The sequence below is a fragment of the Oenanthe melanoleuca genome, chromosome 18 (genome assembly GCF_029582105.1).
Source record: "Oenanthe melanoleuca isolate GR-GAL-2019-014 chromosome 18, OMel1.0, whole genome shotgun sequence".
Classification (NCBI taxonomy): Eukaryota; Metazoa; Chordata; class Aves; order Passeriformes; family Muscicapidae; genus Oenanthe; species Oenanthe melanoleuca.
Window position 1 is genome coordinate 4,665,463 of NC_079351.1, and position 144,179 is coordinate 4,809,641.

At 40.6% G+C, this 144,179-nt stretch overlaps 3 protein-coding genes across 5 annotated transcripts; 1 reads left to right on the forward strand and 2 right to left on the reverse strand.

The window, feature by feature from the left end:
* Positions 1-5,591: 5,591 nt before the first annotated feature.
* Positions 5,592-72,675, reverse strand: STXBP4 (syntaxin binding protein 4). Of its 3 annotated transcripts, none has more exons than XM_056505671.1 (23): positions 72,521-72,675; positions 71,210-71,260; positions 64,002-64,075; positions 63,724-63,819; positions 62,841-62,910; positions 61,774-61,848; positions 59,733-59,818; positions 58,956-59,088; positions 58,197-58,329; positions 56,059-56,165; positions 55,521-55,704; positions 54,452-54,530; positions 51,861-51,943; positions 51,272-51,368; positions 50,083-50,195; positions 49,305-49,391; positions 48,172-48,237; positions 42,408-42,584; positions 40,214-40,330; positions 39,639-39,688; positions 38,423-38,553; positions 23,023-23,080; positions 5,592-10,299 (listed from the first exon to the last, which is right to left on the reverse strand). In XM_056505671.1, the coding sequence occupies exons 1-23, from the start codon at positions 72,673-72,675 to the stop codon at positions 10,188-10,190; spliced, it is 2,334 nt and encodes a 777-aa protein (XP_056361646.1). In that variant the 3' UTR covers positions 5,592-10,187. The 3 variants fall into 3 exon arrangements, with proteins under 3 accessions (XP_056361646.1, XP_056361648.1, XP_056361647.1); XM_056505673.1 differs by having other exon boundaries at positions 72,510-72,599; XM_056505672.1 differs by lacking the exons at positions 71,210-71,260; positions 72,521-72,675 and adding an exon at positions 67,450-67,564.
* On the forward strand, positions 72,649-76,412 carry LOC130260367 (cytochrome c oxidase assembly protein COX11, mitochondrial). The gene is made up of 4 exons (XM_056505675.1): positions 72,649-73,020; positions 73,087-73,242; positions 74,242-74,367; positions 74,857-76,412. The coding sequence occupies exons 1-4, from the start codon at positions 72,649-72,651 to the stop codon at positions 75,037-75,039; spliced, it is 837 nt and encodes a 278-aa protein (XP_056361650.1). The 3' UTR covers positions 75,040-76,412.
* An 851-nt stretch (positions 76,413-77,263) lies between these two features.
* On the reverse strand, positions 77,264-99,418 carry TOM1L1 (target of myb1 like 1 membrane trafficking protein). Its single transcript, XM_056505674.1, has 15 exons — positions 99,308-99,418; positions 99,138-99,222; positions 96,764-96,842; positions 90,874-91,023; positions 90,486-90,605; positions 88,925-89,026; positions 88,244-88,360; positions 85,700-85,833; positions 83,304-83,364; positions 81,833-81,947; positions 80,995-81,091; positions 80,482-80,560; positions 79,552-79,639; positions 79,211-79,283; positions 77,264-78,373 (listed from the first exon to the last, which is right to left on the reverse strand). The coding sequence occupies exons 1-15, from the start codon at positions 99,363-99,365 to the stop codon at positions 78,313-78,315; spliced, it is 1,419 nt and encodes a 472-aa protein (XP_056361649.1). The 5' UTR covers positions 99,366-99,418; the 3' UTR covers positions 77,264-78,312.
* Between the last annotated feature and the right edge of the window lie 44,761 nt (positions 99,419-144,179).

Below are 144,179 nucleotides of genomic sequence, written 5' to 3' on the forward strand. Positions count from 1 at the left end.
TTGGCCAGGGGCACTGAGCAAATGGCACTTCTCTCAGTTTGGAGAGGCTTTTGGCCTTTTCCCTTTTTCATAGGCAGGCAAGTTACAGTCTCCTCTCCAAGCGCAAACTTCCCAAACTATTTGCTGATGCGAATTCCAGGCTGCCAGCAGAGCTCTGCCTGATGACTTTACGAGGGCTGCGATTCCTTCTAGGAACTTTCAGATATTCTAGTGCCTTGCTCTTGCTTCCCAGGAGAGGTGCAGGTGAGGTGGTGTGCAGCGTTAATGGCTATCCCATTTCCAGCCACCTCTCCCTCCTGTGCCATCGCTCTGTTCTCAGTGACCGATGGCACTGCCCGTGCCAGGGGCTTGTCCCTGAGTGAAGCAGACATTTGGAATTACTGCAAGCTGAGCTCTTACATTTGGAATTACTGCAAGCTGAGCTCTTGCAGTCATTCCCAGCCACGTTCCCCCCCTGCTTTGGTGCCCTCATGGCATGGCATGATGCCTCCCTCAGCCCGGGATGTGCGGCCGCTGCCGGGGTGCGATGTCCCTGGATGCCACCAGCTGGGACCAGAGCAGGGGGACCCTGGGGTCTCTCCTGTTCCACACCAGGGTCTCACCCTGAAGGATGCACTGCGAACCCCGGGACAAGTGGAGTCTCAAGCTTGTCGTGCAAAGGCAGTTCAAATGCAGATTTTACTCGAGTGTGCTCTTTGCAGGCAAGTTTGTATTTATAGTGGTGCCATGAGTCACCTCCTCAGCTACCATGGATACAGAGTCCCATCCGCTGGCTCCATTCAGCACCATCAGCCCCTCACAATACTCTGCATTTGTGCTTGTACAGCTCGGGGATTGTTTTTCTCCTTGGGGAACTCCTTCCTCCTTGTCCTGGAGCCATCAGGCAGGGCGATGCCTCCAAGGCCAAGAAGCTTCCATGCAACAGAAACAAAACCGTCAGCTGCTGCAGACTTTTAGACAAGATTTTTGGAACATGACCTTCAGCATCATTATTTTATCATGGTCATTATCTAACTGACTTGTCAACTATTCTGTTGTGTAAATTCTTTCCTGGGAAACCTGCCTGTTCTGCAAGAAGCTTATATTGTTTTTTAATTCTTATTTTCTTGAGCTGGAGATAAAAACGTTAGAAACATATTTTTTTTACTACTGCTTTTGAAGAATAAAATTTTCTTATGATTTAAACCTTTACATTTGATCTGCACCAGGCTGGTGACCTCAGCTCTCCTTGCCACCACTTGCTGCATGACTTTGGAAAAGTCACTGAGTTTTAATCAGTGTTGTCTCTCTCTCTCTTTGTCCCTGTTTCCTGTAGGATCAGGTAGATCCTGTAGGATCAGGTAGATCTTAAGAGGGTAACACCTGTATGCCAGGTGAGTTTCTGCCAGAGTTAATTGTGTGATTTCTTAGATACATAAGGTAACAAGGTCTGTTATGACACTGACAGGTTGCAAACCTTTTGTACACACAGCCAGGTACTTGTTTCCAGTAAGAAGTCTTACAGAAATACATTAGATTTCTCTGAACCTCAGAGTAAGATCCTTTTTGGATGAAGATTCTCCATCTCTCAAGCCCTTCACTGAGCTGCTCAGAGGCTGCTGGGCAGTGTCTGCTCAGTTACAGTGTCAGCATCCACCTCAGTTACTGCAGATTTCTGCACAAACCCTCTGACAATTGCTCTTCGTAGGAAAACCAAACTGCTTAGATCCCAGTTTGATTTGGGGGGGTTGATCCTGACAGGTGCTGGTGGTTGTTGAGAGCTGAGCCATCCTCAGCCCCTGGGAGCAGTGATGAACGTGGCTGGTGGGGACCCAGCCTGAGACAGGGACACTGTGAGATGCTGTCCTGCAAGAAAACACCTTGATTGCTCAGTGTTGTGAATAGGTGAGACTGATTTACTCAGGAGTTGCACTGAGGTCCTTTGGAAGTCGTTCAAAGGCTTTGTTATGCTAAGATTAGTTGCTCTTGAGTAATCTCTACTAGAACAATTCACTCTCACTCTTGAAACTTCTAAGCTGCTACAGCTCCCTGCCACAGCGACTGGGTTTGAAATTCAAAGAAATCTGTGGAATTGTCATGTTTCTGGCATAAGGGTCAGAAAAGAGTTTATGGTGGTCCATACAACTGGCTTTTCTGAAAAGGGAGCACTGGCTTTATTATAAACATGGGATTTTGCTGTTGATTGAGTGTGCTTGTAAATTTGAATAAAAAACAAAACATGCATGAGTTCATGGGAGAGAATCCTGTAACTCTAACACACACTGCAGTTGCAGACATAAAATGCTGTAGTTTTGCTTTGTTTAGAGAACAAACTTGTCAGCAGAGACCCCTTTGTGATACAGCAGCAGCACCAACAGCATTGATGGGAGTTTGAAATAAACTAAAAAAACCCATTAGACTTTCCAGTTTTATAATAGTTAAGAGGAGATGTGATTTATTTTTATTATTTTTAACACTTCCTTACTCGCTCAAAATTACAAAAATCAGACTGATTTTTATTCCAGGTTGCAGGTTCTCCAGGCAGAGGACTTTGCCTACAAGAACTGAGCACCCTGGCAGCCTCTCCCCGGCTCAGGGAGTGAGGCTGTGACAGAGGATGACAGGAGTTATTCTGAGCTCAGAAGTCCTCCCTAATGTCACTTTCCTTTCATTCAGGTACGGATTTCTTTTTTCTTTTCCACTAGCTGCTATTCCCTTTTACAAAGAAAGATCTCAGCTGGATTTTCTGTAGCAGAAGTTGCTCTGCTCGAGCCCTGTATACCAGCAGCCCCCTGGTTTTTGGGTGCTGTTGTACAGCTGTTCAAGTGGCTGCTGTGAATGCCAGAGGGACAGCGGGCTAATCCATCAAAATACTGGTTTTTCCAAGAGCAGTAAAATCTCACTCCAGCTCTGGATCTCACCAAAGCAGAAGAGGTTTTCTGACTTTTTGTGCCTCAGAGATGGATGATTTTTGCCTGTCTCGAGAGCTGCAGAGGAGTGACAGCATTGCCAACCTTGCTGGGAGCACAAGTGGGGCTTCCCTGGAAATGTGGTTCCATTTCAAGTGGAGACTCCGGGAGAAGTCTGCCAGCAGCCTTTTCATCTTGCTGCACCCTGACTCACGAGTTACCACAGGCAGAGAGGGAGGGATGAAAAGCAGCCAGGTCTGTGTTCTGCAGAGCTGTGCACCTTCCCGGGCAGTGCCTATGGATGCTCCTCTCTCTCGGGGCTGCCCAGGGTTTTAGCAGTTCTGGTGTCTCCCTGAAGGGAAGCAGAGCAGCCCACGGCACCCACGTGCTCAAGCAGCTCCCACTGATTTTAGGTCACATTAGCAGCAAATCTGGGGATTTGCTCTGCTCCCTCTGCTGCCGTGTCTGATCTGCCTTCAAGGGAGGCTGGAATCTCTTTGAATCCCACTGGTACCTACAATTTAAACACGTACTCCACCTCCCAAAATTGTGTGAACGGCACAGGGCTATCAGGTGCAATACTCTTAAAAATCTTTGGCAGGTTAAATTTGAAGAAAATCTCTGGTTAAGCAGTAGTTCCTGCTAGCAATTACCAGGCTTTTATCTGTAGCTGTCAGTGCACTGTAAAAAGTGGCTGTTAACTCCCATTTTATAGAAGCGGCAGATGTTCTAGGGACATCTGAATAGATTTAATGCAGAAATTGCATGCCTAAAAGGTGTTCTAGAAAATCCCATCATTATCACATGACTGATTTTATTCAGTGCACCCAGGAATTCAGATCTGCTGGCTGTGCTTTGCTTCTCTTATTTGTTTTAAAGCAATAGTTCTGAAGTTTTCATTTTGTTCCCCTGCTTAGGCAGAGGAGCTGGAATGAGATTTTTTTGGGGGGCAAACTTTCATGTATAGATTTGTTCAAAACTTCTTGAGGTTTAATTTGGTTTTGTGATCAAGAGGCACAGAAGTGACATTTGTGAAATCCAATTAGGCTGCAGTGCTGGCAGAGACACATGACATGAGGCACGTACATCCATCCGAGTCCCTGTGCCTCCCTCAGCCTCCACGGCAGAGCTGTGCTTCTTATCTCAGGTATTTGGGATTACTGCAAACTCAATTTACCCACTTGGGAGCTGTCAGAGCTCAGTCCCTGCCTTGGAAACGTGTCAGTGACAGGGAGAGTGAGCTGAGCACTGCTCTGCTGCAGGGGAGGATCATGGTCAGAACTGGGCAGGGCAGGAGATGGATGGATGGATCCAAGAACCATTTCTGGATGCAGTGGGCACAGAGGGAGGAGGCTGAGCCCTGGCCTTGGCTTTGGCCAGGAATTCCAGCCTGCTCTGCAGCTCTCTGCTCCCTCACCTCCCTGCCTGCAGCCTGTTGGTGCCTTTGCAGAGCACACAGGATTTTGGATTGAGGGCTTTCCATACAATGAGCTGAAGGTTGTCAGAGCAAGGAAGAGCACCCCTGGTAACATCCCTAGGACCCAGCTCCCCAGCCTTTCCTCACCTGGAGAGCTGCAATTTCCCCCAGCCACATCAGAAGCTTAATTGCTAATTCCCCCCATGCTCCAGGCAAGTGTCCCTGACCCAGAACAGCCCCCTGGCAGCAGCCACTGGTGCTGTTCAAAACTTCAGTCATGATGGCTATTGAATTTTCTTATCAATGAGAACCTGCATTTTTATTAATGTGGTGAAACTACCAAGGGTTTTTCCTCCAATTTCCTGTAAGTGGGTTTATAAAACATTGGGACAAGCAACAGTAACAAACCTGGTCTGAAACAGACTTCAGGGTTTTGTACCAAACAACCTCTGAGCACAGCAGTAAAACACTTTGCTGTTATCCTCAGCCAGCCACAGGAGTTTTCCTGTTAGTGAACATTTACTATTGATTTCATTTTTGGCTTTTGTATCATTTTCTGCAGGACTCTAAGTGGTTATTGGAAACAGCAGAGCCTGCAGGACTGTGCTGCTTCAGCACCTGCAGCCAGAATGGGTTAAGCACATCCATGGTGGGTTTAGACTCAAGGGACTGAACTGCATTCCCAAAGCTGAGCAGAGAAAGGAGTAAGAGGAGATTAACTGCATTTACACATTTTTAGTTAATCCCAAAATGATTCCTCTAGGTTGCATCTTTCAATTAGCCAAGTAACAATAGAGCCATACTTCAACAGTTAGGGCCTATTTCCTGATCCTCTGTGTCTTTATTATTTACAACAGTTCTGCATTTATTGAAGGAATAATATGGTCTGAGAGTGCCAGGCAGGTTCTTAGGGGCCTCTCTGCTCCTGCTCATGCCATCAGTGCTGAGCAGCTGTCTTCAGCTTGGAACATGTAACCCCCACAATGACTAATTACAGTCCCTAACGAGGGGTCCCCAGTGGCTCAGGCTGGAGATGAAAATGTGCAGCTCAGCCAGGGCCTGAGCTCTCCCCTGTCCCTGGAGAGCCTCGAGCTCCTGCTGCTCCCAGGGACAGTGGCTTGGAAAGGAGCAGGGATGCATTACCAGCCTTTGGAGTGAAAATGAAAACATCAGCAGGAACCCCAATGCTCTGCTTTCACAGGAGCCTTTCTCTTTCCCATATAAGTGTTATTATTGTTTTATTTCTATTTCAGGCAAGAAACACAATTTTATTTCTTTTTCCATTTCAATCACGTTTTAATGAGTTCTCTTCACGTACAAGAGCAAGGATAGTTCTTGATGATAATAATAATTGGACTACAGGGAAATACTGCTGTGGGTAGCTGACAGGCAGAGTACTTGAGAGGAGATGAAGACATTTCTGATCAGAATGTAGCTTTTGGGGGTCAGGGTGAAATAGTGACTTATCTGAAACAGCAGCAGAACTACTGATTTTTCATGGTTTGCTTTTAGCCAAGAAGCCTAACAATGAAACCAAAATTCCCCATAGTGTACTGTCTGGAGAAACTGGATTCTTCCTCATCAGCATGAGGGATCATTTCAGCAACCTCCCTCACTGGAGCCCTCAGTGAATAATGATTGTGTAGCTGCAGCTCAGTGTCTCTATAACACCCTTCCTAAGGTGAAGGAAGAACACAGCTGGTGTGTGCTTTGGAAAAGTGCTGGACTCAATTCTCTGGAGTCTTGAGCACTGCTGTAAACACCAAACACATCACTGTCCTGGTGTGCTGAGAACTCCTGAGCTGCAAGGTACAGGCAAGGAAATATCCCTGGACAGCAGTTAACCCTGCACACACTTCACCTCAGCTAATCCTGGAAGTTGTAAATAGAGATCCTGACAATGGACATCAGATCAAACATGGCCTTGTGGCTTCAGGGCCAGAATCTGCAGGAGACAAACCAACCTCCCAAAACATACCTGGGAGCAGGAGGGATAAAGATTTTTTTTATCCATTCTCTTTAAATTATAGTTTTAATTAGTTTGGGTACTGCTCCACAAGAACAGAATCAGCACTGGTTATCAGATTTCAACTTCCCAGCTTCACACTGGGAAACATGAAGCTCTCTTTGTAACAGATCTTTGGCCCATGCCATTTTTTTTTCCAGCTCTACTGATTTCATAATGAACAATACAAAACTCATTTCATCTTTGTGGGAAGAGGATAAATACCATTATCTTAAGTTGTAATAAAACAACTTATTTTAAATGAATGTTATGAAAATGCCAACCTACTAAATCCATGCCAACATCAGCCATTGTTTGTGGAAAAAAATCTAGAATGAGCAACAAATAATCAAGCCACCAGAAAAATATGAGTAGAGTCTGGATGGTACAACCTGTGAGCTGGCTGGTATTTTTAGTGCTGCATGAAAACAATCCCAAGGGAAAGGCAAAGCTGGTTAGAGAGGACAAAGGTGAGGCTTTAGTCACTGGCATTTGATTTTTGGTACACTATCACTGCAAGCAGCCAGGGGAAAGATTTACTAAGGTATTTAGGTACCTAAACATGCCTAGCAGCATTTATAGCAACATCTAAGTAGGTTAGGTGCCTAATTCCCATTAACTCCACGAAGATGTTTAAGCTGCTGAACATCTCTGCAAAGCTGGCCCCAGTGCCTGGGCTGACAGGTGCCACTCTGAACTGGTGTGACTGGGCTCCCTCCCTGCAGCTGCTGCTCCTTGGAGTGGGGAGTGCTGCCAACACAGGGACCAGGAACACAGAACTGAACAAAGAGCCAACTTCAATTGCTGCTGACTTAATATGGAGCCACATGAAAGTCCCTCAGAGCAGCACTTGCAAAAAAGCCACTGAATTCTGGAGCTGGGTTTGGAGTCCTGTGTGTCTTGAGCTGAGGGTTAAGAATCCCATCAGTTCCCAGAAAATGAAACATTTCCCAAGCCAAGCCAGAGCAGCATTTCCTGAGCTCCTGGAGAGCCTTGCCCACAATCAGTCCTGCACAGCCCAGCCTGGTCCACAACCACAAATATTTTTCTTAAAGGATTTTCCTTTACTCACCTCAGTGGTACCAGGCACCTTCTGAGTGTCAGAAAAAGACTTAAATAAATGAACCAAACCATTCCTACAGCAGCCTGCTACAAGAGGAATTTTAATGGATGAAGAATGTTATGTGGGACAGAATCATTCCAATATAAAGGCGTAGTTTTATTAATTTAAAGGCTATCACATGCACTTTAGTAACTTTCCCACTTATTTTTTAAAATTCAGGAATAAAAATGAAAATTTTACCGTGTTGCATATGTTGACAACTGCTCTTTACAAATTCTCTTCCAAATTATGCTAGAACCATTTTCTCAATATACACAGTTCAGCTTAAGCAAAATAATTTTCACAAAACTATTTCACAGAAAGGAAGAGATAAGGGGAGATCAAGAGAAATAACCTAGGAAACAAGTATGCCAGTGTACAAAAATAGACTGGAACATTTGGAGATTGTAGGTAAGAAAATGTATTCTCAACCCCAGAGAATGTGAACTGGTGGATTGTCTGAGGAGGGAAACGCTCACTGGAGCAGCTGAAGAGATGCAGAATCTATTTCTAACATCTTTAATTTCTAGGCAGGTTTGTAGGAGAGAGGAAGAGGCTGCAGGTTTGTGCCACGCTGGTGTGTGGGAGGCACAGGCACAGCAGCTGCACGTGCAGAGCTGTGCCCCTGCAGCTCTGAGCTGCTCCCCATGGAGCCCCTGCTCCTGCAGAGCCTGCCTGAGCCACAGCCCCATCCCTGAACAGCTGCTCCCCTTTGGAGCACCCAGCTGGCTGACACAGCCCGAGCAGAACGGACCAGGCTGCAAGAGGCAAGTGGTGGCTCAAACCTCTCCTGAGCAGAACTGGGGAGCTGCAATCTGTGTGCAGGCTGGGTATCACTGAAACATGAACAGAAAGTGCTGTCACAAAGCATCCAAATGACTACTACAGCTACAGCAAATACCACAAGAAATTCAGAACATCACATGTCTTCTGTAGGTCATGAGTCTGTGCATTCTGAGAAAAGCAATTTAAATAAAAATGCTTCTGGAGCGTGCAAGCCTGAAACTGAAGCACGTGCTCTGTCCCTCTGGCCTGAGCTCTCTGGGAGCACAAAGGAGGCTGTGGAGCACACAGGAGCCACTGGAGCAAATATGGCTAAACCATTCATGTGTTATTGCTAGGACAAGTTTTCTTAGAAATGTAAGTTACTGTGGGTCTGCTGAGCAAGCTTTTTTTCTCTAATCCACACCACCTGTGTAGATTCACAGATAATTTGGGTCTGACCTAGTTAAAAGTACAAAACAAATTTTTCCTATTTGCTTATTCAATACACCCTGACATCTACTTCCTGAAAGCCTGTAAAGGCCTCTTTTGTGAGCTTCAGGAAGAACATTTGGGGATGTGCTCTCCAGCTCTCTGGCCAAGCACAGGAGATTACTGGGCTGCTATTCAGAAGCCTGACTTGGATTTCAAAAAAAAGGTCAATTATTTTGGTTCAAAAGGATCAACCATTCCAGTGAGCCTGACCTGGCACTGCTCTGCACTGCTGAGGACTGAGAGCGTGGTCCAGGCACCAGAACTGTGAGTGAGTCTGGTTTTGATCTTCATTCCTCAGAGGACAAGGATTCCTAACTCCAGTGCCACACCTGCTGAAGACAGACCTCAAAAAATGCAATTGCAGCCTGTGCCTTCCTCACACTGCCACAATTCCCTTCTCCCTCCTGGACTGAAGCTGAGATAGAAATTTCCTTTAGAAAACCATCAGTGCTTCTACAGGTTCAGGTCTGTCTCATTCATTAGTAATGCCCACTATTGTATGCACAACACATGGATAAAGAACCTCCAGAAAATGTAGAATCATGTATTTGACCAAGCTGACATCAGACATTGTGCTGTGAATAATGAGATTTAAAACATCCTGTGCTATTGAGGTACACAGAAACCTCATTACCTTGCACTAGCACCCCCCATCATTTTCTTTATCCTCAATAAAACATCACCAATGTGTACAAAATGATTTTGTTCTACTTAAGAGACCAATTCTGTGGAGGTGACTGCTTTCTGCTGATCCTGGAGGTGGTTTCACAGGTTTCATTGTACTTGAAACTTCACAGCTTCCACTGAAGTATTTGATGTGTGTCTGTATCAGTTTAGCAGAGTACAAAAGTAGAATAATTTTCATATTGCCTCATATTGTCAGAGTATGATGTCCTCTATGAAAACTTCCTTTGCACTTGACAACTTATCAAAGAAACATTTTTCTAAAGCTCAACAACCAATCTTAGTTATTTGTTTAAAAAGTCATGAGGGCTCCAACATTTGTAATAAATCACTAAATTTTTAGTAGCAACACTTATTTGCAGATTTTGCCCACAGAAATGAGAGTTTTCAGTTAAGTCATCTACATCATTCTCACTGGCATTGGAGCAAAAACCCCACCTCATTTTGCATCTCTCAGTCAACCATCAGCTGGAATCTACCACCAGCGGTCCCATCTTAAATCTCACATTGCTCAAAGCTGTGCAAATTTCAGCTGACCTGAAAAATTCAGCTTCAGGTCAGGGAAATTATGGGTCTGTGGGGAAATCATGGAAAGACTGGACTGGGCCCTAAGGTGAGACTGATCCCTGGCACACCAAAGTGGGGCAGGGTAAGGACTCCTGTGGCACCTGCATCCTTTGCAGCACACATAACAAACCCATCTCCTCCAGCTGGATGGGGAGGAACGCTACCAGGTACTACTACATCACACTAGAAAGTAGGTGGATTAAAACCTGTGCATCTTCTAACTAAGGGACTAAAAGCAGACAAGCTACTCTCTGTCCAGAGCTGTCCTCAGCTCTTGGGGCCAGGCAGGGCTCTGGTGCCATCCTCCTCCTCCTCGCAGCAAAGCAAGCTCAGCGCGCTCGTGACGGGATGGATCCAGGATGTTGTTTGTGTCACGTGGCTGAAAACAAACAAGAAATGCTATTAGCAACCCAAAAGAGGCTTACCCACCCCAAAACAGGGAATTCCAGGTGGAGTCTGCAGTTGTGACAATCATCATGACACCTTCAAACACAGAATTGTCTTTTTCTTGCTGACTGCAAGGTTTTTAAAAAGAACATGTGGATTCTTCAGACAGCCAGAACCTGGACTGGAGGTTCCATTTCCCAGTGCAATAAAGAGAATGTTTTTGTATGAGACTCCTGATACAGACTGGTGACATTTCTTGTTAATTACTGGAGCTGCAGACAATTAACACAGCAGGATATTAACACTGCAGTCTCACTGGTAACAGCCTGAGGGAGGCAGGGTGGTCCAGAGGATGTTGAGCAAATGTGGAATCACATCACAGGAACACACTCAGCTCTTCAGAACATGAGCCCTGGAAGTGCCCAAGGCCAGGCTGGATGGTGCCTGGAGCAATCTGGGATAGTGGAAGGTGCCCCTGCCCATGGAATGAGGGGGTATTTAAGGTCATTCCCACCCAAACAACTCTATGATTTCTATTCTAGTATAATTAAGTAATCCCTCTTCTTGCAGAAAGAATCAATTAAAAAATTATGGTTTTTGCATGTCCTCTAGCCCAAATTCTGGACGTGTTCCCACAGCCTTTACACACACAATGAAAGGGCATCAGTGCTGATTTTTAATGTTTAAACCCTACACTGGACATGCAGGCTAAGCTGCTTTTAGTTTCTGGAAAGCTTCTGTGTGAATGGAAAGAGCCCAAGCAGGGGCAGTAAGGACAGACACATGGACAGGTTTGGAGTCTGTGGTGAGAACACTGCACACCTTGTGAGTGGTGTGTGCATGTGAGCCATACTGTGTGTGGGCAACACACTGCCTCTTCTCCCTTCTGGAATAATGTGTTCTTGGGAAAGGAAATAGCTCCTTTTCACTTGAAAAAAAAAATCTTGCTAATAAATTCACAGCTTTTATAGTAAAGTCAGTGCAAAGATTAATTTTGTAATATAAGTTCACTACAGGAACAAGCTGAAGAATATTGTAGGTATACTAAATGCCACAAAGGACAAATGGCTCTTCTCACATATTGTAGCACAGCATCCCTAAAACCCAGGTCTGAACTCACTTTCCAGGTGCACTGGTTTAATTAAATTTGAAGGAACTACTCTCACCTTTTCAAGTGAGAACAGGTTTTGTCTTTCTCTGTGCAAGAACCCTCTCTTGAATAACTGATTATGGAAACAGATAGATTGAAGTAGGAATTCCAGCCAATGCTCCAGTACTGAGTGATGGGTTTGTTCCCATCAACATGATCATACTATTCACACCTTTCAGCTGAGTGCACTGAGCTCAGAACCAGCTGGGTGTGATGAGGATGACACTGTTCACCAAGAGGTAAATATGATCCTAATGTAAATCCCAGCTGGGGCTGCTCTCAACAGGTGACCTGTGAATTCAGGCATTGCTTCACCTGAGGCAAAGCCTGAGCAAGGAAGACAAAGTAGAATACAAAGGCCATATCCGTGGTTCTCATACATTAAAAAAGCAAAAAAAAACCAAAAATAACCCAACCAATAAAACAACAAAACAAACCCAACCAACTAAACAATACAAACAACAAAAAAACCCCAAAGCTCCAGTTTTGTGTAAAACCAATTCAGAAGTGCTCTTTTGGTGAGAGCAGGACTGGATGGACTCCATTCATTCATTTGTTACAAAAATTTGCATTACTGGGGTTGTAGTTTCACAGGAGTTAAAACAAAAGGATAAATAAAAAACATGTTCCTGCAGAAAATACACTGCAGCAGACAATGACCACTCTCAAGGACAGTAATTGTTTCATTCCCAGAAAGCAAATGTACTTTTCTTACTAGGAATAAGAGCAACTTGCCAAACATTTCCAATGTCTACCTTTAGAAAGTCATGTGACAGCCAACATGAAGAACATAAAAAGAATAGTTTTACAATGTTTTATGAGAGACTTGAGAACAAAGTCTGCAACCAAGAGCACTGTTCCCATTATTCCACAACACAGGGAAATGTATGCATTCACATTTATATTATGAATATATTACATTGGTAAATATACTCAGAAAAATATCTTTGCAGCATATTTCTGCTGTCAGGAAATACCCTGTTTCCCAATTAAAATGTTCAGTCAATAAGGCTTAGTACTGGAGATGTGCTCCAAACTGAAGTCCCAGCATTTATTGGTATAACAACACAGAGCTTCTTCCAATACCTGCAGAATTATGGGAGCTGAATGAACTGGATTCCATCCATTCCACCCCTGCCAATGCAGACTTATTGCCTCCAGCACTATTTTAAGTGTTTATATTGCCTACTTCTATCAAACCATATCTGAGCAATCCATTGCTGGATTTAAATAAGAACAGAATGATTTTAAAATCTGTTTCTTTTTCCCATTTGACTTCCTTGTGTTCATGCCCTGACCTGCTGTGTACCTGATGTCTTGGCTCCCTTTTCTCCTGAGCATGCAGAATCAACCCTGTGAAATGGGAGAGACTGCACAGGAGTAAAGAGTTACATGGAAAGGCAACCACAGGTCTTTGATGTAGCCAACTAAAAAATTCTTTGTAGTGTTTCTTCTTCTTCAGATTTTTCTCCTACATCCTCCAGGGCCAGGAGGCAAATGACAGCATGCCCAACTTCCTGCTGCTGCTGTAAGAACTTCAGTTTGCTCTCACACAAATTAAATGCACAAAATTCTCCACATCTTTACCAGTGCAAAACTGTGGCACTGAAATCTGGGTTACAACTCTCTGTATTTGATGGCATAAGATTGTTTCATCCCTGGTAAGAAAGGAAAGAACCAGTTTTCATTCCTTTTCAAAGCACATGGGGCCAAGCTTTGCTCTGTTGTCATGCTGCTGCTGCAGATGCTGCTGATTTGAACCCAGCTCCTTTCAGCTTGCTCTAAACTTTATCCCATGGGTGATTCTCTTAAGACAGTTTGGTTTAAACCCTTTGCCAAAATCCTTCCTAGGAAAAGAGCTCTTATAAATAACCATTAAGTCCAGATACCATGTCTCACACCGTAGACAGACACACACAATACCCACAGATTATTTAGGTAGAGAATAAATGTACAAACCCTGCTGCTATTTATTTTTAGCTCTCCAAAAGTGCTGTGACTAAAGAGCTTTGACATAATCAGTCCGAAGAGATAATCCCAGATTTACTGGTTTGGAGAACATTCTTGTATTAGAAATACATCCTCTCTGATTTGTTGTGTTAGGGCCAGCAATAAAAAGTGAGAGGGAATCAAAATCTACCTCCAGGTTTTGCTTAATTGATGCAACTGGTTTGAATATTAAAGGAATGTTTGGAAAGCCAGCATTACAAAGTTTAAATGTACAACATTTGCAAATGTTCCTGCTCAAAAGTCTAGTTTAACATTTTCAGAGCAATTAGCAACATTTAAAGATTTTTAGGTTTTCAAACAAATTACTGCTATCGGAGGGCAGCCAGATTTATTGCTAGAAAACAGAAACATTTGATCTGGAAATATGTCAGTAGATTAGTCTGTCTTTTTAACATTAGCAAACTGCAGGACAAATTTCAGAGCTTGGGAAAACAAAATATGAGAACAGAGGGATGTTTTGGCAAAGAAATAGCAGCGGATTATTTCAAATGCCATTATAATTACTCTCCTTATGGCTCTTCCTTCTTCACATGGAAAATTATTTATTTTAAAACTACAACCTCAGATTATCTTTTAAGAAAAGAATAACTCAAACATTCAGAGAAAGGGTAGTGGAAAAAATATCTGCACATTTTATAGATTTTAAGCATTGTCAAGACATTTTTTTCACCTTAAATTGTGCTCTCCAGCCAGGGCCCAACTCTGGAGCCTCACAGGGAGCTGTGAAGTCTTGCAGACACAGACACAAGTGCTGTGGGTCTCAGTGCAGGATGTTGAGCTACAAACCTGATGTGCAGCATTACTGGAAGTAGGTTTTTTCCCCCCTTTTGATGGGATGACATTCACAACACCTGGCTCAATGTTTCAACTGCACCAGGGTTCCTGAGCTTTAAAAGGAGCCACCTTGTGAAAGACCCATTTATCTGAGGAGATGCCACCTTAAGCAAGTACTCAGTCAAATATAAATGAACAGGGACCATTATTCAGTAGGGTCCAAAAAGGATTTAGTTGTATCTGAACTTAAAAAGCCAAATTCTGCCCTCAGATGAGCCCTGTTCTTCTGTACCCAACTGAGCAGTTTGGAAGATGAAAGTGAACTCTGCTTGTTCTCCTCCTTAATGAGCATACCCCACAAACTAAATCCATGTAATCCATTGTAGTAATTTTGCTAAACTTTTAATCTGCCCTTGCTTTTTGATTTCCCAATCTTCACTAGCCCTTTAACATAAACAAGAGTGCTCAGCTGAAGAATATTGCTGCTTGATGAAGCTGTTCCTGATCTCTGCACACTGGTGGCCCCCCAGGGCTGCTGCACACCCTGAGAGCTTCACCCTTTGGTGCTTTCCCTGTGGCCATTGCCATGATCATTCACAAATGCAGCAAACAGCACTGCCAGATGCAGATGCAATGGGTCTGAAGGGGACATGCTCTACACTACCCAGAAATAAATTCCTCATTGTGCTTTGGTCATTTTCAGACTTGCAGGCATGTCCCAGTGGGAGGGGTTGGAGCTGCTGTGACAGAGTGTGTGCCACCTGCCAGAGGACTGGCAACACCAACTCCTCATCCCCTCCTTACCCAGGGCCCTGCAGCCCCTGGGCACTGCTTGGAGGGTAATGAGGGCCAGAACTACAGGAAAATAAAGAACAGTGCCCCTGAATGAAGATCCTGAAACTTAATCCTTCATGCAGAGGCTCTGCCATCCTCCCTGCTTGCTCTAGCACAGACTGTGTCACTGTGCTGGACTCCACATGGCTACACAAGATTGCTGGAATTATTGCCTTTGGCTTTTGTTTCCAGGCCTTTCTGTTCCTGTTCCCCTTCCCCTTGTGCCTGGACAGCCCTTTGCTTTGAAAGGATCCTTCATCCCTTTCAAATCCATGTCCCAAATTTCACACCTCAGAGAAGGCTCTCAGCTCTTACTCTCATGCTTCTCTAAAGCAACTCTCTTAAGCCATGATCAGAATTCCCTGGGTACATTTGGAAATGTTGTATAATTAGAAAATATACAATCAAACATAGATCCTGCACAAAAGTGGAGCTGCCCCAGCTTGCACCAGCATCTTGAGGACCTTCACATCCTGGCAGGGAGAGAGAATCACCCTTCCATATTAGAGCAGGTCACAATGGAGCAGGAATTCAGGAATTCCAGGGAATTGCTGCTGCTGAAGGCAGTCCATGGATCATGGCAACAGCTGGCCTTTAGTTACAGCCAGGCTCCCTCACATGGCTGTGCAGTTTAGATAAATACAGCAATATTTGGTAGGCAGCATGGCCAAAATGCTGGAAGTGGGTTAATTCTGCTGCCCTCAAATCTCTACCTGCTTCTAAATCACTCTATAATTCTATTAAATATAACATGGAGCTGCTGGTCCTGCATCTCACACATTTTGGGAATGCACTCCTAACTTGAACTAAGTCTCAGCTTTCCAGAGGCAGTGCTTTTAACACTTTGCTGTTGTCCCTTATGAATTTAAACTTGTATTCATTTTTTGTTCCTTCAGCTCTGCAGAGCCAGCCAAGGTGTCTGTCATGGCTGGAATCCCCTTTGGAAAGGCCAGGGTTGGAAAGCAGATACTAAATGCTGTCAAGCACTGGAAAACTCTTGCTATTTTGAAGAGCAAATGCTGGGAGGATCTGCCAGGAATAACTTTTTCTGAGCTGTAACTAAAGCATTTGAATTTAGCACATAAGCAATTGGAGCAAAATAAAACAACTGAGTGATATTGATGGAAGTCTAATCAATCAATCAATCCTGAGAGCATCTAAGGATGACAGTTTCCAGACATGAACCCAGTTTGGGAAGGGTTTTTGCACTGCATTTATCAATATTATATTATTTTAATGGAAACATTAATTTTTGATTTTTCCTTTTTTTGTTAAAATAAATGTAAGCCTATATCCTCTTTCCAGGCATTTCAAAAGGAACATACAACCTCCAACAGCACCCCAGGAGATGCTGGGCAGGTCCTGGAAAATGTCAGTGACCTTAATTTTACAGGCTGTAATAAGATCAAGAGCACTTGTCACCTCATGGAGCTGTGTCTTGAGGCAACATAAATGTTTCTTGTATTTCCCTCAGGGATTGCAGATTTTGCTTGAGTATTAATTAAAGATTGAGGGATATAAAGTGAAACCCCAGAAGACAGTCTTGCTATTTATTCCTTGATTAAACCGATTAAACCCTTGTCTACTCAGAAAAATCTATGAGCCATTTCAGAGGGCAGTAATCACCAGGAAGAAGATTTATTCAGCCAGTGTGTGCTGCATCATTAAAAATTGTCAACAATAAACAAATGGCCTGAGCTGAAATAAAATCAGAAACAACAGCAGGATCTGAGCCAAGGCTGAATCAGAACTCAGGTTTGAGTGACAGCACAGGCACTTCTCAGCTTGAAAGCAGTACCTGAAATCTCCCCCAGCACCAGCCAAGTGCTGCTTTAATGTGTGCAGCTACTCACACTCTGTCTCTAAGTGAGCTGCATAAAAATTCTGTGCTGGGTATTTGCAAATGCACCAGAGCACGTTCAAAGTTTTTGTTTAAACTCTTCAGTACTAAACTGACATGAACCTGGAGCAGTGACTTTGCTCTGCATGAAGCACATCCTGAAAAACCTTGCTGAGTGCTTTGCTTTGCTTCTGATGGCCCTCCCAAAACTCAGGGAGCAAAATGATTTCACTTTCTCATGTTTTTTCACAGAAGAAATTTTAACAGATTCCTTCTGTGACAGGCCAGAAGCTGGACAGAGTGTGCAGTATATGTGGAAGCTGAAAGAATGTTTCTCCATTTTGGTTCTTGATATTAAAAAACAAACAACCTCTCAGGAAAAAAAAAGATTGCCCAACCAAAAGCAGCTTAAGGTCTTAACATTCTTGTGTTACAAGCTCATGTTATCATAAAATCCAATGCCAAGTTTCCTAGTTCTACATCTGAGATTATTTTCCTTATAGTCATGCAAAATTATTTCAGTGAGAATCAGAGAAACTGAATTCTAAAAATATGTCAGGACTACCCAGATTCACTTGGCTACATCTGAAGGTTTGTGAACTGATGGAAGTCATTTGAAGCTGATGGATGGAGACAGCTTTGGATCTCTGGACATTAAACAGCAGTAATAGCAGATAGCACTTGCTGAGTGCTCAGCCAGTTCTATTTAAATATTTGCCACTTCTTCTGACTATATAACTATTCTTTATTTTCACTCAGGAGAATTTGAGGATGACAGGTAAAAGGAAATATTTTCAAAAACAACCTTTTTTCTTTTTTTTTTTTTTTTGGTGAAATGTTAAATAGAAAACCTCCAAATTTTAAGAGATGCAAAGTAACTGCAGCTTTCTTTGAACTCAGTGGAGCCAGCACTGCATGCCTCAAATTACCCTTCCCTACCCACAAAACATCAGAGTTAAGATGGGGACACCTATAATGATGATTTGAAAACTGCTAATTTTGGTGCAAGTAACTTGCCTACTGCTTTAGAAGGAGCTGGGAGCAGAGCTGGCACTGGATTCAGTCCAGGGGAATTTCAGTTCCATGCTGAAATCAGTATGGCAGATCACGGGTTTTCCTTGGTTTGCTGCTCTGAACTGACTGAAAATTAAGTGGAACATACAGAAGTTCACTTCTACATAAGGTCTGCTATGATTTGAACTTAATTGATTTCTTCTAGCAAGGGTCACAACCCCTGCCAGAGATAAGCTGCAGATAACCAGGATATTTTACTACACCTGAGTATTCAGGAATGAGCTGAACACACCTCAGTGTTTAAGGGTTTGCATCCTTCATTTTTAAAGCAGTAGAAATGTGCAGAGAACATTCAGAAAAGGAACAAATTTATATTTTCAAATTACCATGCAGCAAGTAAAATCAACTGTGATTTATTTCCTTTTATGATTATATTAACCCTAATGCTGTAAAACTTCAATGTTTATACCCCAGAAGTTCTTCATCTGTCACACATGCTCAGCTATTCTCAGCTCTGCTAAAACAGTTTCTGTGAATGCCCAGTTTTCAGTAAAGTGAATGGTGTCTCTTTCCAAGCAAGACCAAACAAAACAGAATTTTATAGTATTTAAGTACAATGTGCCTGCTTTCCAAGCAGAAACCTGATTTGTTAGGTATGATTTAAAAATCCACTAGAACACATCACATGTGGTTTTCATTAATCTGTATTTTATAAATATTGAGTTTAGTCTTCTACTTAACCTGGAGCAAATTTTCCACCTTCCCATGGAGGCACCTTAAGCATACAATGCTTCCATGGGAAACATCTTATTTTTAGATAAATTGCTGAAAGAGAACCCTAAACAAAGCATTACTGTTTCCTCTTTGTTGTAAGGTAGAAAACATCACAGACTCTAATACATCTAAAGGAAAAGATCCCAAAAGTTTTAAAATATTTGAAAACTTCTACTTGTCTTTTGTGAAAATTTAAGATAAGTGTTCTTGAGGAAAAGAGCTGTTAATGTAAAATATTTGGAATCTAGTCCCATTAAAATGCTAGAAAAACAATGTTTGCAGGGGTAAAATTCACAGCTGGTTCTTACAAACCACACACATATGCAAGGAGGGGGTGGGAGTAGGAGGGAGCATAGCAAGGCCTACCTAATTTTAGGTGCCAGCCTCATGATACAGACCTGCCATATGTTAAAGGTGAACACAGTGGGAGGATGGAAGAGATTAACTAGAATGGGTTTCCTGGGGAAAAATTGGTGTGTCCCAGCTATGGGGTTTTATGCTTCTCTTGTGGGACTCTAAACTAGCAGGATGAAACCTGCTAGTTTAATTAATTAATTAGCAGATATGGTGCCTCCCTGGGAGGGCACTTCTGCACTGACTCTTTCTCCTACTTGAAAATCAAACCCAGAAATTCCTAATTCACAAGATCACTGCACTGGTAGAATGAATAGACACAGTTTGCACTGCTGGATTTTAGTGCTGGAGTGCACAGCAAAAGTGAGATTTTGTTCTAGTCATGGCTGGTTACAACACTTTGTAAACTCATTTAATGCCTGAACTAAGCCTGGGCAAAACCAGCCACACAAAAACTTTAAAAGTGAAAAGATGGCCTTTCCCCTGTTTACAAAACTTTTCCCATCCTAATGCCTCCCAGCTGACTGTAAGTGCTCTCACACCCATCTGGGTGCAGGTGATACTTTATGAGGGTTCATTGGCCCCTTTGTGTTTCTGGGACTTATTGGAAAAATGCCTGTTTGGGACAGAAATTTCTATTAAAAATTCAGTAACTTGAAAAATGCCTTCATCCATCATCTCATAAATAAAGTTAATTAATGAACCTTTTTTTCTTATTACATGGGGTCTCTTCAATGCACTGATCCTCCAAGTTCAAGACTGAGAATAAAAAATGGGGGAGGATCCAGAGGAGAGTCACCAAGATGATGAGATGGTTGGAGAACTTTGTACAGGAAGAAATGCTGAAGGAATTGGGTTTGTTCAGCCCACTCTTCCCACAAAGATGTTGGGCACAGACAAGAAGCAATTAGCACAATTTGATTCAGGGAAATTTTTGTCTAGATTAACAAAGTATTCTTCACTGTGAGAGCAACTAAACACTCAAATGGCATTCCCAGCCAGTATAAAAAGGATTGAAATTCCAAATGTAAACTGGTGAGGAAATAGGCACCAGTGCTTTTTTCTCTTGATGAGGCATGAATCTGGTGCCATGTGTGAATGACTGGTGGTATTGCTACTAAAAGTACAACAGTGCTTGCCCTCTCTGTTATTTTAAAGTACACCAAGTTATCTTAAAACACATCTGGGCCCAAATTCCACCTTTACTACCTGGCAGGAGGGAAGTTACATTTGCAATGAAGCTGATCCCTGTCTACTGCTGTAATTTTTTTCCTTCTGAAAACTGTTAATTTATTTTATTTTAGTAAGACACTTGAACTTGCTTGTTTCCTAGTGCACACTGAGCTGTAATTCAGAAAGGATTCCATTCCAGTTTGCTATTCCATGGTATGACCTTAATGCCCAGCCAAGGCTCAGGTCAGTTTTAGCAGTCTAAAAAGTGGTTTCTCACACTTGCAGCACTGACTAGTCCTGCCAATCTGCTTGACTGAAAAGAATTTAGAGGCTGAAATGATTTGCTGGATAAAAGTGGTGATTTCAAAAGTTGTCCTAAGGTCAGGATTCATGGACAAGATGCAGCTTTGCCTGGTAGGTACAGGGAGCTGCTCAGCCCCATGTAAATGTTTTATTCATGTCACTTATTCACATAAGTGGGTTTCACTTTAGTGTGTAACACAAGCCAGCTGGTTTGCTTCTTTTAAACTCTGATTTCTCATGCACCTCATATTGCTACACCCCTTCAGAGATATTTATGGAAATTTCACAGCAAGCTGTCTCAAGCTCAATGTGCTATTAAGATTCCTTTCTGGGGTGTTTACTGCATTAGATTTATAATGTATAGATTTATGGACTCAGCTACTTGATGGCCCAATAAAGCATGTTGGAACTGAAGGCAACTGCTAATTAAAATAATATTTGATTGTATATCTGTATACAGGGATGTGGGCTAGGGTTGAAATACTCTTAAGCCCCTCATGGCTTTGGCTGGGCTAAAAATGAATGAAAGGATTCTGAAGGAGAATAAAAGGATTGACATTCAGAGCCAAAGAGAACAAGAAGGTTACAGCATTAGTACCAGGGCTGTGAAGTACCAACTATTCTGATAATCCCCATTTAAACAATTAAGATTAAACCCTACTGGAAAGGATCAGCTGATAAGATGGCCCCTCAAGCTAAGTTCCTTCTAGAAAAAGGATATTTTCAATGTTGGTTTTCACCCTGAAATCTCCACCAGTTGGTGTCAGAAACAAGGGACTGTGCAAGCTGTGCTCCTTGCTGCAAACAGTTAACTCTGACAGCTGACTTCATGTACATTACACAGTGTAGTCAGAGTTATGGACTGCCAGGCATGCAAACAGCCTGGCTTACACTCTGCAAAGGCATTTGGAAACAGTGATGAAAGCAAAACAAGGAAATAGTTAAAAATAATATTAATTACCATGATGTGTTATTGAAATGCTCAGTTAATCCCTTTCTAATGAGCTGCACTAAGAGCTCTAACACCACTTCAGTGTGGTGACTCCACTCAGAAGTTTTCAGCCAGTGATCATAAAGGGTGATTTCACACCCTTCTCTGCCATTAAATGGATAAATTTTCCTTGCCTCCCTTCCTCACAAAGACTGACAGGCAGAACTTTTTAAGACAGATTACAGAAAGTAACAGCAATGGGAAACCTGGGTACTGTCACCAGGAGCAAATGAAAAGTCACTAACAGTGAGACATGCAGAAATTCCTGAAAAAGCTTTTTCATGTGAACTCCTGAGTTCCAACCTGTAGTTTCAGCAAGTGGGGGATGAGATGCAAAACATCTGATGCTTTCTGCAAATTAGGCTTGCACCACCTAGAGTAGCTGAAATTCTACTGTTGCTAATAAGCATCTGCTTGTCACATCTGCAATGGTTCATCATCCAAGTGCAGAGCTCAGAAAGAAGTGTCTGCACATACCCAGCAAACCCAGGTTTCTGCTGAGTCACTGAGATACAGATCTGTATGAGAAACATGGGAACAAACCCAAAAAAACCCAAGGGAGATGCTTCAACAATGTGTAATTTCTTCTACTCTGATTCTAAATTTTATTTGTTATTATTGATAATACAATCTTCCAGCTCAGTTTCCAGTCACACAGGTACAAACCCAGAGAATTACCCAGAAAAGAGTCCAGCATCCACCTTAACTTCCCAACTGTCCTATCATGGCTCCCTGCATGAACAGAGTGCCCAAGGGAACAGTGCTCTGTTTTAATAGTTGCTTTTATATTTATTTCTTTGCTATGAAATTGGCTTTTAATTCCCTTTCATTTCCTAAGCTATTTTCTAAATTTTTTTTTTTTTTGGTATAAATCTCATGTAGTAACCTACATCTGTCTGCAAATAAAAGGCAGCCTTTGATTAGAGCTGGAATGCAGGATCATATACAGTGTGTTTGGAAACCTCTGCAGAAAAAAAACATGTCTGCTTTAATACATCTCACTTGAGGCAGCACGGGGTGAGGCAAGGACAACTGAGCAGTGTGCTTGAATAAAAAAGGAAAAAAAGCCCTGCTTTTCTTGGCCAGTTAATACATCAGTGTTATTTACATGACTTCTAGAAGAGTTTAGGATAAAAGTAATTTCTTTGCTGCTCTTCCTCTCTTTTAGGAGACTGCAGAAATCCACCTGCAAAACTCTGTGTTTCTGGCACCTATAAGAATTAAACACTGTGGAAATTCCAGCAGCTAGAACACCTTACTATTAACTAGATCTTTATATATATGGAATGGAGGTGAATTATATTTTTCATCATTTTCTTCTATCTTTTAGAGGAATAATAAAAAAAACCTATTATATATATTAATCTTCACTACAGAAAAAGCAACAGCATACAGTGCAATGTACAATATTTTTTTCCATTAATTCTAGGACTGAAAATGTGTTTAGTTTGATGTGCTTCTATTTCAACTCTGACCCATTTTCCCCAGCACTACTCACTTGATAAAATATTTGATTCCATCAGCTGTATAAGCTTCTTCCCATCCATAAGGCAGACCTAAAAGGAAATAAAGAAATAAGAAGTCTCTCAAATTCAAGTGACCCAGAGAACAGTTTTGTGATAGTGTAAGTTACAATGCTGTCATTTCAAATGTCATAAAAAGATTACAAATCAATTCCTACTTTTGTAACAGATAACAATATAAACAATACAATTTAACAAATCCTTGCTGTGCCACAAAGCTACTAGCTTTGATGATTTGATTATATATTTATTACCAGGTGATACTTTTTGATAAATATCATTTGATGACACTTCTATTACAAGAATCATGAGTAATACTTTTAGTAGGGTACTATTCTATATTTCTTTAGAAATTAAATTGTCCTAGCAAATCTTTACATTTTAATAACTATTTGTTCAAAACTAACTCTTTGTAGGGTTTGAGAAGTGTTGGAGAAAGAAGCATCAGTCACTGTGTAAAAATGCTCCCACTTTTGTGATACTGTACTGTAAAGTAAATAATAGCAAGTGCATAGTCCTGAAAAACTGTGGGTTTTTTGAGACTAGAAATATATAATAAATTTAAATATGCAAAAAAAAAAAAAAAATTCTTGAAGGGTTTTGCCTGAAACTCTCGAAATGTTAAGTGCCTTAGGAGTTAAACTATTTTTGTTCACATCCCAGTGTATCTCAAAGACCAGCTCATTAGAACCATCTGTGAGCCTGCTTTTGGTTTAAAACTTTTATTTGGAAAATGTGCTGGCCTGCACGCACCATCTGAGCTTTGAAAGCTGCCTCCTCCCAAGGACTGCCCTAAGTGCACATGTTTATTTTTTAAAATTTCTTCTTTGAAAGGCTGATTTTCTTCTGTTGTCACACCTTTGTCTCTAGTGTCTCTTCTTAAAAGTCTGGAGAGGGATAACTTCAGTTCTGCAGTACAAACAGAGTTCATTACAGCCACTGAAGCAGGACTGGGCACACTGGAGCTGGTACAAACCTGCTGGGAAGGAATTACACCTGCAGGAACCAAGTGAGGAGCAACAAGTGACTCAGGAAGGGAACTTGAGAATGGGGAACTAGAACAGCACTGTGATCAGTCAGTACAGCTTGAAAAAGAAAAAAACCTATTGGACTGGTTTTTTTTTTCCTATCACTTTTACCCCCATTAGTCACTTATCTCAGGCTTCTTCCCATTTTCAGTTTAGAACAGATCTATACAATCTGTTCCTCAAAACACACCACCCACTACCTTTCAAAGAGAATAATACACAGCTACTTCCCCTTAAACACAAGGTAGCTGCTGTGTAGCAGTTCTCAGGCTGATTCCATTATGAAGGGAGGAAGAAAAGGATGTTTTAAGCTATAAATATGCCAGACATGCTCACTGGTTCTTCCCTCCTCTCCCATGAAAGATGGGACCTTTATTCAGCATGGGTATTTTCTCATTATTTAAATGGTAATGGGATTTATCCCTCAATTGCTTCCATCTACCCTGGCCTTTCCTTTTTCCTGCATGAAACGTGTCCAAATAAATGACAATGGATTTGCTCAATTTTGAGTAAAAGCCCAGCATCTGCTCTGCACTCACATGGATCCCCTACATCACCTGTTCATTTATCAGTGATAATACACTTTTTTTCCACTGGTGATTTGATTAAAAGTATGTCTTTTTTTCCTCTTCTAAATGAAGAACTGTACATAGGTAGCAACAACTGATGCTCTGAATTCTTCCCTTACCCACTGAAGACTTTGCTTTTCAAAAACACTGAATACATTTGTCACCTAGAAATGAAACTCTGGAAATATCTCCAGTGCTTTATTTGCCTTTGTGACTTTGTATGCATTAGATTGTGTATCCTATCCATTTCTTTATATGCTTCTACATTCCACCTACATCTGTAGTTTTTTAAATACTTTTATTTTCCACATTTTTACTTCTCTCCACTAGTTTTTCAGTGCTGTTCTCTTTATTACTTTCCTTCCCTTTCAGATTTGTACTTCTGTTTCTTGTATTTCCCCTGGTAGCTAGGAAGCTCTCATGTTTTGCATTGTATTTCCCCAGACATCATCTCCACTTCTTCCAAGCTCACTGTCTCCATGAATCATTCATAAGTTGATCTACTTCCTCCTGCTTTATTTTTTCACACCCTCCGGGGTCTAATTTCTTCTCTGTCCCAGGACTTGCTTTGAAAGGCTGCTAAGCTCTCACCTGGAGGAAATGGGAAGTAAAGGAACTGAAAAATCAGAAAAACAGTCTGAAATATAGAGGATTTAGCCTACATAAACTCCAGCAAACTCAGATTTCCTGCATATTTATAATTTCTTGTGTGAACTGCTACAGTCTCTTTGATGAATCTTCATAAATAATATATTTGGCTGCAGCTGCCTGCATAGATCATCTTAAGAACTTACAGATTTATAGTATTTAAAAACTAGTTCATTTCAGCAGAAAACACAGGGCTTCTTGCTATTCAAATATTTGTGGCTATTTGCCTTCTGCAAGGTAAAGAAAAGGTAAAACTGCAAAAGCAATTGTGCATGCAAAAGGAAGAGTGGTCTCCTGAGGGAGAGCACTTTAGTCAAAACACACAATAACCTACCAGCATTTTGTTCTGAGTGTATGCATTTCATTAGGGCTAATGCCAAAGAAATGTCTGTAATTCTCTGTGAAAAACACAGCCAAGGAAGCAGTTGCTGTTGTTTGTGCCCCAGCACTGCTGCAGCAGGGCAGAGTCCCTGGGGACTGCTCCTCCTTCCAGAGCTGCCTGCTGGGATAACCACTGCTCTGCAGTTATATAAAGCTGAGAGGAAATGAAGCTCTTGGGCAAACAGAATCTCCCTGATCCCTGATAAGTGTGGAGCACATTGATCTTTATCACCTTGTTGGTTTAACAGGACAAAAACTGCACCAGCACTGACACAGTGGGTCCCAGAAATAAAAGAGATGAGCATCAGCCTGAGTTAAACCTGTAGGAAGTGACAGACATGGAAGAGTTTGCCTGCAGCTCCCAGGAAAAAATGTGTGTGCTCTCCCTCAATAACACTGGACATGGCATGAATCCCTCATGTCTCTAAAGGAAAAAGGGGAAAATACATATATTAGGGGAAAAGCCTCATAGTCCTGGGCACCTATCAAACCTAGAAACTGCAGTAATGTAGTTCCCCCCTAAATAATCCAGTTAAAAATTATTAAAGCAAAAGATATGTGGAGATCAGCAGATGAAAGCAGTAAAGCAGATATAAGAGCAGAATATTCAGTTGACTCAAAGCTGCAGTCCTGACATCAAAGTACTGCAGTCCAAACTTGCTCTATTTTGCTTATTTTTCGACAAAATTACTCAAAGGAAATGAGAGATTTAGAGCCTATAGTAAGAATCAAAAAAATGCACTGTGCACTAGGATTCTATCTAGATTTGGCCTCTTTAGATGCTTCAAGATAAGTCTGTCCTTAAGTGCTTTCTTCTAGCCTTGGGGCCAGAGTTTAAACCCTCCTTCCATGACAAGCAGGCACCAAAACATCTCTGATGAATCTGGAAGGAGGGTTTAGGGACACCTGCCTCCCAGAGGTGCTAATCTCACCCTAAGTGCTCTTCTGTGAAACACAAACTGATTTCCAGCATTGTTCACACCTTTGTTATCTACCATTAAAAGGGTCTCTGGCTGCAATTCCCTTCCTGTTATGGGTAAGCAGTCAGTATCTGGAATTAATATAAAGTTTAAGGGATGTAGTAACTATCTGGAATGCTAAAGCCACATTGTACACATATTCTGTTTCACAATGAACCATTCTTTGATCAACAACAGAAATAAGGATGTCTTTGTTTCGTATCCTTTTGTGACTTTTCCAGTTGTACATATCTTTTTTACATACTAGACATGGGTGAGATTATACCCTTTATTTATCTCCTGATCATTTTTTTGTATTTAGTATCAGAGTCTCAGAAATGATGTTTGTTTTAAGAAACAGGAATTACCTGCTGAAAGGGTTTCTGATACAGAAGATTTCCTAAAGGACATTAAAACCAGTTTTCTCTGTCACTTGATAAAAGTGATTTTGAATTCTGATCTCTTTTCAATAGCTATCAATTTCAGCTCTTATCAACATTTAAATATTTTTCAGTGGCTTCAATAATATAGGAAAATGTGTTAATTAAGATCCCAATGCCTTTGGCTCTTCTCTTCTGACCTGTTTAAGCAATGCTAAGAGGATGGAAAGCTGCAGGTCTGATTTGTTGGATCTAACTTGACTGGTTTTGGACTCCTGAGTGCTACTGGAACATGGGAACATCCCAGAGATGACACCAGAGGTATCATGGTGTGAGACCAGCAGAGGAAATCCTCTGTGATTTATGCAATTTGACACAGCTAAAGCAAAAATCTGTGGAGAAATATCCACCCTTGTTTGTCCAGAGCATTCAGTGAAGTGCAGGCACAAAGTGGACTTTATTTTTTGAGGCTATCAATGATATAAGCTGTATTTTGCTGCTGTTCTGTCAATTAAATCATAAACACTCAGGTTCAAGAAAACAGCATTCAGAACTTAATATGAACTTCTAGCATTTGCTTGTGTGTCACACTAGATAATTTCAAGTGCTCTTCCCATAACCAAATATGTTTCCTTTCATAAATAATACACTGCTGAGGGGACATTCCATTCTTTTTTTTTTTTTTTTCACATATCAAATTCCATTTTAAAGAAATCATTCTTTTGTTTTGTTGTTGGTCACTTAATGAAACAAAGATGGACTCAGTAGTCTTCTAGTGGAGACATCTGGGAAATACTAGCAACTGAAACTTCTGATTTGGAGCATGGGTGGCAGATTGGCTTCTATCCCTCCAGCCTGTTCCTAGAAACCAGGCTTCAGGAACAGTATTTGTCATACTTTGGACATTCAGGGCATGGTGAAAGATAAGCTTGTGTTTTTCCACTGCCTATTAATCATAACATATTGACCCATCTTTGTGCTGGCAAACTCATTAATCTTGGATTAAAACAATTACTACTTACAATTTAGAAGGAGTTATTAAATAGTTTGTTTCATGCTGAAGGATTATATGAACAACTTTTAGATCTTTTTGACAATTCTGAAATTACAAATTGTTATAAATGTCTTTCTTCTATTCTAATACTTGTCTGTGAAAAGCTTGGTACAGTTAATTAGAAACAGTTTGAACACAAGAGCAATTGCAATTTATGAACAATGACCAGTCAACTGACTAAAATTTAAGGAAACAAGAATGACCTCACACAGCACATGTGGTCAGGCATCAGTACATACATTTTCCTCTCCTACCTAACAAGGAAGGAAATCCAAAGTTAGAACAAACTCTTCTGAATGTGAGGCTCTCCAGAAATGAGTGAGAGCTACAGTCACCTGAGCAATGAGGTTCCTGCTGTGTGTCTTTAAGGATAAAAAATTACCTTCAAAATTGCACCTTTTCAGAAGCTGAATATTGGAAAAATAACAGAAATAAAAAACCAAACCTAAAGTACATATTTTTCAGATTAAGACTAATTGTTTACTTTCACAAAACTCTTAGGTGCTGTAGGTTCCAAGCAACTTGGGCTGTTAAGATGAGAAGCAAAGAGAGGAACTGCTCATTTTAATCTGTGCAGAAGGTTAGTAGTAGTCAAAATAATATAAAATAATCACTTATTGGGAAAAAAGTAATTCTTTAGCAACTTGGATTTAAAGAAAAACAATCAACAGCTTATTTCAATATGCTTCTAATCAACTGGCTTCCAAAGTATTTCCACATCACACATTTGATAATCAGATGTTCAAAAATGGATTTTGAGGAGGCGAAGATACCAAGAAGCTGCTTGTCCCTCAGTACTGTCACACTTCAGTCATGGCTGCAATGCATCTGTTCAGCATTAGCTCAGGAGAGCATAAACCTCAAAAGTGAGGGATAGTGAAAGCTGGGAGGGGTTTCAGACCAGCTGCTTCTGACCAAACACTGGATCTATGGGCTCTTATTATTTGCTTTAAAAAATACATTTAACATACTGATTATCTGACACTGATTTTTGCATTTTTCACCCACACTGGTTCTAAAATGTGACTGGCTGTCCAGTGAAGATACAAAAGGATGCAGTGACCAACCACTCTAAATTATTTGGCTTACTGTGGTCAAGAATCTGTTGATAAGGTGGAGGTGATACAGAAAAATCAGAAAACTGCAGAATGCAGAAATCCACCTCTTTCACAGAAAAGGCTGCAAAGAAAAAGAAATAATGCCAGTGTTCCATATCCTCCAGTGGCTCCCATCTGTTTAGTTTGCCAAGTTAAAGATGTTTTGTTTTATTTCAGTGTTAAAGGCTTCTACAGCTGAGTCTCAATTACTGACACAGAGAAATGCAGTACCCAAGGATCACAGGTACTCCCTGCTAAGGTTGAAAAATGGTAAAAACATGTTCCCCATCACATTTTTCTTAGCCCTTTCCAGTTTTTTTTTGAACAATATTCATTTCTATGAATTAACTGCAGGCTTTTTTTTTTTTTTTTTTTTCCCAGTTTCCCACTACTGACTGCTAACATGATGCTGTCCACTTGGGATGAGTCCAGAACGCTTCCACTGCTTCCATTGCTGACTGAATGTGCTGCAAGTTACAAAGTAATTCTGGAGGAATAGTCACATAAATTAAACTGAAATTAATTTTGTTTATACCTATGAATCTTAAACTGCTGAAGAGAAGACAGGGAACGTTATTAATTCTTAAATTAGAGAAACAGTCCTTCCCTGGGGAATTTTACACCAATGCCATGCAGGCTAAAAGAAGTTAAATTCATGGAAGAACTCTCTGGGGGACATTCTTGTTCTGAATTGGTACAAGCCACTTTCAGCTGATTAAAAAGAACCTGGAATAACCCATTCTTATTCCAGAAATACAAGACTCTGCAGACAGGGCATTCACCACCAGGACCAGGTAATTAGGAATAGCCTGGAATACCCCACTGCACATCCCAAGAAATAATTTCTTTTTCCCCAGTTTCCCTCATTTCTTGCTCCCCTGGTTCCCCTGTTCCGGAACTCATCCATCTCCTTTCCTTACTGGATCAACTTCCCTTGTCACATCCATTGTGCCATCCACCCACTTCCATCACTGTCAGCTCCCAGGGCTCACTGACGCATCTGCTCCTTAAATGCAAGTTGAATTAGAAAGCATTCATTGCTAACAAATTAAAATGACTGGCTAAAATTAGAATTCAGCAAAAATCGTCTGAGATTTAAAAAGCAATAGTATTATATTATATGCCTTTCTTGCTAAGTAATAGCTCACTTTTTTTGCACTGATGATGAAATTAAACTGCAAAAGGGGCTGCCATGAACCACCTACAATTGACAGACAGAACCACTCTCTGCTCAGTTCATCTCACAGCAAGGACTGACCAAAGTAATATTTTTTTCCCTTTGAATCAAGAATTTTAAGAATACATCAACTGAAGCCATCCTTTTAGTCTGATATAAAAAAGCCTGTAGCTAAATACAGGTAAAAAAGGGGGCTTTAGAAAGAATTTTAAATATTTTAGAAATAATGTTAAAAGCTCCTAAAATCTAAGATAGATTTCCTTTTTTGTTATAAATTCGAAGAGGAAAAAAAATCCCAAAGTGCCTCCATTTAGCATAGTGAACTCTACCTGAAGTGTAAAGGCAAAATTTACAGTGAAAGGAAAATTTCTGTCATTAAACACAATATCACTAAAGCAATTACTAAAGCAAGGCAAAAATCTCCCTCCTTAAGTCCCAGTTAATGATCCATATGCCTCATGCCACAAGGTAACACATCTAGTGTGAGCCATACATACACTCTGTACCTCCTTTAGGTTGCTTTACAAGCACCAATCATGTTTTCCTCTAGCAAATTCTCTTTAAAACACACTTTTAAAAAAGTTTCCTGTCTCATTCTTGGCAATCAGCTTTCCTTGTACTTCTCTCCATTTAAATGAACACTTGTGCACTGTATATGTCTGAGGAACTCTGCTGGCCCTCAGCTTCTCACTCCTACCTACTGAGGAGAAGTGAAAAAATGTGACAACTGCAGGAGCTGACAGCAAAGCCTACGAGCCCTCTGAGACAAGATGAGCCCTGACAGCTTCAGCACACATTGATTCCCAACAAAGGGAATGCTGCTCATCCCCCTTCCCCTTGTCAGCATCAATCCAGATCTCTCAGGATGCTCAGAGAAAATGAGCTGAGCTCTGACTGCCAAAAGCACACACACTGCCTTGGATCAGCTCCACTGCCACGGTCCCTGTGCTGCTGGTCACCTGGAATGGTGACACTGGGGCTCCACCTCCCCCCACCACCAGCTGAATCTGAGCTGCCTCTGCCAGCCACAAAACAAGGATGTCACACTTGGATCTGGGACTGACCCTCAAGGATAAATTCCTGTCCCACCAGGGTATTTTCTGGCTTTCAGACACTGATCTGGGGCCAATTCCTGCCTCCCCTGTGTATCTTCTCTGACTTGGGAACAATTTGCATCTCTGTGCCACAGAATTTCAAAGTTTGTTTCCTCCCTTATGTTAAAACACCATGCTATAATGAAGGATTAAAATATCAAAATTCTAAGCATTATGTCAACAGAAATTAATAGAGAGTCAGTTTAGGAAGTATTTACCATCCAGTAAAATTGTTGAATCTGGAGAGTTTTGACTTCAGTCTCCATAGTTACCAAGAACAAATACAACTTGTAGGGGAAGAGGAACAAAGTCAACTAATTTTTTCATAAAGGGGTCACAGTCTGAACTAAACAAGTCCATAGACTTTTAATGAAGTTTTTTCTCAGAGATGCTGGAAATTATCCTAATGAGACTGCACTAATCTTGTTAGGTCATCTGTATTTTAAGATATAATAATATCACTTGTTTTTCATTATTAAAATGTTTTGATTTGAAAGTCAGGACAGGCAGTGCTATTCAAAAGCTGACTCATCTTTTCTCATTAAAGGTAAGTGAATGGAGAGAGAATAATTTGCTTTTCTAGCAGCAACAACAGAGTTCTGAAATCTAGGTCACATTAGAGAACTGTCTTGAAATACAAGCTTTAGACACTGAATTGTGTTTTTCCTTGCTGTGAAACATGGGGATTAACATGCATATTCAATCACCAATAAATCAGCATGCAACTTATTCATAACTGATATTTAAATGTATTTTCTGATTTGATCAGAAATTTTTTTAAAATTATTTTGTCCTTATTAGTGTCAGCTTTTATCCGGCTTCTCTGCTTGTCTATAATTACTGTAATATTCTGATTCTTGGACACCAAATTAAATGAGCAGGGTCTAGTTCCTGGGCCCTGTAACAATACCCCCAGGTAAGGCCAGTTATGTGAAAACAATGCCACTCCTCACTCACACTCAACAAAACATGGGTTTAGTCTAAGGAAGGGGAGTTTGGGGATAATTCAGGATTTAAAACCCATTGGTAAAAGGATCCTTCTTTGAAATGCCATTGAAAAACAAGATTAGAGTTTTGTAAGGGTTTGACTAACTGGATCAAATGTCTGAAATAAAGAAGGTGCATCTGAATAAAGACAACAGCAAAGTATTTTATTCAAGGTGTGGATAATCAGCTGCCCAGAGGGAAGTGGGCACAGCCAGATGCCTTTCTGGGAGTAGAAAAAAGCCCAGACTTGACAGGAACCAATAACATGGAGCTGCTGGGGAAAGGAAACACCATTTGGGACCTGGTGTGAGTTCATAAGCAAACAAGCTTGTTCCACTTTTGTCTCCTGCAGGAAGCTCTCAAATACAGAACTCAATACATCTTTGAGGAATTGGAGAGAAGTCAAGAAAAATACAAAGGTAAAGAAGTGGCCAGGAGAGATGTGGTGTAGGAAAAAAAATCAGCAAACTGGTGTCATGTACTTGGGGAAACAGCCAACAGGGTGGAGATGCTACATGGTCTTCAAATGTCAAAAACTGCCACTAAGAGGAAGTAGTGAGGTGTTCTTAATAACCACAGGGGCCAAGACAAGTAGGAACAGGCTTTAACCACAGTAAGGAGCATTGAAGCCAAAGGAAAAGATTTCTTGTGGCAAAGATAATTAAGGATAGCAATAGTTGGCCCACGGAGGCAGTGAGATATGCTAGACAAATTCCTGCTTGGTTGAGCTAATTACAATAATTTGTGTTGCTGGAAGCACATGGAGGCATGGTCTAATTGCTGGAGGCCCTTCCCCTTCCCAGCTCAGTCTTTCCTGATGCCTTGGTGGCAAACTACTGAGTGCTACTTTTCTAAACTTTTGTGTAATTTACATTACATGCAGACATTTGTTCTGCTTCCCATTTGCAAGGCATTTTTATGTCTTGTGTTCACAGAAGTGATACATTTTAATTATATTCTGCACCGAAAAACTCCTCTCTCATCTCCTTTGAAGTATTTCTTGTAAACCCAAGGCAATCCTGGCCAGAGAAACAGGGTTCAGGGAATGTTTTTAAGGCTTGTCAGACAGCACCTGTACTCACACCCCAACATAAACAGTAAAACCAAACAAAACAACAAACCACAGCCAGAGGTGAAACAGCAAAAGGGTTTTGGTTTTTTCTCTCTCTCTTTTTTTTTTTTTTTTTGTTATATTTTTTATTTGCTTTGATTTGGCTGCACTGGCATAACTTATTTCTGTTACATTATAGGCACTGCTTTTAAGTGTTGCAGTGAAACATATTCAAATTCTTGGACAGCTTTTCTTTTTGAAATTATAGTACTATGAACACTGTCAGAATTACAACTCTTCATTCTTATTTACCATGTAGGCAAAATTGGACATTTAAATGATTTCCAGAAAATTAAAAGTCTTGCTGCAAGTAAACAGTTATGTAGAAAAAGTATTTTGAATTCTTGACTGCATCCTTGTAAAATTGTATTGAATACGACTGGATTTTTTTCCTGAGGATTACAGAAACCATTTTCCCTGTTATGCAACTTTGAATTTTAACTTCTCTGCAAGCACATAAGTTGTTCACCCTCGGGTTTCTTACTGTGATCTGATTTGCAATGTATCTAAAATGCTGCAGAAAAGCTATCAATTTTTTAATGAAATGATCCCATTTTCAAAATAAGGCAAAAATTTAACAAGGTCTGTAATACAGTGTGAAACAGATCCACGTCTTGTGTATATTTGATGATGTTTATTGGAAATATTAAAATAACGTAATTCTGAGATTAATTTTTTTTTAATGTTAACTCAAATAAGATTCAACAGCAAAAAGTTAATCGAGTAACTTAAGTTTCATTTTTGTCAAAAGTAATAATATATCTACCCATTAAGTATTTTTGTTTGGAGGGGAAAAAAGAAAATCAACCTTCAGGAACTGTGAAATTTTCCTTTGAATGAAACAGTTGATAAATTCTCTTTTGGGAAAACACTTCTTTTGCTGTTGTTTAAAGTTTCAAAGGAATAATACATATTAATTTCACTAAATTAATATTTTCTAGTGGAAGTACTATCTCAGGTAATGTTTAGCTAACAAAAATAAGCTTTTTACCTGTAGAGCACACAGCAGTGATATTAATTCTTTTGCTAGCAAAACTGTTAAAAAGGGAGCTGTACAGCTGTGTTCAGGATCTACTCTGTATAATTTATCAGGTCTCTTCTATTTCTGATTTCAGTAATTCACTGAAATATTTATGGCCTTGCCAGAACAAGGAATACACAGTGTTATCTCTTTAGTTATCATTATGCTGCTCCTTCCCAAGCAGCTCTTCCACTGAGGGAGGAAAGGTAAAGTTTTAGTTCATCACCTGAAAGAATGCCAGAGGTATTCCCTCAATGCACACTCCTCCCACAAACTGGACCTTGCAGGAAATAATTTTGCCTAATAGTAAAAAATACAAAAAGATCTTTAACACCAAACTAACAGAAGTGAAGCAGGACATGCCTGTCCATGCCACAGTTACAGCTGGATTTTGATGTACAGACATAAGGTAAAAAGGAGAGGAGGAAAAGCCCACGTTCTGATGAACTACAGCTAATTACCTGCACAAAGTTACAGCCCTGCTGTGTTCATAAAATGCAAGGTTCAAGAACAAAACTAACAAAAATGTATCAATTAATGCATAATAAATGTACAAATAAATAGCATTAATTCTGTTGTAATAACAAAAACACCAGGCCTGCAACAAACAAAAGAATGTGAATACTTAATAATATTGTCTCTTTTCAAAATAGCAAAATGATTTGTGAAGCCCTGCTACTCAACTTTATAGCTTAGTTCCACCCACACTGTCAAAAGAATGGGAAGGGATAACTGACACTTTCCTGACTACAGAATGATTTTGGCATTTCAACACAATATAGCTAAAAAATTCCTAAACTGAAGAAATGGATAGATCCAATATTTCAGCTTTTAATGCCAAAGATGTAAGGCATTGCCCAAAAATCAAAAGCAATTTAACCATCAAGAGTATGAGCACTAATGGATGCTGAGTAGCAGCAGCAGTTTCTGTTATTTTCTTTTATCTAGTCAGCATTCAAGGAAAATGAATATAAAATCCAGGCAACTAAACTTCTGCCTGTAGGATCTTCAAAATCAAATGCACAGTGACTGGCAAGACCAATATGAGTAAATTAAGTAGGAGTTTTGGAGTCTATTTGGAGATCATTTGAGTGAACTTCAGCATGATTGCCTTGTGTCAGATCCCAGGCTGAGAGCAAATTCAAGGAATGTGATGAGATAAAATAGCTCAAAATTCACTGCTTGAATTGAGAACCTGGCTTCAGAGCATTTCCTGGATGTGGATGGTTAGGATTGTGTCAACTACAGCGAGTCTGTATTTTTGGACAGAAGTTTGAGAGGCAGAGGGAGGAAATTGGCAGCCAAAATACTTGAAAGCTGTGTTATACTGAGTGCCTATTTCCAAATGCTGATTGCCTGCTCTTTGATGAGGAGATAAGAATGTTCCAGGGTTAATTCAGATTTGGTCATTACCAGTACCCAGTGTATTCCTTTTCTAAATCTGTAATAGGAAAGAAGAAAAAGTTATCTCTATTCTTTTTAGCATGATTTGCACCATATGGACTACTAAGTGCAAACAGCAACTACTTTTAAATGTTGCAGTTCTTCACTGAGGCATTATTACTGTATGATGAAAGCAATTTCCAGTGTTCAGGAGATGCTCACATTCTGTAAAGCACAATGGCCTCTCAAGGCTTGGTTTCTGAAAATAACTCAGTCTTCAAAGAAGATGAAGAATGGCTCTTTCAAGGGATGAGCTTGATAATTCTGTTTATTACTTCATTATTTGCATTTTGGATCCTGAAGTAGTAAGCCCTGGAAAACGAGCTGTTGGTTTTTTTCAGTGTCTTCACTTGAAGAATCACCAAAGTGCCTTCACAGAGCTGTCACTCAGCCTGCAGAGCTGAAAGCTGATCTGCAGCAGTATCACAAGGCAATATGTACTTGAAGATTTTCAGGAATACACTGAACTTCTTCAAGCCTCTTCCCTCAGGCAAAATGTCAGGCTATTACAGAGGAAGGGGACAGTTTGTGTGGATAACTCATAAATATGTCATTTTGACCTGGTTGTCAAGGAAGATTTTTTACAAAAACACAGTTTTCTGTTGCAGAAACACTCTACAACCTTTTCTTGGCACCCAGACTTTGTTTCACATGTACTGCAAATGAATCAAAGAGGAATTTTGGCTGGGCTCCTTTACTTCATATTTACAAGAATGAAGCAAATAATGAAAGAGAAGTTCTATTTAGAAGGCAAAGCATATCACAAAGATTGCCCAGCCAGACATTCTGATCCATTGAGCAACCTCAAAAATATTAACTCCAGCTCTCTCTCTAAGAATTCAATAACAGATTATTATGTTGTGGACCTCTTCCTGGAAGAAGGAAACCCTTCAGTCTGCACTGCAGTCTCTATTACACTTTTCTCTTTGATGGATGATATTTGTGTTGAAAGGCCACATACACAAGAGCCCCATTTCCATGACAGCCCTGCAAGAAAACTTCAGATCACACGGAAAACATTTAGTGAGAAGCTGGCAGAGAACACTGCAGACAGAATGCCATTACATAGTTCCTTTGCCTTAACTACTTTTTTTTTTTTTTTTGGAGGGAGAGGGAGAAAAAAGCCAGTGAGGTTTAAAGCTTTAATCTCATACCCAAGCTTGTCAGAGCCCAAATCTATCTGTAATGCTCTCCAAACCAGAATGAACTCAAAGATGACGTTCAATCTTCAAATCCTTCTCTGCAGACTTATTTTTAATTCTCAGGTTCATAAAATGGATCCCTGCTGTGGCTCCAGAGCTTTCTAACATGTATTCTACCTATTATGTTTGACATAACCACATGTTAGAATTCAGCTGCATTGAGAACCAAAAGTTTTCTTTGCACAATCTCCAGTGTAGTGTAATAAAACCAATTTGGTGTGACAGAACTATGATTGTCATTGGTGGAAAACCAATTATCTCCTCTCCTGGTCACTGTTATTCTTTTCATTCCACCAGTAACTCTAATATTCTAAACACTTTTGAACAAATTTTATCTTCTATTTTGCTTTCTTTCCCACAGAGTGAGTAATAAATAAATGTTTCATAAATCATGTCAAAAAACTATTTTTCATATCTTATTTTCTCAACAACCATTTTTTCAGTCTCTTTCTAAATGAATTCCTAAGCAATCAAAGCTATTCAAGTATTTGATACAATAATTATGGGCAACCATAATTAACCACCTTTCCAAAACCTCCTGTGAACATACCATTTCTGTTCCATTTTTGTAAATCAATCCATTTAAGTTGGATTACAACTGACATGCCTGCTCAACTATAGGCAAATACCATCAAAATACACAATCATTTCAATGATCTGAACCAGGAATTATATGATAATTCAAAGCTGTTTCTTAGGTTTTCAACTGATGCAGTTTATTACAGTGACTCCCATGAACTACCATAATTTTCACCAATGGGAACAGATTTCTGTTCATGACCAGAGGACATACACAGATATCTCCAAATGGAACTGCTGCCTACATGTACTCCCTACAGCAACAACATCTTCATTAAAACACTTTGATACATGTTCATGTAAATCCAGCAGAATAACATTTTGCAAATATTCCAGAACGAAAAACAGAGCATTAAAATAACGAAATTCTGCTAGTTTTACATGATTCTGGTAATCATCATGTTTCTCACTTTGGCATTAATTTTGTGCTTTAAGTTTTCCTGCAAAGAAATACTCTGGAGTATATATTCTATTTATAGTTTGATGAAGATGCATCCTGAGCTGACACTGAACCTGCTCTGTCCTTCCGTGCTAGGAGTGATTTATTCTGCCAGTTCACATCCAATTCTAAATGAAATTATCCATCTTCTTGGCTGATGAGCTGATACCAGATTTCAGAGCACAGAGATGGACACACTCACTCACAATCTACTTCCAGAAGGGCACGGACAGACTTGGCAAGGTCCCTGGCTTCTGCTGCAAGAGCTGCTGTGACAGGAGCTCCGACCCTTCCCAGCCGAGCCAGAAGCGCTTTAGTGGACAATGACTTCCTGTCACTGAGACAATAAAAAAATAACTGTTTATTTGTAAGATGATAAAGGAAACTACTCCTTTTAATAAGGTAAACTTTCTCACTAAGTGAACAAAGCAGTGAGTTTGCCCCAGCAGCAGTGCTGGCTGAAAAATGAAGTCACTTGGAAAGCTCAGCTCAAATAACATTCACTCAAAATGCAGTGTCAAGAACTCAGTGGGTGTCAGGAAAGGAACTTGAATGGAATTTTCATACCAGCATTTAAGAAGGGACACTGCTTGATGGCACCCAACTCTATTTTCTCTGTTCTTAGTGAGTCAGCTTGTCACCTTGGCTTAGAATTTTATAAATAATCCATTCACCAAAATAAATTCAATGAACTTATTAAAACAGACAACATCATTGCTCTGTGCAGTGACAATGGGAACTGCATCTCACTGATTATCTGTGATATCCTAGTTGGTCTGAGCCTGTACAGGTTTTTTGAAATAAAGTTCCAGTTCACTTCACTTAAATAAGTTTAATTTCCTTGAGAGGTGCATTGAAAAAAAAACTGCAGGAAAGAGACTGAACAATTTTATTGTTACATAAATATTAATGGAATGCTATCTGAGATATATAGGCACTATCATCCCAATTTTCTGAAGGACCAAAGGCTGCTTAAATCTTCTTGAATATTTCCAGCAGCTTTTTAAACAAGGAAAGTAATAAAATGTAAATGGATACACATTTTATCCATTTATTTATATGCTACTGGATTCATTGTGATGCAAAATCACCTAGGAGAATCTAAAAAAATATTAAAAAATATAACCCACTGTTAAGGTTCCTTGCATTTTAACTAATCCTTAGTACATTATAATTACTTTATGGAAACATCCAGACAATCATAGCTATGTAATTACTAACTGTTTTAATTTAATTCAGAGGTTTTTAATGAAGCTGTATCCTGAAAGCCTAATTTATAATTCATGCCATTCCCTCTCCTTCAATAAAATGACACTCAGAACATACAGCAAAAGTGTAGAAAAAAACAAAGCTACAAGGCACTTTTTTGAGACTTGGAAACAATAGTAGAGTTTTTTACTATTAATATTGCCATTTCATTACCTTAAAACTGTTGAGGAAGTAGAGTTATCTGAAAGTATTTCATGCACAACCTGTTGGTCATAGTCAAGAAGTTAACAGTTTATAAATCAACACAGTCAAAGTTAATACCTTATAGTCTGATGTCCTATCTGGGGGTGGGGGATGTGATTTGCAATTAGAGTCTAGTGTCTTCCAGACAGAAATGCAAAAGTAAAAACCAAAATATTATAACCCCTTTAAATAAAGTAAATATAACAACATCACACTGTTTTTGTTGTTGATTCATAAGATGCCAAAAATTAATAAATTCTACCTTCAAATTCTCTTCTCCCTTTTTCTTCTAAGGAGTTTCACAGAAATTGATAGAGTTTAGGAGGAAAAAATTATCTGATTATTTAAATTTGTCCAGCATAGCAAAACACAAAGATTATGTAAACCTCTGGATGGATCTGTACACTTATACATCATCTACATTTCTAGGAATTAAAGGACCTCTGCAAACTAGTTTATAGCCATTTCACTATGCTCATTCCTCACAAAAATCAACACAAACCTTATCCAAATAAATTATTGTTAGGAAAAAAAGGTGAAGTTACCTCTACAAATTGCAGCAATTTTTCAGTGGTCACCTCAAAGGTCTTCCTGGCTGACTCTGATTTCCTCAGCTGGCAGTCAAGCACTGTAACCCTCTTTTTCAAGTCTTGAATGTTCTCCTGGGGAAGGTATTTTAAGGCTGTTAGTCTAATAATTTTCCTCCCATGGACCACACAGAGACAGGGTTTGAACAGAGTGTTTGGAATGTTTAACACACTCTTTTCTAAATTTCTGTAAAACACTTAACTGGAATGCCTGAGCAGCTGGCAAATCAGCTCCAAACTGCAACAGATTTTGGCAAATGATAGAAAGGTAAATTAAAATTGCAAGGTAACAACAGGGATAGGGCTGAAAATTAAGAGAGCTTGAACTGACTGATGAAAGGATCAAAAATACCAACCTGATGGTGACAGCATCTCTCAGGTGCCATAAACAGCCAGAACAAACTCAGTCCAAGTTTGCATCCACACATCCTTTGGCCAACACAGTAATTATGGCACATCTTGGAGGAAATTGCCCCCTAGGATGTCTCTGCATGCACTTGTATAACCTATTGATCAGTGTTATGCATCCCTCTCTCCTTCTGTATAGAAGATGTGAGCCCTGTTAGCTCCAGCCCTGGGTTTCATTAGAGTCCTGGCACTGCTCCTGTGACAGCACCACGAGTGAAGTCCTCACATGTACCTGGGCATGTCTGTTTAGCTCAGCTCTCTACTGGACACAAGATCTTATTAACTTCATTGGAAGCAAACAATTTGTTTGTATACACTGTACAAAGCAGCAGAACCATCATCACCCTGAATGTCAAAGATGTTGATTCAAACACCTCCTTTTGGTAATTTCACTGTCCACTCTGGTGAGGAGCTGGTGAGAGACCTCACTCTTTCACACTAAAAAAGTGAGAGGGACCAATCTGAATTTTATCTATGCCTCAACATATGTTATATTCCATTTAGAGTGTGTGTTTTAGGGGGAGATTTACTTAGGAATTAAAAGAAAAGTAAAAAACAAAAAGGTGTAACCCTGCCTGAAACTTGGTGCCTGTAACTGCCTCCCCTCTGACATTAGGATGGGACAAAAGGTCCCAGAGTTGGTACCTACTTGACACTTGCTTTTGGGTAGGAAATGCAGAGATTCAAATCTCCAGACAGGTATTGTAGTACTAAGTAAGAATTTCAGGAACTCAAGCTAGAATCTCTGTAACAAACCTCCAGGAAAGCAACCCACACCCACTGAATTTCTTAAAATTAGGCTATTTATAAAAGCCCTAGAAAACAAACAGTGCTGCAAGAGCACCTGACATAAAAGATGGGGCATCACACCCAGATGTTCAGAAAGAATATCCAGGGTATAATTCACCTCATCACTCACAATCAGATGAGGGAATTCCTCCTGGGAACCACAGGAACTTGCTAATCTGTTCTCTTCAAGCTTGTTAACAACAGAGCTTGACTTTTCCTTCTAATGTCTTAAAATATTAAATTAATTCTCAGGATGAAATAAGGCAACATTTCAGTGGGTTTTCTCCACCAGGTCATATGCACATCCATTTTTCATGAGAAAAACAAGGTAACCTCACAAATGCCAACCTGCTTGCACTTTTCAGGTCAACACTTGCTCAGGTCAGGAGTTACAGAGAAAAAATTTTGAAGTGCCTCAAATATTTTATTTCTTAGCCTGTTCTGAACTGCCTCGCTGAAGATGAAGTAGATTTAAAATACAAGGCTCAATTAAATGTTTTTGGCAGGATTAGTAGCATTTAAATGACTACCTTGATTAAATCTAAATTTACTTTAGAGCAGGACTGGATTTTACATGGTTGTTATTTGCCTAGCAGAAACATAAACCTGAAGGCCATTTTCACATGAGTACAAAAGCATACAGATATATGCAAGGTGTAGTCTTTAAAGACAATATATCTGCAGCCCAGAAACAATTCCATGCTTAATGCTTGAGATATGCCATTCTGACCTGTAACCCACATTTGCTGGGAGCTCCTGTTCTGCAGCCCAAAGATGTCTGGATAAAGGAAACCTGGTACACTTCACATTACCCCCTCCACTACACATCATCCCAGTTATTGAATAATACAAGACAAACAGTGACCTACTTTAGAAAAGCAGATGAAAAGAAAATGAAAACAAGATACATGACAACAGCAAGGAAACCATGGTAACTCTGACAGGCTTTGCTTACTTTATTTTGGCCAGAATGCTCAGCGAGCTGAGCCTTCAGCTCTCCAATTTCAGCCTCTAACAGGCGAATCACTTCTTCATAGTCCATCTCCATTCCCCGGGCCTGCCTCTGGGCAGCCTCTGCCAGGTGAATCCTGCTTCTCAGGGCTCTTGTCTCCTCCACAGCTGCCTTGGCTTCCTGCAGATTATATAATTCAGTGGGAAAGTTACAACTCCAGCTAAAAAGAGCAGATTTAGCTCACAAGTACTGCAGTTGGCATAGGGCAACCTGTTAGTGTTCATGGTTCGAAGGCTTAATTGCTAATTTTTAATATATGATGTGCCAATGAAAAACAGGTATGTACAGAGACATAATTTTCCTAATAATTTAAATAGCAAATTCTATAATTACTGAAAATCTACTTGAATAAAAGGTTTTCTTGAAATGCACAAGATGCTGTTGATCTGTTCCACTGCTTCCATACCAAAAAAGTACCTTAATGAGATGTTACTTCATGTCACTATTATTGCCTGAATTCACACTCCAGTCACAGCTCACACATCATGTAGATGGGAATCTCAGAATCAGTGCTTTTTATAAAATCTATTTTCCTGCCTAGCTCCTGCTCCTATTATGCTCCTAATCTCCTGGATTATCACAGGAGAGCGTTAGATAAAATTTATATATAAATAACATACAGAAAATCAGAGACTGTTAGCTTTTAATTCAGCTAACATAATCCCTAAATGTTGCAAAATCTTTCAAGAAACATATTGCATTTTAGGACTGAATATTAATTGAAGTTAATTTTGATTAGTAAATTAGAAAGCCAAACTAAATGTCTGTACAACAGATGAGTTTACACTCATCTAGGAATAAAACAAACAAACAAACTGCTCACACAAAATGTACAGGCTCACTGGCACCAAAACCACTAAACCATCTTTTCCCTCAGCTATTAATTAATCTGTAGGAAAAGTCATTTTATATCAATTTTCTGAATAATTAAAGTAGCAGATTTGAATACACAAATTCACAGAGGTGGAAGTTTTTTGTAGAAGCTGCTCAGTTAAGGATACTTAGGTGAATATTCTATTCCTGGTCTACCTATTATATCTTCTTATTATAATTATATCCTGGTTGGGAATGGAAGTATAGGGAAAACAGGTGGGTCAAGGAAAAATTCACTATGACTCTTTAACATGGAGGAAATCACCTTCTAGAAGCTAGATTTGGATAGCTGTTTCTAAAAATCCTAGATGACCAGATCTTCCTGTTTTGTGGAAGAAATCACATTTAACAGGTGTCATAAAGGAAATGTCTAGAGAGGCAAGTTAAACTTAAAAATGTAGATTTAATTCTTTCCTAATGTAGAAGCATTTGTTCTGTACAGTCAATATCCTTCAAGACAGGTTTTCCTATCCTTTGTGAGAATGTTCCTTCTATAAAATGATCTACCAATCTCAGCTTCATATGACTTTCAACCTCTACACTGTTAATCTTAATGGACAATATATTCTAGGCCAAAAATCAGCTAATCTCAGTGACATGTAACCAGTACATCATCTTCCTCATCTTTGCAATACAATACCAATTTGGACCATGGCCAGGGACACCCTGGTCTCTCAGAGCAGCAGCAGAACCACACAAGAAGAACAGCAACACCATTAGTGAATACAGGTGCCATTGGTGTTGTGTAATTCAGAGGTTTCTGTTACAGGGCACAAGCACTAAGAGATCCATTTAAGTGACCTTCCATTTGACAGCAAGTAGAATGATTTCCTTATTTCCTTTGGAAGCAATAGGTGAGCTACACAAGGACCACCTGCACCTGGAACACAGACTCATCCCAAGCTCACTGCTCCACGGGTGTGTTGCTCCTCACATTGGTGTCACAGCTGTGTGTTTACAGCACTAAGAGCAGTGGGAGGGTTATTACTGCTCACACTCCCTGAAAGCACAGCAATCACCCCTCCTGCAAGCTGCTCCTGGCACCCCTTTTTCCTAGAAATAATTCAGGGAACACAGGGACCTCTAAGTTATCAACCTACAGAAGTAGAGGTCAAAATTACTGCCTTTGGGGAGGGCACTTTCTTGCCACTGTAAGAAATAAAATGTGTCCACAGCAAGAAGAGCTGGGCCCTGCTGCTACAGAGGATGTGTTGGGAGCTTCAGCAGCAAAGGCATCCTTGGGAAACAGGCTGGAGGTGGGAAAAAGATTCTTGGAGACAAAAGTGAAAAGATGCTCTGACATCAAGTTTGATTAATATAAATGAGCACAGAGGCCTTGAGAAAGGGTGGCATCTTAAAAACCCACACTTAGGAATTATTTAAATAAACTGACATGAGAAAAGTGAAGAGAAAATTGCTATTATGAAAAGGGAGGTCTTCATTTTCAAAGAAGACCTCCTTGAGATAAAGATTTAATCTCTTATAATCCAGAATTGACTTTACTCCTCCATTGTTTTTTGAGAACCCCAGTTGTTGAATATTAATTTCTCTGTAATAGCAGACTAAGTATGACCAGATTTCAACAGTGAAAGACCTAAAGGAATAATTAAGGAACAATGGCTTCTTACATTGCAATGAAACAATTACACATACTATAACTGAATTAGTAAAATCATCTGACACACCAGAGCTGTTTGCTGGAGCAGAGGGGCACAAAGGGAAATTATTCCATCAGGTTTTCCCATTCTCCAGTTACTGGAGCTGGCACTGTGGGGACACAGTGGGATCTCTCACCTGGCAGGTAAGGGGCCCCACCAGTGAAGAACTGATGGGTAATACCCATTTCAGCAACATGAGCTCCTGTCCCTCTCAAATGCATGAAAGTGTCCAGGGCCAGGCTGGATGGGGCTTGGAGCAATCTGGGACACTGAGGGTTTCCCTCTCCATGGCAGGGGGTGGAATGAGATGAGCTTTAAGGTCCTTTCCAATCCAAACCAAACTAGGACTCTAAGACACAGCAGACAGGGGATCTGCAGCTGCTAATATTTCATTTATATAAACACCACATGGGACTTATTGTCCTGATCTGGTATGAAGCCACTACAACCAGGAAGGAACTAACAGCTGGAGGAGAGAAGCTGAATCCTTAAAAAAGCAATTTCAAGGTACAGGTTTCTTTCCTAAGCCAGGTTCTATTTCTTCCTTGGATAAATTTGAGTGTCAGAAGGTTTTATCCAAGTTTTATTCCAGCTACCACAAACAGCAGAACTAAGATATTCTTTCAAACCACATGAAAATAGTAGTTACAAATCTATCATGCTTGTTGATTAGTTCTACAAAAATTGTATGTTGAAATCATCCTTTAAAAGAACTTTGAATATCTTTACTATGTATTAAAATAAAAAACCTAATGAAATAAACCAAATACTTCTTTCAGGCAGGGTGAAATATATTAGATACTGCTTCCAAAATATGAGTCATTCAAAGCCCCTCTTTTCCCCTTAGAGAAAATAACCACAGAGTGGCAAATCTCAGCCCTATGAACCAAGTCCAGGAGTTTGGGATACCACAAACAGTAGCTTATCTTTACAACCTCTCCCATTTCCTATGTTTAGCTGAGTGCTCCAGCTGCCAGAAGCTGCCCAAAAAAAGCTGCAGTACAGAAGGGATCACTCAGGCTGAAACACCCCAGGACTCTCAGGCAGCACAGGATCCAGTCCAACTCCTCCAGGAAGACAGAAGACATCATTACAGATTTCACATTCATGCTCTTGGCAAGACTTCAGGTACTCAAAAGTGCCTTCTGTCTTTTGTGCCAACTTCAGCTTACATATGATTTCAAGGAAGCCCCAAAGATACAGTGCTACAGCACAACTTCAAAGCAAAAACAGATCAATTAATGAATTTTAATTGTCACATACCAATATCAGAAAATAATTACTACCTCACTGCAAGTTTAGCAGCATTTCTAATCTTAAGAGTTTCCTCATGCTGTTAGTTACTGAGTCAAGCACTGTTTAATGAATTGGTACTAACAAAGCGTGTTCATTAAGCAGAATATTTGCACCCCTGTCTTAATTAATCTGCAATCTCTGCAATTCACAATTAGTAGAGAAGAGAAATATCACAAAATACACCCCAATACATGACTGGTAACCTAAATCCTCATTTAAAACCTTGTTTTTTCAAGGCTTTGAGTTTTCAATGAGGAAAGCAGTTATTTTTAAAAAATGTTTAAATTACACTGAAGTCAGAAGACCTTAAGCACTTAAATTGTGGTTTTTTGTTATTTTTAATAATAACTCATTAGGGCTCAATAATGTACTCATTAACATTTCACTAACCAGCTCAAGCAGGAATGCACATCAGAAGTTAAATGGCAACTTGTACTATAAGTAGCTTGTTTTAAAAAAACTTATCACCATGAATCTCAGTGCCAATATTGGTTTTAAACAACAGAAATATATAAATAACAATATATATAAACCACTTGAACATGCACCAAGTATAAACAGAAGAAAATGTCCATTAAAAGCCCACTTATATCTTCTAAAATAGATCACACAATGCTATAATTATATATAATTTATTATTTCTCTTTCACTTCACTATATGGAACCCTTTCAATTCCTAAAAGAAAATCAGTATTTATCCCTGGGAGGTTTGCAGGGTAAAGCTGAATTTCACCACCACAGAGCAGTACCTGAGAAAAATAAAAGTGGGAGGACCTCGAGTGGTGGCACATGGGCACTGCTGCCACTTAAAACATCTAAAGCAGCCCTGTGCAAGGCTGCAGGAAAAGCAGGGTTGTACTGGGGGTTGTGTTCTCTAATAGATTTAGTCTGGACTAATGCATTGAACAGGTTCTGGTCAAGAACAACAGTCAACCCATTAGAGAATGGGAACTTCAAGTGCATTACTGGAAAAACCTTCCAGTTAAATTTCATCCAGAAGATAACTCAATTTATTTCCCACAGTGTACACAAGGAAACAACACAGTATTAATGGAAAAAGCTTCCAAGCAAGTTCTCTTATATTCAAGGAATAAAAGGTGATAATTAAGGTGTTCAACGAATCTTATGAGCAAAAATATAAAACTAATCTTAATACAGGGAATTTTTAAACTTTATCTTGCATTTTTACATCTGATATGAGAAACCTGCAAAATATAGGTGCAGCAGTGCAGGAGGGAAGGAAAGCAGCCAGCTCATTAGAAGGAAAAGCTGACAGGGTGTTCAGGAGCAAGAGGGAACAGGAAAGTGCCCTGGATTAGAATCCAGGCTATAAATGACACGAGATTTACATTTAATTGGGAACTTCCTTTAAGAGGCAAAGGGAAACCAAATACTCTTGATTTATTGGCTCATAATTATATATAGATTTGGAGGCAGAAAGAAGGCTTTCCTCAGAAAAACCTGACTACAACTTTTTTTCCCTGGTAATTTTTTTCACTTAAGACTGGCTGACATATAAAGCAGTTAATGTTAGGCCTGTAAATTAGGCAACTGTTGCCTAAGAACAGCAAAATCTCTTCAAGAACACTTAGGACTAGAGAGGTTCTACTACATCATTATCCCACTTCATTGATCCAGCTGGTCTCAGGGCTCCTATCTCAATTCAATAGCAGAGAAATAGATTACTGCTCTAAAAATTGAAGGATCAAGTCTCCACTTTGAACCAAAAGCTCTGTAGTAACACAAGAGCCACTTTGTTTTGAAATCAGTGTGAAAGTATAGTGTATATGAGCACCAAGAGAAAAAGAAATGCTTCTTTCTCCCTTCCACAAAAAAAATTAATTTTTAAATAATTATAATTTTTAGAGACTTCATCATACTTGCTTCACTACTTGCAGCTGCTCTGTTAACTGTTTCTGCAAGTTCACAGATTCAGACAATTTTTCCTGTTAAAACAAAAAAAAAAAAGAATAGTAAATAAGTTTGAAAGAGGGAGTTTTGGTCCTAAAGCAATTAGATCTTTCAAAACCACACATAGCAATACTTCTATCAGCAGCTTTTGTAAAACCTGTGATAAAACCATCTCTAAAAGCTAACTTTACTGTGAGTCCACTGATGCTGTTTAAGTTTCTTGAGTATTTTAGAATTATTTACTGAACATTTCTGGGATGTGTGTAAAAGAGTGTAAGAAATATGGCAATTAATTATAGATTGATCACTGTCAGTTTTCCACATCAGCAATTTAGGGACTCCTGGTCAGTATTCACTGTGTTCAAAGTAAAGGTGTTCTTTCATTTCAGTACAAAGCTCTCAGAAGAAGAATCCTTGAGCACAGGACAGAGAACTGATCTCTGGCCATTTCAACCCAACACTTCTGTAATTTACAGCAAGAAATTTTTTGGACCAAGGGCAAATTTTTAAAATTGTCTTTATCCCAAGCTCAGTATTCCTGTCCAAGAACCAGAGTTATGTATGCTGAATACAGAATTTCTTATCTTATGGTTTGTTATAGAAGAAATTCAGGACCATGGGAATGTAGCAGCAACCTGGGGCATGAAGAAATAATATTGATTGCTTTAGGACTTGGGAATTTTGCAATTCTGGGAAAATATGTATTAATTTTGCACACAGACTAATTTATCCTCCAGTTCTGATTCCTTTTAAAAGTATCAGCACACGCTCAGATTCTGCAGTTACTAACATCACACATTTTTAAATAAAATTGCCATGCAAATCAGTCATTTCTACAAATTCACTTCTGTGAAATGTCTGCTTAGTCTCATTTCTCTATGGATCAGATTAAAAAAATCAGCATTCAGTATAACAGCTAAAATTCACTGTCTCCACAAATACATTGTAAGCAATCTTCAAACACGATTAGGACTGTTTGCACTGCCATTTTATTTATCTATGAAAAACTGCACATGAAATTGAAAAAAAACAGTAAAATACTACACACTCTAAAAAAATTAATCTCTTGAATAATTTAAAGCAAATAAAAATTAAGTGTTACCTTTAATTTGCTGATTTCTTTTAAAGCTTCATTTCTTTCTTTCTTAAATTTTTCCACATCATCCTCCAAGCAATCACAGGTTACAAACTGTGTGCATACAAATACATAAGGTTATAATGTATTGCTAACTGTGTCTTCCATAATCTGTAACATCTTATATTAAAAGTTCTTGTTAATAAAACAAGAAGAAAATTTCAATTATAGGATGATTTATAGATCTGAAAATGCTAAAAATGCTTAATAAAAATTTTAACTTATCTCCCAAAGGAGCAATTCCTTTTCATTTTAAAATGGATTAATAAAATGTTTTTAAAAGTATCAAGAATACATCACTATTTTGCTATTTTAATGAATATAATTATAATAAAATTTATAATATTTATAAATAGAAACAAATTATATTTTAGTGTTCATATATTAAAAATGCTCTTTTTTCAAGTCACCTCTAGAATAAAATAATTTTCACTGTAGCAGTAGTTCAAATCACTGGGCCCAGTAATTATTTCTCACTCACTCGTTGTAACAACCCAAATTCTATTAAGAAACCTCAGTAAATCAATGTTGTCCAGATTTACAACAAACCACAATTTAATTACATTAATTGCTTTCTACAAATTAGGCTGCTTAAAAAGCTTCACAGAAACTAGGTTATCCTAAAGAACCCCATGCTGTGGAGCTGTTTTAACATCTCCCCAAGATTTGGAGTTATTTTATATACAAAAAACTCTCAAAAAACCTCTTCCCAGCTGTTAAAACACTGACCAGGCACATACTTTACCTGTGAGTCCTGCAAGCTGCCAAATTCACTGACCCCAAGGGTTGCAGATTTGTGGCCCTCATGAGCTGCATTTGATTGCATGGACAACAGACTCCTTGAAACCTCAACAAAATCTGGAAAAATACAGATTTTGTTGTTGTAGCCCAGAAGTTCAGTTTGGTAACAGATCCCTGATGCAACACAACTGCCAATATCACCAAGAACAGCCACCCTGATAAATGCAGTGGCTGCTCTTTAAGATTTCTAAAGCAAGGAAAGAAAATCAGAGAGATCTCTCCAAAGAGAAAGTTCTGGTAAAGTTGGTAATAATAAAATGCTCAAAGATATGATGGAATTAAATATCCTCAAATCAAATAGTGAAGGAGAAAAAATAACAAAGGTGGTGTGAAGTTCACCTTCAAAGGACTTGATGCACAATCAACATGACTTGGATTATCCATACATTTTGAATTAAAAAATTCTGCTACACTGACAAAAACATGGTAATAAAAAGTCAGTTTACTCCACATAAACTCTAATAGAATATCCAGTATCTTTCCTGCTGAAGATCTTTCTGGATGTTTAAGTAGAAAATATTATTTTCCACACACTAGTGTTTTTCATAGACTTTAGAAAAAGTGAAATTTCCATCAGTTTTAACATCAGAACCATCATGTCTAGCAGCTTGTGAAAAATATTTTTAAATTGTCAATGTCATCAAGCAAAATTGTTATAACCAACAGAAGCAACTCATTCCCATCAGAATTAGGTTTAGCTGGAAGGAGTGTGATGGTCTCCCTGCAAACCTGCTTCTATATGCTACAGTTGAAATGTTCTTGCTTCCCACATAGTAAAGTGATCCATCAGTTTACTTGCTTCAAGAAGCCTCTTTAACCATCAAAACACTCCCCAGATTTTTTTGGAAAAATTGCAGTTCCCTATTGTTAAAACAAAAAATTCAGGATTTTGTGAGCACAAAATAAGACTTTCCCAAGGCTGCTCTTAATAAGATAAATTTGTGATTTGTATTCCCATTACTGTTTCATAACTTCAAGCTTATTTTCATACAGTAAAATAAGATTCTTGCCCCAAATTGTCATTTTATTTGCAGCAGCAACCCAATACTGACAAAAATATATTAATGGTTATTATCTATCATTTCTGTATTCCTACTTTTCATTATTTTCCACGGTAATTAACAAATTATTACCTCCAAAAGACACTGTTCCTTTAGAATCTCTATGAAGTTGCTGCCTTAGGGCTTGCTGCTGTTCATCTGTGAGCTGAATCCCAAGATAATTCAGTGCCTGGAAGGAAAAAACTTATTTTGGAGCGAAAAAAGAAATGAGTAAGGATAATGACTGCAGGGACATGGGGGAGTAATTAAAGAGCTACACTTCAAAGAGCCTTTGTATCCTCATACACTCTCACTAACAACACTTTTATTCCAGAGCCACTCAGTGACTTTTCCTTCTAATTGAGAGATGTTCATATATTATTTAACCTTGAATACAGATATGTGTAATAAGCAAACCCCTTTGTCTTTAATAACTGCTTTAAAAATTGTGAGGGATGTTCTGATTCCCAGAAGAGTTAATCAGTAATTAGATTAACAAAAACAGTAATTTGCCCAATATATAAACTGAAATACTGGCCTGCAACATGAAAGAGCTACTCAAATAGAAAACTCTGTGTGTCATTTATACTTTAATGCTTGTCAGCCTAGAAATATTGTCCAGATGTTTTATCTGGATCATGAAGGGGGAGGAAGGAGAACTCAGAAGATTTTAAATATTTACCCTCTCCAGATTTTCTGTTTTCAGATGAATACTTGAGTTCTTTCCTTGGGGCTCATAATCATCATTCTGGCTGGGGGCAATAACTAAGAAATAAAAAAAATAAAGTAATAATGAAGAAGTGATAACTATTGCTTTGAAAAAATTTGTTCTGAAGCTCTGCTCATCAAATGGATGCCAGCTAAATACCCACTTGCCAAAAATACATGTTAATCCTTAGATTGCCTTCGTTTTTTAAAGGACAAAATCAACAGAAATTATGGGTATTAATCACATCCACTATTTTTTTCACATAAAGTGACAAGTAGCAAATTAACAGAAAATAACCAGGAATAGCTTTGAGTGATCCATCAAGCATATGGCTTCTCCTTGTGGTATTTTCTCTTTTCTCAGAGACACACAGATACTCAGGAAACAGAAGGGGAAACACACTTGTGAATTCCAAGACAGATCTCCAAGACACACCCTTAATGTAACTGACAGCTGCCAAAAGCACATGGAGTGATCCAGAAAACACTGGGGAAACAGAGGGAGTGACCTGTTTCCAAACATGGGCTGTGTGGAGGGAGCTTAGGCTGAATTCCCCAGGTTCCTCAGTATTTTTTCCTGGGCAGGAACTCTTTTCCAAGAACTCCAGTCCATTAGGCCATCACCCATCAGCCCCTTCTACCCTTATAGTCAGAAAACAAGTTTACATGTGTTTTTTCAACTATCACTTTGGATTTTACACGTATGCAAATAAAAAAAAAAAAAAGTTGTTTGCATTTCTTATTAATAAACATAATTCATCATTTAATTAATGAATTAAAAAGGGTACTGAAACCAAAAGCAGCCTTTGACAAGTAAAGGATCTTGCAGTTTGAGATTCTCTCTAAAGGAACAGAAGGAATCACAGAGAATTCTTTTTAAAATTTTTTTAGTTTCACAGCATATCTGTTTCCAAGCTCAATGTAATTTACATTCTCTTTACATGCCAAAAGCATAAACCAAAATATCTTGAAAATCTCTGACATTAACACCTCTCACATGCTATATTAAATTCTGAAGACAGTGGGCTAGAACCTTGGTGGAATTGGCTCAATTTCCCTTCAGCTCAGAATGAAAAAGCCTTGTGTGTCAGTTTGGGCAAAAACTTTTCAAAACTAAGCTGATTTTTTCATAAAGTGTTTAAAAAAAAGAGTATCTCATCTAAGAGATGCTTTAATTTTTCAAGGTTATCTTTGAAAGTTTATCCTTGAAAAAGGGCAGCATGAAAGAAGTGGCAGGTTTGACAAAGGATGTGCTGCTAAATAAGAAGAAAATGAAACATGACAAGAAGCAGTACAAACTGGAGCTGACAATATTTGTGCTTTCTGCTCTACTCCCCACATTCTTCAGATGTGCTCAGAGACTCTGCCCTTCTTGGTGTCTTCAAACAGAGAAGCTCCTGTGTACTGAATTATATTAACCAAGAGCCTTATATTCTGAATATATTAAAAAAATAAAGACTTTTGTCTTATCCCTTTAATTCAGTTGTAATGTATTTCATGGCCAATATGTAAAAACTGTGTGATTGTTAATCTCCAGGTTGAACTTCACCAGTTTCAACAGCCCACATTTGGTCAGCTCATCCTTCAAGGAAGGGAACCAACTGGACAGATTTGCAATATGGGAACTGTTTCATTTTAAACTTGAATATCTAATATGGGGTATAATAAATGCAGGTACAATTTAAATAACATAATAACAGTGGAGAGACATCTGGAATGAATCAGATGCTGTGTATTTGTTCTTCCTCTCCTCAGTAGATTAGACATGAAGTTGAGAAACTCAGCTAATGCTTAATTGCTGCTGCTTGAAGAAAAAGAATAAAGTTCAGGTCTGCACAGAGAAATACTGAACAGAGTCAGTTTTATCAATATGTCAAAGGGGACTCCCATCATTATGCCACTCTTGCATTTTCACTGTTTCTAAACACTATGTACTTGGTTCCCACAGGAATTACAATTGTTCAGCTCAGATTTGGTTCTGACCAAATTTCCAAACCCTGTTTTTCCTTAACTGTTGGTTTTGAAATAGATATTTAGAGATGTGACCAAAGTGACTCTTGTCCTTGTTTGAATGCCATGACTATAAACCACAAATATACATGATAGATTGTATTTGTTAATAACTGAAAAACTGTTAAGAGGGCTGCATGTTATTCCTATCCTTTCAATATGCTGCCCTGATTTAAGCAAAAAATCCATGCAAGCAGCATACGTGCCCAGAATTTCATTAAATTAAGAAAGCACAGTTTCTATGGCAACCTAATCTTGATCTATATGTGAGTCTTCATTATCTGGTTTCAACTGAGTCTATTATCATTACTGCTGTATAGCAAATGTTGTGATCACTCATTTTTGTTTGGTTTCAGCTGTTTGTTAGAAACAATGTAAGTTATATTTGACAGAAGCTACTAAAAATCCATTGATCTCAGTCCTTTATTTAGGAGTATAAAACCAGTGCAATATTCCCTTTTTTTTAAAGGCTGAGTCTCACTATGCACTATGTTCTGTTTGACTGTTATTGGAAGAACAGGGAAAAGGGTGGCAGGGAATTAAATCAGCACTTACCCGTGGCAGACACATCAGCAGGATTGCTGTCTAGAGCAGTAATTGGAGATTGCTCTCCCATCTTGACTCCAGTTTCCATCTACAAGAGGAAATGAAAAGTCATGAAATACCATTTCTAAAGCAGATCACAAGCCAAACCAGAAATGCACATTAATGAAAAAAGAGACAGGAAGGAAGACTGAGGGAAGAAAAAAGGGCTGGGGAGATCAAAACAACCCCAGGAAAAAAAGAAAGGCACGGAGGGGGTGGTGGTGAGAAGGAACAGCATTGGAAAAAAACAGATCAGGGCCTCCTCAAAACTTTGGGTTTTGAAAATCTTCACAGATTAAGATAGCAAAATCTCTCTAGGCAACCCACTTCAATGTTTATATCCCCAACAGAAAAGAAAAATGGGCAAGAATTTTACCTACAAATATAAGAAGATTTGAGAATCACCTGTTTTGACTTTGTGTTTGAGAACGTTTTATTCTTCCTTCTTCTAAGGCAATACTTTATTTAGCTTTAAAAATATGATAAACTGAAAATGTTCTTTTAAAAACTGAAATATTAGTTTTAAAATCTTCTTTCTCATGATCAACATTATTTCTTTACACTAATGGTGAGCTGTATAAATTAAAACAATTGCTGCTTAGCCAAAAGAAAAGGGGAAAGCCCCACATACTTCTAGGACTTTTTTTAAGCAAAAATCTCATCACAGAGCAAGTGTGAGATTGTCTTGTACTCACACATATGTAGTAAACAGGGAGTGTTTTATCAACTCTGAAATATACAACTATTTATATCTAATCAAAACTTCAGAGAAACAGTAAAGGAAAACTTGGTATCTAAGAACACAGTTAATGCTTATGTAATTTGTTTTCTTACCCCAAGTCAACCCAATTCCTCTCATCAGTGTGGTTTACTCACCTGTTATACAACATGGTTTTTCCAAAAGTTTTGATATTCCAAAGACAATATTGTGCAGGAAAATAGACAGTCATTTTCTTACTAAAATGGAAACTCAATTACAATTAGGAGAAAAACAACCATTTGCTCAGTTTGTTCTAAGAGGAGTAGTAAATACACTCACAGCATTTGGAGGGAATGTTGAAACCAGCCTCCCATTAGGAGAGGGCAGAGGACCAAGTGCTGCAGCCTGTTGCTCTCCATGTGCTACAGAAGATGTGAAGAGGCTGAAAGGATGCTGCAGATTCTCTGCATGACTGGGTATGTTTTTCTGCCTAATAAAAGCTATTTCCCAAAAATTTTCAAACCTAGAATTAAAATTTTAAAAGTTACATACTGTGTATTTATATTATTCATAAGATGATACTTCTGCAAAAGTTACACATTTCCAAACACCATGTGTGGGTTTAAAGGATGTTCTGTTATCCATATTACAAAGAAAAATACTGTAATTTTTTTAAAACATTAAAGTATCATAATTTTGTATGTCTAAAATTTGCACTTGAGTCTTTTCTACAAAACAATATTACGATTGAATATTTTTAAAGATGAGTATCCCTCATTTCCTCTAAGCACACAAAAACACATTTCACATTAACCTGACCATAGATATCATCTATGAAACCATTTTGGATGGTTGGCTGTTTGACAGTAACAGTTACCTCATTTTTGTTCTGCTGATTATACTTTTTGCCTCTTCATAGGAGACTCCAATCATGGACTCTTTGTTGATGGACACGAGCTGATCTCCAGGTTTCAATCTTCCATCCTAAAATGGCAAATACAAAACCAAACCCACAAACTTGATATTAATTGCTAACTCTAGAAAGAACAGTACTTAGACATATTCCCCTGGTTCCATTAGGACAAGAAATATCAAGAACAGCTCTGCATTCTGCCTGTGCTTGACAACCTTCCAGAAATAAACAGATTAAACCATTACCCCTCACCATTAAAGCAGCCATTATAAAAAAATCATCAGAGAAAACAGATTTCAGAAATTGTATTAAAAAAAAAAAGAAAGAAAGAAACAACAGATTTTTCTAGCACCAACACATCTGACTTTAGGAAACTTCACTAATTAATTCAGATCTGAGCTGGATTAATTTGCATTTCAAGAGCAAATGTTCATGGCAATACATGGAACTCTTCAGACACTCACTGGCCATGTTAATGAGAAAACCAACTTGATCTATTAGAACTCACCAGTCCAAACCATGACAGAAATAATACTGTCAGCTTTGTGCTTCTGTTGAATTAATTGCAACTCCCTAACAGCACAAGAACATCTCACATTTTTGTACCAGAGACTCTAAGACAAGATTTTAAACATGCTAGGCTAGATTTGGCACTAAGATAGAACTTTCTTTACTCACATTTTAACAGAGCCCTCAACAATTTAACTGGAAATTCATGCAATTCACCTACAGTTAGAGAATTAGTTATGACAATTAATACAGTAATGTCTAATGTAATACACATCAAATTACACAGAACATGTCTCTGCTCTTCAGCTCCTAAGAAATCAAACAAAAAAAATCAATATATGTGAAAAAAATTGTAAAATACCTTCTCAAGGCCAGTACAATTTTACCTACTTAACACCCACATACCATAATTTTAGCTGTGTTGTTTCAAATCTATGCCAATGCTTTACTACTTTTTTTTTTGGTCACTTAGTCTTTTGGTTAAAGAATAAAGCTGTAGATCTTTTATTTTGCTTTCATCCAGCATGTTCTAAGATATCTATTTCAATGGTGCCCTCACGTGGCAGACATTTAAAATAAGCTTCTTGCTTCACCTTCCCAAACAGGATAACCAGGACTGAGAAATTACCTCTATTATTGCTAATATTAGAGCCTGCTGAAAATTGATGTCTTAGCCTCAGCCTATTGATTATGTGTGATAAGCTTTAAATTATATGCTCACAGTGAGAAAATTGTTTTAGAATCCACAAGAAAATAGGAGAAAATAAAAGGGGAATGATTAGCATGTATCTACTGAAAGAGGTCTTTGAGAAACATTGCATTTTTATCTTCCAGCTTGCATTTTAGGATTAAACTTAGTCTACAACAATTCAGTAACAAATAGTTATCAACTGCCTGAGGACAAAACTCACTGCTCATGAACTGAGCTCATCCTCTCCTGCTGGGCCAGAGGCAAAGGATGGTTATCTACACTTCCAAATAACCACAGTTACTCAGGATGCCAGAGGAAACACTTGAATAAACAGTTCTGTGTATCTGAACCAGCCAATTACATTATTTATTTACTTTTTCCACACTGACAAATGCCCCTGATTTACATATTGCATTTGTCACAAATTAAAACAGTAACAGACACTGATTCATACATTTTATTAGTCTGCACTTTCAGAATATTTTTTTCTAACTTGCCTACATAATGATTTCCAACTGCAAGGATCCATCTAAATTAAGTCTCAGGGAATATAATTGTTTGAATGTCCAAGAAAATAAAAAATAGGTGCAATCTGTGTCTATTCATCCTTCCTGATTTACCTTGCATCATGCACTCTCTTATAGAAGTTGGTTTTGTACCTGCTTATACATGAACTGAGGAATAAGATCCTCATTTACCTCAAATGAACCTATGAATAAATTTTCATTACCATGCAACTTACAGTGCAATGAGATAATTCTGTTAAAAGAGAAGGCAAAGAGGAACATTAACACATTTCATATTTAAAATATGACTGCAGATGTAGCACACCAAAGCAACTACTAAATTAAGGCAAAAATACAGGTGTCTGAAGGGAAAGGAAGGGAAAAAAGGCCTTTACCTTATGGCAATCACCACCAGGGATAATTTCTTGAATATATACCAAAGGCCCTTCATTTCTGTTGATTCCTCCTACAATATTCAAACCTAGGTTTGTTCCTTTGCAAACAGAGATAATCTGAAATGCACTGTCACTAGAGACACAAAGAGAAAGAAAAGTAGAATTACTTCACAGAACTAGATAATAAAGACTGAAGCAATAACTTGTCTATATTTTACAGGTTTTGCAAATATGTATTACAGTAACAAATAGAAAATAGTGGACATTTAATCTCAGTGTTCAAATATTACACTATTTACAACAAAATCATTAATCTCAGGCACTTCTGACAATTACAAAAAGAATTAATACTCTATTTCACAAAGCTAAAAGCTCCTCTCTACTATATATATATATATATATATATATATATATATATATATATATATATATATATATATATACACACACACACACTATATCCCAAGGCTTATGGGAGTATCTGGATACACATAAACCAGGAAAATTAATTCATTAGGAGACAGTAAAAAAATCAACCTGATTAATCCTCTTCTACCACATAAAGAATAAATAAATAGAAAAATAACATATTATAATGGAAAGTCTGCAATGTCAATGGTATTATGGGCTACAGGACTAGAAGTTAATAAATAAAACCAAACTTTAACATTTAGTGCTCAACCCAAATTTTCCTGACCAGCCAAATACAGCATTTCCTGCAGCTCCCACAAGAGAGGTACAGTCAGTTTTAGAGATTACTTTGGAAGCTTTGGGAATGGTGGTGGGACAGAATTATTTCTGCTGCTGCTGGTGGTGATGTTGTCCTTTGGATGCAACTGAGGACTCTGTGACCTTGAAGATGACCCAGAAGAAAGGCTGTCCATAGATTTTGCTTACAAAAAAAAAAAAAAAAAAAAAAAAAAAAAAAAAAAAAAAGGAAATAATAAATCAATCAATAAATAAATGCCACATTTGGGAAAAAAAATAAAATTTCAGCCCATGTAAGTAAGTTCAGTAGGACTATTTTCATATCAGAAAACTGGCAAACTAAACAGATAACAAAAAAAGAAAAAAGCCTGCACAGTTAAGAATTGAGAGCCACCCAGGGTTCCAGAAATAATTTTTAAAACATAAAAAGTGATGATTTTTTTCAGATTGGGTGCAAAATACAAAAGTGACTAATCCCCTGTACTATATAAAGGCATCTTAAGTAGGCAGCAGTTCCAGAAAGATTAAAATTTATAGTGCTCTAAATCAAATTCTACTAGCATTTTGAAGCACATTTCAGCTATGAATACCAAAGATTTTTCACATAAATCATTAATTAAAATTGAAAGTAGATATCAGTATATTTATTTTAAGAGCTGAGGAAACTGCCACATGAATTCCTCAAGGTACATGTGTGTTTTGTCTGACTTTCAGCCACTTCCTCCAATACACCTCCCCTCAAATAAGGAATTTTAAGCACAAGTTTCTATTCCACCCCAGGTGATTTTTGTCCCCAGGACTGCTTCAGGCTGGGAAGTGATCTCTCACCAGCTAAGTGATGTGTTGGAGAAGTTCCTGCAGAGCTGGTGTCACTGTGAGAGCCATACTTATCCATCAGGTCATGAAATTCCTTCCTGTACCAATAAAAAGATTTTCTTAGTCAGGATTTGGTGTTAGTTTGAATGGACCCTGTGAAATCTGCACTGCTTGTACTGAAAAGCTGCTCCTCCTCAGAGGAGAAAGTTCAACCTCCAGTGAAAGAGCAAAGCCCTGTCAAATGGTCAGAAAAGGCAAAAAAGATATCATGTAATGCATTATAAAGATGGGGAAACAACAGACTATGGATGAAAGGACTGTTGGTAAAAGTTTTATTTTTACCTCTCTTTACCCTGAATTGAAAAACTTTAAAAACTTGTAAGACAATCAACTACAGATAATAAGACAGCGGTACTAACAAGTTCCAGAACAATTTAGTTATATTAGAGGGAATCAGATTATACATCTATAGCATATTCATGTTTTCAAAGAATGCTTTTAGTTCAATTACACTGAACAAGAACCCAGAAGAGACTGACTGACTGTGACTCCTTAGAAAACAAGGGGATAGAAGAAATACTTATTAACTACTGAAAGCCAAAAAGCAGAAGTTCCTTGCTTCATACTGGAGCAGACTGGCAAAGTTATACATCTTGTGTGACAGGCATTGAAGAGAATACAAACACTTGATTTGTCTGATATTGAATCCAGCCTAATTTAAGAAAAAAAGTTTGTAATTTGAGCTCTGATTACCTCAGTAATAACTGATTTAAAATATGTAAATAATCTTTAGTGATGTAAGCCAGAAACATCACTGAATTAATATTACAGAATTAGTCAGAAAAGAAATTAACTGATTGCAAGGAGAGTAATTCCCAGGTAATTCCAGTTTGACTTCTGAAAGTTGCTCAAAAATGCTGAGTGCATTATTTTTACAAAAAGAACAACATTTATTGTACTAATGCTGGCCCCAGGTAGACACACAAACACAGATGAACGTAAATCAAATAATCTTTAATCCCAGAATGCAAAGCCACAAGAAATGAATTCAGAAGTGGCTGGTGAGGGACTGCATGGAGTGGCAAATTCTGCCCAGGCCACTGCAGTGTGGTTAAAGGACTGATGGATTTTAATTATTCAGGGAGTTTACAGGAACTAGGCCAGTATGCTTTAGATAAAAGCAGATTAAGAGTGGACCTCACATATATCTGGGCAGTCTGAAAAAAGGAGACACCAGAGGCTACAGAGTGATTTAGATGTCTGTCAAATACAAAAAAATAAAAGAACAGAAAGAGGAAGCTTAACTCGGACAAAAGGCTAAAGGAATTTAGAGAAAAATCCTTTATGGGGAGATTACTCTGGAAGTGGAACATCCCAGGAAAGGCAAATAGCAGCAGATACTCTCTCAATGATAATCAAAAGTAGTTACATAACAGCTGCTTTTCCCCGAGATTTAAGTCAAAAGGGGATACAGATCTGGATTGTCATTGCTGATGATTCTCTGCCAATATTGGTTTATATGCTTAACTCTCAACAGTCAGGGTAAGGCAATATGTAACATAAATGTCCTTAAAATGAATATATTTTGGACTACCTGCTGCAGTGAACAGTTTAACCTACTTATCCAAGCTATTCAAAGCTAGAGATTGAAAACTTTTGAGGGGTAAAAACCAACTAAATCTGCCCTTTGTTAGAAAGTTTAAATCTTATAGTTTTGTGGTAGCTCTAATAGAGTCCTCATTTTTCATTATTTTAAAATGTGAAGTATTTCAAAAACTATCACAGCAGATAATTTTTAATGGCATTAGCTGTAACCATAACATTACAAGCCTCCTCTTTAAACTGAAGTTGGCCTGAGCTTTCTACTTGAAGTGATGGATGCAAGTGATCTCAGAATGAACTGGTATCAAATACTACACAGAAAAATATGACATATGGTACAATTCTGCAATTCAAACTAATCTGAAATAAAAATACATGCAAGCCCACCCACCCACCCTGAGATACAGCACTGGATTTTTATTAGTTTTAAGGTTAAAACAATTTCTCTTACTTTGCTTCTTCATCTCTAGCAACGAGCAGAGACATGTGATTAGAGGCTGAGGCTGTTCTCAAGATGTCAACAGCTCTAGAAGGGGGCAGAAAAAGGCCAAATAAATATACCAGGGTGCTGGCAAGAAGTAAGCAGTGCTAGAATAGCAGGAAAATGGACAAATTGCTAAGTTAACAATTTTCATGGCCAGATACAGAGAAAAGTGCTTGGCAGCAGCAAAACTCAAAGTGAGCACTGGAGAATGGAGCAAAAGACAGGCTGTGGTGCATCTGCTGAGAGAAATAAACTGGGGCTGATCTCTCTTTCCTTTCCCTTCTGTCCCCATCCCTCCTTGGGCCATCCTGCTGCCTTCCTGAGCCTCCTTCAGGATTAACAGCCCACCCCAACAAAAGCTACTGCTCTGCTGTGCCTGGCTCAGAATCTCCCTCAGCAATACAAACAGCAATTTAACTTTGAATTTTCCATCTCCATCTCCAGCACTGAAAGCTGCACTGATCTCTACAGATCCAGCTACAGAAACCATCTACAGCTTTTTCTTTCCTTTTCATCATCCTCTTCATTACATGATTGCTGCCATCCTTCACATTCACCAGTACAGAATTATTTTAACAGCTTTAACTGCTGTTTTCACACCCATTCTGTATTACAGAATCACAGAACCACTGGGTTAAAGAGACCTTCAAGATCAAGTCCAATCCATGCCCTAACATCTCAACTAAACCATGGCACTGAGTGCCACATCCAGTCTTTTTTAAACACATCCACGGATGGTGGCTCCTTGTTGCCTCCTCTGGATGTGCTCAGGTGTCTCAATGTCCTTCCTAAACTGAGGGACCTGTAATCTGTGTCATTAACAAACCAGGTGATTCTGCTGTTACAGAAGCAGATCAAGTAATTCACTTTTCCACAACAGGCTTGCTGATTTAGATTTATAAGACAAATTCCTGCAAGTTGAACTCCAAGGATCTTGGGAGAGTTGTGCTCTTTCAATCACTGATAATGTCCAAAATAACCCATGTATAACACTCCAGGCTGTAATAAACACTCAGGAATCAATACAATCATACCTTTCATTTGTTACTCCAACCAAGTTTTCTCCATTGACATCTAAAATTAGGTCCCCAGTGAGCAAACGGCCTTTAAATGAAACCAACAGTGATTGATGAATCAACAGGAAAATGGTGAACATAATGTATTAAACCAGGACTTTCCCTTTCAATTTTTATGTGACTTAATTAATTAAACAACATTAAGACTCTTGGCACCTGATCCTAAGTAAGACAAATAATTGAGGTAAGACTAGAAACTATACATCAGTCTTATTAACAACAGAATAGCCACTGAAAAGAACTATCATTTAGCAATTTGTATTATATATACACAGCATCAATATTTTTGAGACTAGAATTTGTATTTCACAGTTGTGGAACTAATTTTTATTTGAATCTTGCTCTTAACATTATTGTAAATTACCATGTGTAGATATATTAATGTTTTAGACATTAATAAAGTCAGCTAAAATATTTTTTAGAATCAATTTTTGGCCTCCTGAAAATCTCTATTAAAAATAGTAATAAAAATTATCAGAACTAATTAAAAATACTAGTTCTATACAGGAAACCCTACTCTTATAAATTAAAAGTGATTCTGCATCTCAACACTTACTCAATAGTGCTGAAAGATTGCCAATTGCCTTCACCAGCCATATCTGTGATATATCTTATTCTGTGATCTAGATTTGAACACATTTTCCACACCTGATGTATTAAAATCTTTTTCCATAAAGGGTCCAAATTTCATTTCTCTATATTAAAGTAAGCCAAAACTTCATGGATCCTGACTAAACCATACTGTTTTAAATATCCTTACTCACAAAGTAAAAGAAAGACTTCTTTGGACAGCTTTTTATATGCAGTGTGTGTTTGTAGCCAAAAAATTTACATTACTTACTATCTACAGCAGCAACTCCTCCAGGTAGAATTCTCTTTATGAAAATCCCATAATCTTCTGCTGTTTGTGCCCGATAACCTCCAATAATTTTAACTCCTGAATAAACAAAAAAACAAAAGAGAAAAATTGGTTATTCCTCCTACTGTGCTAAATGTGTTTGCAGCCAAATCCATGAAAGCCAAATAAACTTTCCTGATGCTAAGTATGAGCTAGCAAAGCCCACCAGGTGTTTTTAGGTTTGATTTATCCAGAATATCAGAATGTGCAGTCTTAGTTACCTAATCCATTCTGGCAATCAGAGAAGGAGAGGCGGTGAACAGCTCGATTAATTCCATGAGGGCCCATAATGGTCCTAAGGAACAACATTAAATCATCAAATTACAGAAATGTAGGTTGAACCATGTTAAAAGAAATGACAGTGACTGTGTTTTCAGCTCAAATACAAACCCAAAACAGTCTTCTCAATTGACAGCTTTATATTGTTTGATATCTCTGAGCCACCATCATCTCAGCTAAAAATTAATCTACTCATCACAAATATTGGAATAAATGGTACAATAAATATACAGAATTTACTTCCTTTTCCCCCAAAAGCATTTCAGGCAGAACTTTGAATCCTATTTCGTGTAATAAAAAGACTGTGATTAAATATAAACAAAATTCCACAAGCTGGTCCACCTTAACATTTAGGCAAGAAAAACATTCTGTAAAAGCAGTCTTCATTTGGTAGTGAATATTTGAACAAAAGCACAGCTAGACCAGTGCATAAAGTTATTTCCCAAGATATTCAAAATATAAATTTGTGGCTATTTATGGACATAATCTTTTTCCAAATCTCCTAATTTCTTCACTCAACATTAATTTCTTTCTCTGTTGTAAAAAAAGACTTCTTTTCAAACTCTTTTGCCTGATCCTCTGTGTACCTTCCCATTCCAAATGAAAACGCCAGAATGGCACTTGGAATTGTCTAAAGGTGGAGGAATATTTTCAAGGCAGTTGGTCATGGTACAGAATTAAAAAAGAATACAGATTTTTTAATAGAATTTTGAAACCTCAATTTACAGTTTCATCAGATTCATGACCAGCACACTGCTCTGAGAACGCAGAGTATTAAGAATGCAAATAAATCCAGATTATCCTTGACCAGGTTTTACTTTCATTTAGATTAATTAAATGTAAAAAAATGTAAATTGAATTATAGCTCCTCTGTTCTTCCACTGCACCATTTTTGGAGAAGACTTGGCAGATTTCTTCTAGAAAAGAGCAGAAGCACCACTGAGTTTTTCCTGCTCTGACCTACATACTGTTCTACATTAGATAGAGTTGTATTTTCTAGAGGGTTCTAGTGAAATGGAACAACAAGAATTCATTAGCAGGGTGGGAAAGAAGATCAAAGTGGAGGACACAGTGACCCAAATCCTTCCACACAACCTAATCCAGCACACAGCCTGAACTCCATGCCTGAAACTGGGTACATCTGCAAAAGCCAGAGTACATCATTAAAAGGTGCTGTGCCAAAAGGAAAAGAGAAATCCAGAAGGTCCAAAGGTTCTTAATATTCTAGCACTAGCCAAGAGATCCAGTTTCTAAAGCACATCTGCAGTTCTTTTGGTTTTGTAGAAGAAAACTAGATAAGTTTTTTTTTTTTTTTTAATCAAGGGGTAAGCACTAGCTCTGAAAAGCAACAATTTCCCCAAACCTCGTATTTCCAAGTATTTGCAAAATTACCCTTTGCTTTAGAAGGACTGGCCACAAGAAGAGACCTAATAATTCTAATAACCTTTAGAAACAAAAAGTAAACCTATACTTCAAGCACTGTATAATTTTCACTGTAGTATTTTTGAAATATTTGTTTCACAGGCTAAAAAGAAATAATGAGGCCCAGTGTATTTGGTGTGTGACAGGACTGCCCAGGACCTTGCCATGATATGTCAGAGCACGAGGTACCCTTTGTAAAGCCAAAAGTGAACCAAACTGCTTTTACTTAATCACAGCCTGAAAGGAAGAAAAATATCCCCAAGCCTGACATTTCTTTATGAACATCCTTTGGACAAACTCCTACTCCATGAGAAGGACAGAGCATTTTGCATTACTACCCAGCACTGCCACTGCAATTATCCCACAAATGTGTTTTGAGGATGAATGACAGCATACTTATCGTGCTTTGTCCTGACTTGTCTCCATCTCTGAAATCTTAAACACAGTACACTGATCTTTAAAATAGGCCATTTTTCTATTTTTTTCTTTCTTGCATTTTTCTCCTACAGCTATTGTTTTTGCTCTGCCATTCCCTCTCAGCAGTTTTCTTATGGCAAGATTTTTATTAAAATTAAAAAGCAAGAATAACTTCGCATAAATCAACACAGAGGTTTTACTTTTGTGAAGGCTGAAAAGATCAAATCCCAGAAGTCTGAAGTTTAGAGTTCACCAGAAATTGTAGAACCTCTTTATATACTATCAATATAAAACAATCATGAAATATGATCAAATCAAAGAACAGGACAATTAATAGGAAAGGATGTACATTTTTAGAAGTAACCAGCAATACTTTCAAACAGACATCTTAATGAAACTAAAATGGATTCTGACAAAGAGGATACAGAGAACATACAACTAATAATGCACAGTTGAGAGGAATAAAAGATCTCTGAAAAACTGGAACTGTGATGCTGCCACCTACAATTAGAAAGAACTGACACTTTGAACAGACAACTTTTACAAGGTACTCAGGTCTGTTTATGCTCTAAAGACTAAGCAGTTTAAAATTACTTTATCACATAAAAGTAAAGACAAGGACTTTCAAATGTACCAAATTTGTTTAGCATATCACATCTAGTTGACTTTCAGTGTTAAAGTTTTTTTTTTTCCCCCATAGAACTTAGAACTTCAAGTCAAGCTACTTGTCATAGTTCTAATAAAAAACAGAGCTTTAACAATTTCACTGTAAAATGACTTGGATTCAGCACCTATCCAACATTTATTTTATGTCATCACTTTTAATATTCATGAAATGTTAGAATACTTTTCCCAGAGCATTAGAAACATGCTTAACTGAATAAATAAGGAAACACGCTCCTAAATCAGTTGGCAGTGGTAACAAAAAATAATTGAATGTTCTGTGCAGAAAAAGATACAAATTAAATAATCAGATGTTGCTACTCATTTTTTGAGGTCAGGCAAAAGAACTTGTAAGCAAGGTTTTAGCACATAGAGAAGATGTGAGGCGAGAGATGAAACAAACAAGCAAAACTGACCAAAATGCACACTGCAACCTTCTTACACTAAAAAATACTAAACTCAATCCAGCTAAATGCTAATAGATTGAGTGTGCAGCATTTTGTGTAGATGCTGTAGTAAGGGCAATTAAAATGTACCTGCTTCTATCACTTTTTAGCAGCATACACAAGGAAGTTCAACAACTTTGGGTTTTATTTCTTGTAGTACTTATCAGAACACACAGCTCCAGATATTCTTCTGATCTCTATTCCTGAGAAATTATTAGTAATTTATGTGCACAAACAAAATATTTACCTATGTTTATCAAGGGGAGAAAAATACACATTGCTCACAAAACACATGTTACTTGACACACAAAAATCTAAATTATAAACTCTGGCTGTTGATGAAAATAAGCTGAAAATGCCCACAGCTTTTAAATTATCTTTCCTGTATTTTGCCCAATTACAGACTAGAGCAATGCCCTCAGAACTGAAGGGTTCAGCATACCAGTACAAGAGAGAGAGACCATCAAAACGCTCTGGTTCATCTTCAGCCCCCGGAGAAAGCAAGGACATCCTTCAGCACAGCAGGAGAAACAAGGACAACCCAACCAAAACACACTGAAGGTTTCCAGTTCACCCAGATAAAGGTTATGAGCAGGATGATTTCTGCTTCCAACTAAAAAACCCAAACACAGAGCTCCAGCTGAGCGTCTCTGCCCACTTAATCTTCTCTGAAAGCCTCTGCGTCACATGCACTAATTCACCTAGAGAGGTAATGTGACTTTTCCTCTCTCTGAAATAGCCATTTAGAGCAACTTTAAAGACTGATAAATGCAAAGGAGAGAATTTACTACACTGTGATTAAGCAATCTAGATCCAGCAGCCAAAGGCAAATGTGATGATTAAAGGAAACTTATTTCCTCCTGTTCTTCTAATAATTTATTTACATGCTCCCTGCAAACAAGGTCAAAAGCAGTAACTCATGACCTTTCCAAAGCAATCTTCCTAGCAGACTGGATTATGCACAGCCACACAAAAGGGAAAGCCAACAAAGCAGACTGAAAGTATTAATGAAATGAATACCATTATGCTATTACTTTTGATTCTCAATCACAGTACTGGCTTGTGCCATGATCTAACTTGGGTTTTAGACTTTCAAGATACAGCAGTCAAAAGTCAACACCAAACTTGGGTTATTTATTTTCTCTAGAAATGGAAGCTGACATGTGCTTTTCTGTGAAAGGAAATAAAACTGCCAAATTTGTGTCACTACACAGAATAATCAAGTTGAAGAAGTCAAAAGTATCCCCCCTGATCCCAGAGGTCAGAGCCTGTGATAGGAGACTTGTTCTTGCAGAGAGATGCACATTTTCAGAAGTTCTGAGCCAAACACCAGTTTGGTTAATGAACATTTCCTTCCAGGCTTGCCTCAGAAGTACCCCTACTGCTCCCCCTCTCTCAGAAGATCATAACAAGGCTGCAGCTTGAAATGACAGCCAACAACCCTATATTCACTGAGGGCTTTAAGTAGAAAGGTAAATCCTCTCTAGCCAGGAGCAACCCTGTGATCAGACAGCATCTGTCAGGTCTGGAGGTGCAGCAGGAGGGCTCGGCTATGCCAGGAATGCAAATACTTATCTCAAGCACCTTTTTTTTTTTTTTTTTTTTTTTTAAAGCTGCAGTGACTGTAGTTTCATTAGCAGCTAATCCTTCTGAGGAAAGGATACCTTTGCTGAGAGACAACGTGCTGAACAGTGTTCAGCTAGAGTGGTCAGTCCTGAGATGCAATGCACACACAGAAGGGGCAGAGTGACCACAGATCAAGGAGCAGATCAGAGATGGAAATGGGAACACAAAGCAGCTTTCTCAGTTCCCAACCTGTGAAAAGCCCCACTGGCACAGTGATCACATCAATTCAGAGATGAAAATTTGCCCCTTTGTTGCCTTTTCTCAGTCACTCACTCAGTTGGTGTTACTGGCATTACAGAAAAACCATTGATATTTTAAGCCTCATATCAATTAGATTTGCTCTAGGGAAGGTTACAGAAGACAAAATACCAATAGATTTTCTCCAACAAAACCATCTCTGTTCTTAACACCAATGGGTTCAATTTGTGGTATCAATATCAGGAGCATTTGTCAAAATACATCACTCAGACCAACCAGTGTCACATTTTCTGCTATAGAAAATCCCCAATTAACACATGGCTCAAGGCTCTGCAATTTCCTTGTTAAAAAGCAAAAAGTTATTTTTATTAAACCAGACATGACAAACTTCTGAATGATTTAAGCAGATACAAAGTAGTATTAGGCTTAATGCTCTCATTTTCTTAGAGCCAGTAATACATCACTTGTTCAGAAAATTGCTCCTCCACCCCTTCTTCAAAGTAAACTTGGCTTTCTTCAGCTTCCTGAAGCCACCCCAAGGCTTCTATCCCTCTTTACCTTGAAATTCTGTTGCTGTGCTGCTTTTAATGAATGACAGCACCATTGCTTCTCTTGTAAGTCCTCTGCCTTTCAAGAACATCCTCAGAGGAACACAAATTACTTTTTATTTCTAGAAAGATCTAGGAAAATTGTAACTCAAAACTCCATTAAATTTAGTATAAATAAATAAGATAAAATTTTCAAGAGTTATTTGTTGTTAAGTAGGACTCCTTTCCAAACAACTGGAAAACTATTCTATTCTGGCCACACTTGCAATTACAAATTGACTTCTCAAGGAAAGTTTTGCAGTGCTTTAGCAACTAAGATAGATTACAGGATAATTTAGCAGATGAAAAAAATATTTGCAGAATCTTTGGAAGTTCAATTCACAAGATCTTTTTTGCTATAAATAAACCAAAGTCCTGTTACAAAAATCCTATACAAATCCATTATGCAACTGTAGCATTTCAGCTTCACTAACCCTAAATTCAGATTTTAAGGACTACATGCAAAGGAATGCTGTATCACATAATTCAGTGTGATCCATCCAAACCCACTCATCATTCAAAGTACATTCTACTGATTAGGTTATAATGATTAAAAGAAAACATATGTCATTATACTGCAACTGTTAAACCTGAAAAAAGCCTGGGCAACATTATAATTGTGGAGAAGCATGAAGGGTTTGAGGCTAACCCCTGCATAGAGAAGAAAGGTATGATTTAAAGTTTAGGTAAACCTCAGCTAACCTATAACCAAGTCCATCCTTGGACGCATCAATGCCATCTCCCATTAAAAAAAAAAGTACAGAAATGACAGCCTGCCATCAGCCTGCAGCTGAAGTGCCCTTCCTGTTCATCTCTAACGTGAAAAACTGCCTTTGGAACACAGCAGAGAGGAATACTCATGTAAATACTCATCTTTCACATGACTCTAGCAAGTCACAGCTGTCTGAAAGATGTATCTTTGTGATCACATACCCTGAATTTCCATCAGACAAGCAGAGTTTTGGCTTTTTCAGGTCCTACTAAAAAGCAAGTTAGCTTTTTTAATGTTTTGTGGTTTTGCTTTTCAAAACAATCAAGTTATTTATGAGGTGGCATAATTCTAAATCTATGTTAAATGGTTTTATTATCCTTCTGGATACTCTTTGCTGGATTCTATTGCACAAGTACAGCAAACATGGTAAGTCCAGCAAGAGCTGCCTGTGCCTGGTTTTAATTCTGGTTTTGATTACAGCATTGGTGTGGTTATTTGGCAGTTTGGAAAGGGAGTTACACTTTTCAATCATGACTGAATCCATGGTTGACACTGATCCAACTCCTAACTGGAAAATATTATGTTTTATAGAATGAATATAATTATTTTATACCCATGGCATTGGTAAAAAATATGATGTCTCCTAAGTACTACATATAAAAATTAAAGATACAGAGTATTCTGAAAAACTAATGCACTGTAATACAAAACCTCCAGTCTTATGCTACTGCAGGTACCCCAGATATACACAGAAGTGATCTAATATATACAAATATGTTTTCAAAGTTCAGAAGCATTACATTAAGGAATCTCTATGCAGGGTTTTATCTCTACAAAACTAGCCTTTACCAAGTGCTGATTAACTTAAGGAAAAGCTTAAAGGACAATTCCTCCCTAAATGTGTATATTTACTGGTACTGGTGTCAGCTTTTCTACAACATTACTGCAGACTTCTTCAATATCAAACTTATTTTCCTTTAAGACTTCATCAAGACAAGATCCTACCAACAAAACTGCAAGAATTTTCATATGATAATCTAGTGATTGTATTTCTGCATCAAGGGAAAAAAAGTACTTACTCCTTCTCTGTATTTGTGATGGGATCTGTACTGGACATCTTCTTAGAAGCACTATTAAAATAAAAGTTCAAAATGAAGAGTTCTGACAGATGAAGAACAGGCTCCTATCTAAGCTCAAAACTGATGAAAAATAAAAAGAGAAATTACTTTCTGAAATTTACATGGCCATGTTTTTGTCAGACATTGGAAACAATCTTATTTATTACTGGCTACTTGAAATCAAACTGGAAGAAATCAACTCCCAGGACAAAACTGATACAATTCACTGCTGAAAACAGTTAACAACTTGGACTTTGCTGTAGTAATACCAAAACATTTCACAGCCTAACTTCCTCTTAATTTTTAAGGTAGGAGTTAGAGTAAACCTGAATTCCTTGTGATTTAAACCTTCTAAATAAAGAAAAAGCAGATTATAATTCTAGGATGATGTAACATAACTGCTGAAGGCAAAGACAGCAAGATACAGCAGAATCCCCAGGTGCAGTGTTGGCCTCCACAAAACAAATTCCTGCATGTTTCTTGTGAGAAAAAGATGTTAAATCCACGTTGGAATAACACAAATGCTTCTGCAGTAAACATTTTCAGGTTTTGCTCGCTAAAGAACCAAAAACCAGTTATCTGAACATAGGGGAAATGCCACAGTATTGGCTACACTGAGCCTTTACCATTCTCTTATTCAACATGGAAAATGAAGCAGCACCAGTAGCTTGTGTGATTCACCTTACTGGAACCACCACAAAGCGAGGCACAGCTCTAAAGCAGTAAATTTAAGCATTGCTACAGCAAAATTTATTCCAGTGCATGGCACGAGCAGTGTGAAAAACTATTGTTTGTGAACTTGCCTGACTTTGCTCGTTACTAGCTAAGGTTACTGCTATTTACTACCAGCGCTCGCTGCCTTCGCAGCGTGTACCTGTGCTTGAACAAAACCAAACTCCTAGAAATGAAAATAACGTGAAGCAAAACGCCAGGAGGAAAAGGAACACACAAACAAGCGGTGTCAAATGTCCACAAAAGAGGAGAAACTGCAGGCCCAGGAAGGACCACCCGGAGCAGCCTGGCGCCCAGCGGAGCCTGCGGGATAACCAGGTACCTGAGGGATAACCAGGTGCCTGCGGGATAACCAGGTACCTGCGGGATAACCAGGTGCCTGCGGGATAACCAGGTGCCTGCGGGCCCAGCACATCCCTCCGGTACCCGGTACCGCCGGTGCCGTGTGCCCGCGGGACCGCCAGCCCTCCCGGGGAGCTCCCGTCCGGCACAGCCCGCGCAGAGCGGGGCCGGGCGCTGCTGCAGTTACCTCACACACACCCTGCGCCCGAGCCGTCACTGCCGAGCGACGAGGGGACACCCGCGGCGGGGACAGCACGGCCGGGACACCCACGGCCACGATCCCCGCGCTCACCGCCCGCTGAGGGGGCGCGGCGGGCAAGGGTGCGATGGCGGCTCGGCCCGCCCCCGTCCATTTACGGTTCTTCCCTCAATCCCGCCCCGTCCCTCCCCGGTTCCTGCCCCGTTCCTCCCTCACTCCCGCCCCGTTCTGGGCCTGTCCCGGGAGTCCCCGCGCCGCGGCCATGGCGCTGTGCGGGCGGGGCTGGGCGCGCTGTGCCCGCGGGCTGCGGCTCGGGGCCTTGCCCCGGCCCGGGCTCTGCGGGACCCGCGGCGTGCGGGGCTCCAACCCCTTCACGCGGCAGCAGGAGGAGGAGTGGCGGCGGCGGAACCGCTCGGCCGTGGGCTACATCGCGGCGGCGGCCGTGGGCATGGTGGGGCTGTCGTACGCGGCCGTGCCGCTGTACCGCCTCTACTGCCAGGTACGGGGGGCCCGCGGGCGGCGCCGCTTCCGCGGGCGCGGGGCCCTCACTGCGCTTCCCTGACAGGCCACGGGGCTCGGCGGCACGGCGGGCACGGGCGGCGGCGCGGAGCGCATCGAGCGCATGGAGCCCGTGCGGGAGCGGCGCATCAGGGTCACCTTCAACGCCGACACGCACGCCAGCATCCAGTGGGACTTCCGACCGCAGCAGAGCGAGATCTACGTGAGTCACCCGTGTGCCGGCCCCGGCCTCGGGCTCAGCCGGCCCGAGCGTGCGGCGCTGCCGTGTGGCGCTGAGCCACAGCGCCTCCGGGGCACTCCGGGCACGGGGCTGCGGCTCCCTGGGCAGCCCTTCCCAACACTGAGAATGTTTCCGTATCTCATGGCAGCCTCCCCTGTCTCATCCCAGGGCCATTTCTGTGATCCTCAGTGCAGGCACGGCAGAAGGGTCCGATCCGCACCTCACTACACCTCCTGTCGCTATTTCTGGACCGCAGTCACGTTCCCCTTAAACCTCCTCCTCCTGAGACTAAACAAGCCCAGAGATGTTTTCTGGAACTTCCACCGGCTTTGTTGCCCTGTTGCTGGACATGCTCCAGCATGCCAGTGTCCTTTTTGCAACTTTTTGCAAACTGTGTGTGTCTGCCACCCCATTAAGCTATCAAAAGTTATTGAAACTATAATTATTTGTACACTTCACGATATATATACCACATGCCCTGTAAAAGTGTATATTTATGCTTAAAAATATACAGTATAACATATCTAAACCTGTACTCTTTCTCCAATTACCCTATCCTTACAGGAATCATTTTTCAAATTTAAAAAATCCCAAATTAACTTTTTTGTTTCAAATTAGTTCTCAAAATAAGGAGTCATGCTTCTTAATAGTTTCTGAGTCTAGTACTGAGAGAATAACCTCAGAAATTAAATGCACACCATATCTAAATGTGCTTATTAAAAAAGTTCTGTGTGCTGTTGAACTGCTGAGGATAATAGAAGACTCAGGCAAAATGGGTAAGATTATAAACACATAGAACAGTATTTTAATTTTGAATATAGGTGAATTGCACATAATCAAAAATATCTGTGAAATAACCAATTTGAAACATCAAAAGAGAAAATTTTAGATAAAGCCTAAAGAACTTGGTTTGAGGGGTGGAGGGCTGCAGTGGATTTTAGAAAAAAAAAAAAAGAAAATCACTGTACAATTATGTTATAGGTGGTACCAGGAGAGACTGCACTGGCATTTTATAAAGCAAAAAATCCTACTGACAAACCAATAATTGGAATCTCCACCTACAACGTTGTCCCCTTTGAAGCAGGACAGTATTTCAACAAAATACAAGTAAGTGTGAACAAAGCAAAGATTGCATTTTCCTTTACACAAACTAAACCTGTTACCCATAAATTGCACTTTAATCCTGGACACCATTCTTCATATGCCAACATTTTAAGAAAATACTTTGGTTTTTTGAAATGATAAAGTACATCAATTCATTCCTAGCCTTACTGCCCTTATACCAAGCTGCTCATCCCATCAGAGTGGCTCCAAAATCTGTGTTATTTAGTACCACTCTGAGGGCAGGTGGAATGGTGTGAGCTGGCCTGGCCTCTTGACAGCTTTACACAGTTCATTAACAGCTAATTTATTTTTTTCCTGTATCACCACAGAATTGCTGTCTGGTTGCTCATCTTATTGATCCTTCCCAGGATTTTAGGGGTGTACAGGGAATGAGAGTTTATTTTAAACCATGACGATTTCTCTCATGTTGGCAGAGATAAAATTTATCATCGCTGTTGTCTAATTGTGATTTTTTCCCCCTCCCACCTGCAGTGTTTTTGTTTTGAAGAACAGAGGCTAAATCCTCAGGAGGAAGTGGACATGCCTGTCTTTTTCTACATTGACCCAGAGTTTGCAGAGGACCCTAAAATGGCTAAAGTTGACTTGATCACCCTCTCTTACACCTTCTTTGAAGCAAAGGAAGGACAGAAGTTGCCACTTCCTGGGTATCAGTAACAGGCCTTCTCTACAAAATGGGACTTTTGCTACATCTGAGGGCCAGTTTTGATGCCTTTTTTTCCTTAGAAGAAATAAACTACAGGACTACTGTGCAGAAATTATATTAGTAAACCTCCAATGGCACATGCTGTTATGAAAGTATATATTTTTTTTTTTTTTTTCTTGGAAGCCAACTTAATGTATCCCTGTTTCTTAGGGATAGTATTTCTTCATCAGACAGTGGAAGGGAACACACTGTTCCTGATATAGAGAGGGTTTTCTCAGGCCATCTTTTTGTAAGATGTTATCTGAATGCCACAAGACAATTTTTTAAACCAGTATGTAAGTAATATCTTCATTTAAATACAGAAGAAAAAAATCAGTTGATTCAGCATCTAAACTTCCATTGCTGGCTCTGGAAAACAACTTGCATATTAAGTTACTTTAGAAAAAGGTAAACCCAGATAATAAATTAAGGTAATCTCATAACTAACAAAGCTAGACTGTTATTTCTGTGTAAGCCTCCCTGGCACAGGAGGAGATGATGATTCAGAGGGTGATGCACCCTCTCATGTTATTACTGAATCAGTAGTTCACTTGGTAAGAGCAGACTGCTCTAAAGCTGTAATTGTGAGAACAGTAATTGAAGTGTAAGCACATCAGATCTGGGGGCTGGTTTCTGTTTGGGAACACCATCTCATTTCTGTGTTGTGTCCCCCTCACTGGAAGTGTCTGTGCTGTAATGAGTGCTCTTTGCTCTGCTCTGGGCACCTCCACAAGAGACAAGCCTGGCTTGTGTCTGACATGCTTTGAGGGGAGGGCAGTGTATAAACAACTGCAGCTGAATGAACAGCATAGGTGTCTCCCCAAAAACCAAAATCAGCACATTCAGAGGCTGAGTTGGCCAGAGCCTGCCCAGCAGTGCAGCAGCTCCTCATGGGGACTCTGTTTACCATCAGAACACAGAAGCCTGTATTTATGTAACTTTTGGTCATTATCTCTGGGGTAGGTCTAATAACACATTATCACTGCCTTGTAAAACAGGAGCAAGTTGCAGAGCAAGTTCAAGTAACCTGCTCATTTTCAGACAGAAATTACTATCAGCCAGTATCTCTTGTGCTGGGCCAGGTCTTTACCCCTTCCAGCAGAGAAGATCTAACAAAGTAAGCCTGATGTTGGTTAGCTTGGACTCTGAAAAGGCAATGGGTACTTAAGAAACAACTTCCAGTTACTTAAGTCTCAATTTCATTTGCAAACTCAAAAACTGCTTTTTTGGAAATAAATGGATGCTATCTTTAAAATGCATTACTGTACCAATTACTTGTTTTGGTTAAACAGATTCTAGATGACATACAGATCTTCACTGTATATTAAAGATTGAAAACTTCTCATTCTTTCATGTCTTTAATGTATTTTATCCAGCAGAACATGTGGAGCCCACACAAGTAAATACATCTGTATAAAGAAAGCAGCAAGCTTTATAATTCCAGTATGCTTCAGGAAATAAAAGGTAACATCAAGACAAGTCTTTGAATCCAAGCTAGGGGGAAAAAAACCCAACAGCTTCTTACCTCAGTTGTCTTTGGCCATTGTCCTTCTGAAAGCTGAACTGATGATGGCAGTTCTCCACCCATTGCTTTATTCTGGTCACATTCTTCAGAAGAAAAGGAATATCCCCCTGGCAACTGGCAGCTCCATAAAAATGTGGGTTCTCCCCCTGAGTTTGAAAGCCTAAATTTGCACAGATGCTGAGCACATTCCCTCTATAACACAGGCTCTAACCTTGGTAATTGGCCAATTCCCTTCCACATCTCTGTGACCACTGTGCTGCTTTAAACACAGAGGGGTTCTGTCAGCAATCACCCATTCTGGATTACACTGGAACAGCCCAGTTTGATTTGCTACCCTTCACTGGGAGGGTCTGCCAATACAACACAGCTGTAGGGAAAAAATTAGATTAAAAAATCAATCCACCTCAAGTCCTATTTTCAGCTGTTTTCAGGCTGCTGTCCAGACCACTGCAAATTTACAAAAAAAAAAGAGAGTAAAGCAACTTGCCTTTCACCTCAAAATTTACAAAATGCCCAGACTCCTTCAAGGTTGTGTTTTGGATAGAAGCAAGTTCTAATGGTCCTGCAGCAAACTGCACAGATTCACACTAAAGTACTTCCAGTGCTACCTACATTTATGTTTCAGGGAATACACAAATAGAGAAAAAACTCGGAAGCAATGAGCGTTTACTTCTCAGTAAGCATTTGCTTTTATTTGGAATTTATGCTACAAAAATTGCAAAAGCAGCTGAGAATTTCTTGTCCCTTACACAGTTAACATAAGGTGTGTTTAAAATGCAGTTATTTCACAAAAACTTAGCTTATCTGGTATGAACATGAACTAAGTTCTCAACTTTGTATCAGCTATAAGTTCAGAGAACTATACCCATTAAAGTGCAGAGTTTACATTCAGCATTAAAATAGATAAGGCACTTACTGAAAGATAAAACAGTTACTAACAGGATTGAACAACTTAATTAAAATAAATGTGTAACTATTGCTCATCTGCATTGTAGATGATTAATTTTTCCTTCACCAGAATAATCTCTGCAGGGCAGGAACATTGAAAGAAACAATTGATCCCCCTCCAGTATTTACTGAGTAAATAAAAGCAACAACAACAACATAGGAACAAGCAGGTTTTTTTCCTGTTCTGTTAATTATGGATGACAGCACTTAGTGTCCCAGCTTAGGTTCTTCCCAAGACAAAAATCCAACTAATTGTGGGGTTTTAGGAAGAAAATTAAAAAGGGAAATCTCTATTAAGGATGTAGGAAAGTAACACTGCATGTCTTCAGACATCTATCAAGAGGGCAATTTTAGAAAAAAATTTGTATCCCAAAACTCCCTTGTAGATTTCTAGGGAGATAAACATAGACAGCAGTGAGGGCAAAAGAGAAATTGGTTTCTGCAGTTTCTGTGAATGTAATGTCTTTTTTTTTGACTTGTGCCAGATGTCAGGTGTTACTTCATACACAGGTGAATTTGGAAGTCACATTTTACAGGCCCCCAAAATTAAAATAACCATGCAAGTGACCTTGAAGAACACACAGCTGAATATTTAGGACAAATTGCCAAGGTGTGGAGCCAAGTAACTCTTCAACTTGCACACAGCTTAGTACTCCAACACTAATTACTGTGTCAAAATGCAAAACCTCTTCAGTTATTCACTTGTAGTTACAGGAAGCACTGCACAGGACCAGCACCAGAGAGTGTTCAGGAAAGGATTCCACCTCCACCTTCAGTCTGTGCTCTTTTTAACTTCTGTCTTCAGCACAGCATCAATGTCTTCATAAATAGCTCTGAAAGAGAAGGAGCAGGGTGACTCCTACATCATTTTGCCACAAGGCACCAGGGAAATCCTGCCCCAAGTTTACAGTGTAGCTTCCCTTGCAGGATGCCCAGGTTCCCATGGAAACAAAGAGCCAACCCTGCTCTGACTGTCTGATTGTACATTTAGTGAGGAACCTCTGGACACTGTCACTTTTGATCAAACAAGTTTGGGAACAGGACTGCAAAACAAATGGCAAGTGCACCACTGTGCAATTATTGTACCAATTTAAAAAAAAGAAAAAAAAAAAAGGAAGCTTTGTTGAGATTTCCCTACCTCAAAATACAGTAGCTCCTTAGAAATAAATTTTGTATAGATAGCTCAATTTCTTTTGGCTGGCCTTCTGGAGAGAGACAGTATCCATTCCCTTTTGTAGTTAATATTTAAATTAAATTATTTTCCATATGCAGTAGAAAAACATTCTTTAAAAAACACAATTTCTATGACCATGAATTTCTTTGGTTACCTTTTTCCAGAACTACCTGTGCTGAAGTTCAATCAACTTTCTCCAGAAGGACCCTAACCATATTTTCTTCAACTTTCTGTATCACTGGATAAGATTTTAGTAATTTTGATACAGCATTACTCCTCCATTTTTACAGATGCCAGTTAATGAGCACACTACAGTTTATTCCTTAATTGTGCCAGAAATATTGGAAGAAAACATACAAAATGCAGCCACTGTCTTTACATCAATGATGCAGTTGGTCAGTTAAAGTAGAGTGGTCTGTTTTTCCCTCTCAGAACAAAAAGCCATTTTGCCTTTGGTACCTCAGAATTTTAAAATTTTATTTTAAAAGTTACTTACTCAGTGGGAGCCAAGGGATCGAATTCCATTATGTCATAGTAATGAGGTGACTGTGACTTGTTCTTTGATGTAGCTGAAGAATAAAAACAGGTAGAGACATCCAGATTTCAGAGAGACTGAAAAGCATGATTACTGCATGTTTTTTGTGTCTTCCTGAAAGCAGCACATTATCTGCTATGGATTCAGCTGCTTCCCATGCTAAAATGGACAGACAGAATCCATGGGCAATAGGACTTTGTCAATGTTTGTTGCTGTTCCTAGTCACTGTCAGCCATTATGTAAAGCCTTAAGTTCTAACAAGAAAGTGAAACATAGAAGAGGTGATTTGCAGTATTTGTTACCTGCTGGGGATGGTCCATTTGAAGGCACAGTCTGTCCAGCCTGCAGATTTATTGGGTTCAGAGGCACTGGGCTTAAAAGAGTTGCCAGCTAAGGACAGCAAGCAAAGCAATGCATAAACAGATAGTTCTATGAGAACTGGTTTGACTTAACTTACATAACTGCTGACTTATCTTTAAACTCTCTGACTACTGCAGGTAAAATTCCAAGGCCAACAGTTAGCAACCCAATTAATCTTCATTCTCCACACAACCTTCAAAGCAACATTTAGTGCTCTATAGCACATGAGTATAATTTACTTCTGTGTGATTTGTTCTACCCCACAGATTGAAACATCTGCTTTTATTTGCAGTTTAAAATAAGAACTGTGCATGTTGGTTTGGGAGCTGCTTCTCATGTTTTCTATTTCAGACTGCCTTCATAACATTACCTCAAAATCCCTTCAGATTCTTTCCATTCCTACTGTAATGGGTGTTTCTCTGCAGCATGACACTTGTCCTGCACTGTACTTGGGGTTCAAGATATTTTTTTGGTGGGATGTGTTTCTGTGGGAGCTTTGAGGTTTTGGGGTTTTTTGGTATGTTTGTTTTTAATATCTTATTTGAGATAGAAAGTATACCAGAGTAACATCACAGCAACAGGAGGAGATCTCAGTTTGCTTGCACAGCAACAAATTAAACACAAATAATAGAGCAAATGCCTTCTGCAAATTCCCCTGGGATTGTGCTGGACCCAAGGAAACAGGCTTCCTTCTGTGGGAGCAGAAGAGGAAAGCTGACCTGGTTACCAAGTTGAATGTTCCCTGGGGTATGGAGCAAGGCCCCAGAAGAGATCTTTGCATCACACTGGGACAGCAGTTGGGGGAAATCCAGAAGTTCCCATTTGACAGCTGCCAGACAAGAATGATCACCCTGAACATGAGTATTACTCACATTGCTGTACATGTTCACATTGCTGTATGTGTGTCCAGCTGGGCTGCTTAAACTATTGCTTTGTGCTTCAGCTGCAAATCTAGGAGAGAGCAATACATGGAATGTAAAGAAACTATCAAAATTGTTCATTCTGATTGTTCCATTAGTGTTTTGGCTGTCTGTCTTTCCTGTGTGTCACAACTGAGAGCAGAATGGGCAGAGGGACCAGTGTCCCATGCACAGGAATTATAAGGACACCTCTCCTGTCTTGAACTCTTTTACTGACCTGTTTCATGTTTCTCCCTTTCCCTGATGAAAGTCAGGTACATTTATGACAAAATAGTGATGCAGCATAAGTGTATTTTGAACCCTCTCAAACAATGTCTAGCACAGATGTAATTTTCACTTGTTTTCCTGGACTAATGTGTAAAAGCAGTAAATCTGTGTCCTCAGAGCTTCCTATGTTCATTAGATGAATTACTGAGCACTAAGGATCTGTTACCCATTCCCATTCCTTCATAAGAAACTGCTCACGGGGATTGATGAGCTTTTGTAGGAGCTGCTGAATCCAGCTGTGGGTAAATTGATGGATGAGGTCTTGTTTTATCTTCAGGCTGTGCAGATAGGCCATCTGAAATTCAGAGAGATAATTAATGGCAATTTAAACATTATTATGCAAAAGTAGCTGCTTGTACTTTGAATACTGAAAGAGTAAAGTTTTGTTTGGAAGGCCTATAAAGAGTCTGAAATGAATTGCTGTTTATCACATGAAAGGCAAAGTTTTAATGACTCTGAAGTCTTAGATCCAGGAGATTTATACTTAGAGGATCAGCAGAGCTCTACATGATAAGATACCACTTAAAACACTTGTCACTATTTGCAGAGGATTAAAATGAAATTCTAGGGATTTATTTCCAGGGGGACATTTACACCTTTAGCTTTAGTATATGGACTTCCCTAAAGCAGGTAAAGGAGGGGCTTCTGCAAACAGTAATTCAGGGTACCTGAAGCCAAGTCTTTCTAACACTTCTGAAAAAACTCCTGCTTCTTCCTGCCAAGTCTACAGAAAAAGAGTGTTTTACAGGCCTCACTTCAGTAGAAAACAGAGCAAGTTCTACTGCTCAAATCTATGTAAAAGGGAAAAAAAGATTATTGAGAAAAAAGATTATTGCAAAAAAATTACGGGCAACCTTATAATACCTTACAGTTTTGTTCCTATGAACAAATTTCAATTCTCCTTTTAAGAAAATTTAAGGAACATCCTTAAGGAGTAACTTAGTTTTCTTTCTTACAAGGAACTGCTTGATTCCTCCACTAAGCTCTTGTGGGTTTGTTTTAGGGAATCAGAGGGGAAGGGGCATTCAGCACTTACTTCCTGGAGGAGACACTGCAGGGTGACTTTGCACCACTGCAGACACAGAAGATGGAGAATCTATGGAGAGGCCAAGGAGATCACTTGAGGGAGCAGATGGCTGTTTCCTGTACAGCTTAACATTTAAAAAAGAGTAAGTTACTTGGGTTTTTTCCTGGTGTTTTGTCTTGTTTTTTTAAGGAGCTTGCTTAGTTTGAAGCAAATTGCTGTTTTCACAAAATATAAACTTTAAAAATCTTAGTATTAAAAATTGGTAAGTATAAGAGAAGATCAAGACTGTGTGCATGAAATGTAGCCAATTAAATAAAATATGCATTTCAGAAAAGATCAATTTCAAAAAATAAAGAAAACCAAATCTGAAGAAGAAAATAGAACTTGATTCTATAAAGCCATTCTGAACTTGTTTAGAGACAGGTTTGGTATTTACCTTCTGATTGATCCTGTGCAATTCTTTTCATGCTATTTACTTGGGTTAATGAGATTTGATATGTACTTAGGAGATTGATTTTTTTCCAGTCTCATTTTGGGTAGAAAAAAAATTCAAAACCACAAAACCTTTCCTAGGATATAGAAAATAATTCCTTTCCTTTCTCCTGTGAATGTGTTGGAACCAGCCAAAGGTTTAATAAAACCACAAGCTGGAATCTACAGTTTTGGTAACACCAGATGAAAATAAAAAGAAGATGCATTTTAAACTCAGAGTCTCCTTAACAATATAAAAATGCACAGACTGCACCATTTGAATTTTTACCTAACCCAACAGTGCATCCATCCAGCAAAACCTTCCACCTACATAAGAGTGTAGTAATAATGGCATTTCAAGGAAAACAAAACCATTCTCCACCCTTTTTTTAATAATTGTCAGCAATATTTCAGCATTCACAATGCATTTTCATGTCCAGTCCTAGATGACTGCACAATTATGGCTTAGAAGAAGGTGAAAAATGTGCAAAACTACTTTGGGCAATATAATTAACAACCATAATTATCAATCAATAAAGGCCAGTCATTAAAGATATGCTATAAGCCATTATCCACAATTCAGTGAAAGCTTTGACTCAGGAAAAAAAAATCAATGGAAGTGAAGTCTCAAAGTGCAGCAATATTTCAGTCTCTAGATCATTAACAAGAAACAAATGAAAAGAACCTATGGTTTCTCATTTTTTGCATGGCAGATAATTGTGCTTAGCTGGAAAGGCAATAAACCAGCATTTGAATAGATCTCTCCCTCATTTTTCATGCCCAAGCTTCCCTCTTACATTTGACATTATTTGTTACTTTAGTTACGTAAATTTGCATGAAATTCTGCAAGTGAGACTTTAGAAAATTCAGAAAGAATAGTGTCAGTCTGTTGCCTCCTGTGCCTCTCAACTAGAGAATAAAATTCTGCATGCACCAGAAGGGTGTTTTTCACAAGGAAGAGCCAAAGGAATGTGTGCAGCCCTGCACTCAGGAGCTCATCCCTAATTACCTCCTCCTGCTCACGCTGTATCCTCTGGTTCTCCAGGAAACGAACTCTGTTCCGTGAGAACCTGTTGGAGGTGCAGAGTTCAATGTCAGTTCTTACATTCCTGTGATGTGCTTCAGAATATGACACCAGTTATAACCAACTTTTGCTTCTCCAAAGACTCCAGAAGCACCAGCAAGCACTGCAGGTGCTGCCCTGGGGCACTGACTCCATTCCAGGGCTGTGGTCCTGGCACCTCCTACACAACTCCAGGTTTGTTCCTGGCCCATCTGGAGGCAGCATCTGCTTCTTCCTAAACAAAACCAAGGCTCCCCTGACAGTGGTTTGTCCCTGTTCACACCTGTGAACATCCACTGTGCCAAACCCAGCTCCTTCTGATCAGACCCAGCTGAAGCCTGCTGTCCTCAGAGCTCTGGGCATTCCCTCGTGCCCTCCAGGACAAAGCACACACCTATTCTGGCACACAGCCTTCTCATTACTGCAGGCCTTGGCAAGAATTTTGTTTAAATGGAAAAAACAACAAAAAAATCTACCTGCATAAATATGTGTGTTCTAGGAGTGGTAACAGTGCTACTGTGGGTCCAGAGCAGACCACACAGGTGACATTGAGCATGCAGAAGGTCACTGTGTTTTAGCACCAGGAGCCCTGAGTTTATGTATGGACAGTTTATCCAACTGCATTTGCTATTCAGAGTCATTGTACTAGGGAGACCCAGAAAAAGGGCACAGGTGCATGAAGAAACAGCAGGAAAAAACCTTCCCAACTGTACAGCAGAAAGTATCTATGTGAAATCCAGGAAGAACCAAGCAGCTGCAGAGACACTAGAGGGAGGCACTGTTACACACGAGCTGGTGGTTGCACAGTGGAGATTGCTCTGGATTTAATTTGGATTCTGCATTAATAACCAGAAATAGAAAATGCAGCCCAACTCATCCTCCAACAACACACACTGTGAAACAGATGCAGCTCATCAAAATCAGTTTTCCCTTTACACCTCATTGTTCAGAGGGAGATCCAAGGAACACAAAATTAACCAGATTTCTATTTAATTAACCATTTTCATACTTATCCACTCTGAAGTGCACTGTATCTGCACTCAGGAAGACCTGTACCACACAAACCATAGCATTACATTACTAGAATACAGTAGTTTTCTGTCCAAATTAATCACTCTTTCCATCACCTTTAGTGAGGAATCTGCTGAATTATATCCACAAGCTCCTGTTCACAGTTTGGGGTTCTCAGCCTCACCAGTCAGTACTCATCACATGTAACAAAATGTAGGCCTGTATCTGATTTCAGTGGATTTTCACAAAAACTGAATAAAATTTATTTTTTGCTTATTAAAAGGAAAAACCTCCTAAAGAAAGAAGTGAGCACACAGTTCTTTCAAGATAGCTATTGTAAAATCCACCAACACTACAGTAGACAAGATTTAAAGAGTAAATGAAAATATTGTCATGATTAGGCCCAAAGTTTATGCCTGACACTTAGAAGAATTAGTGATAATTTCAGTGCAGCACTCAGAAGAGGATTAAGAAGAAAAGATGACTAAATTATATAAATTTGCTAAATTTAATAAAGAACAACTGTACTTGATGAATAATGATTCCCAGAACACTTTTTAGCCATGGACGAGACCAATTTCTTAAGAGGGAAGGGTATCTCCTATTAAATCAGATCACTCTTCATGAATATTCTCCTGTGATACTTTGGGGAACAACACTGGAATTTTAAGTTGAAAACTAATTTCAGTTTTGCCAGCATCCAGTCATGCTACGAGTGCCATAACAGACAAATACCCAGGATGTCAACAGCAGTACTGCTGTGCTTTCATGTGTGAAAGAAAGAAACATTTTCTGCTGTAAGACAAGCAGAACAGTATGTTTCAATCCAGCTGAGAACAGCAAGCAACTCTCCTAAGTGTGCAATGAGGCAGAAGGCTGCTCCATGGCCAATGCCTTCAGTAAAGCTGTCAAAATTGTTCAGAAAGGAGGACAAGTATTCTTTCCTGGAAGCACAGACACTTAACAGATATAAGCACCAGCACCAAAGGATTTGTAGCAGCTGTTAACAAACTCACTGGACTCTGGCAAAAAGGGATGTCAAATTCCAAATTATTTTTGTGTGCCTCCATCTGATTTCCTGTCCATGCTGTTAGCTCACTTTACACCACCCTAATGTTTCCTAATTACTTTCCTGAACCATTTCTGAAGTGTTTAGGAGGCAGAAAATACATATTTTTCTCTTTTTGCAATCATATTTATTTTCTGAATTTAAGGATAAAATCTGATAAAAACTGTGAGGAGGATCAACACTAGGCACAGGGACTATCTCTCCATTAAATGCATTTATTCAGGCAGGATTCCAAATGTGAGGAGAGAGGCCCTGCACTTACCTTTCATGCCCCAGGAGGACATTATTCAGATCTTCATTTACTTGTATTAGCTCAACAATCACATCTTCATTCTCCACTGTCACCAACAACTCCATGATCCTCTCCTGCATCATCCGACAGGTCTTGTACAATTTCTGCCCAAGGAAAGGGAAGGAAAAAAATCTAAAATCCTAACTGTGGTTTTTCAATGTGTCAGTGCTGGAGAAGAATGGCAAGATCACAGGTAAATTCCTTAATTTACACAAACCACTTTACACAAACCACACAGGTACCAAGCACTGCAAATAGAACAATGCCCATGTCCCTGATCTCTGCAATGCAGGGTCACAATTCCCACCTCACTCCTACACAACCCCTACCTCCCAACACACCTTCATTCCAAAGACACACATGTCTCTAAAGCCTAAATTACAAACTGCAAAATAACAAAGACCCCTCTGGGTGAAGTAGAGCCAAATGTGATTTGATCCTGCTTGAAGCTGATTAAACTCAGCAGGATACTTGGCTGTAATCCTGTCCAATGTCTGCTTGAAGAAAAGACAATATTAGTCTAAAGGTCAGAAGTGCTCTGTGACAATCTCAAACTCCAATTATTCATTTATGTGGGTAAGTCTGGATAAACTTAATCTATGGGTTTTTGAGAAAGTAACACAAACCTTAGAGAATCAGCACATAGGAGAGTTATGAGAGTTTATTATGCAGAATTTTGCAATATTGCCAGGTGAAGTGGAAGACAGACTGTTTATATTATTCCCCTCTGCAGATTTTGCATGTTCAAAGAAACAAATTCTTTAGCAACAGGAACTTAAACTCAGCCAACATTTTTTCTGCTTCACACTGCATTTGCAAATGAAGGCTGGCTCTGCTTAAAGAAACAAAACAAAAAAAGTAGGAGGGAAATGACTCTGCTTGCACACTACTATTCATAAATTTCTTTAATATTCATTGATGGGGACCCACATTCCTGCACATCCATCCACTATCTGTTTACTATGTGTATTTACCATCCAGTACAAAAGTTTGTCACTCTTCTTGGCTGATCCTGAACTATTCTTTAAGTACAGCACATTATTTCCAGTGAAATATAGTATTTTAAGCCTTGTCCAAAACAGGGTGGGGAAGCAGAGGAGCCTGGCCACTTTAATGAAGATAAAGAACTGTAAACACTGATCAAGTTCACCTTGTTGCAGTTTTTATTGAGGGACTCCAGATAATCTGAAGGACTAAAATCAATATCTCCAACTCACTCAAAGTCTAAACAAGAAGCTCTTTTAATAAAGGATTTTGTTCTGTGGCAACAAATGTCCAAACCAAGTAATCCAGGTAGTGCCACAAACAAAAAGAGAATATTAAGTATTGTTCAAGGAACAGGCTGGCCTGACCTGATGTTTTACACCACTCTGTGCACAGGGGAAAAAGAACAGAAAGAACAACAGTGAAAGGAATGAGTTTTCATTCACTCTCCCACATATGATAACTCCACACCCTGTTCTCAGCCTTTTGCCAACAATTTTATTACTGGGAGTGTCAATAGGAATCCACTGGGTTACTGTGGGCAGCTGAATCTGGGCACCCACATACAAAAGCAGGAGCAGGAGACAGGAAATAAAAGACAAACTTTTTCTGTTTCCCAACTGTGTCATGGACTGGACAAGAATAATTAACCAGTGTATTCTCAACAGCACCCAGTAAGGGTTTGCTGCACAGGAACATTTCTACACTGGGCAGGAGAAGTGCACCAAGGCTGGCAAAAGTTAGATAAGTTCTTTAAATCACTTAATGCTGCAAAACTGCCAAATCTGCTTCCTCATTGTAACAGTTTGGAGGTAAGGCTAGAAACAGAAGGATGTGGTAAAAGCTTTCTAAGTTCTCACAAACAACATGAAACTGAAAAGCTTCCATTAACATAGGTCACTATTGCAGTGCTAAAGTAACACTGCACTTTTAATTTCTAAACTGGAAAATACAGCATAAGCACATAATGTCACAGAAGGAGCATGAACAGGTTCACTGTGGCATCACTGGACTATTGCAATTCACTTCCTTCAGGCTACACTTTATGAGCACACGAATTCCTGTGCAGCACAGCAAGCTCCCAGCCTTTGAGGTCACACACACAAAGCCAATGCTTCATATTCTTCACTGGCCTCAGCCTGCCTCCAAGGGACTGTGGCAACAAAGAGAGCTCTGCAGACTGCAGGACGGATGTGAGAGGACACTGTGTCATCATCCTTCTCCTGCTGGAATGTTCTCGGGGCTGTTTGACACAACATGCCCAACAGAGAACGCTCCATTAGGAAATTCCTTTGCCACTGGAATTCCCTAGAGCTTAAATTTGCATTGCAAGCTGTATTGTCCTTTCCTGACTATCGAGATGTCAAGGGAAGGTGAAGGAGATGAAAGAAATATGAGCAAAACAAGAGACAGAAACCTGTTGTTGGGTTCCACTTGTCAATCTGAATCCAGACGTTAAAAGACAAGATATAACACTTCAAAAAGCAACTATAACCAAACCAATAACCCCATCAATGAATTATCACGTACCTGTAACAGATTCATGTCATCTGGATTTTCAGAGCCAGGAACATTATCTTTCAGTATTGATGACATGACTCTCACATTCATTTTTGCCATATCCAGCTCACTGTACAGTTTCCCAATCTGTTGGAATTCAACAGGAGAATATTGTGTAGGTGAACAGAGCAAGCAGAATAATTCTTTCTTTTCCATTAGGTATAATATAAACTTAATAAGAATTATTTTACTCTGGTAACACGCCATGGAAATGAATGGAATTAGCTCAGTTTTAAATGTGCACTCTAATTAAGATCCAAGCCTGATAGCACTACTTGTTTTCCTTACAGTTAATCCCTCTCACTGATGCTACTGCTCCTCCTTTTAGCTACAGACAGGGCAAACAGGAATGGAAGAGAACTGTCCTTTCCTTCCTGATTTTTACAACAACCTCTTCACACAAGCCTTATGTGCAAGTAAGTTTGGCTCTCTCACTTATCTCTGAACAAGCTTTTCTCACTCTGCATAAGAGCACTGTAAGATGTGATTAGATATCCACACACTCAAGCAGTAACTCCACAAACTGAAGAGCAGGAGGCAGAGCTACACCCTGGAAACTGAGGGTCCCTGCAGTGGCAGCCAGGCTGCTCAAGTGACACATCCACAGCACATTTTGGGGACCCACCCTCCCCAAAACCTGCAGTGCTGCACCTGCTCTGGGGTCAGCAGCAGCGTGGGGCCCGTGGGAAGAGGCAGGAAGGAACGTTTGGCAGGACTGGCAGAGGATGGGGATGGCTTTGCACAGAGGGAAATCTGTGAAAACACAAAAAAAACAGAGATGGGTTAAACAAAATTGCAGCAGGCATCTGCTGAGAGAGGAACATCTCCCAGGCTACACAACTGGGCAGGAGCTTCCTCACAATCAGTGCTCCCAGGGAATTTGTTGAGCAAGTCCTATTTACAAAAACAAAGCTAATGGCTATTTTGTAATGAGATGAGGCCTGGAAATCAAGTGTCTTTAAAGGGGTTTGCAAGTAAGTTCCATCACAGGATAAAGTGGGAATGGCTCAAGAAGGTTAGCAAGGAATAATTAAACCATCTAAGAGCAGAGTCCTTCCCAGAGTGCCAGTGCAAGTTTGCAATGAAGGACAGTTTGGAATGTGATCACATTTGGAAGCAGCAGAAGGGCTGAGTCTGGGTGTCTGGACTGAAAAAGAGGAAGAGTCTGAGAAAGCTTCACCTGCATTGCATCTGAACTGGCTGCTAAAAAAATTAAAATATAAACCCTAGCCTGCACTACACACCACTAACCCTTCACTTTCTGGAGACTGAGTGAAAACTGCGTTCAGGTCTGCTGAGACAAACAGAAGGTTTGCCACTGATTCTATCTGGCAAGTACATGAGGTAGACAAAATAATCTCTAATGTATTAACTAAAGGAAAAAATTAGTATCTCTTGAGAGCATTCTTCACACAGCTTGTTCAAACAACTTTAAACACATAAGCTTTTGTGCACTCCACTATTCAAGAAGCAGATCAAACTCAGGATAAATCTGAATTATTCCTGCCTGCACTGATTATAGACATCTAATTCTGTAACTGCAAGATGCCATGCAGTGCTGGATGGCTTTCACACTGCCCAAAGCTCCTGTGAAAATTCTTCTTCTAAAAAAAAAAAAAAGAAATCTAGAAAGAATGGCATTCAGCTGCTGTACAATGCTCAAATCATACTTATATTTAATGTCCTAAACGCCACACAATACTACCTATGACACAGACTTAAATAACACTTACTGTGCAAAGCTGGAGAGACATGCAGACAATAATCTTTTCTTATAGATTTTTACATCCCTCCATTTAATCTTAAAGACATATGATGCTCATACTCTTAACAGTACGTGTTTTTGTGAAAATATTACTCATTTTTGTTGAGGTTTTCAGAAGCTGACAAGTTTGGAGCACTGAGCACTCATTTATTTTGAAATAAATAGCATGTGCAGATCTTGAAAGTCTCAAGACAGAGATGCTTCATTTCTGAGAACACATCCATGAATCTGTACTTGGAAATGAAATAAACTAATATATAGGTCAGGTCTCTTTGTTGTTACCTTAGCTGTTATAACTGAAACTGATTCCTGCTCACGTGCTTAAGTAGTTTGGTCATATTCTGCCCTGGAGCATTTAAATAAATAAAAAAAAAACAGATCAATCACGCCTTCTGTGTCTCATAAAATGAACACACCTAATTCTGAAGTGTCCTTGTATATCCTCACCTTAGATCCACCACTGCTGGTGTCAGAGGATGGAAACTCCACTCCTTTCTTCAGCAATTCTAGGTAAACTTCTTTTACTTCACTCACATCCACCATCCCTTGAAAACCTCGTGCCCAAACCTGGTTTTGAAATATCAGGGACAGTAACAGCCACAGAAATGGTCAGTCAGTGGGTCAGAAAAATGCTTTTAAAATGTGTGGTCCTAAAGACAGGCTCATTCCCTTCTCCCACCCTGGATAATTCCATTTAGTGCAACAGCAACCACAACAGCTCCAAAGGTCAGGTCTGTTTTCAGAAGAGGTTCCCAGGATTTAAACAGCTTGCCCAGTTAAACATTTACCACATGGCAGAGGCACTGTGGACACTCACAGCTGACTCCAGACTCACCATGATAAAGGTCAGGATTTTCTCCTGCATGTCAATGGGAAGGTTGAATCTCGGGTTCAGCAGTTTCACCAGCTTGTCTTTGCAGAAATCCTTCTTCACAACTAAAGACTGGAACCTTGGGCCACAGTTCTCCATGCACATCTCAAGCAGCTGCACACACAAAAAACTTCTGTTACACAAAGAACAGGAGGGAAAAACCCCACAGCCTGATGGCTTTTGCTTTTTTTTGTTTAATTTGTTTCAAGGAGTTAGAGGGAAGAGTAGGAATGGATATGAACAGATAACAGCTTACTAGGATGCCTGATGGGGTCACTCAGGGAACAGCAGCTCCCTGTGTGCCCTGTTACTCCTGTGCCAGCCAGAGTGACACTGTTTTTAAGAGAGAAGCATGGCCACACTTCTTTCTATGTCACAGAATTTACTGAACACATGGTACCCATATCTTAAAAAAATTACTTGAACAGGTTCAGCAATAGAATTAATTCACTGCCTAGCACATAAGTCTGACAGACTCTGAAGAACTCTGCAAGAGAAGAAAATCAGATTACTGAATGCCTGTCCTCTAGTCTGCCCTGTAAGTGAGAGAGTAATGATAAAATAGGAAAGAACAAATTCACCAGCTTGGAGCACCATTTCTCCATGTGTTTCAAAGGTCACATTGATTTGAAACAGATGAGCTGAAATGTTCCAGATGTCAGACTCATCCTCATGAAGGCAATTCCAAAGCCCTGCTCCAAGTGCTTAGAGCAGGATCCCTGCAAGCACCATGCCTGCCCTGCCAAACTCAGCAGGGTGTGAGAAGGACACAACACTTCTGCCCTGTGCATCTGGAGCTGGCTGATTACAATTCCCATTTTGCAGAAGAGATGTCAAAAACTGCCATTCCATCTCAATCACCTGGGACTTGACAGGAAAGTGGGGTCAATCATATCAGGAGCAGAATCAGGAACAGAACTCATCTTGCCTGCCCCAAATCTGCAGGTGGATGATGACCCACACAAGAAAAATGGTTATTCTTGTGCTTCTTTCTCTTCAATGGTAGCTTCACTTTCCCTCTCAACATAAGGGGGAAGATAGATAGTTGAAAGAAAAGGGCTGATATTAACAAAAGGCTACAAAATTTCATGTGTTTTGAGACAGAACTTCCCCTGAATCATGTAACAGACAGGACATATTCTCAAAAGGATACATGTATTGAAAGGGATGATATAGTGATAAAAGTAGGTTAAGTACACTTTCCTATTCAGAGCAGACTACATTTGACTAAGTGAAATAATTTTAGTAACTCATTTTCTAGCCCCAAGACTCAGGGAGTTTTCTCTCAGTGTGATCAGGAACTTACAGGAGAACAGGTTGGAGACCAGAAGAAAATAAATTGCCAAAATGAAAACAGGGTAGAACAAAGAGACACTGACAGACTGCTGTGCAAAAAGCTTACTGAAAGATAATTATAAAAAACATCTTGGCTCAAAACACTACTTTTCATAGAGAGTACATGAAGTACATGCTAATAAGCCAAATCATTTGCCTGTGCAGTACTTCAAAGATGCTTTGTGTAAAATGCTTTCAACCCAGTGCATGGGAAACTTCTTATACTACTCTCTATTATTAATTCCCTACTTAAGGGAATGAGTATTTACCCACTGAATGAAAGAACAGAACTAAGGCTCTGGATCCTCCACTCAATTATGCCAGCCCAGCCCACTCACTCAGGGTAAAACTAAGCTGGTATAAGAAGAATTTGACTCAATTATTTTTAACTGGACTATTCATGAACAAGCCACTTTCATGCTAATAACACTTTTCATTAGAATTTGAATATGGGTAATCCTGTGCAAACAGGATTTCATAGTCCCAAGCACTTCCACTGGAGAAACAGATCCAAGCTGGCCAAGCCAACCACTGCCCCATACAGCACAATGGAAACTCAACAGAAACATGTTTTAATAAAAAAACTGGCAAATTAACTCCAATCAAACCATTAAACTTCCTGTCAATGAAGTGTTGGAACTGACAGAGCTGCTGTGTTCCAGGATAGCTGATCCCAGAGATCTGCACTGAGCAAACTGTGCAATCCAAGGGCTCTGCTTTACAGGACTGAACCCCAGAACTAAAATGATAAAAGGCATCTAGAGAGAGGTGAAGCCAAACTGTGAAGCAGGAACAAAAAATGGGAGAAGCTGGTGAGTACAGCAGAAAGTCAGCTATGTTCCTTATCAACAGAGACCTCACCCAGACCTCAGGACTCTGGAACACCCAAAACATCCCTGAAACACTGAACATTTCACTCCACACCAGCAGCCTTGTTTGGGCCATCAGGCTGAGCAATGGGTGCAGCTGGTGAGGGACACTTGGAGGAACAGTTTGCTTCTTCACATTTCTGACTCAAGGGGAACAAGCCATTAATCCATCTCCAGGATCACCCTGAACACATCCTGATGCCTGCCCAGCTGAGGTTTGGAGCTGCAAGATGCTGTTCCCAAGGCCAGCATTTAATCCAAACTGGTGTGAGCAGCTCTTTGAGCTGCCACTCACCAATTACAGTGCAGGGGCTGGCTGCACTTCACTAAGGTTCAGCATTTCAAACACACTCAATTCTCAGAAGTCTTGAGTTTTTGAGATTTCACATTTCAAACACTGAGATTTGGATTTCTTTTGCTCACACTCAATGCCCTCTTCTTTTCTCCTTTGTCAACATATCCAATAAAGTAGGATAAAACAGAGTAGCACTCTTTTAATTGAGGAGCTGGAGGACTCTCCCATGCTTATGTGTTTTACATCCTCTGCTTTGTGAAAGGTTAATTTAACAAACTAAAATCTGAAGGCCACATGTGCCATGCTAAATTTTTTCTGCATCAGAAAAATTACACACAACTAAAAAGAAAAGTGGAAATATTCTTAATATGAAAATTTAATTCTAGGCAATTATTGAATGGCTTATGTTGGAAGGAACATTCAAGACCAACTAGTTCCAATTCCCCTGCCATTCACCAGATAAGGTTGCTAAGAGCCAAATCCAACCTGGACTTGAACATTTCCAGGGATGGAGCAAACACAATTTCTCTGGGAAAATGACTTCCTTTAAAATATTTTCCAACAATGTAATATAGAGGTGAAACAGTAATTTAATTTTAAATATCTGCCCACTGCTTTGAATGCAGGAGTGAGAGGGACACATTCAATAAGCAGTTTTCCCATGTGCTGTTCAGCTCCTAAGACCTCCCAGGTATCAGAACTGGGGCACTGCTTTACAAAACCAAGGGAGAGCTATGCAGGCAGCAGAACAGATCAGGACTCATTACATAATCAGAATTTATGTATCTAAAGCATACCAGCAGCAAAAATTCAAGTAACACACACAGAGTCTGTTTGATTCCTGCCTGCAGCTCTAATGCTCTGATTGCTCAAGCTCCAGTGCCAGCCCTGATCTCTCAGTGTTATCAAAGGCTGGGCATGAGGCAACTCCACATCCTGACACAAACACCTCCATCCCCATGACTGCAGCAGCTCAGAGCACCTGGAGCCAGGGCACAGCCAGCACACCTCCCAGCTGGCACTCAGCCCTCCTCCTCCAAGTAAATAAAGCACCATCCAAGAGCAAGGAGGAGGAGATTCAACCCATCTCAGCTGCAGAATCAGGGCTAACATGTGCAGTCCAGCTGCTTCCTTTAGGATTTTCACACTCCACTCTGTGTGTGTCCTCTGGGAATGGGCTCCTTAAGCAGCTTCATCAGAGATATTAAATTCAAGGATGTCAAGGCTGAATAGATAGAAGTGGATCACAGTGCACTTCTGAAGAAATGTGATTTGTAGATCCTTCTTAGTTCCATCTAATGTAGGTAGGAGTGACAATCCGATGCAGAGTCTCAAAAGCTAAAGGACCACATTTACTGTAAGAAATACAGACACTAAATAACCCTTATTTTTGCAAAACTCTGGGAGGAAAACAATTTTTAAGAGATGAGAGTTGCATGGGAGGGATGGGCTGTGTTTCAGGAAAATTATTTCTTTTTTTCCATTTGCAATCAATTGTTGCTGTCATCTAAGCATTTCAAAATGGAAAACAGGAACAATTTCATCAAGGCAATTAAGAGGATAAAAACAGAAGATACAGCACATAGGAAGAGTGATGTGGGAAAGGTAAAAGCCACACATGGCAATGAGGTCATCAAAGGAAAGATTTTACACATGCTAAAATTATGGCAGTACTGGTAAAATAAAACAAAAAAGGAAAAAAGCCAGAGGCAGTGGGAGGGGAAAAGCATAAAAGAACTTTTGTAAGAACTTAAACTAGAAAGAGAGAGAGAGAGAGAGAGAAGAGGCTGGAACTTATTTAAATAAAAAAAGAGGAAACAAGATTAAGGAATACAGGGAGAAGAAATATGCAAACAAAACCCAGCAGCTGTGCCAAGAGGATGTGGCTGCCTGGCAGGCAAGTTACAGGTGTGCATGGGAGTGGGGGAGGACAGAAAGGGGCTGGAACAGGACAGGAACTGCACTCCCAGCTGAGCCTGCTGCATGCTCCACCTGCAATACAATGAGCTCCAGGTCAGGGTGGTAAAGCTCTTCCTTGCACAGACCTGGAACAGGATCCTTCTCCCACCTTTACATACCCAAAAGCCAAGCTATAATGTCACCTTGGGCATATCTGCACTGTAAATACCCAAGGAACAGCTTCCAAACCTAACCCTGAGTTATCAGCAGAGACTGTGGCAGATAATCAGAACACAAGTGCAGCCCTGCTACAGGGATTGCAGGCACACTGGAAACCCAGTGCTTCCATTATGCAAACACACAGAACACACTCAAATGTGACTCATCAGACAGTGGAGGAGGAAGCAGGGAAGTGTAGAAACAGAGTGAGCTGAAGGTCTATATTGACATGTTTAACAATTATCTGCATCTCTAACTTGTCAGCAGACACTTGGGCAATTGCTAAGTGACCCACAATTTGGCACTATCCATCACCCATCTTCTTTAATCACTCCTCAGCACTCTTGATATGGATAATGATTTTGCATAACAAATACCAAACCCATGAGTAACAGCACTCAAAGTGATGCAGACAGGCCTCTAAAACCTCAAAAAAGGAAATGGTGAAAAAAATACTTTAAGCCAATTAAGGAAAGACTAAAATCTTCAAGAAGTTAAAATACAAAAGATATGACTGTTGCCACAGTTGCACTATTGGTAGTCAAGAGTAACTCAAGTCAGAAACTCAGGACTTAGGGCAGTATTAGAACTTCCCAAAGAGAATACTTCAGTAAATCTTAATTTGACTGAAATCACAACAGCTCCCCAAAGCCTGGGGCAGTCAGGAACATTGGCAGATTCTACAGGCCACATTATGTCAGGTGAGGATATTCCCAGACACACCAACCTTTAGCCATAACATCTGAATTTCACACAGCTCACCCTGCCTCTCACTCCCTGAGTCACCATGGTTACCTTTTCCTTCAAGTTTATCATTTATATGTGATAACACTTCCTTCTACCAAGCACATACCACACATTCCACCATGCTGCACACTGTGCTTAGCTTGACTCAGATCAGCACCACAAGGTGAGTAATGGAATGGTCAAATGCAGCTTTTATGTCACATCCTAACCTCCACAAACAGGTGGGGCTCTCACAGAAGGACAGCCTCTGGAGCAGGGAAGAACTATCTGACTTTTACACAGAACAAGCTCCCCCACCAGAATTTGCATCATCCAGGAGTCCATGGAATGCCAGCAAACCATCTGATCTGCACTGTGGCAGTGCTGCACACACAAACAACAGGCTGAAAACATCCTGGAGAGTTGTGTCAGGGATAATTTGCATGCCACCTTATCGTTTAGACTGTTTGCCTTCGTTGTGTCTAATTATCATAAACATAGCTGTACTCACAGACAGGGTAAGTCTGATCTCCTTGTGGTTACAGTTTTTTGAAAGCTTCTTCTTCAGTGCTTTAACTGCATCTTTAGGCCTGTGACAAGAAATGAAGGTGAAAAGTTACCAGTGAAGTTTTCTAGTTCATAACTTCAGCCAAGAACCAAAAATACCAGCCTGAGATACAGGACCAAATCCACCCCTGTGTTTACACCCACATAAAACCAGAGCAATTGCCTCATTGATTTCAGCAAAATCTCTTCAGCACTGAAGTAGAGCAACATAGCAGTGAATCAGGTTTGTTACTGCAGACTGTGCATTACTCCAGAGACTCGTGCAGAGTCTGCTCCAAAATTATATTTTTTCACAGTTGTACAATAGAGTTACTTATCTAGCTTTTATTGCTGTGAAAGAAAATACCAATTGCCAGATGTATCAAGAGTTGACTGGTGGTTTTCATGTATGATGCAATTAGAAAATATTCTCCTGGGAGTGCTGTCAGGAGTAGGGGTGTCATGGATAACTTCCACTCTTATAATTGCAGGATGCACTTAACTCCTCTGAGTAATTACCAAGGATGGATGGACAGCCCACTCCAGCCCAGAGATTGGGGCATTTCTAACCCAGCCATTTTCACTTCTATATATACACCCCATATCTTTTATCTGTGTAGGAGGAAGAGGGTGGAAGATGGTATCGAGGTTATCACATGTGGGAAGCAGTTTTGCCTCATTAATATTACACTACCTGCAGTGTACAATTATTAGGGCCAGCCCAACACTCATGATCAACATAAACAAGATGTCCTAACATCTCTTCAGGATCTCTCTAGAATCTAAGATGGAGCAATAGGCCCAAATGCAATGTTTCACTTAAAAAAACCCCAAGAAATCTTTGTTGAAAACATTTCAAAGTCAATGAAATTAAGTGTCTGTTTACCATAACTGCACTTCTTAGTTTAAAGTGCTATACTTAATGATAAAAAAAAAAAAAAAAAGACATTTCTCTATTTTTCTTAACCATGTGTCATACCCAGGCACATCAGCAGAGCATCAAGTGATGGATGGGAGCACAAGAGTGGAGAAGTAGCTTCCCAGCAGAGAGCTGAACTACAGTTCCACTCCTGCTTGCTTCCCTCGCTGGAGCATCTGGAAATGCTCTGGTCAGGAGCTGGATATTGCATTAAAACAACCATTTGCCTAATGAGATGCAGCAGTTCTGCTGCTCCTACTATCCTGTAGTAGCTGCCCAGGAGGAAGTTATAAGGAATTCCTCTGCAAGCCTAAGCTGTGCACAAGAGGAAAGAGTTTATTAAGAAAAGGCTCTGTTGCATGGAAACTTTACATAGAAACTAACACTGAGGGTCAAAGCGTGCTGCTGCTTATGGCAATAAACAGAAGGAAGTCATTATTACTGACATTCCAAGCACTAAGAGCCATGGGTGAGAGCGTGGAATCCAAAACAATGAGAGGAAAGAAAAGCTGATAGAGAAAATAAAACCACCTGTGCAGAAAGTAAGCCATACCTCATTGTCCTGGAGAAAACTCCTCAGCTAGTGTGAAAATATGCCACTGCTAGAATGAGTCCTTGCAATGCAAGGCTGAAGCTGATCTTACATGAGAACAAATTTCCTTTTTTCCCCTTTTACAGGTGGACACAAGGAAGCTCAGAGCAGCAAGGGGCTGAGCAGATCTGGATGTGGCTGTTCAGTGCAAGAGCCCAGCTCAGCCCTGGGAGCACACCTGGATGGGATGGATCCCATGGACAGGATCCCACACCTGGATGGGATGGAGCCCATGGCTCAGGATCCCACACCTGGATGGGATGGAGCCCCCTGCACAGGATCCCACATCTGGATGGGATGGATCCCATGGCTCAGGATCCCACACCTGGATGGGATGGATCCCATGGCTCAGGATCCCAAACCTGGATGGGATGGAGCCCCCTGCACAGGCTGGATGGGATGGATCCCATGGACAGGATCCCACACCTGGATGGGATGGATCCCATGGCACAGGATCCCACACCTGGATGGGATGGATCCCACGTGCTTCATCCCAACCTGGCAGACACACTGCACAGAACTCGAGGGCAAAAGCCAAGCGTTTTAAAGAGTGCTGTAGTGCCCAAAGCCTTTTTCCAGGTGGGTTTGCAGGGATACCTGTTCAGCCTAACGAGCAGCACAGGCTGTACAAACCACGTCGCACTCAGATGAGAAACCTTTGTCACCCGTTTCTCTAGCGTGTGTAAAAGCCCCGCGACAGGCAGCGCTTTTCCTTGGGAGCCGACCCGACCCGACCCGACCCAAAGCTGGCCGCGCTAATCCCGCCGGGTCACTCCGCAGCCGCTGCGCTGCCCGGCGATGCCGCTGCCACCCTGCCCGCGGTCTCACCCCTCCTCCGAGGCGTTGATCACATCGCAGATGTGCAGGAACTGTCCCCACTCCTCCGTCTGCAGCGACCCGAGCGTGGCCCGCTCTGAAAGGCCAAGGGGAGCGGGGTGAGCGGCGGGGAGCAGAGCGGAGCGGAGCGGAGGGAGCGGCCGGCCCGCCCCGGTACTCACCGACCAGGCTGCCCACGGCCGTGCCGAACGGGTCCCGCGGAGCCCGGGCGAACGCCATGGCCGGGCGGGCAGCGCTCTGCGGGCTCCGGCCCCGGCCCCGCCGGATCCGGCCGCTCCCTCCGCCCCACCGGGCGCTCCCTTCCTGCGCTCGGGCGGGGCCGCCTCCAGGTTCTGATCCCGGCACCTCCGACCTGAGCCCGGCACCGGCACCGGCACCGCCCCCGCGGGGCTGGCTCCCACCCGGGCATCCCCCGGGGCAGGGCTCTGGGGGCTCCCGCTGGGCTGGGCTCACACTGCAGGATGGGCAGGGCTCTCCCGGACACCCGCTGGGGCCGGGCTCCCTCTGCAGCAGGGTGCAGGGCTCTCCTGGGTACCCACTGCAGGATGGGGCAGGGCTCTCCTGGGTACCCACTGCAGGATGGGGCAGGGCTCTCCTGGGTACCCACTGCAGGATGGGGCAGGGCTCTCCTGGGTACCCACTGCAGGATGGGGCAGGGCTCTCCTGGGTACCCACTGCAGGATGGGGCAGGGCTCTCCTGGGTACCCACTGCAGGATGGGGCAGGGCTCTCCTGGGTACCCACTGGAGGATGGGGCAGGGTCCTCCTGGGTACCCACTGCAGGATGGGGCAGGGTTCTCCTGGATAGTCACTGGGGCCGGGCTCCCACTGGAGCAGGGTGTAGGGTTCTCCTGGATACCCACTCCAGGATGGGGTAAGGCTCTGCTGGACACCCACTGGGGCTGGACACCCACTGCAGCACAGGGTAGGGCTCCCCTGGATACCCACTGCAGGATGGGGTAGGGCTCCCCTGGATACCCTGGGGCAGGGCTCCCCTGGATACCCTGGGGCAGGGCTCTCCGGGGCACGGCAGGGATGTCCCGGTCCGGGCTCAGCCGTGCCTCGGGCTGTCCCGTCCGGGGGCTCCAGCCCAGCCCAGCCCTGCCCGGCAGAGCCGCACGGATCAGCCCGGCCCGGACCCAGAACATCCCTGATTTCCGCGGCTCACACAGCCACGGGCTCATTTTGCTGCCCCACGGCCAGTGTTTAACCTGCGAGCCCCCTGCTCCAAGGCAGCGGTGGCTCAGCCGGCTCCGGGATGGGATTTCAGAGCGGAACCCACGGATCTAGTGAGACAAAGCTCAGGAACACCCCCAGAGCCCCGTGTGCTGCTCCGGGATGGGATTTCACACCTGGACTCACGGATCCAGCGAGGCAAAGCTCAGGAACACCCCCAGAGCCCCTTGTGCTGCTCCGGGATGGGATTTCACACCTGGACTCACGGATCCAGCGAGGCAAAGCTCAGGAACATCCCCAGAGCCCCTTGTGCTGCTCCGGGATGGGATTTCACACCTGGACTCATGGATCCAGCGAGGCAAAGCTCAGGAACACCCCCAGAGCCCCGTGTGCTGCTCCGGGATGGGATTTCACACCTGGACTCATGGATCCAGCGAGGCAAAGCTCAGGAACACCCACAGAACCCCTTGTGCTGCTGTGCAGACCCAGTTCAAGCCTCTGCACCGCTGCTGCACAGCCCCTGCTCCCACAGCCTCCTACAGCTGCTCTCAACCCCCCCGAGCCAGACATTAAAAAGAATACACGCAAAGATCTCAAAGAAACAGGGGGAAAAAAAATTCCCAACGCTGCATCCAAGTTGCATTCATAAAGTCATGCCTTGTGTTCTGCAGGAAGCACTGACACCTTCCTCCTGCCACACTCACCTTTCCACATGTGGGATTTTCCTTCTACAATTACTGTCAACGATTTCCATTGTGTCCCTTCATCTCCAGCCTATCTCACACCTGCACAATACCTGGGAATGAACAGAGGATGAATGAAAATTAAGATCTCAGCTGTAATTTCTGTTGTCTGAGGGTTGTAATTATTTCAGTATCACACACAGATTCATATTAACAAGCCTTTGAGTGGAGCTTAATGAGTCATACAGTCAAGACACAATATAAGCAAATAAATTATTTGCCTGACATTAGAATTTAATAGATTAACAAAGCTCTATTTGCACTAGGAGAGCTTTTCTTTGCAGAATCTAATCTTACTTTCTTTTGGGTTTTGTACAACTCTGTGGCCCCATCTACTGGATGGTTTTAATGTGAATGCAGGAGAAAACCACATTTTTTTATATACCTGCAAGTATCTCTATGAAAAACAAGTTATCAAAGATCTCTTAGGCAAACTGATCATGTACCATGAATGTAGGAGTTATTTTCTTATTCAGTCTGTAGTGAATGGGTGGAATCCATCGTGCAGCCCAGTGAGGCTCCATTTGAGACTGTTCTAATGAACACATCTCAATTTTCCACACTTCTGTTATCCTTTATTTGGCTAAAATCAGACACCAGTTGTCAAAAGAGGAGTCTGTTTATTTATTCTCATTCACAGAATTTTGAAAGATATCCTCTAAACTTAGGATTTAATTTTAATTAAAGTTTAATTCATTTGCTCTTTAACACTGGAACTGCAATGAGGGCCTATTTAAATGATCCCTTGTTAAACCTGCAATGTGAGTCAGATCTTGTTTCAAAGAGCATATTTTATTGAGCTAATCAGGGGAAAAAATTCCAGTGGAGCATTTTTTAATTGGAATTTACTAATTAAAGTTATTCATTGAAATCAGCTTTTGGTACAGATCTGTGAACCCCTGGTGGGCTTCAGGTTCTGCTTGAAACAAAACCTCTCTGGTTCTTCAGCCTTGTCAGGGCTGGAATCTCAGAATTCATGAGCTGGTGGTCAGAGTCCCAGGAGAGCCCTGGTACTCTCTTTGCAATTTTACTGTAATTGAACAGTAAATTTAATTATTACTATTAATGGACATTTTCTGCCTCTTGCAAGCACATAGAGTGTGTTATAAAAAGAAAGAAGGAAGATGTTAAATAACTTCTCTTTGCAAAATGTTTTGAAACAAAAGTGTTGAGTGGCATAGCTTCTGTCTGTGTCAGCTCAGCTATCATGTATTGTGCCAACATAAGCAGTATTGTCAATGTGATTTCATTTGTGCCAGAGATTTTGATGATGTTATGTCAATTACAAACAAAAAATCCCAAATTGCTATAGCTATTCAGAGATTCTTTTTAAAATTTAGATTTGCTGGCTTTTCATTTCAGAGTTATATCTCATTTATTAACTTTAAAAAATCACACTTTTACCTTATTTAGGTTTCAGTCCTATTTTCAAAGAATCATGTACACACACAGAGGACATTGAGTGAAATACTTCAACAGCTGTCATTCACAAACTGATTTTTGCTATTGACATGTACCTGCTTTTATTTGTTACAAGAAAATTAAAAACTGTTGGGATGGATTTTTGGTTTAGTTTAAAAAGGAGAGATTCTTAAAAGGTCCTTATTCATCAGACATAAAGTGAGGAGCTGCAAAGTATTCTCCTCCACCTCCCAAGGGCTGTATTTACTCTCACTGCCCTCCCCAGAAGCCCATGTCAGTGTGACTCTTCCTTGTTATCCAGTGCAAGAGATGCAGTCAGTGGGATTCTCACTGTGGCTCATTAGACCAGATGCTGGTTACAGCCTGTGCTGGGATCTTCCCTTGAACAAACAGCTCCAGGGTTAAATCAAATCCCTTCTGCATCATCTCCATTAGCTCACTGCCTTCAGATAACAGCAAACCTCATCAGGAGCTCTCTGGGCAAATTAAATAATGTTTGAGATCCAGTTGTACTAAGAGAACAGAGCTGAACCCAAATTCTATTTAAGTAATTACTATTTCATTAAAAAAAAATAATAATAATAAAAAAAAAAGGCATGTCCAAGTGCTGTTATGTCAGCAGCACACTCAATTTGCCTGTGTAGAAAAGGAACAAACCTGGCAGTGTCAGAGGGAGGTGGAGGCCTGCAGAGGGCAAACTTGGTCAAGGAATCTCCTCATTTTTCATGCAGCAGCCTCTGGAAGTGAAGGGTGGCTTAGGAAAATTCCCTCTCAGCCATACTGGTTTTTCCCTTTTACACACTGAGCTTCAGATCCAGCTCGTTAGCATTGCAGTGCTCTCTTGCAATTTGAAACCATTAAAAAATGAATCTCAGTAAATGCAATGCCAAGTTTTAAATGGTAGCAGAGGGTCAGGGAGGTGGAATTTTTGTGGATGAGAGTCAGGTTTTCTCACACTTGACTGTGCTGCATTTCCTGGATTATATGCCCTAAGCAACTCTCACTGCCCTGGGACTTCCAGGTGAAGCTGGACAAATCTGTATTTCTCCCCCTCCTAAAACTGAGAATTTAAAATTATTTTTTTTCTTTGATAATACACTGCAGGATAATTTGACACTAAAATCTTGTCTATCATGTTTTACATCAGGCTGTGGCTAGAATCTTGTAAAAAACAGGTATTCTACATCTATTTAGGGGTTTATTTTTCTGGGTTTTGTTTGTTTGTTTTTGGGTACTGGTGTTTGTTTGGGGTTGTGGTTTTTTGGTTTGGTTTTTCTTGTTGCTATTATTCAGGTGGTTTCGGTTTTGTTTTTATTTTATTTAATTTATTTATTTATTTATTTATAATATATTATACATTACCTCCCTCTGGTAACACCATATGGTGTTAATCCAAAAACTTTCCTGTCTTTCAGGAAACAACACTCCCTTTTCCCTTTTCCACAGAGATTACACATGGTACACATTGCTATGTGCTACAAGTTTAATTTAGTTTTGTTTTCAAGTTTTTTAAGTTCATGATAAAAATTTCTTATATCTCACTGAGGTGCAATAAAAATTTCTCTGCCTTCAACGAGCAAGCTTGAAAAAGCTTAATTTGTGCACTTTTTAAAGTTAAAAAATTACTTGATAAATGATGAGGTCTTCAGATTGATGTTTTCATCTCTAAGTGTGCTGAAATGCAATAAAACTAGAAATAACTTTGTCTGTTGTTCCAAAACAAAACAAAACAAAACAAAACAAAACAAAACAAAACAAAACAAAACAAAACAAAACAAGTCAGCCAATCTCCAGATCCTTACACCTTAAATGTGAGGTGTGAGAACCTGAGCAAGCACTAAACTTGAATCAAGCTGGTATTTTCAGCACCAGGAGCAATCTTGATTAGTTGGGCACCACTGCAATTATCAGTGTGGAAATCAATCCTGGAAGAAACTCACATCCTCAATCTCTGCCCATGAGCAGCAGGTATGGCCTTTACCAAGGAGTTCATTTTTCTCTTTGTGACACTCCCACTGCCACATGAAGTGCAAAACATCTCTGAGAAGAGCTTAGTTCAGCACTGCTGCTTCTCATTTCCTTAGTGCTTGGAGAGAAGCAATAAATAAACACAGAGCCTGTAAAAATACACATATAGAATATAATTTTTGGGCACTGCATTGAATAATCTCCAAATTAGATAATTTCAGCAATATTTGATTGCCCACAAATAGTTGTGCTGGCTACAGGAACAAACACCCAAAAGCTTCACGGGCTGGCAGAGTCTCATCACCCACAGAGCCCTGGTTCCATCCCAAACCTTCTCCAAGCCATGCAGTGCTCACACTCCTGTCCTAATTAACCAGGAACCTCAGCTCAGCTCTCTGCTGGACTTTAATTACAGCATTATTAATTCATGGAGGAAAAAAACTGACAGATGTTTCAGGCAAAAGGCAGGTGCTTGGCAGAAAAACTCAGGAGTGATTAAACAGGTGAGTGGTGGAGGTTTAGCTGCTGTTCAGTGAGCAGTGTTCACAGCACCAGTTACTCTTCTGCAGTGCAACAGGACTTCTCAGTGTGAAAATAACAACTGCAGCAGGTTGGGCTCTTTGAAAAAAGCTCATAAATGTGTGTTTTTAATTTGGTTTCTAGCTTTTGCTGGGCTCATTTTGCTTCTCTTTCCTCTAAAAATAAAACCCATTGTTATTTTAGGTTGCTAATTTAAGAAAAATTGTGTGATGCCAAGGTTAACTATGGAACTAGTTGGTTACTCAGCAACTGGTACACTGAGCATCTCTAATGAAGAAAATCACTAATTTTCATCTCTTATAAGGGATAACAAATGCCATAACTTTACTAATAACTTCAATTGCCTGACAAAGCCTTTTTGAAACAAGTTTTAATGAAATAAATGCATTACAGCAAACACAGGCAGGGTCTGAAAAGATGCCAGGATTTTAAGAAAAACAAGAAGAAACTAGTGCCATGATTCTGAGCTCTCCATCAATTATTCTGTTCCATGGAGTCTTTCTCTACTCAGTGAGTCTCATCCATCGTGGTGACATGGAGAGTGTCTGGTGAACTGAGGAAAGAGACTTTCAGCAGACAGTGAGGTCATTTGGATGCAGGTTCTGTCTTCTGGGGTGGTTTTCTGCTTGAGAAAAACAAGTTACAGGGTTTGTATGCTTTGTGTTTTATTTTTTGTTTTGTTTTTTTAAACTAACATACATTGCAATTTATGGTTCATCCTCTTCAGAAATCCATTTTGTGCTTTTGCCATGTGTTAGTTCCATATAAATATGAGATCCCTAATATCTTTGGTTTTTTTCTTTAACAAAACAACAGCTTTATGCTTCTCATCCAAATATCCAAAAATAATTAAAAATAATAATTTTTATTTAAAAAAATTTGGTTTCATTTTGAGCATGCAGAACCAGATATGCTGACAGTTTCAGAACTAGAATTTTGGACAGTTTTGATTTTGACAAGTCAGTATTAGCAAATATCAGGGGTGTTTTTTTTGGAAAAATTTCCCATCAGTGCAGGTGGCTCTGACCTGTGGGGCTGCTGCACTGTTTATTGGGGCTCACAGGTTTACAGAACTGCTGGATGGTGACCTGAGCTCACTGGAATTGGCTTCAGTGAGGAGAGAAACTGCAGAAGGTGCATCCTCTGTATCAGGGTGGGGTTTGTGCTGGTTGCTGCTCTGAAATTTTGGGTCAAAATCTCTGAATCTCTGTTGAGAACCTCAGAACACACTCCCTGCTCTGGCTGCACCCCCACACTGATGTTCTTGGCTAACAGTGCAGTGCATTTTACCCAGGGAGCTGGAGCAGTGGCATTTGCAAGACCATGCAGCTACAAGTAATTTAATGATGTGTGAAACACTTATCATTATGTCTAAAAGGCACAGTCCATGTGCTGCAGGAGTCCCTCTGCTATTTCCAAAAGCAGAGGATGGTTTGGGATGCACTGTGCACACTCTAAGAGACAGCACAAATCCTGTAGACAAACTGGAAATTTCTGCTTGTCTGCTCTTCATCTTTCACCACAGCTGTCTCTGGGTAATGATGCAGTAATGTCAGCAGTGGAGGGTTTTTTCACTTAAATATTTAATACAGAAGAGTATCAAAATTACTTGCTGATTTGCTTTTTCCACCATGATCAATATGTCAGAGGTCTTCCCATACTAGACCATCACTCCAAGTCTGCTGCTTGCTATTACAGTCACTCCTGGAAACAGGCAGTTCTTCCCTTTTCCACTAATTCAGTACACTCATTTTTCCTTGCAGAGACACTCATTTATATGCATTCCCTACTTCTGATCTTGTGAGCAGGAAGACTCCTAAATGGTACACACAGCTCTGCTCAAAAAGAAATGCAGAGTTGAACTGCACTTCTGGCCTGTCAGCTTGAGAGAATCACACACCCTGGCTTTGCACTGAGGCTTTCTAGGCACCACTGCTGAATTCTGGAAGGGATTTACACATCCAGTAGATAAGGAAAGATGGCTGGGGCTCTCCCTGCATGTTTGGTTCCATGCAAAGCCCAAGGCCAGGAGCTGTCCCTGGTTTGGTGCAGGTTTTTCTCATCACTAAGGACAGCCCTGGGCTCCCACTGACACACCTGACAAATCACTATTTTCTGGCAGCCCTACTTTAAGGAGCTTTTGAGATCCAGCAATAAGTGACTCAACTATAAATTGCCACACTTCTCTCAAATTGAGATTTTGTGGCAGAAGATGCTCCTGAATAGTCAAAGTGGATATTAATACCTGTCATGGGTCAAATGGGAAGAAAGGGAGAGGATGAGAATGAAGAAAATGCTATCGAGTGTAACAGGAAGAAAATAACTTTTTAGCTCATGGTGAGATGTCATTTGACATACAGCATCCTGCAATGAAATTTGTTTCCTGATGCACTGCATGCATGCTCACATTCACCTTCCTCAGATACTTGTCCTCTCCTATTCTGCAGAATTTGCCCCAAAACATTTCTCTCATTTCACAGAATGCCCACAACACATTCCTTATTCGATTTATTATTTCCTTGCCTTGTTTCTCAGTTCCATTTGGCCTCTAGAATCTTTGCCAGACCCACCTCTCCAGCCTTTCTTGTGGCAGAATAGTCCCCTAAAGTGTTTTCCATTCACTTATTCCTGGAACTGTGTCCACAATAAAGATTTCTTCTGTAACCAGCTGAAACACAAAGCTACCACAAAGGCACTGACACCCCTGCTTTCCTGACCAGCTGCTTACAGAGATCCCCACCCAGGCTTTGCATCAGTGCTGTGGCAGTGCTTGTTCTGCAGTCTTGTCTGCAGGGAAGGCCTTTCCAGACTGGCACATCTGCACACAGCTGCACCTGTATGGATCAGAGACCAGAGCATTGCCCCAGAGAGCTCAAACCTTCCCACTGCACTCACACTCTGGTGCTTGAGCTCTGAGCAGTTATAAATGACAGCACCTATCAGTTTTAGCTGCTCAGATTTTCCCCATTGCTACAATAATGAGTGCTTTACACTCCCTGATCCATTTACCTTTCAATCCCACATTGGAGTTCTGAAGCAACAATAGGAAGATTAAATGTTGGAGTTGTTAATTTCTCCAAAGTCCCTCTCCTGATGTCTATTTCCAGAGAACTGATGCTTGAAACATGCTCTCAGCTGTGGCTTGACCAGAGACTAGAAAATTTTGCTTCTATGCACGCCCACAAATCCTTTTGTCATGACTGAACTGAATTTTTGGCCCCTAATTTCCACCTGCCTTCAGGAGCAATAAGAAACTGGTGCTCTGCTGTTACTGTAAATAGCAACAGAGGATTCTCACTGGAAATATGGAGATTTATGCCTTCTTTCACAGAATTCTAAAAGCACACAGAAATTTGGTGAGGGTGCTGAGGGTGCCTCCTTAGTATGCAGCCACTGTGTTTTAATTCTGCACTCCATGCATTGAGCCTTTCTCTCTTAAGCATTGTGTAGGAAGTCTGAGCACTGTTGGGATTTGAACTTTGTTAGCTACCTGTAAACCCTTATTTTTATCTAGATAGAAGGAATTTGGCCAAAGTTACACAGGAGGCCTGTTGTAAATTAGGGAATTGAGCCTAAGCCTCATATCTTAGAGGAGCAGCCTGACTGCTGCTTTCAGAAGAGCTTCAGTACATTACACCAGCTAAGTGTCTGGCTCAACCACTGTTCTGAGGATTACCAGAGGGCAGATTAACTGGAGTCTATTGAATTTTTAAAACACAAAATAAATACCTCCTACAAGCTCTCAACAGGTTTCTCCTAGCAAGGTTTTAAGGAATTTCCACCTTCCTAATTCTGCATGTGTATAAATGCAGAGAAATTGATAGCACATGAACCTACCTAGTAGTAGAGCAGAGCCTCATAACATTATTTATGGCTAATGAAAGGCAATGTCATTCCTGACATCCCAGATAAATCATGTTTTCCATTGCTATACACAAGTGGACTAGAATATAGTTAGCATTTAGTCTGCTAGGCAAGAATAACCTCAGCCCTTTCAAATTGGAATTCTCTAACCAGCCATGAACGATAACATGTTGTGCATTTACCATCAATTTTCTGACTTTGTGGGGAATGGGGACTGAAAGCAGGGCAGACAGAGCATTTCATGCAGTGCCTTGTTACTTATAATTTCTTTACTGTGAGCCTGTGCCTACCCCTCAGCTGAACCAAATCCCTTTCAGCTGCAGCTGATAATGCAACACCCACAGCTCAAGGTCACTCCCTGGAAATTGGTGCTTGCTTTGAACTGGACTCACTTGAATGGTATTAAGCTTCAAGTGCTGCTTAGTCTTAGCTTTGATTCAGTTCAGGTTAACAATGCACCTCTTGTGAACGGGGCACTTGACCCCCATTGTTCCTCTTGCTCAAATCAATTGAAGAAAATGTGCAGTATTGTTAGCAGACTTTGAATACAGATGTGTTTACCTGCACACCAGCAAGGTGATTGCTGGTTTCTCAGTGTTTTACATCAGTTCTAGTTTTTGAAGTAACTCCTGTGGCAATGGAATGCAGAGATAATAATGGAAATTAATTCTCCTGTAACAGCCTGAAGCAGCAGAGCAATGGGGAGAGGTGCCATGGCATAGATGCAGCACGCTGGTGGTGCTGAGACTGTTCCATAGAAAACAAAAAAAAAAAAGGAAACTTTCCACTGCTCTTTTAATCCTTTTATTTCTGAGGTCTAAAGGCAAGTCCAGTAGAGCACAGCTAATCACAGCTCTGATCTTTAACCACTGTGTGGCTGCTGGAGCCCTCACACACACTCAAGTGAAGCTGCTGCAATCCCAACACCTGCACACCTGTGTGAGGGAATTCCTTCCAAAGCCTCTCTGTCCAACACATGACAGACCTTCATGTCTGCACATATTTAAAGCTGTATTTAAAACCCCTGCTCAATTGCAAATTGAAAGAGCCAAACCCCTTGAGGAAACAGCAATGACCTTTCCTGGTGCACAGTTTGCTTTGCCCAAGGTTGTTTAACTTGATTTAGTCAGTTTGGACAACTCAGTTTGCCAAGTCCTTTGTAATTTCCCTTCTCCTTATGATCATGGTTAATATTTAGCTATCAGTTGAGGCAATCTTTATTCTCCTCTAATTTTTTTCAGTTCTTTCTATATTTTTAATAACTGGCTGTAAACATACATTCCACAGAATGATTTTTATATTTTTAACCAGAAAATCTTAATGCTTAGCCCTTTTGCTTTTTAAAAATAAATTTATTAGGGGTTTCATTTTGATTAGGAGCATCATCCAACAAACCTCTATAAACAGTCAGTCATCCAGTATATTCTCTACATTCCCAAATAGAAATGTTTTGTTTTATATGTGCTTTATCTCATGTAAAATGCACTTTTTCTAGTCAAAACACATTTCTGTAGCTGGGGGAAGAACTGCTGCACCTCTCAGGAGCTGCACTTCAGATATTCACAAGTTCCTGCTTTGAGGATTAAGGAGTTTTTGGGCTATCCCCAGGAATCAGTTTTTCCTCAGGATGAGGCATCACATAAAACTGTGGGATATCCATAAGCTTGGTAACATGGAAAACGTCAACTTTTCAGCATTACCAATGATTTTCCAAATATTTCTCTACATTCCTGACATCAAGGTAAGAAGAGCAGCCCCTGACTGCTGAGGAATATTTTTGGCTGATTGGCAAAATATTAGCAAGTACTATACTGTTGTATTTGCACTGCAGCCCCTGCTCTTCCTCTTTTAATCCACCAGGAATACCTCAAATATAGACACACCCAATTTCTAATCACAAATGGTATTAAATGCCCCAAAATTACTAGCCAGGACTCAGTTAAATCAGAGATAGTGCAGTGCAGGTTATAAAACCAGGATGCAGAAGCCAGGACTCTTGGGATCTTCCTCTCCTCTTGCTGTGGTCTCAGAGAAAATAGAAAAAATAATCACTCACTTCTATAATGCAATTTACTCACCTGGAAAAATGAGAGAACTTCACTGATCTACTTCACAGGCACTGTGTGAGTCCTCAATAATCCTTGTGAAGCTCTACAGTGATCTCTTGGCAAGAAGTGTTCTGATGGAGCCCAAATGTCAAAAATTGCTTTCAAATCAGGGAGTGAAAAGTGTGCACTGGGCAGACATGGATGGTGCTGGAGTTATTTTCACTGTGATGCCTCTCTCACTGTTTCATCTCCTTTATTACCCATTTCAGGGCCTATTTTGATGAGCCAGCATTACCTAATACATTTTTCCCCCTCCAAAATTTCACATGTCCTTCTTAGCCCTGCTCCCTTTTCAATTTTTTTCCCCTCACAAACTGCTCATTAATTGCCTTGGCAGTGAGTAAAGTGTGAATACTTTTAGAATGTGGTTTCTCATGGTGTCAGAGCTGGGAGGGGACAGCAGCTTCACTCACACCATCCCTCACCTGTGCAGGGCTGGAGGGAGCCAGCAAGGAGCACTCCAGGCCACTCCAGGAAATTTTGTTCATGGGGGTTCCCACTGGCCATGAAATTCCAGTACTCAAATATCTGAGATATCACACACTGAGGAAAATCAAATAATCAGCTTTAGAAGCAGCTCAGTGTGTAATGGAAGATTTGTGGCTGTCCAGGTACAACCCCTGGGCTGCCAGAAAGGATGGGGCAGGCTTTAGGTGAGGACAGGAAAATGAAGGATCATTAATACTGTAAAATATAAAAACATGGACAACCACCTCTCTCTTTTTCTACAGCATGCTAGAGAACTAACTAGATTAATCTCAGAAGTTTAATACCATACTTGAGTGCTGAACCAGAGCCTCCTAAATACAGAAAAAATGTTCTTTTATATCGCTGGCTGCTTTCCTTAAATGTTCTCTTTTTTTTTTTTTCCAAAAGGCACTAAGAACTTACCTTCAGCATGTGGTTTAATCCTATTAAAATGCACTGAGTTTAGGCATATAATTTAGTAACTTATATTCTTAAATGGAAAAAAATGAACTTAAATTCTTAAAAAATCCTAACCCCAAAACTTTTTTGTTCTCTTGCTTTATCCATATTCCTATGCAAGATCTGCATTAAAAGAACAGCAGCCCCATAAACAGAAACATCCAAAGGAACAAAAATTATTTTAGATTGATCTAATACTGCATTTTTTAGAACTTCCTGATGATTTCCAGCTGCTGTTCCAGAGAGGCACAAACCTGCTGTGCAAAAGCAAGTGCATGTTACAGTGCCATGTCCTTTCACAGATTCCTGATGGAAGTCAAATCCAGTGGAAGATTTACTTACTGTGCACAGCAGGGTGCTATTCAGGGATAGAAATTCCTGCTATTTCTTGCATGTTTCAAATAAATGGCAGATTGAACCATTTTGATTAATGTACATTTGGGAAAGAAATCATCTCCAGACACTTCAGCTGTGTGAGCAATGAAAGAAATTGTGAAGACACCATTCACTCAGAATCCTGGCAAGAACTTCAGGCTGCAGTTTTCCTTTTCCCATGTCCCACAGGGTCATGTGCACTCTGGAGTCCCCAGCCTCTTTCACATTTTAAATTTATTTTAAGTGTATTTGAAACATGGAATTTTAATCTCACCTACAACATCCCACAAACACAAACAAAACCTTCCTGAAAAATTTCTGGATGATTGCAGAGAAGAAAGGACATACCCAAGCAGCTGGGCAGCAGGAGAAGAATGTCAGACACATCTCCTGGTTTTGTAACAAAGACCAGAAACTTCACTTTTAATTTCAGACCTCCTTGTTTCAATCAGCTCTGCTTTTCCTCTGTGCACACACTTTCCTGCTAAGGCTCTGCATCAGCAGCTGGGGTTTAAACCTGCATCAAGCTGGTTTTTATAGCAGTAAACACACTTGGAAGCTACAGAGACACAGTGTGCTTCTTGCTGCCCTCCTTATCAGTCACAGCCAACAATTTATAGCTGCACTTGACAAAAGAAATTAAACTAAACATGTTCTGAATAGTGCAGGAGTGAAGTGATTCTATTTCAAGGGTTTGGCACAAAACCTGGTTGTGTGTCAGGTAAGCTGAAAAATTACTACATCTCAATTTTCTGAAAAAGTTTTAAATGACTTACTGGGAATTCAGCCTTCAGTCTCAGAAAAGTCAAAAGCACTGTGTTAAATTATCCACATGAAACAGGATGTGCTGAATTATTTTCATATTAGAACAGAAGCTCTGTTATTGATGGGGCTACAGACCCTCCGGCTGACTCTTTTACTTATTAATTTTTTTACTTAAAAAAAAAATTTAATTACTTTTACTAATTTCTTTTCTGTAAACAGTGAGTTTTGTGTTGCTGGAGAGAAGATTTAGCCACATTTCTACAAACCTTCCTTCCCACAGATCATCAGTGCAGCTGATTATAAACTTGTGATGGCATTTCTTCTATAGATGAACCAGAGTGGAAGGCAGGGTTAATTATATTGCCTTAAGGCAGAGGATTTCTCTTTGCAATAACACTGCAGTTGTCTTGGGCTATTAAACACTCCTTACAGCTGCTCTCTTAGTGGCTCTTTGGGAAGTGATGCTGGAGAAGCTTTGCTGGAGCCAGGTGGATGTTTGCAGGCAGAGCTGGCTCCTCCAGCCTCTGCTTCAGCCTGGTGATGTGAATGTGAATCACTATTAGCCAGACAATGTGCATATATCCCTCATTAACTCTTTTTCTAATTGTGACAAATCCTCTTTAAATGAGCTTTAAAATGCCAGGGCTGTAAACATTCCCTGCTCCTGTTTTGTCTCGTGGGAGGATGATGCTTTTCCAGCACCAGGAATTACTATTTAATTACTTCACTATTTAACCAAGATTAAAGTGAAGACTTGTAGGGATCATGTGCACACAAATATTATAATAAACAGATCCCTTTCCAGAAATACTCTAAGATTTGCAGAGGAGCACTGTGTCAGCAGCCACAGCAGAGTCATGGAGGGGAATCTTCTGTGCTGCTGAATATAAGGTGTAGAGGCTTGAATATTTTGTTGTTTAAACAAAAGGATTATAAGTCCAAGCAGCAGCAGTACCAAACAAGTAATGAAATTACTCTTTGGGGAGGGCTCAGTATACATTCTTAAATAGGCTGAAAATTAGCCACAAGTCCTTAAGAGGTCTGCCTGGAACAAAAGCCAAATTTAAACTCTGAAGTTAATTCAATAATATGGAATACATCTTAAGATTGCTGGTTGAAGTTCCCTCAACTCATTTGGTTTAGGCCTTTTTTAGTATCTAAAGTTGGCACTTTACCTTGTGCACGTGTTTATCTCTTTATTGCATTCAGTTTAATATTTTATTCCTGTTTCAAATGTAATACATTTATATACCCCAGTCTCCCTGGGTGATGGCAGATAAAACAAAAGCTGCACACAACACTTCAGAGCTGCCAGGCACAGTCTCCTGTTGCTGCAAACAGCAAGCCCTGATTCCTTTGATCAGGGAGGCTGGAGGTTTTTTGGGTTTTTTGGGAAGAGCTGCTTTGCAGCATCCCTCCAAACTGCTTGAGCAGAATGTACAGCAGGACAGAGACAGATCCACATTATTCTGAGCCAAATTCAAGAGCTGTCATTTGGAATTTGTGGTGCTTCCTGACCTTTTGAAAGTGTTCCCCAAGCAGCTGCAGGAGGATTTAACAGATCCAAGAAATGTCCAGTCAGCACAGGACCTCTGCTGCCTGCCAGGAGCTGGGGACTCTCCTTCTGCATCCATGAGCCACAAAATCTCCCAAAAATCCTTAAAGGACTCTTTTGAGAAAAGTGAAGATGCTCTTCATGGCCTATCCTTTTTCTGTATGGCTCTTGATGTCTCAGCCACTCTCCAGTGCTTCATTAAAATGAGTCTCTGTGCTTCATTAACATCTGCCAGACACAGTTTATTCCTTTTTCTTTCATCCTGCCTCTGGAGAGCACCATGTGAGACATGGAGTGCTCTGCTTTATTTTCATGGGGTGCATGTTCTTCCATCTTTTTTTAGCCACTGCTTTGTATTCAGTGAGGAAAAGATACTCAGAGGTGCCTGGTGGGTTTTGGCAGGGCAGATGGGAAGGTCTGTGGGAATCATTTACTCTCAGTATGTTGCTTTGCAGCCTCAGAGCAGCAGCCAAAAAAGTTCTGCCTCCTGCACCAGAGAGGGGACATTGCCCCACAGAGGGATTTGTGTCAGGAGGACAAACCCACTCAGATCAAACCCTCCAGGAGCCCAGGATATTCTGTGAGTCATAGCAATGTCTTGCAGCAGTAAAAATAAATATTTTTATGGCTCCTGGGGAAACCTGAGCATATTGACATGACATTGTAAAGGTAAATAACACAGCAGTGCATGGCCCATTTCAGGTAGAGAATCAGCCCTGTCTGCACCAATATTCTTCACTTAAACAGCAGATTTTGTTTGTTTCAAACACCACTGACAATGAACTTTGGCTCACCTGTGAAAGAAATGGGAGTGAGGAAATAGAGAAGATTTTGCCTAACACTGGATGCTCACTCAAATGCCAAGGGCCAAACACCCTTCCAAAACAAACCAAGCAGCACCTGGATTTATCAAGAGCTTAATTTGCCAAACTGAAGTTTATATTTTACTTGCATAATGTTGAGTATTGCTTTCATGTAGTGTCTCCATGTGACAAAGCTGATGAATGTCAGACTGCCTGCAAACAAGAAATTGCTGCCACAGCCACAAGAAGATGTGAATTCCTTTAGCTGCCCTGGAAGTGGCAGCCCTGTGCTTGGGAAATAACCCTGTCTTGACTGAGGAGTGAAAAGAGAAGAGCCTTAGCATTGGGAAGCAAGGTTGGAAGGAAATGGATGCAATTAATTGGGCACTGAGCAGGATAAAATAAATGCCTGGAAAGATGGACTGCCCACTCATGGATGTGTGAGAGCCACTGCTGGCTGGGAAAGGCAGCTCTGCCTGGACTTTGGGAAGTCTGTGCTCTCTCTAAGGGAAGTCACTGCAAGCTCTGGTGGATTTGCCATGAAGAAAATAAATATTAAAAATAAATATAAAAAGCTCCTAACCATTATTGATTTTTATCTTTCCTTGGCTGAGGGCTGTGACAGATCCAAGTAGTCTTTCTTTTTTGCCATTACCATCTCCAATCCCAAGAAGGCCAGACACCTGCACAGCTGGTGTGGGTGGTGGGCCCTGTACCAGAACTGCTCCACTGTATAAACCAGGCTGAAATGGTCTTGCAGTATTTCAGACTATGACCTTTCAAGCAGACAGACCCAATGATTTTCAGTCAATGCTCCCTCTGCTTGATTTAGAAGCCCATTCAGAATGTGTAAAAAGGCCAGTTCATTGTGGCAACTCATTATTCCACCGTGCTGCTACATCCTGATAGATAACAAATGTGACCTTTGCTACAGAAATAGGTTGTTGTGGGCAGTAAAAGTTCACTTTGAGTGACACCATGAATGCTAACTCTCCTGCAGACAAAGATGGCATGGGGGCAGAATCTGCAATCAGTGCCCAACTTCACAGCCCAGTGAAAACCTGTGTGAGGAAACCTCTGCTGCCTTCCTATCCCAACAGCAGGACTGAGCAGGGGAGCCTTAGGCCTTAGGTTAAGCCCAGAAAAAAACATCCACAAGTTACTTTATTTTAGTTTAATGAGGTGAGGATCAATTGAAAAAAAACAACCAAAAACCAAAAAAAACCCCAACCAACCAACCAACCAACCAACCAACAAAAAGAAAAAAAAAAAAAAAGAAACAACAACAACAACAACAAAACAACAACAACAACAACAAAAAAACCACAGTGAGCTCATTCTTAGACCTAGAAATCCTTTGGCCAATTTCTTGGTGTCAACATTGAAATTGTGTCCTCAGAATTCTGGCTGCAGCTGATGATGGTGAGCATTTAAAGGTGGAAATGCAGCTCCATGGGAGGTTCAGCCCTGAAAACAATGTGCCAATAGTTTCTGATGAATGCAATAATTATGGCAATGTTCAGTCTTTCCCTATTCAGAAAATTAGTTCCAGGCATAAAAATTTGATTCTTGCTATTCTTCATCACATCAATTTTATTATAATATTATCTAACTTGGTATAATGAGATATTGTTTGCTCTCAGGCCCTTTTTTTTTTCAACCAGGCAATTAAACAAAAGTTTGGATAATCCATTTCACAAAATTTCATAGAAGAAACAATAATACTATCCAATACCTATCAGAGTCCAGAGCATATAAGCTCACAGAAATTGCTTCTCTGTTCCTCATTTTCCTATGAAATCCAGGTACTTCTGTTCCCTGCCTTCTAGGAGAAAACAAACAAAGCCCCTGATGAAGCCATGGGTGAAGTGTGACCATAAATTCACCTGCAAGAGCTGATGTGCCAGAGAGACTCTCCAGCTGAAGAACACACTGGCCACCACTCTCCAAAAAACCCAGTATTTGACTCATTATCAAATTAAACATTCTCCCAAAGAGGAAGCTCTTTGGAATTCCAGAAATCATTACTGGTCTTTGCTCTTTAAGGCTTGTGTGATTACTTGAAAATATTTTTGGCTGCAATTCCACTTCATATTTTCATTGATGCACTTCAATGTCTCTCTCTTCTTAGCCCAGCTCTAGAGATAGTCAAATGACATTCTCATTACATCATTTAGGCAACTCTTTATTTTTTTGATTGAAAAGTCCATATCTTTGTGAACAGCTGAAACACTGAAGTTTGATTTCTAGGAATGCGTGCCTGGAAGTCTGGGTCTTGTTTGGGTGCTCCAAGGGTTAATGAGGATGGCACTCCTGTGGCAGCATTGCCTTGGTGGGAAGCAAGACCCATTGAAAGGCTGAAGTACTGAAACCCCAAAATTTATTCAAAACTACATCCCTAACAACCACAAGGCTCAGTTATCCTCCCTGACACAGGGCTCATTAAGCCCTGGTCATTACAGTAACCCTGCTGCCTTGCTACAGCACTGCTAAAATGAACTATTAACTTGGCTTCCTCCCAGACCAGCTCATTCCAGGGAAGTTCCTTCTGTTAGATTTCTTGTTGTGAACAATCCCTTTTAATCTGCTAACTTGGATCTGCTCTGAGGCCAGTATTTTGGGGAAAAAAAAGAAAAAAAAAAAGATGAGAAGATGGAATTTTTAGCACTCATATTTCCCTTGCTGACAGCCAGATGTGCTGTGTGAATAGAGCCACAGAGCTCTGGGCAGCATTTTCAGAGGTGTAAGAGTGATTTAGGGACTCAAATCCCCTCAATGTTCAATGGATCCCTGTTCCTGTCAGACCCCTGCAAACCCAGCTTTACTCACTGCCCTGCTACACCTGCCCAAACTGCTCTGGGAAGCAAGATGTACATTAATTTTGTAGGTTAATGCCACAGAACCAAGCTACTGTGAGCTTGGAGCCTGATTACAAAAGGAATCTTTATTCCAAAATACTCTTATAATTTAACACCAAGTTAATTAAGAAGGTGCACAATCCTTTGCTGATTTGATTTGTTGGAACCAGAGGAATGGATACTTGAGAGCAAAAGATCAGAGGGGTAAAATACCCTGTTTGAAATACCACCTCTCTAGCAGGAGCCCCACTGAATCTGGCTTGGGCTGTGTCTCACCATTTGAATTTCAAACCTCCTTTATTTACTCCAAAGAGCTCATCAAATCCCAGAACTTCTACATTGCAAAACATTCTAAACACCTATTAATTTATGTTGAAACAAAAGCACAAGAAGAACACCCAAATGTCCTGGAAATAAAAGAAATTTGGTATGAAAATTGCTGCTTGGTTTATCATTTAACACTTTTGTTGTCTTGCATTTTTTATATTGTTTCATGGCAGGCTGGTAGCAGTGATTCATTACATGGAATCAGAACATTACAGGTTCAATCCAGAAGCATTTGTCTTGCTGACAGGGAAGGATCCTTCAGGTCACTGAGCCACTTCCCTGAAACTGCAGGAAACTGCATCAAACACATAAGCTGGAAATATCCTCAGCAGCTGAACTCCATTCAGCTCTGCAGCACCCTATTTATCAAACCCTGACTATCCCACAATAAAATAAAATCTGTCAGAGGTAAAGGAAAGCCTCAAAAGTTAATCTGTGCTGCAAATCTCTGTTATAAAACACAGCCCAGAAGTATTGACAGTTCTGGCACTGGTGCTATCTTTGTGGGGCTCCACAGAAACAAATATTCAAATCAGAACTGTCTGCTTAGTAGAAAACCCTGAACTTAAGGGCAAGACATTTATATCCATATGTGTTGTCTTCTCTGCAGGGGCATTTAAAACATGAAAATCCCTTGCTCCAGTGACCTCAGTGCTCCTGATGACAACCTTGCTGCTGTGTAACACACTGTGAACCTGAAAATGTTGCTTCATGTCTCTGTGAGTGATATCTTATCACATCCATGTAATCTCCAGTGAAGGAAAATCCACACCTTTCAAAAGTCCAGAACTATTACATGACTGATTTTGAGAAGCTGGTGATGAGAATGAGTTGAACTACTTTAAACTTTAAGCATCATCTCAACATCAAGAATTTGTTAAGAATGCTTCAAGGAAGAGCAGATGTTGTGGCAGAGAAACACTGCTTACCTGAAAGTGCCCTCTTGAGCTCTAAGAGCATCAGCTGCACTTCACTGGTCCAGAAGATGTCCTTGTACAAAACTCACATCCAATTCTATTTGTGCAAGAGTCTTTCCTGAGCTGTGTTCTTCTATTTCTTGGTCAAGTGAAAAAAACAAACCAACCAACCTAACAGAATTTGTTAGAGAAAAGGGAAGCACTCATCTGGATCTATTGTCTCACCAACAGTAAAACTGATTTATGTACCCAGCTCCAAAGACTCTTTTGAAGAAGGTATGTAAATATAAAGAGAATTATATCCTACAGCCAGCTTTCAGAGAAATCTGTGCAAAGGCAAGTGTAATCAAAATAAATTATTATTCATTTGAGCTATTTGGACTTCTCTGAAGCTTTGCACAGCTTTCTGCAAAGGCAGAGAGAAAACTTTGATTTGATTTGGATGACCATGACCTGACACAGGTGAGTGTTGGTGAAGTCACTCTTGGAACAGGACAGGGCAAAACCCACTCTAAATTCAGTGAACCCTCCCAGACCTCCCTCAGAACAGTCAGTAATTACCTGTGATGTGTTTGCTCATTGCAGCATTTCTAATACTCTAAAGAGCTGCAAAGCATTTGCTAGGATTTTAGAGACTGCTGTTTATCTACTCAGACTCTGGTGAGTAAACAGAATTTCTGGCTGACCAGTTAAAAGGCCCAAGGTGTTACCTGGTTTGTCTGTGGACTCATTCACTGAGGGGCAGGTGAGAAGAGAACCAGGAAATCCTGGTTTAGGTGCAGGTGCTCCACATCACCAGATGCAGTTTTTTTCCCTTCAGAGGCTGCCAACCAAATGCATGTGTAGAAATAGCTACAGACATATCTGCCTTGCATTCTCTTGGGCTGTCTCTCTCTTTTTCTCTCTAAAACTCTAAAAGGAAAAATGCATTTGGAAGTGTGATGTGATTATGAAACATGAATTTCTGATTAGAAGTGTAATTACATTCCCTTTTGATGCCAGCCAATGGTGTTCACACAGGCCAGATTATAACATGTGCACTCAGCAACCTTAAACCTCACCAATTTCTCAACTGCAATTTGAAGGTAATAAAGGAAATCCGTGTTTTAATTTTTAATATTTTCAATGCCTGTACTTACAGCCATTATATATTTTGGGAATGAACAGCTGAATCCATCATTCTGTCTCCAGCTGAATCTCCAGAGGCATTTTACCTGAACCTCGATGCTTTTTTCTCCCTCCTACACAGACTTGCTCTATTTTCAGTTTTTATAACCACACTGTATATTACCAATAAGAAAATTAACTCATAAAACTATTAACTCATTGGGGGAAAATTATACCATGAGAGTGCATCCAACTCCCTGTGTATTTTGACATTCCATTTAGCAAACTCCATTATCATTTTAAGAGTGAGTCATCTCAGCTCTGAACCACTGCAAGGGAAGTAGAAGACTTGTGAAGAAGAAAATGGGCAGACAGACACATGCATTAAATCTGATTTAAATTGTGTCAGAGCAGAGTGTCAGAGAGCAGAGCTTCATTTCCCACAGAAAGAACCTGGATGCTGAAATACCAAGGGGCAGCTCTCATTGCAGGGCACTTGGTTGGACACAGCTGGTGGAGGGGGTGCCTGCACTAGAAATGCCTCAAGAAATGCCAAACTGAAACTGGAATATATATTTTTAATGAAGAAATGAAACAGCAGAATCTGGTGGAAGTTTTGATGTTTCTTCTCAAATCCCATGTTGGCATTAGCACTAAATAGATGCTCCAAAGAAATGGCAGCTTTGGCACCTCTTCATGGTTAACAAATTTACTTGAGGCTTCAAATGCAGTAATGGAAACCTTGTTTTGGCTGTAACTGGATCTGCAAGTGGCACCAGCTTTCCTTCCCTCTCTGCCACATGGGGACCTGCAGAGCAAGGTGCTGCACGTGTTCCTGCTGAATTACACTGGGTCAAACTGGGGTCAGATCAAAATAGTATAGAAGGGAGGGGAAGTAAGAGATTAGGAGTAGGGACAAACTCAGTGTTTGCCTGCAGTTCCAGTTTTGATGGCCAAACTGTTTGAGATTCAACTGGATATGAGTTCAAATAAAATTGCTACATTAATTAGGGGAACCCCCAGTCTGTCTGAAATAACACTGTGCTCTGGACAGCTCAGAAGAACTGGCATTATGTGAAGAGAAGACAGTCCTGATATAGGCAAAAAAAAGAGGAAAAGACCCTTTAAATATACCACAAATAATGGGGAAGTTTTCTCCTTTTCCTATCCTTTCCTGAGCCAATGAGATTTCAGAAGATTTTGTACAGAGTGGGAAAAAAACAACCTTTCCATTACAAGACTCTTTCCATTACAAGGCAATTTTCTGTTGCTAGTAACTTTGCCAGATTTAAACCATTTGAGCTGAAATTCCCTCTTTGACCCTGTCCCAGGCTGAGTCTGCCTGCAGTGTTGCCCTGTATGTGCATTATGCCTAACTGGGATGGCTGATTCTGATCCAAAGTAAGAAAAAACAACTTATAAAATATTGCTTCAAAAACTTCATAGCCCCTGAAAGGAAAAATGACACTAAAATAATCCTCGTGACGTTTTTCCTGCCAGAAGAAGAGGAAAGCTCACTGTGTGCAAGATGGATGCTACTGAGAAATTTTTCTGATGGCATTGCAAAAGTGCTTCCCCCCAGCCAAATCAGCAATAGACACAGGTAATGCTCTTGCCCAAATTAATTTTAATTTAGTAATATTCTGACACACAATATTTTCTTTCTCCCATTTAAACTAATGGGACTTTTCCATTAAATTTATGGAGTCTCAAATCTTCTTGTTTGTATTTCTGTAGAATTCTACCCCCCTGTGACATCTCTTAAGGCACCAGAAATTACAACCCACTTATGCTATTCACTATTTGAAAGCCCATTTTTTATCCCTGACATTGACAAGGAACTGATTATTCTTATTTTCCTTTCTCTCAGTACTCTTTTTTTGCTTCATAATTTGAAATTATAATTATTACCAGTTTAGAATAAAACATGAAATTGCCCCTGACAGCACTGAGAGCAGAACACACAGAGGAGCCAGGCCATACTCTGTGAGAGGGACCAGTTGATGCTGCAATTAAATAATTGCCATGGCAATGGGGAGGTCCAGGGGATAACTGGGTAACTCTAATTAAGGACAGTCAGGGGTGACTGCTAAGCAGGAATCCAGCCTCCCCACCAGAGGACAACAAAGCAGTTTATAAATATTAATAACACCTAATTGTGAGGAAGGAGGGGATGTTACAGAATAATGAAGGAAGAGGACTGTGCATGGCAATGCCTGTGCAGGGTGAGGGGTGGCAGAGCCTGCACTCTGTGCTCCCTCCTGTGACAAAGCCATTGTGTCATCACTCCTAAGGACAGCAGCACCTTTGTGCCACCTGGGACTGCTCTGGGCTAACTCAGACCCACCCCTGGGACTGCTCTGGGGCTGCTCACACTCCTTCCTTCAGCCAAGCAGAGCAAGAGACAAGACCTGCTGCTCTTTCCATTACAGCATTAGTGCTCTGCAACAGCAAAAAGCAAATTACTCCTCTCCATCTGGCTCACTGAGCTCGACTGAAGGAGGACTGGAGGATAGGAGCTGCCCTTCCAGAGGTAATCTGGACTCAGTGACTAAGGCAGTAACACTGAGTGATTTGTCTTTGTGTGCTAGCAGTGTCCCATTTGTATGAGCAGGTCTTACAGGATGAAAAATGATGATTTATTCTCATTTTAGTAGGAAAATTCCCTTCTCTCATCAGTCTTTTATAACACTGTAACAGACCTTCAGGAGATAAAGCTGGGCTAACAGCACCTTCTGGAAGTCCTTCAGAGGAAAGAAATAAGTTCCAGTGGCTTTTTGATTAAATTCTTATGAACAGAAATGAAAAATAATACAGTTTCCTGATACCTTGATATCAGTAATGGCTGTACGGGTTATTGGAAGGATATTCCTGTCAGAAACATTTCTGCAGGTCTACTCCATGCAACTCATTTTACCTCTCCACCACTCCTCCCACATGTGAGAGAGCCAGCCTAGATTATTCAAGCAAGTTAGATTTAAAAAATGAGACCTTACAGAGTTGCAGCTCCTGAGCCAGCTCATAAATCCAGTATTTTAGGTGGCAGCCCTTGGCAGGGAACAACCACCCCATTAAATCATGCTGGGCAAGAAACTGTCATTTCAGTGAATCATGAGAATTACTAATTCTATTAGAATGTGTAATTCAGGAGGAGTTTTAGTTCCATCTTTATGGCATCCTTCAAAAGATGATGACCCTGGCTGCTTTTCCCTCTTGCCTGTCCAATTTCCAGAGTGACTGTTAAAAGTTTCCACAGCAGCAGTTAATGAAGACAAGCAAAGTATAAACCTCTGGCAAACCCATTGCTGCCTTGCTGCTCCCCTGGCTGCTGGCAGTGACATTCCCTCCCTCCCTGAGCATCCATCACCCAGGGATGCAGCACAGAGCTCCCAGGGCTGTGGAACCTCCCTGGCACATCTGGAGGGGTTCAGGGAAACCAGATGATCACCCAAAAGTGGGACTGGCTCAGCTGCTTGTGCCTGAGTTGCTGCACACCCTGTTGTTGCCCACTCTTGCTGACATGTGAGCTCTCTGTATTATTTACAGAGGAAAGTAAGCCAGGACTGCATTTTGTATTATTAAGGCCTCTTTGAATTTTAAATTAGAAGCTGGGTTTTTTTTCCCCCTAATGCATAAAATCACAAAAATGGCAGGTAATTAGAGAACAAGCAGTGTAAACAACTGAAATTCTCACAGTCCAGTGGCTAAAAAATTCAAACATCAGTCTGCCCTAAAAACAAATTCAAGAGCAGAGCAAACAATTCTGTCTGAACACTACACACAGAGCCAAGTTTTCAGTAGGTTCTGATTGCAAATATTTAATTTTGCACTCAATTTTTATTTGGTGAGAGATGTGGCTGTAACTTCTATTTAACCTTAGTCATTCTTAGAGATATAAATGTGTGTGAAAGATTTGAGAAATTTTGTCATCTCACCATTACACATAAAAAACATATGACTTCTCCCAGATCAAATACATTTGCACTTTTAAGAGACATTAAATGGATGCAGACAGATTTGATGTATTAATCCACCTGAAATAATACACGGTACATAATTCAGCATTAGCACATTTAATGGGAAACTGCACAACCCCAAAGTGTTGGCAATTTCAGGCCCATAATTTAAAAGTACCTGGTTTAATTCAATGTAAAGGAAGAGATAAAAAGCAAATTTGTTCTTTCCCTCACTAATGAAATAGTACTTCAAGGTGCAATAAAGAAAAAATTTGGCCCCTCTCTGTGTTTGGAAATAGCACACACTGTTCTCGATTCATAAAACCTTGTATGAGTTTAGGTACTAAAGCAGAAGTGGGTGCTGGGTTTTGTCACCAGTGTTTGTGAGACAACTTCATCCATTTTTGCATTAGCAGATGTAAATTGCTGGAGGCAACTATTAAGCACAAGTAAACATGTGCTGCCTTTTAAACACTATCAGTGCTGTAAGAGACCAATGGCATGATTATAAATATGGCCAATGGGGCTTTCTTGGATTTTAAAATCCATTTTCAAAGCATTGCTCATTATGTCCTGTGTTTCTTCCTCTGTGGTCCCTTGGCACACATACACACCCCAGTTTAAACAGTAGGGCAGGGAGTTGTTCTCTAGCACATTTTACTGTGTATTCCTGCTAACTCCCCCTCACCCCTGCTTGTGAGACACTTAAAAACCACTTTACTTCCCCTCATAACAAACCAGAAGATGATCAGAATCACCTGGGGTTGAGCTATACAGAGATTAAGGACGTGCCTGCACTTTGCAGTAGAGCATGGTAAAACCAGTTTTAGTGAATCTGTGCTTGTGTCTAATGAGCTCCCACAAGCAGTTTGGCCCAACACATGGTGCTGTGTGTCAAAACACAGCTCAGGTCCAGAGAACCAGGGGTAATTTGGGGTACTCACCCTGGCACAGCTATTCTGCCCCTGGTTTTGGAGCTGATGTGCAGCCTCCCCATAGGCTGGCTCAGAACAATGTGCAGAATTCCCTGCCCAAGGTCATACCAGAAATCAATGGCAGAAGCACAAAAAGAGGCAGGTGTCTTTAATTCATCCCAGTCAACAGATGTTCTCCTTCCCAAGCACAACCACTCCCTTTTTCCTGCACACATAGTGTTGGAAAAGCTGCACAACTTGTAAAAAAGGCAGAGAAAAAGCAGAACAGACAAAACTAAATCACCAGAGCATCATTCCACCAAAAAATTGCCCTGGTCCAGGACTACAGAAAATCTGGCCCTTTGCACAAAAACCTGCACAAATAAGTTACACCTGTATTAAACAGGGGAGAATTTTGTTTTATAAATGCAGTTTTTACTTGACTACACACAGCCCTGTTTGCTGGTGGCAGAGCCCTGAGGGACACCCCTGAGGGCTGGCACAGCAATAAATTCTGAGTTTCCTCAGTTACCACTGAGTCTCCACTGGAGATCCTTCACTTCTGTGGCCAGCAGCAGGATCTGACTCTTAATACATGAACTAGTGACTCTTAATGCCTAGAAGGAGAAATCCAGTTATCTGCAGCCACTAAAATAACACTGTACAGCTTGTCATACTCAGTCCAATTTGTTCCACAGTCTCAGAGACACCAGGGAAATACTCCATTCTCCAGTTCAGCAAGCTTCATCTACACTATATTGCTTCCTAAACAGTTGCTACAGTGGTGAGGAAAAAGAATAGAGGCTTAAAAAAAAACAACAAACTACAGGCTTTCCACCATGACTGCCACCAATTTCTGTTACTGAATTTAAATCTAAAGCCATTTTCTCTTTGAGATAATTGCCAGTTTCTTCTGCTTTCTCAAGCTGTTTGCTTTGGTACAATTCTGCACTGATTTATACTTGCTTTTCACTTCACTTGTTTAGGTGTAAGTGATTGAAAAAATGGCTCTCAATTTTGCTGCTTTAAACATTTCTTGAATCCATAGATAACATAGGCAGACTGACTTTTTAAGTTATTGTCATCTTTGTTTCCCTGAAATCACAGTAGTTGAAACCATTATGGGTTTTTTTTTCATGCACAAACAAAATTCATATCCTTTCAGCTTAAATTATTTTTAGATGGTGAGATGCAGGAGTAAATACAATGACAAAGCACAGTGGGTTTCTTTTAATACATTTGGAGCAAAACCAAGATGGAGCTGTTTGCAGCACACAGCAGACTCCTAGAAAATTGCACTCACAGTAGATGGCAGATGTAATAAATTTCCATGCCTCCAGCCAGAACATCCAAGCTCTGATTTCTCTCCCCAAACCAGCAGAGTAAGAGGGAGCTCTGATGAAAGGCTCTTTTTGGGACTGTTTTTCTTCAATTCATTGCCACTGACAAAGAATTCCTCCAGATCTTGTAAAAGCTCTTTGTGGGAAGTTTGTTTGGCAGCTGCTGGTGCAGGGGGAAGCAAGGATAACTCTCCCATTCATCAAAAACACCTCAGGGCTCTCATGAGCAGCACCAGGATTTCTGCAGACACTGTGAAGATATCAGAGCACTTCCAAGGTGATTACCACAGCAAGTGTGAGCTGGATGAACACTCAGGAAGAAATGACCAAAGGAGCCATCCAATTTTTCTTTTGAGTACTTTGTTTCATAAATCTTCATACAAACCATCACCTTTTCCATTTTGGAAATCAAATCTCAGCTTGATTCTCCTTGCCAGTAACAAAACAAAAGCTGCTCTGTGTCTGCCCACAGAGCCCATCACATGGTTTGCAGCTATGCCATCTCTTCTGGGTGCTGAGTCTGAAAAAGCAAGAATTAGAGCACAGAAGAAATGCTTTTGATGATGTGCAAGCCCCAGAAGAATCCAGACCACACTAATTTGAGCTCTCTGTGCTTACCAGGAACAGCTCTTACTGTGGGTAGTTACAAACTAGAAGAAAGAGTTTCTTCAGTGGGAAGAATTTAACAGCTTCTTCCCTGAAGGGTCTTTTAAAGTCATGTTAAGAAAAGGAAGAAATCAATAAATACACTTGTTGGAGGAGGAATTCTGAAGCTGTGGCCCTGCTGAGGCCAGTCCTGCCCTATGGAGCTTAAAAGTGGAGCCAAGGTAAGGACTCTGACCTCAGCAACACAGTGAAGTTTGACTTCACCCATGAAGTCATCTTAAAAAAGTAAATAAATTTGATTATTCCCTATTGTGACTGGATGCATGAGTTTGGGGAACTTGCAATGTCCTTGACTGGAAGTCTGGAGAGTGGATCTTCACCTGGCATCAGTCACACTCTTTGTGTGACAACCTTTCCTTGATTACTAAAACTGATTGTACTGCTCCTTACAGCGCTCTGTACTTATCCATGATAAGTATTTCTAACCATTTGTTTTGTTCATTGCTTTTGAAACTGAATGGAAACATGGAAACAATTCCTAAACCCACAAAAAACCCCAAGCCTTGCACACTGTCACAGAGCCAGTGCTGAGCTGCAGCATCTGCCTGCTGGGATGGGCTGCTCACACCCTCCACATCAGCAGGCAGCAAATGTCCCCTGAATGTGCACCTGGCACAGCTGCTCAATGCTTTCTAATCCTCCTGGAATAGCATTTTCCAGACAACTCCTATCACACACTGAACAGTCTCTGTATATTTGCAAAATGAAGTCAAATTAGTTTGACATCTCCTGCAAGAAACCTTTATCATCAAAACTTGGCAGAAGAAAAAGACAGGGCTTGTTCCTGCGCTAATGGTTTCCCTCCCCCTTCAGGTAAATTTTTACACTGGGAGACATTTCCATCTCAGAGCTGATTTTTCCTGCATACTGAACTAATTCTGTGCAAAAAACATCCAGCACAGCATTGCATAATAGAGGAGAAAAATGTCAGTTTTCTCCTCTATCCAAGCTGTGCTGAAGGCAGACAAGTTTACAGCAACCCTTGCCTCTGCACCTCTCCAAGCACCTCCCTGATTTATGGCACAAAGAAGCTCCAGGTCAGAGCTGATTTAACTCATTCTGCTCTGGCAAAGCTGCAGGAACTCTGGCAGCAGCTGGAGCTGCAGAGCTCCAGCCAGGGCTGCTGTTACTCATCTTTATTTCTGGTATTTCCATGCAGTAAAGTAGTTTCCTGCTGGGCACATCTGCTGCAGTTATGGCCTCATTCTGCCACCGTGGAGAAGAAATTTCTGTGTTCTGAGCAGGATCTACTAAGCTCTGACTGTGAGTAAAGGCAGAATGTGTGGGTTGGAATGAGAGGCAGACCCAGAGCCCAGTGAGCTCACAGCAGCTGCTGAGGGAATTCTGACTGGCAGGTTTTGCTATGGAGTCCCGCTTAGGAGTAAGGTAAGATGAAAATGAAATAAATTTATGGGTTTCCACAAGTGGTTATAAGGTTTTCCTACACAGGGACATCTACTGATGGACACCTTTAGTCCTGTAGATCAGAAGCAAATTTTCTGGAGGCTACATATTACCTGTTTTTTAAGAGTTGTGCCCCAAGCAGAAGGAACAAAACAGATCTTGTGATTAACCTGCTGGTAATTGAATGAGGAAAAGAACAATTTTTGCTACAGACTCTTGTCAGGAGTTTGCCATGTGCTTCATTTTACCACCTATAACCTGACAACTGGAATTTTCCTGTGTACCATTGTCTGTGAGGATGGCAATGTCCACACTGGACAGGAACTGTTTTTAATTTGAGATTATATCACACTGTGCTCGAGGATGTCTCAGCTTTGGTGCAGCCTGTGGCCTCAAGGGATAATACAGCTCCTCCAAGGATGACCTTGTCTTCAACCCCCCAGTTTCCTCCTTATCTCTGCAGCATGTTTAAAAGTAACATTTGTGCACTCCATTGAAGTGTTGTAGGAATCCTTTTATTACTTTTAAGCCCAGTTATTTGCAATTCAGAAGCTTCTCTTACAACATTAAAAGGCTTTGACAAAGTAACTGTGGAATTTTTGGAGTAGGCTCCAACAACACAGTTTCTTCTTTTCATCTTCTATTTCAAGGAAGAGTGACAGCAAAAGTTAAATGCTGATTTTATTTAGTGCTGTTTGATTGAGAGATTAAGGCTTGAATCTCTAATTTGAAGAGCAATTCTCAATGGAGATGTAATATTTGTCTCTGTTAAAGACAAGGTGCCCCTGAAATTGCAATCTGCAATTTCAGAAGTTTTAAATTTTAGGAAATTATATCTTTTTAGCTTAAAAAAAAAAAAAAAAAAGTAGTTTTATGACACCAGAAGTGCCTAATACAGGATATACATATATTTCAAATAAAAAAGGTAACCATATAACCTTCAAGCAGTGCACCTCTTCCAGCCAGCAATAAAGCAGCTGTTGATTTTATTTCATGGCCACCTCCCTCCATAGCATGTAAATCCTGTTATATGCAGTTGTGCTCATTGTTCTCAAACCAAATCCTTTCCAGTTCCAGGTTATCCCAATTCTGCTGTGTAGCAAAGTGGAATGTGGGGATAATTACAAAGATATTTAGAACCAGTCTTAAATCTTCCAGACATCATCTGCACAAGGAAACACCATTCTGCAGCATCATCATGCCAAAGGACTTCTCTTCCTCCTCCAGTGCCCAGAAAAAAATTTTCTTCCTGCAGACTCCTATATGGGTTGTGAAGATGTGGAAAACAAAATATTTTATTTTCCATCAGGCTACAAGGGCTGATATCCCATCACCATCTCAGTTTCTACACAAAAAACCAGCAGTGAAGCTGAAGAAGCTCAGAGCTTGTGTCCGCTGGTACCCTGAGCCCTGGCTGAGCTGCAGGACCACAACCACAATATCCCAGTGAGCAGAGACCTCCCTGGCCCCCCTGTGAAGGGTGGCTTGATCTCAAAGCAATTACAGCTCAACATGACTGATCCTCTCCATGGCAGAGACCTTGAGACACACAAAGCTGCCAGACTCGACATCTGTCACACAAACAAAATACCAGTGACCTACAGACAGAGCACCCCTCACCCAGCAGATTAATTCATTATAAAATAGCTGCACCTGGGCTGATGGTTGCAATTAACTCATGGAACTGTCAGAGCTTTCAAAAACATAAGTCAGGCTAGAGAGAGGAGGAAATTAAAGACAACAACGAGACCCCCAGACATTTCAAATGGGAAAAAAGTGTTTCAGCCTTATTCACAATAGCATAATTTCTGTTTGGAAAGCACTGTGAGTATTTATATTAAATATTGTGTTAAACTCTGTATAAAGCACCTACTCCAGGCCATAGCAACTCGCATGCTAAATTGGACAAAGGTGGTTGCCACCCTCATTTTACAGATGCAAAATACAATCACAGAGAGAAGAGGTGACTTTACAAAACAAGCATGAACTGAATTTGAGTTCAGATGGTATACAGGAATGTTTTAACTGAAAGCCTTCTTTCCTGCCAGTGAATTTTCCCAAATGCCTACACCCGAATTCCTGTGGCTTTCACTGGATTAACAGATTTGGATTCCTTCTGTTTCTACCAAATTACATAGGCTTCCCACTTACAAGAAAATCCACCAGGGCTCTTAGAAGTTATTTCTCTCTCTTCCAGTTTCCTTAAGGGAACCTTATCCCAGGCATCAAATACAAAGGCAGTTCTTCTGGGGACTTTCAAAGTTGCTTTCATGTGTGCTGCTCTTTGTGCTGAAGTCACAGGCTGAATTACTGCTGGCACAGGAGGAAGGGCAGAGCCTGGATTTGGGCAGTGTACAGGTGCTCTCAGGCAGAGGCCACAGGCACTTTCCCTGCACAGAGCAGGCAGGATGCAGACAGGAGGCTCTCAAGCTGAAAGGTTGTCTCACAGCCTCCCTTGCTCCTTCTCTGGGATGTGTTTTTGTGTGGGGTATTTCAGTTTTCCTGGCAGCAGACTGCAGAGAGTGGCTGATTTCCACGCCCCGACAGGATATTCAGAGAATCACCTTTGTGCTGTGCCTGCTTGCACCACGGCAGCAGCAGGTAATTGTTATGGTGTACAGGCACAGGGATTTATGGCTATAAACACAATGGCACAAACAACATGGCCGCACACACACTGACACAGCAGCCGTTAGAGAACCAGCAATAAACAACACCCCAGGCATGGCAGTGATTGGCTGAATTCAAACTCAAACAAGAGACCTCAGCCAATCCCTTTGAACCAGAATGCCTCATCCCATTGGCCAGCGAGCTGGGCGGAGCTAAGAGCTTGGACCAATCACATCTGTAAGAGAGGGAGATGGAAGCCCCTATAAAAGGGGGTGCACAGCACTACAATCCAGCTGTTGCTGCATTCCTGTCTCCAACAGCAGTGACATCACGGGATGGAAATTAGATTAATCCTATGTTGTTTTTTTTTTTGTCTGAGTACAAGGAAGTAGCAGCTCTGCCCTCATTTAGTTCCACTGATGTTGGTTAAGGTGGTTGGAGAGCCTGGAATGTTTTTGAGGAACTCCACTGTGAGGCATCACAGGTCTGCTGGAGCAGGAAGTTTATAGAGCAGGCTCCCCGTGCTAAGTAAAATTACAACATCTGGCATTCTGCCTCTGGCACAATCTAAAAGGAAGTCTCCTGAACTGATGCTTCAGAGGGCAGCAGAATAAATAAACCCCTTAGCGAGATGTCTAGCCAACCATACAATGCTTTACATGAAGAAAAACATCTTTCCTGAGCCCAATAGGAAATCATTTTGTGCCCTGAAGCATGAGATTTGTTTACCCTTAACTTAACATGCATAATGCTAGTTCTGTCTTTTTGCAATGAAATTATCCATTCTCTTTATAAATCTGGCTCTTCAGATTCCCCTGAAGAAGCTTATGGCATAAGCTGGAGAAATAAACCACTGGAATGAAACTGTGAGAGAAATTATTGCTATTCCTCCTAAACTATGCATCTATAGAGCTTGGACAAAAGTTCACAGGCACAGGTGAGCACTCTGCAGTATTTTGCTGCTAGAATGGCACATTAAAGTGTTGGCTAAATAACAAGATATATTTCATATTTAATTCTCCTTGAAATGCAGCATGAAAAGTACAAATCAGAAAGAAAACTGAAAACACAGGTTTGCATTTAACACTGAACTATCTGGGTGTTTTTCTTTTTGTATTCAACACAATTTTAGGGGCTGAGGCTAGAAATACCATGGACATCAGAGAGAGACACCAGTCCTTGGTGCAGGGGGACACCCCACTGGGGCCATGGTCTCATGGGGTGGGTCAGATTCCATTGCATATTTTAAAGACCTGTGTTTTCACAGAGGAGACATTACTTCCACAGAACAGTTGGGGCCTTCCACGACAAGATTCTTTTCCAGAAGTACAGATTTACATCCAAAGATTAATTTTTTTGAAACCAAAACTCATGTGATCTTGTTCTCTTCTAGAAGCTGCTTGCAGAGGTGAAAGATCTCCCTGTTGAGGGCTCTCCAGTGAGAACTGAAAGCACTGTTCCAGAGAGGATGAGTGCTGCTAATCCACAGCTGATACACCCGTCAGTATTGACGAGAACAATATTTGCTGAAGGGCATAACAAATATCTCATATTCACATGCAAACAGCAGTGCAGGAGAGTAAACAGTGTGGTCAGAGTGGCACAGCTTGTTTTTTTCCTTTCTTTATCTGTTGATGTGCTGTGGCTGGGTATCTCCATTACATCCCTGGTATTCAGTCTTGCAAGAACTTGTTGCAGCTCCCAAGGACGTAATTTCCATTACAAATAGGGAGTGCTCTGTAGAAAGACACGCCAAGGAAGTTAACTAATCACCAGCTGAGGCAATGCAGAGACAGTGGGGTTCACAAGGACTGCTGCAGCCTGCTGAGGTTCAGCTCCCCAGGCTCCTCTTCACATAATAAAGAAGGATTGGCCCTCCCAGATGATAAGTCTGAGGAGCTAAGTTAGGCTCTTGCTCTGAGGTGCAGGATCTTGATCATTAACTATAATGGGGCCCAGATGCATCACCTGCAGTGAACAGGGGATCACAGCCTCCCCTTTGCTCTGCTCACTCACCAGGTTCAGAGCTGGATGCAATTCAGGGTATGCTGAGTTGTGAGTCTGGGTCCTACATTGACTGTGACCTTCAGGCCATTTCAGAACGTGATTTAGGACTTGAATTGGGTGTTTTTCCTTGCCTATTGCAAGCCAACACCAGTGCTTCTGTTTTTTAGAAGGGGGGGGGGGTGTGTGTTAAATTGTATTTTAAATTTTTAATTACTTTTGATCTGGCTAGGCTGGGACTGAACTGCCCACACAAGCACCCAGGTGCCAGCACTGTACAGGGCAGGTAGCTTGTGTTTAGAGCACCCTAAAGAAGTTTAAAAACCTGCAGCCTCAGGTACTGGAAGTCAGATGATATCAATATCCTCCTTCTTTTTTTACTGCCATGATCATTTGGATCACTGCATCCTCAAACCAGTCTTCACCAATCATTCTGCTCAATGTCACTCCTTACCAGTACTCAAGAAAAGGAATTTCAGAGAAAGACAGCCAATATCAAAAATTCATTATTGCTGGAGGATAAATTCTATAACAAAGGCTTAGGGTAGGATACAAATCCTAGATGGGGAGAGAATGTCTCCACTGTAGAGCTTGTGCACTGGGAAAGGCAGATAAAGGATGGGAGAAGAACACCTTATCCTTTGTTCAACACAAGGAAAATTATTGGCTTAACTTCCTCTCCATGTCAGCTTTTACAACAAAACCCAGCCACCCAAAACCATACAAAAAGCCACTCTCATGCAAGAATTTTTGTCAGAAGTGTTTGTGTGTTTATCCCACTACAAATCAGCAAGATCACAGCTAAGCTATCACAGCCAAACAACCCAAATCACAGCTCAGCCACTCACAGGCACCTCAAAGGAGGAAATAAAGATGATTTTCAAAGAATCAGTCATCAAATTAATTCAAGGTTGTTATATTATGTAAATATATATCAAAGAAGAAAAAAGCCTTAAACTTGTTAACATTCACTCATGCAAATATTGACATTGAATGCAATAGGAGTACTCCCCTGAGAAAGGGTGAGTGTACACCTGAGTCTCTGTGGAGACTTTGGGCTTAGATTTCTTGAATAAATAGCTTTATGAGAATTATTAATTTTGTTATATATTGCACCATCTGTAGGAATACTGGTACAATAGTTTGAATGTTACTGAAATACTGATTTTATAAAATATTCAGCTGGTCTTCTATTACAGGTAAAGGATAAGAGAGATAGTCATAAAATGAATTGAGGAAATAGGACAAACAGTCACATTATAACAAATGTTATTTTTTCCCTTGGAGTAATGAAGTTTATTAAAAACAAAGGCTGGTTAATATTTTATATTTACAAACATCCTTTCCCACTAATGCCCTAAGGCATTTTGCAAGCTACATGCAGACAACATCTTAAGTGCAATCCCTCCTCCTGTACATCCCAGTTGCAAAGTTCTCAGCTGAGTACCCAGCTGCCTCCCACACACTGGCAGCTCCTTTGTGAGAAGGAATAAACCCATTAAATTTCATCTAAGCACTACTGCTGACACCCAGGCTAATTCAAAATTTAAAGCCTGGTCAGAAAAGCAAATAACTGCTCCTGCTGAGATGAAGGGAAAGCAGAATGCACTGGGATGCACGTGTGGAAATTCAAAGTGATGCCTTGGGAACCACTGCAGGAGAAAAGGTTTGGAGAAGAGGCAGAGAAACACATCCAAGGTTTTCATTTGTTAGGCTGGGACACCTTCCCCTATCCCAGATTGCTCCAGCCTGGCCTTGGACACTCCCAGGGATGGGGCAGCCACAGCTTCTCTGGGCAACCTGTGCCAGGGTCTCACCACCCTCACAGGGAAGGATTTCTGCCCAGGATCCCCTCTAACCCTGCCCTCTGCCAATTTAAAACCCTATCCCCCATCCTGTCACTCCATCTCTTGTCCAAAATTCTTTCCCAGCTCTCTTGGAGCACTTTTAGGCACTGGAAGGGGCTCTAAAGTTCTCCTGGAGCCTTCTCTTCTCCAGGTGAGCATCCCCAGCTCATCTTGACTCCACAGGTGCTCTGAGCATCTCCATTTTGCAAACAAAGCACCACTAGAGGACAGTGGAAGCTCAAAAATGCATGGCAGAACCCACGGTGCTGGGAAATAAACTGGAGATCTGGAGAGAGTTGCTGCAGGAAATTCAGTCTGTAAATAGCTGTCCATGCCTGTTCCTGCAGTAAGAACATCCAGAGAGACTCCCGGGGGGAACAGGGGGGTTGCAAAATTGTAAAATGGGCTGAGATTAATCGAAATTCACTGCTGGGGAGCTGCCCCCCCAGCCCATCAGCAAGCAGCAGCGGCAACCACTGCAGTCAGTGTTCAGAGCCTGGTGGGTGTGCCACGCCAAAATGTAATTGTTGTGACTCAGAAAAAAAAATTAATCAGCTAGCAAAAGAGGTGGCAGCTGTTTCTCTGATTCCATTTACATCCAATTTGCAGTGTTTACCTAATATCTTAGGAGCATTTCCAAACACAGCTAAGAATATCCTGGCTAAGAATGCCCTAGCATTTCAGTGACTGGTAAGTAAGGTTTAATTTTATGTGACCAACTCTATGGTTTCCTGCTAAACAGCAGGGATACAGATAGAGGGAAAAAACCCAAACAGAGAAAGGAAAATAGAAAATTTCTCTTCTGTATTGCAGAGCATATTGCATAAATTCTGGCCAGATCTGTTTGCATGAATGGCTCTATAAAGGATTCCTAGGATTTAAAAGGGATCATAGAAGATGTAAAAATGTTGCCATAGATCTAAAGACAGACATGTCAATTAACTGTGATCCTGAAGGAAGTACTTAGCTAGAAAACACCTCAGATATTTAACTCTCCAGCAGGAGTGCAGTTCCCTTGGTTCATCACATACTTGTATTTAAGTGACATTCCTTTAGTGGCAGTGTCTATCCCTTCTCCTTCAGGTGCTTCTAGCTTGAGACCTCCCATGGTTTTAGCCCAAGTTTGGTGCCACCTCTACAATTTCTAATTCTGCTTATGTTTCTCCCATTAATTTAAGATTAATTTATTGCTTGCAAGGCAAAATATGTGTAAAAGTACATCACAGCTCCACAGCACCTTTCCCATTTCAATGTCCTGGGTGACTTTACAGGCAGCATCACAAAGAAAGGGCTGCATTTATATTTACAGCTGTGCTCATCTGCTGGGCAGGGTGGGGATGATGTTTATGGCACAGCAGCATCTTGTGAGTGCCTGTGGCTCTGCAAGGAGTCAGTGGCAGGAGAGGGAACATGGGGTCCTGTCTTTAGATGCTCTGCTCACTCCCTGGTGGAGGTTTAATGCCACAATATACATGTGAACAGCTCTTAAGAACATTTCTCCACTCTTTTACTGTCAGTGTATGGATCATCCTTCCTGCTCTCCCCATATCGTTCTCAGACACGGGAAAATTTTAACAATTTAAAAACCCTATCAGGTTATTTTGCATTCCAATTAAGTGCAGTGGAGCAGAATGCCAGGGGCTGGGCTGGGATGTGCTGGCACAGCCCTTCTGAGCAGGACAGCTCCCAGTTTGTCTGTGCTCATGCCCTGCTGGGAACTCAGTCCAGTCCTCACACTAAGATTTGCCTTAGGAGGTGTGGAAGGAATTTGGCAGCTTGTTGCAGTCTCACATGGAATCACACAAACATGCTCAGCAGCAGAGCCCTGTGCCAGGGTTTGTGGCTTGGCTGAGCAGCTCCCTGTTTGGCACACAGCAGCTGGATGGCTCCTGGCAGGGCGGCAGCCCTGGGGGAGATTTTCAGCCTTTTAATTACAAGGCTGCTGTCAATGAGTTAATGCCCACGGGGAGAGCAGTGAGCAGCTCCCACCCTGTGTGGAGATGAAGCTCTAGAAAATGTACAGAGAAATGCAGCCTGCCTTGATAGCTGCAGATTGAAAGATGGACTCCATTAAAATTCACATCCTGCAGCTCTCATGTTGTTCATAGTGAAGACAGGAATGAATGTAGGAAAACAAAGCAAACCAAAGTGAAAATTGGAGGGCAAATTTACTGTTTTTTTTTTCTTTTTCTTTAAAAGCATTATTTATGGAGCAGAAGGTCAGAGTCACAATCTCTTGACAAAAATACCTGCCATGTACCTATGCAATGGCAATGGATTGGTTTTCATACTTAATATGGCTCGTGAGGGGTGAGCCAGAGACACAGCCCAGGCCTGTGCAGCCAGGGAATCACCTTTTCCAGATCAGCCCCTGTCTGTGACCTGCTCTCTGCACAGCACAGGAGGAACAGGGATCTGTTTATTTCTGCTGTAGCATCACACTGAAAATACCTTTTAAAGTGCATAATGGGGAGCAGGAGCTCTGTATCTTCTCTGCAGAAAGGATTGGACTTTGAGGACCTCTACTCAAAGCAGGGTAATCAATTGTCAGTCCTTTTTGCTGTTGAAACCCACTTCTACTTAAAGCAGTGGAAGAAGCAGAATGCTCAATGTTCAGTGTGTTGGTTTAAGAAATCTAAATTTAGGGAAACATCTGAAATTTTGACACTCTGTAGTCCTGAAACATATGTTCAAGGGATTATTTCAAGTGCTTCCCCAAATTAAGGAAACCCTCTCTCTGTGCTGAGGCCTCAGTTCACTCCTGAAGCAGAGTTCTCTTTGAAATGCTCAACAGCAGTCTGCATGACTAAGAGAGGTAAGGCTCAGAAAAAAATACAGAATGAAAGGAAAAAGAAAAGCAATCTAAGTTCATTTTAACTCCAGTATACTATTAGTCAAAATTCCTGAGGCAAACTCTATTTTCACACATCTGTAAATAGTTTTCAATTCCAGTAGGTCTGGGAAGGACTGTGAAACTTCAGGTGATGACTGGGAAGGCTGCTTGTGTGTCTCACATCACAGCAGACCTTTAATTCTTCAATTTCTGTGACCTTTCCAGCATGCCTATGGAGGGGTATTATCCAGTGGGGAGAACTGAGTAATGATCCTCCCTGATCCCCACTGCTTTTTCCCTTGCAAAATTATCTCTCAGCTAATCCAGATGTGCGGAGGAGCCTGATGAGAGCAGCCTGGCTCTCAGTTTGGATGTCAGAGGACATGCCCTGCATGTCTGTGAGGCTGCAAATGAGGCAGATGTTTGTCATTGCTGCACACTCCTGCAGCACCAGCACTTCTCCCTCCCTAAGCACCCACTGCAAGCAGCAATCAAGCATCACCTTCTCCTCTGCTAATGGCCACTCAGGTGTGTAATAAGTTGAATTGCATCTTGCTGATGAATCTTATTTTAGTTGTTGGGCATGACAGGGCATTTCTTTGAGTGAGTGGAGACATCTGGCTTTGGCAGGGTGACTAAAGATCAGCTTTGTCTGACCAGTGTCTCTCATGTTTCACCTTAATTTGCTGCCACTGGAGCCAGCCAGGCTTGCAGGCTCAGGCAGCAAAGCAGACTGCAAAACCAGGCTTTACACCTGCTCTGTTTTGCCTAAGACAACTTTATCTCCTGCGCTGTAAAATGCTGTACAAAGGTGTTCCTCATGTCACTTGAGTGGTGCCAGAGCTGTTTCACCCACTGAAGCTGTAAGCACAGGGAAGATGCTCCCACTGCAGCTGCCAGCATTCCTGGGAACCAAGCAGGGACCAGAGCAGGGCTGTCCTGAGCACCTGTGCCAGCTCTGCACTGTGCAGGGAGCAGGAGAGTCTCTGATTCAGCATGGGCAGAGCTTGCACTTGTTGGTGTTTCTGCTCCAGGTTACTGAGGATCAGCCTCACCATCTGGGGTTAGTGCTGCTGTTTCCTCCACTCTGCAATAGCTTTCTTCCTTCATGAGGAGTTATTGCACTCCTATTTTTGGCTGTGTTTCTTTAGAAAGCTGGCACAGACATATTGGTTGGCAGACACAGGCCTGCCCTGGAAATCTACTGTTTTGGGGGTTGTTTGCTTTTAACTAATTCATTATAATGCTGTACTGGAACATATATCACTTGTTTCACCCTCCAGCTCAAAGTGTTTATTAGACAACTATTCTCAGGCAGCTTCCCCAAGACAAACACTTAACCCTCAGGCTCCTTGGAAAGCCTGGCTGCCTGTATAAAACAAAGGCAGCTCAAGCACAGCAATGCACACAACTAATAATATTTTGGTTAGTAGTGAAAACTTGCACTGACATCAGTGCTTTCACATGGATTCATCCCTGAAGTAACAGGAGCTTGTTACAGAGAGATTTTTTCAGATGAAGCCTTTGCTGGGCTTTGCTGGCTTCACTCTCTCTTCTCTACTGTGATTTTTCTCCATGACCCTAATGTATGACAGTCATTTTAATGCTGGTAACTACCCTTTCCATTGTAGGAGGTAATAAAGACCTAAGATATTTAAGATATCACCAGTCAGCCCTGATTCTAGAGCCATGAAACAGTTCATGTGCCTTAAAATCCAACTCCAGCAATTTCATGTCAGTGCACTTTTCTTCTCGTCAGGGAGATTTGGTGGGGGATACCATTTACTGATCTCAGAACAAGTGTCTGTCAGTTCAGAGAGAAAAATACTCTTCAGAATACTGGAGAGGCATTAGAACTTCATCTCCACTCACTGTCATACAGATTGTGCTCACAAAATTAGCCCAAGTGCAAGGAACCTCCTGCAGTGAGGGGATGGTGATTTATAAAGACATGGCAATGCTAAAGATGGCACAGGCCAAAGTTCACCCCAGAGCAGAGCACTCTCCAGTCTTGGAGAAGAGCTCCTGGACAGAAGGAGAACAATGGAAGGCAGCATTTGATATCTCCTCCTGTTCCAGGAGTGGGGTCTGGTGGTGCAGGTGAGCTCCATCCTCCTGCTCTTCCAGGAGAAGCTGATTGTGAGCATCCTGGAGAATCACCACTGTGGTGAGAGCCAAACACTGGAGTTCTGAGCCTGCCAAATACCACATTTCCAGGCTTCCTTTATAATCACAAAATTAAAAGTGTTCCTGGCACAGAGGACAACTCGTTTCCTGTGTGAGACAAGTGCAGTGGGCTCACATCATCCCTGCTGCTCCCTTGGGACAAAGCCATGGGAACTGCACAGCAGGACATCACAGGCATCTATCACAGTGAATAATTCACTACAGAGCATTCTAGATCAGAAGTGAGAAGCTGTACAAAAGAGAAAACTCCACACTTTCTCTCCTGTGTAAGCCCCACTGAGGAGTGGCCCTGGCTCTGCTGTGACTTTTTGTGTTCTGCAGCTGCAGCTCAGCCCTGTGCTGGTAAAAAGTTAATTTTGGGAAGTCAAGGGCTGACTGGTAAAGGGCTGACTCCTCACAGCAGCCTCTGATGCTGCATTCCAGCCCAAGCCCAGAGGGTGTGATCAGGACTGATTTTAATGCCAACTTGTGCATTAAATTCCCACCCACAGACCAGCAGGGAAACATGAAAACCAGAAATGCAGTTCATCATTTCCCCAAATCTTGTGCTCTGCCTTGGTTTTAAAACCACACCTTGCAACACTAACTAATAAAGAGCTGCACAAGAAATCAGAGCTTTCATCTTTGTGCTGGATCCTTGATTTGTAGGAGTTCTGAGTAAATCTGTTTGGATGGTTAAGAAAAGCCTACAGCCAACCATCTGGGCTTGTGCTGCCTCCTGCCTTTTGTTGACATCAGCAGTCCTTGAAATGTTCCCAACAAAGCATCATTTTTTTTTTTTTTTATTTTCCACACCTGGGTAATTAAAACAGGTATGCATTGAACAGTGAGGCTCATTTTTAAAAGACATCATTTTCTCAACCCATAAATGTAATTTGCTATCAAATTAAGTATTTCCACACCCCATTTCTCCAGCACTTTAGCATTTTAATTTGAAATACAGTTGATAGAAATTACTATTTTCAAGCAGCAGCCAGGTTTGGATGAAATTCTGGACTAAGTACTTGCCTTTTTCTGCACCTCAGTAGTTTATTGCCTTGGTGTGCAGCAGAGACAGTGAGAAACTGAGGAAAAAGCAATAAGAAGGGGAAAGGTACCTCATAAAATGGAGAGAGGAGGGCAGGAAGGTATGATTTGTTTTACAGCAGAGCTACCACTATAAGCCTTTCTTGGTAGAAATACCTATTGTATGAAGCTTGATTTTCAGTGCAGCATTTTGAAAGAATGTCTGGTCAATTCAGAAGAAATAAGACATGATCCCTATAGCAAAGCCATCACCTTAAAAAAATGTCCTAACTGAGAATTCTGCACAGCTTGGTTGGCTCAGCTGCATTCACAGCCCCAGTCAGGAACAGACCAGTGCCACACCAGAAACAATTCTAAACAATACACACATCTAGCATATCTGAATCAGATTGTCCTGGAGACAAAAGTTAATAATTTAGGCAAAAAGAGCTCCAAGGACTGAATTTTAAGTGTTGATTTTCCCTTTGGGAGTTGCAGAATGAAGCAGCACCTACTTGGTGTTAGAGTGACTTCTCTCTAATGATCAAATCACAGTGTGCTGCTGAAATTCAAGAATTCTATTTCCCTGCTTTAGTGGATTGCAGCACAACCAGGGCTGTAGCTTAATGCTATTTTTGTTTTGTTTTGTTTTTTTTTACAAAGCCCTAAGTTTATTAGAGTTATTTATGGTTGTGGTGGAATGGTTACAAGTCACTCTATAATTCACAGATCACTCTGTAATTGGAGCCCTTAGCTGTCACATCAGTGCAGATGAAGCCAGCTTTGACCAGAGAATTACTGCCACAATAAACTCCACTCCTGCAGATTCCAGTGCTGTTCTTGGGGATGTAGTCTATGTTCATTTAAAGTATTTGAGTGAGGAACCTGAAAAACTAAAAAGAGTCTGTCTGCCACCATCTTTGGTCTTAGACACCCATTTGAATAAACCTGTTTGAATATGCAGAAAGTAATGAGTTGCCCAACGAGGATAACTGGGGAATAACAGCAAAGGGAAGGACAAATCCTTGCTTGGCAGATAATTTACTGCCAAATGTATATTCATGACAAAGGAGCATGGATGTGAGCTACATTTTTGACACTGGTAAAGAAAGCCAGAAAACAAAAATGGACAAAGAAAATGTAAAGAACAATTGAAGATAATGAGGGTAATTTGTTTCCATATTCTGAGATAATTGATCCACACTGAAGACATAATTATAGAATGTTGAAGAGATTAAACATAAGCTCTGAGGCACAGAGTGAAGATGAGTGAGCTGAGATACTGGAATTATGACATTTGGGGAATCATAATATTTTGATGTTAGCCTTTCAAAATTCAGGGACAATGGCAGCACAGTGAGCATCATTTCAGTTGTCAGAAGCTTTCTATTCCTCTCCCTCCCCTGCTTCCCTGGGCTGAGGCTCTGACAGAGTGCCTGCTGCCAGGGAGCAGCCAGATAAATGATGTGACACTCCATTTGCTTGGGGACGACAGCTCCACTCCTCAGGTTGTCTTCTTTTGATCACTATCACCCTTCAGAGGAGGCAGTTCATTTACTCAAGGGCCTTCTAAACCTTCCAATCTTTGCCTGTTTATTTCCAGAGCTCTTTCTTTCCCCCCAGATGATCTCGTTTCTTGCCCCCTACGATGCAGTTTTGAGCTGTTAATGTTCCCCCTGTCAGGCAGGGCAGTGTGTGGCACACAGGGCTGGGCTGTGGCAGACTTCAGCCTTCATTATCCTCCTTTGTTACCTGCCTTGGAGGAGCTCCTGGAACAGGGCAGCTCCCCCATCCTGCCTGGAACAGCTCTGGATATTCCTTGTTAGTGCAGTGCAGATAAAAGCAAAGACAACTGCTTGAGCTGTTTAAAATGCACCTTTCCCTGCTGTCAGTCAAGCAGCTCCTCAGGAAGGATAGAAGGAATGACTCAAATATAGAAATTCAAATCCTGGAGAGGAAGGAAGAAGATTCTAATAAAGAAATACTAGCTATTTGCTGTTAATTCTATTATTCTGTGCTAGGGTGGTTTTTCTGTGTGAGACAAACCCTTTATATTCCCTGAATAAAGAATACAGAATGCCAGTTATAGAACACACCTATGTTTGTTCATTTGAAACCTTTTTTTGGGTGGTATCTATGTGATACCCTGGTCAATTTGCAGGTTCCTTGTCCCTCATTTCTAAACCAGCCCTTAAATATGTCAAAGTGGAAATTATTCTTTTTCTGAGCCTTAACTTTCCTGGCCAACAAATTTCCAAAGAAGGCTGAAAAGATATAAAACAACTGCTCAAGAAAAGAGAGTAAAATCTGGCAGATCTGCAACCAGCACTGACAGACTTGGGTCCCACCAAGCATTTCAGGAGAGATCAAAAACATTAAAACACAAATAAACCACAAAGAAATTTAAATGCATTCAACCTACAGCCAACACTGACAAGGGAGAGGTGAAAGCTTTGGCTGATGATCCAAATGTTGCACGTATGAAACAAGCCAGCCTTAAACTCCTGGATCTGCAGCTGCCTCCTGCCTGCCCTGCAGATAACTTGGTCTGTGAACTAAATGATCTGAGTGAGGCTTTGAGCAGCTGCTCTGCTGGTCACCTTGAAGGCAACTTTCATTCCACTAATGTGCCCTTGTTCATCTTGGCTTCAATTTCTTCTCCTCCTCCCTTTGGGGACAGCAAAAAGGAAAGAGAAGGGGGAGAATTTTAAGCTCCTCTCCCACACTGTGCTTTGGGCATTTGCAGCTCACCTGATCTCCCCAAGCTTTGCTCCAGTCTGTGCTCAGAAAACCAGTCTGTGCTCAGAAAAACC

Coding starts and splice junctions, on each gene's coding strand:
- LOC130260367 (XM_056505675.1), top strand. CDS start 72,649: ATGGCGGCTCGGCCCGCCCCCGTCCATTTACGGTTCTTCCCTCAATCC. Junction 73,021..73,086: donor TGTACCGCCTCTACTGCCAG/GTACGGGGGGCC, acceptor CTTCCCTGACAG/GCCACGGGGCTCGGCGGCAC. Junction 74,368..74,856: donor AGTATTTCAACAAAATACAA/GTAAGTGTGAAC, acceptor TCCCACCTGCAG/TGTTTTTGTTTTGAAGAACA.
- STXBP4 (XM_056505671.1), bottom strand. CDS start 72,675: ATGGACGGGGGCGGGCCGAGCCGCCATCGCACCCTTGCCCGCCGCGCC. Junction 62,911..63,723: donor AGGAGTTGCTGCTGTAGATA/GTAAGTAATGTA, acceptor TTTCATTTAAAG/GCCGTTTGCTCACTGGGGAC. Junction 40,331..42,407: donor AGCATTCTGGCCAAAATAAA/GTAAGCAAAGCC, acceptor TACCTTCCCCAG/GAGAACATTCAAGACTTGAA.
- TOM1L1 (XM_056505674.1), bottom strand. CDS start 99,365: ATGGCGTTCGCCCGGGCTCCGCGGGACCCGTTCGGCACGGCCGTGGGC. Junction 90,606..90,873: donor AAATCCTGACCTTTATCATG/GTGAGTCTGGAG, acceptor TTTCAAAACCAG/GTTTGGGCACGAGGTTTTCA. Junction 81,092..81,832: donor TGCAGTGTCTCCTCCAGGAA/GTAAGTGCTGAA, acceptor TCTGAATTTCAG/ATGGCCTATCTGCACAGCCT.